At 41.1% G+C, this 144,179-nt stretch overlaps 1 protein-coding gene across 1 annotated transcript; it reads right to left on the minus strand.

The window, feature by feature from the left end:
- Positions 1–14,284: 14,284 nt before the first annotated feature.
- Positions 14,285–112,428, minus strand: DISP3 (dispatched RND transporter family member 3). Its single transcript, XM_075839358.1, has 21 exons — positions 109,104–112,428; positions 73,526–74,452; positions 72,517–72,736; positions 60,546–60,682; positions 59,120–59,254; positions 54,779–54,939; positions 52,921–53,060; positions 51,465–51,610; positions 50,108–50,269; positions 49,697–49,858; positions 42,546–42,668; positions 41,533–41,669; positions 35,370–35,551; positions 29,976–30,103; positions 28,401–28,573; positions 26,282–26,408; positions 24,736–24,881; positions 23,116–23,275; positions 20,822–20,935; positions 19,419–19,585; positions 14,285–16,940 (listed from the first exon to the last, which is right to left on the minus strand). The coding sequence occupies exons 2-21, from the start codon at positions 74,445–74,447 to the stop codon at positions 16,578–16,580; spliced, it is 4,005 nt and encodes a 1,334-aa protein (XP_075695473.1). The 5' UTR covers positions 74,448–74,452; positions 109,104–112,428; the 3' UTR covers positions 14,285–16,577.
- Between the last annotated feature and the right edge of the window lie 31,751 nt (positions 112,429–144,179).

Genomic DNA, 144,179 nt, shown 5'->3' on the forward strand with positions numbered 1-144,179 from the left:
TTTTCGACTTAGCTATATGAGGCCTTGTTTTTGTGGAGCGAGTTGTACTTTCATTAGTTGACATTTTTTGGTACATATACATTAGCATGTCATTTATATTCATTTTTATTTAAGAAAAATGCTAAAAAAAAACAATACTACTAGTTTTTGTTTCCTATTTTTCTACCCTGTACACCGATCATCATAAATTATGCAATATATTTATTGTACAGATTGTGACGGTTGCGAGGATACCAAATATGTCTACATTATGAGGTGTCTATATTTGTCTAAAGACAGGCAATATGGTTAGACAGCCCTGGGGTCCTTCAATGGACCCTGGGATTTTTGTCCATATATGGTATATGGCAGGGATAGTGTCACAGGGATTCCCTGTGATGTGATCGAAAGGGGGTCATCCCCTTTGTTTCTGCCATTGTATGTGGTGGTCGGCCTTGATAGTAGCATTCAAGAGGTGTCTGATCTCTGGCATTAAAGTAGGGATTCAGACCAAGGCCTAAAGCAAAACTGATACATTGTGTCTAGTGCAGGACTTAAGGGGGTGGAGCATGACACAGGCAATCAAAGAGAGAATTCCTGTGTCATGCTCCGCCCCCTCAAGTCCTACACTAGGAATGACATAATGCATTAGTTTTGCTTGAAGTGTTTAATTTCTAGTGATATACAAGTAAATAAAAGCAGTTATCCTAGACTCTGATATTCTTTTTTTTCTCACTGGTGGTTTAGTTGCTTGTAGTTTATAATTATTCTTTCCTTGCTGTAATGGAAATGATTACCACTGACCCTGCAGCTGCAGTGTAAAGCAAGGGAGAGGGAAAGCAGAACCCTGAGCCTGTGATGAGACAGGAGGTGGATTTCAGACTACTGCAGACTCCAATAGAAAATGCGACGGAGCTGGAGTCCTTGGTCATAACTTTGCACAATGGATCTAAGAAGCATCCGAGACTGAAGACCATAAATAGCAGGTAAGGAGCGCAACTGGACATCGGCCTTACGGAACGTATTCCTCATTCAACTGCAAGATTTTGTGATGGGATAATTCACACCCGAATGTTTCTTGGATCGCCTGGCAAAATAAAATAAAAAAAGTGTTGTACTGAATCCAATCTCCCCCAGTGCTCCACATAAATAAAAATAATAATACAAAAAAAAGTCCCCCTGGCTCATCTACAAGTGCTGATTAGACGTTAGAAGCCATAATATTGATATACGGGCATTCACGCACACACAACGCTGGCAGGCAAGTGGAGGGTGACTGGGCTGTTTGCCTGCCAACTTTTTGTTATAAGTTCAGACGACTCGGGTGATGGATTACACTGTGTAATGTATAAAACACACAAAAACAGTTCACTGATTGAGATTAATCATGGACCCTCTCCAAAAAGGAGAAAGGCCCTCAATGGACCTTAGGGGCCAGAAGACCCCTGCAAATGAAGAAGGAAACCGCCCTTCCATGACTAGTTTTTTCCAGGCCTTCATTGCTTTGGGTTCTGCCAAAGTTTTGACTAATAGACAAGAGGCCAAAAACTAGGAGGCTACCTGTATTGACTGAATGTTAGGAAGGTCTCTATTGCTCCGGGTTGCACCAAAGTTGTCCCATGTAGACAAGATGTAAGGAAAAAGGGAACTGCCATCTTATTACCGCACCTTAAGAAGCCCTTAATGGCAATGTTCTCCCTATTGGAAAAGGGCACGTACACTTACAGTAGAAGTTACCATCTTTAAAGCACCTTAGGAAGACCTCCTTTGCGTTGGGTTTGGTCCAAGTTCTCAAAAGTGGACAGGTGGAAAGAGAAGAAGGAAATTACCACCCTTCGCTGAAGATTAGGAACAATCTATTGCTATGGACTTGGGTCACAGCTGCCCCCATGTGGTCAAGTGTCTCTCTAGATGGAGAGGTGATGGTATATCAGGTCATTAGTCTAATATAGAGTCCAAGAGGTGAAAAAACCCCAATTCTGGACAACTCCTACCAAAGGCTTAACTACCAGACTTGCAGGGCCTACCCAATAATTTCTAGAGTTGAAATTGGTTCTTGGGTTACGTACATTTCAGTGTAGACCCTCCTCTCTCTGTGGTGCTTCTCTTGTGGCCATGGGAATTGGGTGCAGTGTTGGATGAATAGAGGCCTGGCAGAGTGTTGGAGGAGTTCGTTTGGGTGAAGTTGGATGTTCATGAGGGTGCTCAAGGGGTTGAGGCTGGGAGGTTGCAGCTAGCGGGTGAATAAGAGCCCACACCAGAAGGGGGTAGCTCCATGGAAATTTGCAATAAGGATTTCCCTCAGCATACACCCTGCACAAGACTTTGATGATCCATATTATGAGTTGGGGTAATTATGGGTTCGAAAAAAATTGGCTGGAACCAGAGATAGATATTAGAACAGGGGGAACGTCCGGCCCGCATAGAGCCTGCAAAATCATTGGGTCTGGCCTGACCTCACTTAGACCGCTGCCGCCGTGTCACTCACTACTTGGCTCTGTCCTCCCTCCTCACTCACATCTAAGAGGGCGGATGAGCCAAGTAGTGTCATTCACTACTGGTGAATAAGGCGGCGGCGGTCTGAGTGAGGTCGACGTGTGCTGGCCTGGGGGTAGACCAGTCCAGTCACCTGACCTGAGTCACCTGACGTGTGAGTCAGTGACGTGAAGTCAAGTGACTGGACTGGTCCACTCCTGGCACAGCACATACCGACCTCACTCAGACCGCCGTGTCATTCACTACTTGGCTCCGTCTGTCCTTCTCACTCACATTTAGAAGCAGGAGGAGGGTGGACGGAAACCAAATTACGGCGGTGGTGATCTGAGTGAGGTGTGGTGACTCAGGTCAGGTGACTGGACTGGTTCATTCCCTGGCCGGCCTGCAACGACCTCACTCAGATCATCGCCATGTTATTCACTGGTAGTGAATGACACTACTTGGCACCATCCTCCCTCCTCCTACTCCTGAAATTTAGCTGAGGCCTCATGTAGAGTTAGGATAGGTGGCGTGACATCCTACAAATGGCGACTACAAAGAAATGTTGATGTAGAGTGTCAATCTTTCCAAGATAAATGGACAAATGATTATTTTTTTGTTGAAGTGAAAGGTAGTTGCGAGTAAAAACATCATGAATACCGGCGAACATCACACGTCTCACCACGGAGAAGCAGATCCACCATCACATTAGGGGTGAGTTAAAGAGGCTCTGTCACCAGATTTTGCAACCCCTATCTGCTATTGCAGCAGATCGGCGCTGCAATGTAGATTACAGTAACGTTTTTATTTTTAAAAAACGAGCATTTTTGGCCAAGTTATGACCATTTTTGTATTTATGCAAATGAGGCTTGCAAAAGTACAACTGGGCGTGTTTACAGTAAAAGTCCAACTGGGCGTGTATTATGTGCGTACATCGGGGCGTGTTTACTACTTTTACTAGCTGGGCTTTCTGATGAGAAGTATCATCCACTTCTCTTCAGAACGCCCAGCTTCTGGCAGTGCAGACACAGCCGTGTTCTCAAGAGATCACGCTGTGTCGTCACTCACAGGTCCTGCATCGTGTCGGACGAGCGAGGACACATCGGCACCAGAGGCTACAGATGATTCTGCAGCAGCATCGGCGTTTGCAGGTAAGAGTCGATGTAGCCTTTTTACCTGTAAACGCCGATGCTGCTGCAGAATCATCTGTAGCCTCTGGTGCCGATGTGTCCTCGCTCGTCCGACACGATGCAGGACCTGTGAGTGACGACACAGCGTGATCTCTCGAGAACACGGCTGTGTCTGCACTGCCAGAAGCTGGGCGTTCTGAAGAGAAGTGGATGATACTTCTCGTCAGAACGCCCAGCTAGTAAAAGAAGTAAACACGCCCCAATGTACGCACATAATACACGCCCACTTGGACTTTTACTTTTAAACACGCCCACTTGGACTTTTGCAAGCCTCATTTGCATAAATACAAAAATGGTCATAACTTGGCCAAAAATGCTCGTATTTTAAAAATAAAAACGTTACTGTAATCTACATTGCAGCGCCGATCTGCTGCAATAGCAGATAGGGGCTGCAAAATCTGGTGACAGAGCCTCTTTAATGAAATTTTGACCAATTATTGAAGGGTAATTTTTAAGTTGATAATTTTTTATGGTCCGTGAATGACGTTATAAATATCCAAATGGCCCATGGCAGAAATAAGGTTCCCCACCCCTATATTAGAAGATAGATTTTTGCAGACCCCTTGAGGTCGGCTGCCAGGACAAGAGATATTTTTCTAGTCATTTCATAGAGAAGACACCTCTTCTTATTCCATCCCTGCAGTAATAACGCACTTATGAAATGTTCCAGAAGCCTTTTCCTCCACAATCAGGAGCGCACTTTGTCTAAAATGACCAAAATTGCTTATTTATCAAAATTTCTTTAAAATAGCTAAAAATTACACCGAGCGGCTGACAGAATACAGAGCTCATAATCGTGACTTCTATTACAGAACCTGAGATTACAACTGAAATGTACTTATCTGTCCGCCAAAATCTGGTCAGGATCCTTAAACGCATAAATTACCTGGATTTAACCATCTTAGGTTTTGTAACAATGAATATAAATGCATAAATAGGAAGATATAAAGAAACCCTCTTCATGTAAGGAAGCTGCTTTTTCTGGGTAATTTACAAAGCCGAGGCAGCCATTTCCTCAGCGCTAACAATTTCCTTGCAAAATGAACACTTTATTGAAGTGTGACTCTTTTTCTTATCCCCAAAATGCAATGAAACAGCTTTCCTGAGAAGGGTCTATTTGTCAGCACATTGCTGACAGATTCTAATTGGCAACTATCAGAATTTCAAATGGATAAGAAAATAATTGCTCCCCAATGGACAAGAACATAACTACTATAATACTGCCCCCTATGTACAAGAACATAACTACTATAATACTGCTCCTATATACAAGAATATAACTACTATAATACAGTCCCTAAGTACAAGAATATAACTAATATAATACTGCCCCCTATGTACAAGAATATAACTACTATAATACAGTCCCTATATACAAGAATATAACTACTATAATACTGCCTCCTATATACAAGAATATAACTACTATAATACTGCCCCCTATATACAAGAATATAACTACTGTAATACTGCTACTATGTACAAGAATATAATTACTATAATACTGCCTCCTATATACAAGAATATAACTACTATAATACTGCTCCCCTATATACAAGAATATAACTACTATAATACAGTCCCTAAGTACAAGAATATAACTACTATAATACTGCTCCTATATACAAGAATATAACTACTATAATACTGCTCCTATATACAAGAATATAACTACTATAACACTGCTCCCTATATACAAGAATATAACTACTATAATACTGCGCCTATATACAATAATATAACTACTATAATACTGCCCCTAAGTACAAGAATATAATTACTATAATACTGCCTCCTATATACAAGAATATAACTACTATAATACTGCTCCCCTATATACAAGAATATAACTACTATAATACAGTCCCTAAGTACAAGAATATAACTACTATAATACTGCTCCTATATACAAGAATATAACTACTATAATACTGCTCCTATATACAAGAATATAACTACTATAACACTGCTCCCTATATACAAGAATATAACTACTATAATACTGCGCCTATATACAATAATATAACTACTATAATACTGCCCCTAAGTACAAGAATATAATTACTATAATACTGCCCCCTATATACAAAGAATATAACTACTATAATACTGCCCCCTATATACAAGAATATAACTACTATAATACAGTCCCTAAGTACAAGAATATAACTACTATAATACAGTCCCTATGTACAAGAATATAACTACTATAATACTGCTCCTATATACAAGAATATAACTACTATAATACTGCCCCTATATACAAGAATATAACTACTATAATACTGCCCCCTATATACAAGAATATAACTACTATAATACTGCCCCCTATATACAAGAATATAACTACTATAATACTGCCCCCTATATACAAGAATATAACTACTATAATACTGCCCCCTATATACAAGAATATAACCACTATAATACTGCCCCTATATACAAGAATATAACTTTTTTTGTAACTTGGATAATGGATAGCAAGATTGGAGGTTTTCTTCAGTGCACAGTTTGCCATATGTATACACGACTGGAGCCGGAGTTCCAGGGTGAATATCTCTGTGGCAGATGTGAGCATGTTGGTCACCTGGAAGCTCGTATTAGAGATCTGGAGGAGCAGAATGCAACACTGAGGAGGATAGACAATCTTGAGCGGAGCATGCAGTTAGTGGGTCAGAACTGGAGGGTGAAGACATGGGTGAGCAGGATCAGGTAAGTAGCTGGGTTAATGTAGTAAGGGGCAGTAGAAAGGGGTCAAAGAAAAGGAAGGCCGATCCGGTTTCTGACATTCCAGGCAAAATTGCCAAGTTGGGTGATGATGCGAGGGTGTCAGTCTCAGAAATGGCAGCCCTAGTGGATACTGATCTCCCTAACAGCCGGGAGAACAGCCCAGCTAGTAGTCGGCGGGATGGTAATGCAGGTAAGCCAAGGCAATTGATAGTCGTAGGGGGTTCTATAATCAGGAAGACGGATAGAATAATTTGTCGCCAAGACCACCTCAACCGAATGGTTTGCTGTCTCCCTGGTGCCAGGGTTCGGCATGTGGTGGAACGGGTGGACAAATTGCTGGGAGGGGCTGGTGATGATCCAGCTGTTGTGGTCCATGTCGGTACCAATGACAGAATAAATGGTAGGTGGAGGAGCCTTAAGAATAATTTTAAAGAACTAGGCTACAAGCTGAAGGGAAGGACCTCCAAAGTAGTATTCTCAGGAATACTGCCTGTGCCATGCGCATCACAGGAAAGACAGCGGGAGCTCAGGGAGTTAAATGCATGGCTGAAGTCTTGGTGTAGAGGAGAAGGATTTGGGTTCCTAGAGCACTGGGCTGACTTTTCATTGGGGTACAAACTGTATTCTGCAGATGATTTGCACCTAAATTGAAGGGGGTCCGCTGTGCTGGGGGAGAGAATTCTAGCTGGGGTGGTGGAGTATTTAAACTAGGGCTGAGGAGGGAGGTCAATGTAGAAAAAAAGGGGTAGCCAGGTTAGAGAGGGGTCAGACTATATTGGTGGGGGGAGAAACAGAATGTGGGGAGAGGACTAGACAACAAGATAAGGAGATCCTTTCGTTACAAAACATCAGTGTAAATAAAAAGGCCCAATTAATGTCAAATCACATTTCTGATAATAAAAGTGAAAAACTGACAGGCAAGTTAAAGTGTATGTTCACAAATGCCAGAAGTCTAGCAAGCAAAATGGGGGAGCTGGAGGCCTTGATACTGGAAGAAAATATAGATATAGTTGGTGTTGCTGAAACATGGCTGGACTCTTCACATGACTGGGCTGTAAATCTACAGGGTTTTACACTTTTTCGGAAAGACAGGACAAATAGGAAAGGTGGTGGTGTATGTCTGTATGTGAGAAGTGATATAAAGGTGGTGGTGTATGTCTGTATGTGAGAAGTAACATGAAGGCGGTGGTGTATGTCTGTATGTGAGAAATGATATGAAGGCGAGTGTGAAAGAGACAATAGTGGGTGAATACTGTGAGGAGGTTGAAACCTTGTGGGTGGAACTAGAAAGGGAGGTAAACACTGAAAAAATTACTTTTGGTGTAATCTATAGACCCCCCAATATAACTGAGGAGATGGAAGGTCAGATATATAAACAGATGGAGCGGGCTGCACAGGCGGGTACTGTAGTGATAATGGGAGATTTTAATTTCCGGGATATTAATTGGTGTCATGGTTCAGCTTCAACTGCAAAGGGGAGACATTTCCTCAACCTGTTGCAGGAAAATTTTATGGGCCAGTTTGTGGAAGACCCGACTAGAGGTGAAGCTCTGTTGGATCTGGTCATTTCTAATAATGCAGATCTTGTTGGGAATGTCAATGTTCGTGAAAACCTCGGTAACAGTGATCATAATATAGTTACATTTTACCTATACTGTAAAAAACAAACGCAGGCTGGGAGGGCAAAAACATTTAATTTTAAGAAAGCCAAATTCCCCAGGATGAGGGCTGCAATTCAGGATATGGACTGGGAAGAACTAATGTCAAATAATGGGACAAATGATAAATGGGAGATTTTCAAATCTACTTTGAGTTATTATAGTGCAAAATTTATTCCTATAGGTAACAAGTATAAACGACTCAAATTAAACCCCACATGGCTTACACCTTCTGTGAAAGGGGCAATACATGACAAAAAAAGGGCATTTAAAAAATACAAATCTGAGGGTACAGCTGTAGCCTAAAAAATATAAAGATCTTAATAAAATCTGTAAAAAGGTAATAAAATTAGCAAAAATACAAAATGAAAGGCAGGTGGCCAAGGATAGTAAAACAAATCCCAAAAAATTATTCAAGTATATAAATGCTAAAAAGCCAAGGTCTGAACATGTAGGACCCCTAGATAATGGTAATGGGGAGTTGATCACAGGGGATCAAGAGAAGGCAGAGTTACTAAATGGGTTCTTTAGCTCTGTATATACAACAGAAGAAAGAGCAGCTGATGTAGCCGGTGCCAGTGCTGTTAATATATCAGTTGATATACTGAATTGGATGAATGTAGATATGGTCCAAGCTAAATTAAATAAAATAAATGTGCACAAGGCCCCGGGACCAGATGGGTTACACCCTAGAATTCTTAAAGAGCTTAGTTCAGTTATTTCTGTCCCCCTTTTCATAATATTCAGAGAATCTCTAGTGACTGGTATAGTGCCAAGGGACTGGCGCAGGGCGAATGTGGTGCCTATTTTCAAAAAGGGCTCTAGGTCTTCCCCGGGTAATTATAGACCAGTAAGCTTAACATCCATCGTGGGGAAAATGTTTGAGGGGCTATTGAGGGACTATATACACAGGATTATGTGACAATAAATAGTATTATAAGTGACAGCCAGCACGGTTTTACTAAGGACAGAAGTTGTCAAACTAACCTAATCTGTTTTTTTATGAAGAGGTGAGCAGAAGTCTAGACAGAGGGGCCGCTGTGAATTTAGTGTTTTTGGACTTTGCAAAGGCATTTGACACTGTCCCCCATAGACGCCTAATGGGTAAATTAAGGACTATAGGTTTAGAAAATATAGGCAAGGCAGAGGGTTGAATCCAGCGATGTAGAGGATAAAATGGAAACTTTCCAAGTTTACTGAGTATCAAAGTTAAAACAGGGTCCAGAGGAAGGAATCCTGGTGTGCAGGTAGGAGAGTGTCTCGGTCCAGTCTTGGGGCCTACGCGTTTCAGACGTTGTGCACGTCCTTAATCATGCCTAGCCATGATTAAGGACGTGCACAACGTCTGAAACGCGTAGGCCCCAAGACTGGACCGAGACACTCTCCTACCTGCACACCAGGATTCCTTCCTCTGGACCCTGTTTTAACTTTGATACTCAGTAAACTTGGAAAGTTTCCATTTTATCCTCTACATCGCTGGATTCAACCCTCTGCCTTGCCTGTCCTCATCCATCGTGTGCCGACACGAGATTCCGTGCGATGTCCACGACACACATGCCAAGTGTCAGGTGAGCTGGAGGATCCCTCCCATATCTCCTGTGTTTAGAAAATATAGTTTGTAATTGAATTGAGAATTGGCTCAAGGACCGTATCCAGAGAGTTGTGGTCAATGATTCCTACTCCGAATGGTACCCGGTAATAAGTGGTGTACCCCAGGGTTCAGTGCTGGGACCACTATTATTCAACTTATTTATTAATGATATAGAAGATGGGATTAATAGCACTATTTTTATTTTTGCAGATGACACCAAGCTATGTAATATAGTTCAGTCTATGGAAGATGTTCATGAATTGAAGGCAGATTTAAACAAACTAAGTGTTTGGGCGTCCACTTGGCAGATGAAGTTTAATGTAGATAAATGTAAAGTTATGCATCTGGGTACCAACAACCTGCATGCATCATATGTCCTAGGGGGAGCTACACTGGGGGAGTCACTTGTTGAGAAGGATCTGGGTGTTCTTGTAAATCATAAACTCAATAACAGCATGCAGTGTCAATCAGCTGCTTCAAAGGCAAGCAGGATATTGTCGTGTATTAAACGAGGCATGGACTCGCGGGACAGGGATGTAATATTGCCACTTTACAAAGCATTAGTGAGGCCTCATCTAGAATATGCAGTTCAGTTCTGGGCTCCAGTTCATAGAAAGGATGCCCTGGAGTTGGAAAAAATACAAAGAAGAGCAACGAAGCTAATTAGGGGCATGGAGAATTTAAGTTATGAGGAAAGATTGAAAGAATTAAACCTATTTAGCCTTGAAAAAAGACGACTAAGGGGGAACATGATTAACTTATATAAATATATGAATGGCACATACAAAAAATATGGTGAAATCCTGTTCCATGTAAAACCCCCTCAAAAAACAAGGGGGCACTCCCTCCGTCTGGAGAAAAAAAGGTTCAAGCTGCAGAGGCGACAAGGCTTCTTTACCGTGAGAACTGTGAGTCTATGGAATAGTCACCGCAGGAGCCGTCACAGCAGGGACAGTAGATGGCTTTAAAAAAGGGTTAGATAATTTCCTAGAACAAAAAAATATTAGCTCCTATGTGTAGAAATTTTTCCTTCCCTTTTCCCGTCCCTTGGTTGAACTTGATGGACATGTGTCTTTTTTCAGCCGTACTAACTATGTAACTATGTAACTACTAGCATACTGCTCCTATATACAAGAATATAACTAATATAATACTGCCCCTATATACAAGAATATAACTACTATAATACTGCTCCTATATACAAGAATATAACTACTATAATACTGCCCCTATATACAAGAATATAACTAATATAATACTGCTCCTATATACAAGAATATAACTACTATAATACTGCCCCTATATACAAGAATATAACTACTATAATACTGCCCCCTATATACAAGAATATAACTACTATAATACTGCTCCTATATACAAGAATATAACTACTATAATACTGCCCCTATATACAAGAATATAACTACTATAATACTGCCCCTATATACAAGAATATAACTACTATAATACTGCCCCCTATATACAAGAATATAACTACTATAATACTGCCCCCTATATACAAGAATATAACTACTATAATACTGCTCCCTATGTACAAGAATATAACTACTATAATACTGCTCCTATATACAAGAATATAACTACTATAATACTGCCCCTATATACAAGAATATAACTACTATAATACTGCCCCTATATACAAGAATATAACTACTATAATACTGCTCCTATATACAAGAATATAACTACTATAATACTGCCCCTATATACAAGAATATAACTACTATAATACTGCCCCCTATATACAAGAATATAACTACTATAATACTGCTCCTATATACAAGAATATAACTACTATAATACTGCCCCTATATACAAGAATATAACTACTATAATACTGCTCCTATATACAAGAATATAACTACTATAATACTGCTCCTATATACAAGAATATAACTACTATAATACTGCCCCCTATATACAAGAATATAACTACTATAATACTGCTCCTATATACAAGAATATAACTACTATAATACTGCTCCCTATATACAAGAATATAACTACTATAATACTGCCCCCTATATACAAGAATATAACTACTATAATACTGCCCCTATATACAAGAATATAACTACTATAATACTGCCCCTATATACAAGAATATAACTACTATAATACTGCTCCTATATACAAGAATATAACTACTATAATACTGCCCCTATATACAAGAATATAACTACTATAATACTGCCCCCTATATACAAGAATATAACTACTATAATACTGCTCCTATATACAAGAATATAACTACTATAATACTGCCCCTATATACAAGAATATAACTACTATAATACTGCTCCTATATACAAGAATATAACTACTATAATACTGCTCCTATATACAAGAATATAACTACTATAATACTGCCCCCTATATACAAGAATATAACTACTATAATACTGCTCCTATATACAAGAATATAACTACTATAATACTGCTCCCTATATACAAGAATATAACTACTATAATACTGCCCCCTATATACAAGAATATAACTATTATAATACTGCCCCCTATATACAAGAATATAACTACTATAATACTGCTCCTATATACAAGAATATAACTACTATAATACTGCTCCTATGTACAAGAATATAACTACTATAATACTGCCCCTATATAAAAGAATATAACTACTATAATACTGTCCCCTATATACAAGAATATAACTACTATAATACTGCTCCTATATACAAGAATATAACTACTATAATACTGCCCCTATATACAAGAATATAACTACTATAATACTACTCCTATATACAAGAATATAACCACTATAATACTGCCCACTATATACAATAATATAACTACTATAATACTGCTCCTATATACAAGAATATAACTACTATAATACTGCCCCCTATATACAAGTATATAACTACTGTAATACTGCCCCTATGTACAAGAATATAACTACTATAATACTGCCCTTATATACAAGAATATAACTACTATAATACTGCTCCTATATACAAGAATATAACTACTATAATACTGCCCCCTATATACAAGAATATAACTACTATAATACTGCTCCTATATACAAGAATATAACTACTATAATACTGCCCCCTATATACAAGAATATAACTACTGTAATACTGCCCCCTATGTACAAGGATATAACTACTATAATACTGCCCTTATATACAAGAATATAACTACTATAATACTCCCCCTATATACAAGAATATAACCACTATAATACTGCCCCCTATATACAAGAATATAACTACTATAATACTGCCCCCTATATACAAGAATATAACTACTATAATACTGCTCCTATATACAAGAATATAACTACTATAATACTGCCCTATATACAAGAATATAACTACTATAATACTGCCCCCTATATACAAGAATATAACTACTATAATACTGCTCCTATATACAAGAATATAACTACTATAATACTGCCCCTATATACAAGAATATAACTACTATAATACTGCCCCTATATACAAGAATATAGCTACTATAATACTGCCCTCTATATACAAGAATATAACTACTATAATACTGCCCCTATATACAAGAATATAACTACTATAATACCGCCCCCTATGTACAAGAATATAACTACTATAATACTGCCCCCTATGTACAAGAATATAACTACTATAATACTGCTCCTATATACAAGAATATAACTACTATAATACTGACCCCTATATACAATAATATAACTACTATAATACTGCCCCCTATATACAAGAATATAACTACTATAATACTGCTCCCTATATAGAAGAATATAACTACTATAATACTGCCCTAGATACAATATAATTACTATAATACTGCCCCTATATACAAGAATATAACTACTATAATACTGCCCCTATATACAAGAATATAACTACTATAATACTGCCCCTATATACAAGAATATAGCTACTATAATACTGCCCTCTATATACAAGAATATAACTACTATAATACTGCCCCTATATACAAGAATATAACTACTATAATACCGCCCCCTGTGTACAAGAATATAACTACTATAATACTGCCCCCTATGTACAAGAATATAACTACTATAATACTGCTCCTATATACAAGAATATAACTACTATAATACTGACCCCTATATACAATAATATAACTACTATAATACTGCCCCCTATATACAAGAATATAACTACTATAATACTGCTCCCTATATAGAAGAATATAACTACTATAATACTGCCCTAGATACAATATAATTACTATAATACTGCCCCTATATACAAGAATATAACTACTATAATACTGCTCCTATATACAAGAATATAACTACTATAATACTGCCCCCTATATACAAGAATACAATTACTATAATACCGCCCCCTATATACAAGAATATAACTACTATAATACTGCCTCCTATATACAAGAATATAACTACTATAATACTGCTCCTATATACAAGAATATAACTACTATAATACTGCCCCCTATATACAAGAATATAACTACTATAATACTGCCCCCTATATGGAGAAATATAACAACATTCTCACTAAAATGTTCTCTTTAAATCCCTCTACTGAATGTTAGACCCTTAAATCTCGGCTCGATACCGACTGCCAATTGGAACTTGGCAGCTGAACTTTTTTAATTAGCCTTTTGCACACAAGTCCTTTCAGGTTTTCTTTAATTGAACAAATTACAAACTGAAAAGTTTACAGTCTGCTCATTATGAAAACAATATTGGTTTTCCCAGTAGATTTCGAACAGAGCCACAATTGTGCTTTATAACAAAGAGTCCGGATTATCTGTTACTGTTACGGGGGTTACGTCAATGCATCTCCTTCCCGGCTTTTTCAAAAAGTTTCCAACAAAATGTCCCACAAGGCCGATTTTCATTCTTGGCTTAATGTTCTAACTCCAGCTCCGCCATCTAACAATGTCAAGACTGGGACTTTATCTTAAGTTGTGCCAATAAAAAAGAAAAATAGAGAGCCGGACCATCTGCTCAGCAAATAACCGCTGCCCGTTAGGAATTTGTTTTTGGCAATTCGCTTAGTGATATGTAGCATTATTAAAGTTTCATCAGCATTTGCCACTAAATTGAAAAATTCTCTAGTAGATCCTTGGGTCATCCTGCTTCAAAAAATTTTGAGTAGAAAACACAGTGATTGACATTGAAGGAAAGGCCTGTAAAGATCAAAATGGGGCCCCATTATGAAACTGGGTGTAGCCCACTGGACAGAAGGGCCTGGTGTTTGTTTCCCACTCCATGCCTACTCCATGACCCATTGGGCCAATTCTCCATTTCCTCATTTGATTACAATGCAGTTCCTCTAGATAGCGGAGTGCTGCACAGGTTCTTGACACCCAGTAGCAAAGGTTTTGGGACCAAGAAGGGCTGAGGCCCCTCTCACCATGTGCCCCGTAGAAGCCACATGATTGCCACTATGGTGGGTATGCCCTTGGGTAAACAATAGCTAAGTATCATCTGGGAAGAGTACATGAGAAAGATTGTTTGTATCATGGAAAATATATTTAGTTATACAACTTCCTAATCACCTTTGTGTTTCAGATTCTCGCCATGGTCAAGATCTCTGCTTGCTTTCAGTATGCATTGATCTTGACATTTTTGAGAGATGGAAGCCCAAAGTATATTTTAAAGTAGCATAACTTTTCATAATACAATGATTAAGCTACCCCAGGGGTTGTCACCCAGTCTCGGAATCGGTAAATCTACCTTTTTATGCAGTGATCGATCCTGTGTCTTCATATTACTGTATAAATAGAAAGATTTGCCCTTCAAGAGTCTAGAAAAGTTGGTTGGAGTTCATTGGGCTCACCAAAATAATTTTTTTTGAGGGCCACCCTCCATCCATACAGAATATGTGCACGTCCACTTGTAAATTACATTGTTATATTTGTTATTATCGTACAGACTGGAAAAATTATTAAAAGTCTTAGAACTTTTTTTGAATCATCCCATAAGAAATAGACCCCAGAGGCAACTGATGGGCTTCAAATACACCTCCAAATGGGGTTGCCTACTACTGGTCTTTCTAGAGGTGTAACTGGGCCCCCTTTAAAATTCTCCATTGATAACAATGGTGTGATAACACTTCTTATGTGCACCAGGGCCTGGGTGCAACTGTTACCACTGCACCCCCTTTACCTAAGCCCCTGGGGGCCCCAATATATTAGGAGCCCATTATTGTGTCCGAGCCCGGGACTACAGGAGAATCCTCTAGTACTCTGGTGGGCCAGTCCAAAAGGGAAAGAACTAAAAGATTAATTTTTTAATGGTATTAATTGTCTTTTAGGGGGAAATGCCCTTTACCGTAACCTACAGACTAGCAAAAATGTTGTCAAGTTTTGAAGAGTTTGTGCAACAGTAGTAATAAAAAAAAGCCAATAGTGGTGTCCAGAAAATGTGGCAAACTGGGTGTAAATGTGGCAACCTGTACTGGTTATGCAGGATTAGTTCACTGTTGTTGGTTATTAGGACGCGGCCATTACAATTATGGTTGAAATTTAAGACTGAAATCCCTTCCAGAGGGCATAAATTGATAACGGTACATTTCCCACTTGGCAAAGTTCTATACGGTATTTGGGACAAGCCTTGGCCTGGAATAGGGTCGTCAGGATTTGCACTTGAGGCCCATAAAAGATGTCAAATAAAACAATTTTCTAGACCTTTGATAGTAAATAAGGCCACAAATGCTGCATTTGCATTAAAAAAAAATATTTTTGAGGGCAGACCATGTGCTCGCCCCCAGGTTCCGCATTGCAGTGACGCCATGTCTGCTGTTATATGCATCATCTAACTGAAGACAGAAGAAAGAAAGAAAAATAAATTGCTTCTGTAGTAAAAGGAGACACAGTGTGTTGCTTCTTCTGGTCACGTTTTACAAGGTCCGCCAAAAATTTTTGTGTGTACAAAAAATGTCTAAAAAAAAGTTTGCCCTATGGCGGGGTCCCATTAAGGAAAGGGATGGTTAACCCTGTTTTGAGAAAGATGATGTAAACAAGGACACTCCCAGCGCCACAAAGAACGACCACCAGAGTCGCTTTAAGGAAAGAAGTTCTGCTCCTGACGAAGGTACTGGGCGCCATGACACTCAGCAGGGCCGTGCTCACAGCTAAAGTGTACACTATGGAGATGCTGGTGTTTAAAGCCACAATCTTTCCAAACTTGGCGAAAGGTGCGATGATGCAAAAGAAGAGAGGAATGGTGGCTATGACTGTTGTAATTGCGCTGGAGACGATGGCTACACCAACATGGCGGACGGCTTCTGTCACTCTCCATTGACGACACGCCAGGTGATCCTAAAAAGGGAAACATGCAAGACAGACAATGAATTGCTGAGGGCCGTGTCAGAGTTCATTGTTGGGGGGCATGTTATGGGGGTCATTATTCAGTAACCTTAAAAAACAAAAATCGAAAAATCAACACAAACAAAATGGCAAGAAATATTTAAAAATTGTGTTTTGTGTCACAAAATGGCTGTTATAAAACTACAAACGTAATTTTCAGACACAAAAATGTAACTCTACATAAATATATGTGTGTGCATACAGGCCCAACCGTAGGGGTATTATGCGACCCATGTGGTCGCATAGAGCACATCAGTGGTTGCATAGGGCACATCAGCTGCCCCTGCTGAAGGGGGCACCATAGATGGCCTGGAACCCAAAGCTTGTGACCACCACTAATCTTAGTTGTATAGATACAAGTATTAGGTTACTCTTATGTATTATGATTAAAGGGGTTGTCCACTACTGGACAACTGATTACCTATCCACCAGATAGGATACCAGTAAATGATCGGTGGGGGTCCGACACCCGGACACTGCACAGATCAGGTGCTCCGGCTACCTCCGGGCACTGGACGTCCATGCTGGAAGCAGATTGCTTCGGTCACGGAATAGCGGCCAAGCTGTAGTACTGCAGTATTCAATTAAATAGGAGCAGAGCTGCAGAACGGCCACTATGTAGTGGTCGGAGCCATCTGTTTCCGGCTCCAACTACTGCATACCGTACAGCTGATCGGTGCATGGTAAGGGTGTCGAACCTGCACCGATCATATACTGATGACCTATCCAGTGAATTGGTCATCAGTTGTCCAGTAGTGGACAACCGCTTTAAGGTTATGTGATCACTGTATGTTGGTATTATTTGAGCACTGTATGATGGGATTTAGGCAATTGTATTTTTGCACTGTATGGCACTATTATTTGGGCACCATACTGTATGGCACTATAATTAGTCCCTGTATGGTATGGATATTTGCGCACTCTTTGATTGTGTACAATATGAAGGGGGGACATCAAAAAAAGGTACCGCACTGTCTAATGTAAGACCAGCACTGTATGCATGTAGGAATGAGCAGAAGCTGCCTGGGGGGAGAGGGGTTCATAAAATTGTCTGCAATAGACTTGGCTTATGAATATTCTGTGCAAACCTTTACTCGTCCAAAAAAATAAATTATACATCACTGTGGTAAATGTAATGCCTTGTTTTGAATTTCCAGACACTAATGACTTCTAATGCTGAGATGGACATTACAATTTCGACCTATTTACAGCGAATGACAGGAATGTACAATTCCAGAATGTTGAGACCGGCTCACACTGAGGCTTTGATCTGCTGAAAGCCTAAAGCTGCAGGATGGCGAGCAGACTCTAAAATATCAGATTTAATAGGATTTATAGAGATCGGTTGGAGGTCTTTTAGTATGTATCAAGGGAAATAATGTAAGATGTGATATGAGCTCACTTTGAATGGCTGAAGTATAATCATTTAATGTGGACTCTGATTAGTGGATACGATGTAACCAAAAATGTGCATAGTAATGTGCAGGAAGTTTTTTTTTTCCTACATGTTAATGTGGGACCAATTTAAAAATATACTCACGGGTGAGCACATGCTATGGCGAAATAGCATCTTTTTGTCCCTGAGCATTTACAGTTATTTTAAGTACCTCTTATAGCTAGCAATGTTCTAATCTTTGTAACCAATACATTATTTTCTCTAGATACAGTAATCTAGGATTTACAAAAGCCCAGATTTTGGAGAATCCTGATTCTTAGACCATGTATATTTGAAACATAGAAATAGATTATGACTCATCATAATATGGACATCCTGAGAGGATCAGAGTGAGACTTACATAGCCTGGGGTACAGCTTGACCCCATTGCGGTTCCTAATCTGATAATTATTACACCAAGAAGGATGATCGTTTTTCCACTAAAACTCCTAGGAGCAGCTGATCAGTAACAAAATATCATGTCTCCTAACAGTTCTGTGGCGGAAATGTTTAGTTTTGAACTCCCTCCACCCATGATATTGGGTCACTAATGCCTCAGGCCCATGCTTTAGAAGTTTTTCTCAACAGTAGTAGGCTGGAGACTAAATAACTGTTAAGGATATTGGTGGATATCATGGGCCTCTAAGATGAGTTAAGGGGACCATGCACATTAGATAAATGTCAGCTGAACCCACCAATTTTGGTTGGAACGGCCAATTTTCTAAAGTGTATGAGGTTCTCCGGACTTATGGCCGATGTCTGGGGAAAGAAAGATCGGGCATTCAATTTCAACATGCCTGATCCCATGTTCTTGCGAGAGATATGCCGCTGCTAGGTGGTTTGGCAGCGGCTTATTCCCCTCTCTTCATTGAAGAAACATGGGAATGTATATGGGGAAGTTGGGAGGAAAAGTTTTCTCTAGTGTATGACCAACTGTAGATCCAAAAGGAGTTTAGCATCCAAACAAACACCTCCCTGTTCAAGATTAAATTTACCTCTATGAGATGAAGAGGAAGATTCTCTCCTGCCAGAAGATATCCTTCCACCAAATGGACACAATAGTCCACTGAAGATCCAACAAGTATTGATAGAGAAATGGCTTCTACAGCTCCCATCTCCCATCCCAGCCAGTACATGATTGTCACCACGAGACACACGACACCTACAGCATAAAACAGAAGAACGGGTTACATGTTTTTCCCTGGAATCATATGGAATTGTCTGACATCACAGATCCTCGCGTCTCCGATCTGTATTGCTGGAGAAAATACTATTCCCCTTCTCACATCACGACTCTACCCTGTTACTGGACTTCCCCTTTATGTGTCAATGAAAACAAAATATAGTCCACCTCGGAGACAGACTGAGAATTAGGACTGCGTTCTCCACCTGGTTGGGAAGATGTACTCTGTGGGACTATGTCAGGTAAATAATAATAATTCTATTCCGCTATTTTTGGAGAGCTGCCCGACCTCTAATTTGGCCAACATCTAATATAGCCGCCACGACAGCTTCTACCAAGGTTGTCATCTAAATTTTCTAGGGTCCCATTTATTAGTAAGGGAAAGCTCAGTGAAAACTCCTGGGAGTTGTACCCATAGCGGACTCTTTTTGTCCCCTCCTCTAAATCCTATGTTGTTATTTTTAGGCTTTATCCACACGACGGGTGTCAAATCGGCCGTGAAATATGTGGGGGACTTGTTTTCACGGATCCCTCATAGACTTGATCCTATTGAGGAAAACGGGCAAAAATAGGACGTCTGATTTTTTTCCCAGGCCTTTCAAACAGTCCGTTAAAAAAATGGCCGTCACATGGCAGATTATCCCTGTCGTCTGAATAGGGCCTTAGAGTCTTTAATGACCACATGACAGCCCACATGCACCCAATGTGCTACCAATACAAAAATCTCCTCTTAGTGTTGACATTCATTTCCAATGGAGTGAACAGCCAGAGAGGGCACAATTATAATAATGCTAAAATGGGCAACTTTAAAATAATATTAAAGCAACGGGTGACCCATGACACAACTTTACATTAAATGCTAAATAATGCAACTGAAAAGTATGCGCCAAATGACAAATTCATCTCTCCTACGTCTATATATAAAAATGTTGTAATTCCCTCCTTCCCCCTTTCATCTCGTACCTGTTTGCAGACAATGGAGCAGTAACAATATTCCTAATGAATATGACGCTCTGCTCCAGTGATCGCTAAACAGACCGGATGCCGCGCAGTTCCTCATTGTATCTGCAGATCGTCGGGTTGTAATAGACCATGAAACATTGACTGTACAAGAAACAGCGAATATCGGAATGAAATGAAGACAACGGCGAGACGAGGCGAGGCTTATTATAGACAATTATTATCATACTGCAGATAAACCACAAATCGTCCTACCTAATATAGTGAGCAGCACTGGGATTAGGAGCAGCACGTGCGTAGTGAAGATAGCCACAGCGGTCACACAGATGGCGAGGGAGAGGATGAGGCCGTACAAAGCGCTCTGTACCCCTGGAAGATAGAACAGGGTAAAACACGTTACACTATTGATGTCTTTGTGTGTATGTATTCTACCAAATTCATAGTCTTCCTATCCATAAACATTGATTCAGTCAATTAATCTACATAAAGAGTTCTGTGTACATACATTACATTAGTTACTCCAGAGCTGCACTCACTATTTTGCTGGTGGAGTCACTGTGTACATACATTACATTACTTATCCTGTACTGATCCTGAGTTACATACTGTATTATACTCCAGAGCTGCACTCACCATTCTGCTGGGGGAGTCACTGTGTACACACATAACATTACTTATCCTGTACTGATCCGGAGTTACATCCTGTATTATACTCCAGAGCTGCACTCACTATTCTGCTGGTGGAGTCACTGTGTACATACATTATATTACTTATCCTGTACTGATCCTGAGTTACATTCTGTATTATACTCCAGAGCTGCACTCACTATTCTGCTGGTGGAGTCACTGTGTACATACATTACATTACGTATCCTGTACTGATCCTGAGTTACATCCTGTATTATACTCAAGAGCTGCACTCACTATTCTGCTGGTGGAGTCACTGTGTACATACATTACATTACTTATCCTGTACTGATCCTGAGTTACATCCTGTATTATACTCCAGAGCTGCACTCACTATTTTGCTGGTGGAGTCACTGTGTACATACATTATATTACTTATCCTGTACTGATCCTGAGTTACATCCTGTATTATACTCCAGAGCTGCACTCACTATTCTGCTGGTGGAGTCACTGTGTACATACATTACATTACTTATCCTGTACTGATCCTGAGTTACATCCTGTATTATACTCCAGAGCTGCACTCACTATTTTGCTGGTGGAGTCACTGTGTACATACATTACATTACTTATCCTGTACTGATCCTGAGTTACATCCTGTATTATACTCCAGAGCTGCACTCACCATTCTGCTGGGGGAGTCACTGTGTACATACATTATATTACTTATCCTGTACTGATCCTGAGTTACATCCTGTATTATACTCCAGAGCTGCACTCACTATTCTGCTGGTGGAGTCACTGTGTACATACATTACATTACTTATCCTGTACTGATCCAGAGTTACATCTTGTATTATACTCCAGAGCTGCACTCACTATTCTGCTGGTGGAGCCACTGTGTACATACATTACATTACATATCCTGTACTGATCCTGAGCTACATCCTGTATTATACTCCGGAGCTGCACTCACTATTCTGCTGGTGGAGTCACTGTGTACATACATTACTTATCCTGTACTGATCCTGAGTTACATCCTGTATTATGCTCCAGAGCTGCACTCACTATTCTGCTGGTGGAATCACTGTATATATACATAACATTATTTATCCTGTACTGATACGGAGTTACACCCTGTATTATACTCCAGAGCTGCACTCACTATTCTGCTGGTGGAATCACTGTATATATGCATAACATTATTTATCCTGTACTGATCCTGAGTTACATCCTGTATTATACTCCAGAGCTGCACTCACTATTCTGCTGGTGGAATCACTGTATATATATACATAACATTATTTATCCTGTACTGATCCGGAGTTACACCCTGTATTACACTCCAGAGCTGCACTCACTCTTCTGCTGGTGGAGTCCCTATGTACATACATTACATTACTTTTTTTTAGTTTTAGGTTAATCAATCTTAATTACTATATGAATGAAAAGTTCTACATCTTTCGAATGTACTTTGTATTTCTATTCCTAACGAAGATAATGGAATCACGAATATTATCATTCACTGACAGCAAGCAAATATCATGAAAATGGTGAGGAATTGAAACTTGAAAATTCGTCCAACCTCTAATAATAGTGAGGTGACTCTGCTGATTCTTTCCATGTCTATAGAGCAAAGCAGATAAGTGAGCTGCAGAAAATAGAAAGTGTCAGCATATTGTGTCTGTTCTAGTGGCCAGTGTGGAAACTGCAATATTTCCCCGAAAAAAATTCTGACCATGTATTCCTTTCAATTAAGCACTAGTAGCAATGTCCGCCGCTACCTGCTTACTGATGCTTTCCCCTTTACAACCCTTTTCCGTTGTCTCTATAGGTCAATATCCTCTTGTACTGTATCACATTAAAATCACAATAATATAAAAAAAATAATGGGTTGAATCTTCTATATGGGAGGCACTTGCCTATGATCTCCATGAAGATCTGCTTCCAGTGCTCGCATGTCTGGAATCCGTGTTTCAGCGCCGAGTCCGCGGGGAGACGCAGCAGCTGCTGTTGCAGGAACGACTCCCATTTCAAATAATCTTTATATGTCTGGAAGGAGGATTTACCCTTGTAGGTGGTCTGCACGGAAACATTGATAGTTCATTAGGGAAGACGTCATGTTCTGCTGGATCATTCATGAACCTCAATACTCATCTAGCGCTTGTTATATATATATATATATATATATATATATATATATATATATATATATATATATACACACACCCCGGACGCACGGGGACGTGATGGGATACGCTGTTCTCTGGCGGTTACAGGGTTTCTGCTGAGTCTCATGAAATCATAATAGGAAGATGAATAAGGCAAAAGCACCGGCAGTCCTGGGCCCGTCTCTGGTGATGCGCTAAACCTGTCTGTCAATTTAAAGGGGACAACACCCAGATATGAAGTACAGAAGCCGGGAACGAAGCATGGGCGGAGGTGCAGAGCTTTTTAGGATATATCAGTTCACAAGTCGCATACAAATCTAGAATTTATCACCGCAGTATAATGAATTTTTAAATCATCTACAAGTTTTCAAAAATTCTACTCAGTTATTTTCCAGTTCTATACGTTTTTGAGAAAGTTGGGTGACAAGTATATGGTCGTCACAGCTCCTTTTCCCATAGCAAAGATCAAAATGCGTCTCCAATTAGGGTGCTGGGTTTTGCCACCTAGGACCCTTTCCATGACCCTTGGGCCCATTGCCCGCCAGCTGGCTTAGTAACAATGCAGATCCTCTGTACAGGAGAGTTCAGCACAGTATGTCACCATCCAATATCAAAGTGGACAGAACACGCTAGGGTCGAGCCCCCATTCTTCATGGGCCCCATCACAGTGGCATGGTTTGCCTCTATGGTCGCCAGGCCCACAGGGCTATTTCCCAGATTTCTCAGACTGCTGAATGTCACATCTGACTGGTTTTGTAGCCACACAGAAGAAAGTAATTACCACCAATTCTTGGGCCATATTGGTTATCACCCAGCTTTCTAAAAATCACTGAATAGAAGAAGACTTTGCACTGTATATTTTAGGGATAGAGGGGGGGGGGGGGATATTACTTTTGCCTAACTCAGATACATGATTAGAAAGTATGGCTGTTTTCTTCCAAAAACAGCGCCACACCTGTCCGTGGGTTGTGTCTGGTATTGCAGTTTGGCTCCATTGAATTGAATGTGGCTGAGCTGCAGTACCGCACACAACCTGTGGACAGGTGTGGCGCTGTTTTTGGGAAAAAAAACTGTCTTGTTTTCTAATCCTGTACCGTTGGACCCAATAAGGTTAATATTCCATATTTCTTGTGCACTAGAATTAATGGACGTCAGTGGGAAAGCTACAAAAAGGGGGTCAGGTCATTCTACAAAGTCCCTAATTAAAATACATTAAAAAATTCCTTTATTGCAGCATCCAATGGTATGGAAAGACCAGAATAAAAATGGCTGGAGACATCAGATCCGAATTATTTTTGGATTTTATAACATTTGAAATTTCTATTTTATTTATAAGTTACTGCAAACCCAAAATAATCTTCATGTCCTTACGGATTCAAATGCCATGGAGATCCACTGGACCTTCCCGTCTTTCACCCCCACGGCCCCATGGGAGAGCTGGCCAGGGAGAAGGTTTGGCTCGGGGATGTTCTTGCATTCAGGGTGTAACATCTGGAGAAAGGAGGATATACTGTAACCTGGGGAGACAAATTATTTGGGGATATAGAAAAGCCGGCTCCATACGGGATGGTTTTGCAGAATATTATTGTGTCTTGTCTCCTTCCCCAGAGGTCAGCAGAGGGGTAGGGGCAACCTCATGAAGGGTTCTTCATTAGGGCATCCCCTGCCAAATCCATTGGGGGCCCAAATGCAATATGGGTTTCGGTGGATCCTAACAAATATGGCTGGATTGAACATTTCTACTACAGACAATGTCCAACTCAGCCATGGAGAGAACAGGTCTGAATCCGACAGTCTGGCCTCAAATATTTAGGGTGTTGGCCCGCTGGCCCCAAATGGTCACAATATGAGATAGAATGGTAGGTCTGCCCAGCACTGAATCCCTATAATCATCCTATAGAATAGCAAGAAAAATATATTAGACTCCCTATAGTCCTCATATGGAGACGCATAAAAAGTCTGTTGGGCCCTGGGCCCATATATATAATGGAACGGCAAAATAAACCTGTCCTATTTAGTCATATGATGTCATAGCATGACAAGCATAACTGGTGGATGGTGCGAATAGCCGTGCTAAGGGGCAGAAAGGCAAGCTTGTTCCGCCCCCTATTGTTAAAATATGTAATAGCAATCAAAACCATTCTGGACCCCTATAGTCATATTATGGAGAAACACGGGAAGACTGAGCAGTATCTGCCTCCATACAGTCATAGTATGATGATATTTGGGGTATGATGTCATCACCTATGATATATGGGGTATGATGTCATCACCTATGATATATGGGGTATGATGTCATCACCTATGGTGATATTTGGGGTATGATGTCATCACCTATGATATATGGGGTATGATGTCATTGCCTTACAGTTATACTAAGGGGGAACAAGGCAATTCACTATGACGTTTGATCCCTATATTATTACTACAGAGGAGCCACACTACTATGCATGGTTGCCCTTCCCTGGTTAGTATTAGCCCCATATAGCGCTATGAACTAGAATATGTCTAACAGCTTGTAGATCTATCTAGTCCTATAACAACGTGGCGAGTAGGTACCACCCATGGCTCCTGGGTAGAAAGTGGGCACAGCTAGACTCAACCTTAGTCTTCTTTAATTCTCTCCAGATGTCTTGTCTTAAAACCCAGCACCATTTTTGTTGCCCATCTTTGGATCCAGTCCAACACCAATATGTTTCTTCTGGATATATTAGTCTTACCACCAGGAAATCTCCAGAAGAGCCATGGTGGCAGCTGATAATATGTACAGGGCAGTGTATGCCACCTGCTTATTATCTTACCTACATTTACAGACATCTACCAAGATATTCGGCCAAGGCAGGAATTTTCCTCTTGACCTAAGAAGTCATGGACCTACATTGGATTTCAACATGAAATATAACATCATGGCACTGACCTGAAGGCAGACACTGCGCTCCACCGGCCTTCACCAGGTCTGTATTACTGGCGATCACCTTGCACATTCGGCACAGATTACCGATCTCTTTGAAGAGGTCAAACTTGTCATCGTAGATCACCCTGCCCTTTCAGAAAAAGACAAGAACAAGGCAGCGGAAAAATGTCAGGCAAGTGGTCACAGGAAAGTTCTACTTAAAGGGGAAATCCATGATATATCATTGGACATGTCAAATAATATCATCAGCTCAGACCCCTTCTATTCCCAAAACAAAGGGGCCATGATGCTCCATTGATATTAATGGAGTAGAAATGTTAGAATGATGTGGATGATTTCCAGTCTCTATCTATACTGTAAAGTAGCGGCGTACCTACCACAGAAACCGGGCTGGTAACTGCTATGAGGGAAGAATTGCTTCCCGTGCTTGCAGTAACATTGTCATAGCAGCTACCTGCACCCACCACTAGGGGGAGCTCACTACATACAGAACAATACTATTTGAATAGATCCATGTGCAGTGAGCTCCCCCTAGTGGTGGCTGCAGGCAGTCAGAATTATAAAACCAGCGCCCCCCTATACCGATATATTATTCAATTAATCAGTGCAGAATTATGGACCTAAATACAATGGTGGACAATAACTTTAGTAAAGACTTAGTACATTTGGCGCAGCTCTTAGGCCCCATCCACACGTCCGTATTTTTCATCCGTATTTACGGTCCGTAATTACAGACCGTAATTATGGACCCATTAATTTCTATGGGCTATGGACACCTTTCCGTGTATTTACAGATGGGTCTCCATGCCGTAGAAATGATAGAGCATGTCCTTTTTTTCTCCGGAATTACAGCACTGACTCCCCATAAAAGTCTATGGGCGCTTCCATAATTACGGACGGCTACGGATGTGTACCTGTAGCCGTCCGTAATCACGGAATCGTTGTTAGGCGACGCCAGGTTTTCAGATATTGCACATCAGTTATGGTTTTCTTCTTTTTGCGGATTCGTAAATACGGATGCATTATGGATCGTATTTACGGACACCCTTCCGTATTTGCGGATGATTTACGGATGACTATTAATGACTACGTGTCCATATTTACGGATGGATGAAATGTATGGTCGTGTGCATGGGGCCTAAGACCCCATGCACACCGCTGTGCTCATAATCACGGCCCTTGGCTGCGGGCCCGGCCAGTCGGCGGCGGCCTCGGACAGCCACCTGCATTTGCGGGTCGTGCTCCCATACAAAGTATGGGAGCACGACCCGTAAAAACCAAAAGAACGGACATGTCCTATCTTTTGCGGTACACTTCTACGGCCCGGACACCTTCCCGTAAATATACGGGAAGGTGTCCGCTGTCAATAGAAGTGTATGGATCCGTAATTGTGGACAACTTTTGTTCGGTCGTGTGCATGGGGCCATAGTATGAGTTTTGCTATGAGTAGACTTCTGGGGGTTGCGTGCTCTACAGCTGATATTTCCTGACATGTTACTATGACATGTCACAAGTCAGTCTAGCATTGATCTCCCTTTAAGTGGATCTACAAGTATAAATAGTAATATAGTGAATAATTATTATGGTTCACATGACAATATCATATAATAAACATGTTTTCTCGACTAAACAATTTTAATCCTCTGAAATCCTTAAAGAAAAGCTCCAGTCCCTCACCTCGTCACCGTAGTCCCTGTTACAGTACAGTTTCTACATTGTTGAAGCTAGTGACAAACAACAAGTACAACACAAAACAGGTGATCAGCACATCCTAGAAAAATTACCCCAACAAATGTGTCAGGCTCCTCCCATTTATGGTAATTCTCATTCCCTAGATAGACATAATTTGGTAAATGTGACAACCAAGCTCCGCCCACAGTGGGAGGGACTTCAGAAAGATGTTCGCTGGGAATCATGTGACATAATTTAAAAAATTGCTTATATTATTATTATTTGTCTATTTGAAGCTTTACTACCATCAGGTTCCTACAGGAGGTCATTAATATTATGTCATGGGGTGACTGGAGTTTTCCTTTAAGTGATGTCATACCCCAAATAATTCCAGGCATTGATAGGATGAACATGTTTGCCCTGCATGTAGGTGTTGGGCTAAGTTTCCTACCAGTTCTCCAAGCACATGATTATCTGGGACTCTTGTCCGATTTACTCCTCGAATTCCAAAGACGACAAACACCATGGCCCCAGTGTCCACAAGGGGGCGGACTGCAGGCTTCCCACAGGCCGTGTTCAAACAAGGATTGAAATTTAATGTCGGAGACAACTTCTTTGGAGCGCCTGTAAAATAGAAGAAAACCATGATTTTATGTGATCACAGTCACTTGCAGCAACTTCTCTTGTACAGATATAGCAGAGCTGAATCCAAGTACAAGTAGGATGCACAGGAGGGGTGACTATGGGGGGGGCAGAATACAAAAGACTGGCATATGTGGAAAGAAAAGGGGAGGAGAGAGCAGGCTACGGTTTAAACTTCCTATTCTGAATTACCATAGGAAGAGCAGCTCTGAAGCACATACTTCTGCTCTATCAAGTGAAAAACTGCGCAGACTAAAAAAACAGGAGCATTCACAAGAACCTGTACGTTTTGTTACATATTCAGACATGTCATTTGCAGTCCTATGTAAAACCGAAAGTTAACGCTATGATGTCTCTGTGCCAAATTACAAACTCAGCTCTGCTACATGTGTGCTGGGAACATGATCAACGTAGCAAGATGTAACAGAAACATTAGATATTGCTGCAGATTCGCTTTAAGAATATTTTTTTGGCCAAAGCTGCGAGTACGTCTGCTGATTCCCATTATCGTTAATGCGATGAGACTGTCGTTTTTGGTTCTTAATTAGCTGCTGTATCAATTTGCTTTAGTCTTGTAATAAAACCACATCTGCGTCTGTCAGGCCCTTATGTTCAGTGTTTAGTATTCTGGAGGAGGCTCACATGTTGCTTATATTGAGTCAATTGATGATCAGCAGCACACAAAGGGTGTATAATACAACATGTAGCGCGCCGCCGAGTGCTGATAGCCACCCTGATGTGAACGGGGTCTGGGATATTTAGCATATGGCAGTCTATGTCATCTTATTATTATCTTGCGGCAGTCATATATATGGCTGTACTACATATTAGGGTAGACTTGCAAAGGGCACCATCGAATGTAAGGCCCTGCTCTGGTTTCCCGATCTCTTTTCTCAAATTATAAGCCTGATGACATCACCATGCTCACTCGTCCTCTTATGTTCTCTTCAGTCCGTGTGAGTGCCTTGCCCGCCGTGTCAGAGAGACATGTACAGAGAGAGAATGTGAAGAAGACTGTGCACCAATGGTCACACCCCAGCACCGTAAAAAATAGGGACTTCCAGTTTTATGATGATGTCATTGAAAAGGAAGGTCCTGGCAGGGCAGTACCTAGATATTTTCAGCAACGTCTGCAAAAATCCTCGGCCTGGATAAAAAGCACTTAAAACTTTTTCCAAACAAGCATGGCACTTTTATTAGACACCCTGAAAGACATATCCTGAGTTTTGTGTTCTGTTCACTGGACGTCCCCTTTAAGAGGCCAGGCAGCTACACCGAATCCAGTCAAATGTTCATACTACAATTGACGGTAAATCTAACGTTAGCCCAGATTAATATGAAACATCTAACATGACCCGTGTGTAATCACAGCGCTCAGACGTACCTTTCTCAGTGGGTACATAGAAAAATCCTCTGTTTGACACGTCTGACCCCGATCCGAGACATCCGGAGGCAGAACCGCAAACTCTGCCATGTGTGGGGTTTTTATGCACAAATGCGAAATATAGTTTTCTGTGGGGAACGGAAAAATGCATCAAACAAAAATACAAATAAACCAACAAAAAGAAACTTAAGAAAGTAGATAATTTATATATTCAAAATTTTTCCAAAAACATTCAGTAGAAGATGCAGAAATAGACAGACAACAATACGGTGTCCAGTGCCTCTGACCAGACTACAAAATATCTGGTTGAAAATAATTGATGATGTCCTATTAGAGGTTAGGCTCTGTTCACACTTTGTTTGTTAACTATGATCGGCGTATGCCCCGGGAAAGCTCCCAAAGCAGACGCCGAACATGTCCATAGGGCCCTATCCACCCGGCGTATGCCAAAAGGGTGTCCTTTTGGAAAATGCCCGGTCTTATGTGTCGGCATACCTTCCATTTCACTGGAGACTACGCTATTCCATACGCATACCAAGTGATATACACTTATTACTATGGGGTCAAATGGGTGGCGTATGCCACTTTTTGTCCTTACAGTGGCATAAATTGAAGCCTTCCTCCAGATGGTTACCTCTGACGAAAGGCTCAAATGAAGTATAAACACACCCTAATGCTGATGGTGAATGGTAAATGCAATATCATTTTTTATCAGTCCAGGTGAAGAAAAAAAAGTTGCCACTTCCCTTTCCCCACATGGCAGGGGAGAGCAGAGATCTACTAGCCCCGGAGGAAGTCCCAGCCACATTTTGAGAAGCTTGAATTGTTAAACCAGCAGAAAAGTATCATGGATTTCAATATAATTTATACTGCAGATCTTCCTCCTTAGATTGGCTTCTGTCTGTAAACACAAGCCCACCAAAAGCTTTTCGATCCAAAGTGCTCCGATTGCCCTGAAATCTCGTGTCTGACCCTCTGTCTTCTAGGACTGCATTCAACCACTTTTAAAGGGTAACTAAACTTTCAAAAAACTTCTGACATGTCATACCGATCGCTAAGACAAAGCGTCAGAAGCACTCGGGTGAGCGCTCGGTTGATGTCTGATCGGCTTTTGTAGTAAAGCTGAGTGAGTAGTATACGGGCTCAATAGAAAGTATATGAGCCCGTACACCAACTGCTCGGCTTTCTGAGAAAAGCCAATCAAAAACGATGTGGCTCAGTGCTCATCTGAGCGCTTTGGCCTCTTGGTTTTAGCGATCGGTGGGGGTCTCAGTGCTCAGACTCCCACCGATCAAAACTTCTAACATGTAACTATGACATATCAGAAGTTTTTCGATAGTTTTTTACCCTTTAAATTCCCAAAAAGTCTGTATAGTTTAGGCCTAAGGTAAAATGACTCTCTTTTCAACTCTCATAGTAGGTCGCACCCCCCGGATCTCACGATTGATGGTTTATTCTAAGGAAAAGACATCCTTGTGTGTCCCCAAAAAACCCTTTAAGTGGGAAAAGACACATGAGGAGCACAATTTGATTTTGCAGCACATTTTACTGCAGCGATTTGTGACCGGCATCAGACGGATCCACAGAATTTCCCGGGTTTCTTTTTAATGTTAATGCAGTCACAGATGTTAACTTATTCCAAGCAGCACGATCAAAACTTTAATGATGCGGACTCCGGCTTTCTGCTTTGTAATTTCAAACGCTGTAAAGTGTCTATAAATGTTTTATCAATTCTACATTGATTATTCCAATCGCAAAACTTCAGCAAGAAAACACAAAAACATTAAAAAAAAAAAACAGCGAATAAGCCTGCTCATATAGGAGCACTGTAAACAGCCTTTAGGACCACCCCTGTCCATATACCCTATCAGGATGTCATAGTCGAGGGCCCGGCTCAGGACCCCCCTCAATGAGTCAGAGCGGAAAGCAAGGAAAAGAAAGATTCCCGCTCTAGAGGACTGAGATATCTAAATCTACAGAAAATTGCATGTGCCGTACTGGATCAAAAAATTTGGCTGTAATTTTACATGATTTTTTTCCTCTGCCATATTTTAATAATTTCAGGGTGGTGTGCAAAAGGAAAAGGGAGCTAAAGAGGAGAGGGACAAGTGGCATGAGGGTCTTAAGGGAACAGGAGGCCATTACTTACAGAGTGCTAAACAGCTTGGAAGAATTTAAAAAATAAATAAAAAGACCTAATATATATTATATGTGTAAATGTCCGAAACTAATTGTAAGACCCAGCTGACCCTATTGCCTTTGGGTTTTATCCAACATTATAAGTTTACAGATAGAATTATTGTATTCAAATAAAAAGTTTCGTTACATTAGATTACTTATCCTGTACTGATCCTGAGTTACATCCTGTATTATACTCCAGAGCTGCACTCACTATTCTGCTGGTGGAGTCACTGTGTACATACATTACTTATCCTGTACTGATCCTGAGTTATATCCTGTATTATACTCCAGAGCTGCACTCACTATTCTGCTGGTGGAGTCACTGTGTACATACATTACATTACTTATCCTGTACTGATCCGGAGTTATATCCTGTATTATACTCCAGAGCTGCACTCACTATTCTGCTGCTGAAGTCACTGTGTACATACATTACATTACATATCCTGTACTGATCCTGAGTTACATCCTGTATTATACTCCAGAGCTGCACTCACTATTCTGCTGGTGGAGTCACTGTGTACATACATTACATTACTTATCCTGTACTGATCCTGAGTTACATCCTGTATTATACTCCAGAGCTGAACTCACTATTCTGCTGCTGAAGTCACTGTGTACATACATTACATTACATATCCTGTACTGATCCTGAGTTACATCCTGTATTATACTCCAGAGCTGCACTCACTATTCTGCTGGTGGAGTCACTGTGTACATACTTATCCTGTACTGATCCTGAGTTACATCCTGTATTATACTCCAGAGCTGCACTCACTATTCTGTTGGTGCAGTCACTGTTTACATACATCAAATGTCTTATCAAGTATTGATCCAAACTTACAGCCTGTATTATACGTCAGAGCTGCATTCACTATTTTGCAGGCTTCAGAGCTGAAACCTTCAAGTATTCCCTACTTGTTCAGTGTCTGCACAGACTTTGCTCTGGCGATTTGCATTCTAAGAAATGTCTCCTTTTCACCAAGCACTGTATAGTCATCTATTGTGGGAAAAGGAATTACCCTCCTTCCCACACACACATTATAAGAGCTCAACTAAGTTGTTAGGTATGTGTTTGTCGACAAGCTTGCTGACTGTTTCCAATAATAATCAGCAGAATTAAAACTGCAGCTCTGGGTTATAATACAGGTTGTAGCTCAGGATTAGTAATGTATTTACAAAGTGACTAAGGCCTCATGCACACGACCGTATTTTTGTCCACCCGTAAATACTAACGTAAATACGGGTTCTTGGTCACACGTATTCGACCCGTATTGCACCAGTATTTAAGGACCCGTGCCCGTAAATACGGGTCCGGTGTCATCAGTATTCCACCCGTATTTATAGGCACGTTTTCACTGCAAAATTGCACTGCACTAATCGGCAGCCCCTTCTCTCTATCAGGGCAAGATAAAGAGAAGGGGCAGCCCTTTCCGAGGTAAAAGTAAAATAAATTCATACTTACCCGGCCGTTGTCTTGGTGACGCGTCCCTCTTTCGACATCCAGCCCGATCTCCCTGGATGACGCGGCAGTCCATGTGACCGCTGCAGCCTGTGATTTGCCTGTGATTGGCTGCAGCGGTCACATGGGCTGAAAAGTCATCCCGGGAGGCCGGACTGGAGGAAGAAGCAGGGAGTTCTGGGTAAGTATGAACGTCTTTTTTTTTTACAGGTTGATCTATATTGTGATCGGTAGTCACTGTCCAGGGTGCTGAAACAGTTACTGCCGATCGCTTAACTCTTTCAGCACCCTGGATAGTGACTATTTACTGACGTCGCCTAGCAACGCTCCCGTAATTACGGGTGCGTACACGTAGTCACCCGTAATTACGGGAGCCCCATAGACTTCTATGGGCCTGCCCGTGCCATAATTACGGCCTGAAATAGGACATGTTCTATCTTTTTCAACGGCACGGACGCCTTCCCGTAAGCATACGGGGAGGTACCCGTGACCAATAGAAGTTACGGCCGTTTTTACGTTCGTGTGCATGGGGCCTAAACTGTTTCTGTAGATTATATCTCATGCCCTTTGTAAAAGGGGGTGGGGTAATAACGGGGTTTGCATACTCGTGTCACCCACTATTACTACCTCCTTTATAATCAGGGTCCCTAGGGTTATGCCTAGCTTCCCTACCTTTCCTTTATACTAACGTCGCTCTAATTGCTATATAATATACACATACAATACATACACATATATCTATATACATATATATATAGAAATAGGGACACTTCCCCTTACAATCCCCCTGTTGTCGGGGACTCGAAAATGCAATTTGGGGAAGTGTTTGTGGGGTTCTATTTACCCCCTCAACCTCCCTGGTTACTGGTAGTGGTCGGAGATGTAAGGAAGTATACTATTGGAGCTAGATACTCGACATCACCTATCTCCTCAAGGTCACCTTCCCGCAAGTCCTCAGACTCTGGAGTCTAGTGTCCAAAGAAATGAAACCTCACAATCCATAGAATGAAGTTGAAATGAAATCTCCTAGTCCATAGAACGAAGCCTCGAAGTACTGGATCTTCTTTTTTTTAATTTTCTTGATCTTTCTTTAGCGGCGTCAGCGGGTCTTTCCAGCGGCCGATCCAATTTTAGCATTCTGACCCATGTAAGGCTACTTGCGCCCTCACACGGTCAGCCTTGGAATGGCTGAGCTCGCCTTTCGGCAACCTTTGTACGCAATCCGTTACTTTTCCAAATCTTTCCAGTATCCTGATTGAAGACGAAACAATCTTTGTGGGCCGATATCCAGGTCTCTATCATGGCAGGTTATCATCCCCGAGGAGGAGGTGATGTCTCAGTACCCGGGATTCTACTGTGGGGTGGAGCATTGCCTTCCATTTCCCCTCTGACATTCAATCCATCATCGTATTGCCCACACCAGTTCTCAGGTTGAGGTGGCAAATACCTACAAGGGTGTGTGAATACCTTACCTGTCCCTAAGGGTTCCTACACACTACCCAATCATACAAACAAAGTAAAAAATAGCCAAACATACAAAAATATTCCCCCCAAAACATAGGTACATGAACATATAGAGATTCCTGGCCCATCAGCATCTCCCAATACTCCATAAACACCACTTCCCTTTACACCCTTTATGGTTTCCTCTGTGGACTGCGGTTTAGGGTGACACTAGATACGGGCGGTGGTATATCCTCTGCAGGTTTGGGATGCGGCACCCCATGGCAGACAGCCGTGTGTAATATTACCTTGCATATGACTGCTCCTTATCCGCAGCATAGAAACTGAAGTCATATTTCCATCCTCTGTGGGTGTCGCACCCTGACGAGGTAATCATCCATTTCTTAGGACAGATTTCTGTCTGCAGCCCTATGGTGGACATACAAGCTGTCAGCTTCCAGGTGTAGTTACCGTAAGGAATCTTATACACCTAAACAATGGATTAATGAAAACAAACATTTACAATGTGACACCCTCAGATCTGAGCGCCCTGCGTATAATGAACCCTACTGACTGGCGACGACATAGGCAGAGCACCACGGGGAAAACGGGAGATATTCTCAATGGGTTTTACCAGTAAAAGGGGACTCCACCCGCGCAGCCCTTTTATTTCAGACATTCATGAAATCAACATAAACCCTGTTATACTGTGAAAGGTTGTCACAGCCCCGCTATCTATCTATCTATCTATCTATCTATCTATCTATCTCATATCTATCTATCTATCTATCTATCTATCTATCTATCTATCTATCTATCTATCTATCTATCTATCTATCTATCTATCTCATATCTATCTATCTATCTATCTATCTATCTATCTATCTATCTATCTATCTATCTATCTATCTATCTATCTATCTATCTATCTCATATCTATCTATCTATCTATCTATCTATCTATCTATCTATCTATCTATCTATCTATCTATCTATCTATCTATCTATCTATCTATTTATCTATCTATCTATCTCATATCTATCTATCTCATATCTATCTATCTATCTATCTATCTATCTATCTATCTATCTATCTATCTATCTATCTATCTATCTATCTATCTATCTATCTATCTATCTATCTATCTATCTATTTATCTATCTATCTATCTCATATCTATCTATCTATCTATCTATCTATCTATCTATCTCATATCTATCTATCTATCTATCTATCTATCTATCTATCTATCTATCTATCTATCTATCTATCTATCTATCTATCTATCTATCTATCTATTTATCTATCTATCTATCTCATATCTATCTATCTATCTATCTATCTATCTATCTATCTATCTATCTATCTATCTATCTATCTATCTATCTATCTATCTATCTATCTATCTATCTATCTCATATCTATCTATCTATCTCATATCTATCTATCTATCTATCTATCTATCTATCTATCTATCTATCTATCTATCTATCTATCTATCATCTATCTATCATCTATCTATCTATCTATCTATCTATCTATCTATCTATCTATCTATCTATCTATCTATCTATCTATCTATCTATCTATCTATCTATCTATCTATCTATCTCATATCTATCTCATATCTATCTCATATCTATCTATCTATCTATCTATCTATCTATCTATCTATCTATCTATCTATCTATCTATCTATCTATCTATCATCTATCTATCTATCTATCTATCTATCTATCTATCTATCTATCTATCTATCTATCTATCTATCTATCTATCTATCTCATATCTATCTATCTATCTCATATCTATCTATCTATCTCTCTCATATCTATCTATCAATTCAATTCAATTCAATTCAATTCAATTCAAAGAAGCTTTATTGGCAGGACCAAATACATATTAGCATTGCCAAAGCAAGTAAGAAGTAAGGGAATGAGGGATAGGGACTGAGGGCTTGGGGATAGGGACATATCTAGGGTCGGGGTTATACAAGTCCATGGCATATCATATCTCTCTCAGTCTATGGCATGCAGTGACATATTGTGCCGCTGTGCCCACTGTGGTTTCCTCTTCACCCAGCAGGATGTAGAGTTTCTCTTCCTCTTCCATGGAGCTGAAGTCCGGTAAGAGGTCAGAGAGTTTCCTGAAGTGAGTGTCCCTCACTGCTGAGTATTTGGAGCAGTGTAGCAGGAAGTGGGCCTCATCCTCCACGGCCTCCTGGTCGCACTGTTGGCACAGTCGGCTCTCCCTGAGCTATCTATCTATCTCATATCTATCTATCTATCTATCTATCTATCTCATATCTATCTATCTATCTATCTATCTATCTATCTATCTATCTATCTATCTATCTATCTATCTATCTATCTATCTATCTATCTATCTCATATCTATCTATCTATCTATCTCATATCTATCTATCTATCTCATATCTATCTATCTATCTCATATCTATCTATCTATCTATCTATCTATCTATCTATCTATCTATCTATCTATCTATCTATCTATCTATCTATCTATCTATCTATCTATCTATCTATCTATCTATCTATCTATCTATCTATCTCATATCTATCTATCTATCTCATATCTATCTATCTATCTCATATCTATCTATCTATCTCATATCTATCTATCTATCTATCTATCTATCTATCTATCTATCTATCTATCTATCTATCTATCTATCTATCTATCTATCTATCTATCTATCTATCTATCTATCTATCTATCTATCTATCTATCTATCTATCATCTATCTCTCTTCTTCCTCCAAAAATTTCATAAAGGAACCTTTAAGACTTCATGTAGATCCATCCCTTCCCACCACCAAAAAAAAAAGAAAAGAGAAAAACGTAGCAGACACAATTATCCCATAATAATGGATTACTACGTTACAAACCCTGTGCTATAAACTCCTCTCAGAAGGGACATTATGTTTAGAAAGACAATTTGCATGAAGATGATTGTACATCGAGGAACCTGTTATAGCTTCTAAGCAGAGGGGTAACGTGAAGCTCCGGGGCCACAAAGAAAAATATGTCACAGGGCCCCAACTATCAACTTCCATTTTTATTACTGCCAACTTCTATTTTAGAGGCCAGGGGGGGGGGGGGGTCCCAAAATCTGCTGTGACAATGTAACTCGATAGGGGGAAATTGTACATGTTTTGGAATTTGTACTAGAGGGGGTATATATATATATTTCTTTAGGCTTTAGGAAATGGATTCACTCACTTATAACCAATTACCTATAATAGTAGGGAGAAAATTGATCAGTCCAAGTCATTAGGTCGGCCAATTGTCAAGCCAAGGATAAATCGATTGCATTGCTCATCTTTTGCTTTCACTGGCTAAATAAATGAAAGGCTATGTCAACTTTTTCAACCAGTACTTTTATTGCTCTAATGCATAAAAAAAATATCCAACTTTGCAAATAATCTTGGTTACGAAATCTCTACCGTTCTGTGTATACAGCTCCTATGCGCACTCATGTGTCTCCATGGTTACAGATGATAATTACACAGGGATTATGTGTAATCTCACCCTGCAGTCATGTATCTATCTATATACTCCCTTCCATCTGCCCCGTTCCTACTGTTTGTAAAATAGGGAACAGACGAAGCAGAGTAACACACGACTGCCAGACCACAGGGCTTGTTTGTAGTCTGTTACCATGGAGACACATCGTGTGCAAAGGAGCTGTGTACACAAAACGGTAGAATATATATTTTTACCGGGACAATTTGTCAAGTTGCTTGCTTTTTAGAGCATCAGAGCAAAGATTACAGTGGGTTGCATAAGTATACACACCCTTTAGGTAATGGCTGGCGAATTGGTGGGAAGGGGGGGACGCTGGTCGAATCACTTCTCCATGACATATCTCCATGCTACAGAAATGCAATAACAAGACTGGTGTGAGCTGCCTCCCGGCACAATCGCCCCATCTGCGTTATCTACACTGATGCAAATCAGCACTTGGGCAGGATGGCGCTGAACGCCTGGCAAGATATGAGCTGCTTAGAGGAGCTTGAGATTTCTGCCAAGAAAATCGTTATCCTTTGTGTCACATTCGCCCGTCCTTAAGCGTTGAAGCTAATCCTCAGGTGCTCATCCGTAGACGCGCTTCCTGCAACCCCTGCTTAAGATGCCATAATAATAGGGCTGCATAATGGCGGAATTATTTTAAACAAGGGAGACATGTCTGTGTGTTAATGTAATACTTCATCATTTCCGAGCCCAACAAGTGGAGAGAAACGGCCGCCGGGCACTTCTATTTTTTCAGCAGCGCTAAAGAGATGTCAGACTTCAGTAATGAGAAAATCCTGAGCATCAACATGACCCCCCGAGCTCAATCTCCTCATCAGAGCGTCCCGCTCTGCACGCACATCGCAGACAAATACTGCACAGGGGGGGGGGGGGTATTTATCAGGGTATGTTCACACGCAGACTCAGAATCAGAAGCAGCTGAAAATTACGGAGCGCTTTTCGGTTATTTTTGAAGCTGAAAACATTTTTTAGGCACTTTTTCTAGACGTTTTTGGAGCTGTTTTTCTATTGACACTGTGAAAAACAGCTCCAGAAACAGCTCAAGAAGTGACCTGCTCCTCTTGAGGGTATGTAGCCACACGACCTATTTTCAGCCGTTTTTCGGGCTGTAAACGCCCCGAAAAATGGCTGAAAATACGGGGGCTGAACGCCTTCAAACATCTACCCATTGATTTAAGTGGGAAAAACAGCGTTCTGTTCCCACGCAGTGTTTTTTACGCAGCCGTTTTTAAAAATGGTGCGTAAAAAAACGGCCCGTAAAAAGAAGTGCATGTCACTTCTTGAGCTGTTTTTGGAGCTGTTTTTCATCGACTCAATAGAAAAACAGCTCCAAAAACGGGCGTAAAAAATGCCGCTTAAAAATGCAAGTTGCTTAATAAACAGCTGAAAATCAGAGGCTTGTTTTCCCTTGAAAACATCTCCGTATTTTCACACGTTTTTTGTTACGCGTGTGAACATAGCCAAACGGGACGTTTTTCTACTTGCCGATTTTAAAACAGCGGTCGTAAAAAAAAAACGCCCGTCTGAACATAATGCAGTTTTCGCCCTTGATTTCAATGGACAGATCTTTGTAGGCGCTCAGCTACTGTTTTTTCAGGCGTATTTCGAGGTGTTTATGCCCCGAAATACGCCTGAAAACTCTGTGTGTGAACATACCCATAGGTGGTTTTGTTTTTTACGTTTATCCTTAAAAAGAATAACGTACAATAGCGAAAAGAGAATGTGGATTAATGCTACAATTATTAGGAAGAAAGTTTGTGAACCCTTTGTGATTGCTATAACAGCCAAGTGTTAGTGTTCATATTATGCCTTCAACCTCCGGACCCTGTGTGGTTCTACTGGATGGACCTTAGATCATCATCACCCTTTGCTCTAAGTTTTGGGGCTGGGTGTTATGTCCGTAATGCAGAACGCTAAATATGGGAGCAATATACCCATCTGTTGAAGAACGAATGAAGGTAGCGGGCTGTCCATGAGCTGGGGTTCCCATAAATATTGAGAAGGTCCTAAACCCATATATTTTTGAAGGCACTTAACCCATTCTGAAGAACCACTGTGTTGCATTTTACAAATACCTCTGACCCCTTGGAGTGATGGATCCCACCAATGAAATCTGCTGATCTGTCTCTATAATGTCAAAAACGTAGTCAAGTTGGTATCCCCTTTTTGACTGACTTATTTGTCATATTCTGGCTAGATTAATTTGTACAAAGGAATCATATTTGAGGAAACTGTGAGCCTACATAAAAACGTAAACTAGAGATCTCAGTGAGAAGCTTTGGGACAACCAAGGACACTTCAATGTCATAACCTTTGTGTTCAGTTTTTCCGTTGCATTATGGACCATGAAATGGAATAAGTTCCTATTCGGGCCTTCTTATTTTCAGAACAGTGATGCCCACTGGCAGCTAAATGTGCAGTATAGAGTTTCAAGTTTTCAAGACAGGATATCTTTCTCCTGCTAATGACTTTGACATTGGCCAATTTACGGTCAACGAGAAAATTTAGGAAAAGATAAGATTGGTTGAACTACTGTAAGTCATAAACCAATCTAGACCCCAAAGCCATATGTACCATAGAGATTGCCCTTGTAGTGGGTGTAAATTATATGTAGCGTGTGGGCCCCATCGTCCTGCCTCATGAGTGGTGAGAGAGTGCACAGAGCTCCGGTTTCCACCAGTGGTCACCAAAAGAGATGAATGTAGAAGCAAAAATTTGCTCCTCCCTCCTTGTAGATTGACACATGAAGTTCACTCTGAATCCTTGACTACTAGAATTGGCGCCATTCCAGTTGACGAATGGAGGGTTTCCTTTCCCATTAGCATGATAATCTGTATCTGTCACATACAGGAACAGAGGTCTATGGGGAATTGATCAGATACATAAAGGACTATGATTGGGCATCTGTTTTCTTACCTGAAATGAGGTCACTTCAGCATCTCCAGGTAGGGTAGATTGCCAGGGGGGTGTAGCAGAAGCATTAAATGACAGTCGGTAAATCGTTGCCCATCCTTCCCATTTACATCTGGTGACATACACTGTTCTCTGCAAATCTGAGAAGTTACAGATGATCAGGTCAGGTGAACATTTGGGGGAAGAAAATTTTTATTTGAGAATATAGAAAAATGGCATCACGTTGAACCTATTATTCTATTGTGTTGTGACCTATACCAACCAAGTGTATGCCAGAAGGACACTGTTTTGGCATATTTTTGGCCAGGGGTAGACACCAGCAACAAAGGGCCACTGTTCAAGAACAGTATATGGGCCCCTTGTAGTCTAGCTGCCACTTTGATGACAGTGGGGTGCTTGCGATAGACCACCTCATTCTTGGCTCTCCATAAAATTCCTCAGTGACGTGCCAATCCACCAGTAATTGTGAGATATGGATGGGAATGAGAAAAGTCCCTTACATGTGATCTAATAAGCAGTTGGAAGAACTATACTTTTCTTTTCTTTTTTGCGCCCCATTGCCTGCTGGGCACAGGTTGCACATATGGTATGTCCACCACTGTCTTTGGCTAATGAATGTCTATGGGCACATTAGACATATCTGTCTGGAGACTTTCCCAGGATATTTACTCTGAACGTAGAGCCCAAACGTGATGTGAACCTAGCCTATGATGAACATACGTCATACTTTCTGAAATAATGGCACCATTTTCGATTCATGAGAGTCTCTGTATCCATGAAGGGGTTAGGGTGAACTATCTACTGAATCAGAGGTTTAACTTGAAGTTCCTGTGCCCCAATGCTAAATCTGTCCCGTCCACCCACCAGCTACCATGTGCCATTCATAATACTGTCGTCCTGTTATGTTGCCGACCTTTGGGCCCTTCGGAGCACCAGGGCCAGGTACCTCTACAACCCTACATCTATGTCCCTCTACCACATATCAAATACATATTTGATGTTGCAATTCAACTCACCCTCATGTCCAGTGTCACCGATGGTCATCTTGCTGTTCCATGTTGACAGAGAGCCTCTCTTCTTCTTGTCTGACGAGGTCCGAATGTTGTTTTGAAGGCTCCGAGGTTTCTCCTGGAACAACCCTACAACACAAACAATGAAGAAGATCTATAAGATCTATCATTTCAACTCTCCATCAAGATTTCCTGCTCAAACATCTTTGAAGGCCCAAAATCACAACATCTAGATTTTAATTAAGGGATCATCACATATGCGCCTCCAGATTTCAATCACATATTTCCACGTTAGAGACTTCAAGAATGTATTTGCTTACTTAATCTTATTAGTCTTCACATTGCCAGAAGACCACTTCCACCTACGTTCAAATGATGTAACCCAAGGCATGAATTTATTTTGGCACGAAGACTAAATGGAAAGAAAATGATCGTTTTCTTGAGGCAAATCTATAAAACTGTGCTGTCTACCTTATTGGAAGAGCTAACGATTCTTCACATTACATATTATTTATCTTGAAGGCATTGTACTCCCACAGTGGAATATAAGCAGGAGATATAATTGTATTCATGTATCTGTGTAGACTCCGACCCATCATTGGAGATATCCTTACTATCTGCCATGATGTAAAAGGTTTGGACCGTGGCTTTAAGAAGCAACACCCATTACTAACATTAGACCAACCCAACAGTGTTGCTCTTTGCTCTTCCTATTAGGCTTTCAACGATTGTAGCATGAAACCTCTTTGAAGTGACCACCCAAAAATTGCAGGGAAAAATTGTCTTCTAAAGAAGTAGTCCTCTCAAAGTGTGCATGTCCATGATGACCGGCACTCTCCGATGACGCATGATGACCGGCCCTCTCCGATGACATCACACAGCGGCCGGCTTCAAAAAGTAGAACCACCTGGATCCCCGGCCTGTGGATTAAGGTACATTCTGTCTAAGCTTGTTAACACGTATTTTGACCCGAACTCTGACCCGGACCTCTGACTTTCCTCTGGATTTCACCTGTGTTTTGCTCCTTCGGCTTTGTTATCTGATACTTGATGTTTGACATCCTGGTTTCGACCCCTGGCCCTGTCTTCTAGATCACATTTTTGTCTATTCTTCTATTTTGTCACATCCCGACTGCTCTCCTGGTGACAATCCCTGGCTTCACTTCTTCCCTGAACCTACATCATTTCTACATTCCTACAGCGCACACGCAGCCAATAGGTGACTACTCTAGGGACCACGAACTGGGAATCCGACTGAAAAAAAACATATCCCCTTTATGGCGTTCTAGGGTGAACAACAGGGAGATTCCTTCGACTCCGCACCCCAGTTTAGCCGGTGCCAAACCAATTGCAGCTTTAGAATTCACTTCCCAGTAAGAACCGCAACAACACATCTGGTCTAGATGGAGGTGATGTCTTCTCAAAGAAATGGTCGCAACTTTTTAAACCACTAAAAAACAATTTGTGGTTTGCAAAGTTATGCATGGAGGATCTGACGGTCATTTTCTTCGGGACGATCCTTCCTGCCGGCAGGTAAAACGCTCCTCTGGACCAGATGATTAACGTCATAGCATCATTGTTGCCTAGTGAAAAGAACACCACAGCCACTCAGGTGGGAGCATCACAATCACAACTTCTGCCAAACTTCAATGTCTCCTTTTTAAAAAACCGAGACACTTTCACTCTTTTTGTAAATTTTTTTAGAATTGGAGTTTTCATTTAATTATACCACCACTGAACTTCCAGTTCCTCCTCTGTAAAGCACAACTCCATTTATCATTGGGATCTATACTAAAAACAAAAAATTATTGGAAAAAATACATATAAAAATATCAATATAATTAAAAAAGAAAATGATTACGGTACATTATATTTGAATCTGTGATTAAGTCTGCTGGGAAACTCATTTATTTTTGGGAATAAATGAATAGCACATTGGATTCCACAATGAATTCAAGAAGGTTCGGATTTAATCATTCTTCAGCTTATGCCGGGTAAGTTTTGTCTGGCAGACTCAGGGCAGGAGGGGGAGCAGAGTCTTCCCGTCCCTGGCGCATGTCAGCGCTCATCTGCTTCAACTTGTCTCCCTTAGGCTTGCGGTTCCCTTCATTACGCTCCTCTTATTTCTACTTTCAGGAAGAGGAGAGAGAGCAGAAATTAAGTCTTATGCCAGGAAAGGTTTTAATAAATGATGCTCGAAGTCTAAACATATGCAGCCAGTCACTGGGCACGAGCTCACATAGGCCCGTCAGCTGCCTCTCCACCGCCTGGCACAGAGACGATGGGAGGCGTAAGGGTCTCTCCACTGTATTATTGCTCTTTTTGGTGCTACAAGAATTAATACGAAGCGAACAAGATGGACCCTATGAGGATATTTATATGCCCAGCGCCCATAACATGGCCATTGTAAGTTTTTGTTTTTTTACATGGCTATATAACAGCCGGGGCACAAGTAATGGATCATGGGAAATTTGTAAATGAGCTACTGATGGATGTCCTTTATCCGAAGACTCATGGTTACACCTGGTCCCAACCACAAGTGGTTTATCATCCAACCAAAACATGTAATTCCCCTATTGCCTTCTTAGTCTACCCTTGTACTTTAGATTAACGTATCCACCATGTTCACACAATAATTATGATCATTCACTAGTTCAACCATTCGTTCTCTTCTCTTAAAGTCAAACTGGGAAGTTGGTTCTTCATTATTGAGGTTTCCTCTCGTTACGCCAAAGTAAACCAATTACCATTGGATGCATCCTATAATGGCCTATCCATAAGTATACCTGTCCATGGGGGTATAGCTGTACCTACACAGGAATTATCTGAAGGGAACCTGCCGGCCGAGTGGCTGGAAGTGATCACACTGGAGAACACATTTAAGGCCCCTTGCATACGTTTTCCCTGTACACTTGATGTATACATCGGGAAAAGCTCTTGGCGCATATACGTAAAATGTACCTATAGGGTTCCATTATACCGCAATACATCTCTGAATGGCAAATCTGCCTAGTGATGCAACCCCTAATATCTCTGTATAACCAAGTAGATTTGATATTCAGGACTCTAGAAAAGTTGGATGACAACTTCAAGGTCAGTTATAATGGCGCCAAGATTGGTCATTACCTAGCTGTAACATGACGTCTATAGAGTATTTTACATCCATTAAAGGTATTGGCCCATGAAAAACATTTATCATCTCTCCAAAGGAGAGGTGATAATTGTGGGATTGCTGCGGATCCAATCGATGGGAACCCCGGCGATCACTTGATTGAGGGTCCCGTGTCCCACGTTTGAATGGAACAGCAGTTCCACGTGCGCACTATTGTTTCATTCCTTCTATATTCGCTGTACTCGGCTATTTACGTCAGTCCCATAGAGAATGAATGGAGCAGTAGCGCGCACTTGTGACTGCCGCTCCATTCAAACGCGGGATACGGAACCCTCGTACTCGTGATCGCTGGTGATTCGGATGATCATACAATTATAGCTTCTCCTGTGGATAGGTCATAAATGTTTTTCATGGGTCAAACCCTTTAAGAACCGGCCTAGCTCCTCACACTCCATTGAAGAAGAATCTGCCCCCCCCCCATGAGGTTACCATTTGCGCAAACCTCCACGCATGCTACGCACCATCAAATGCATTCTCTCATTAGTTTTTTTTAAGTGACCTTTATTGCATTAAACCAACATTACGACAGCCAAGAAATCCTTTCGGGTACAATTCAGTAAATCCCCCAAGTGACCAATTATTTGAGAGAAATGAAGAACAGTTTGGGCCATCAATGCGCAGCTTATTGGAAGTCTCTGTGCAACAAAAGGAGACATCAATACTGATATTGGAGAAGATCATTCTAATTTCTCAGCTTTGGTATGATGCCTTCCTTGGCACTGTGCCTCAGTAACCCTACGAAGATGTCATCTATGGAAGGATGGGAATACTACTTTGATATATTTTACATTTATAAGGTATGTGTTCTGTATATAATGGATATATATATATATATATATATATATATATATATATACAAACATACATAAAATCTACATATAAAGCGGTTGTCATTGGAAACAGTCAACAATCTTGTTGTCAGACACACCCCTAACAACTAAAAAGACTGCCAATCACCAGAGCAAGATCTGTGCAGGCACTGAACAAGCAGGGAATGCTGATCCAAGATGGAAGTGAGAGACGATTTTGCATAAAGGTTTAAATTTGTCAAAATAAATTATATTATTATTAATAATAATAATAATAATAATAATAATAATAATAATAATACAGAAACATTAAAATAAATTTCTGCTGGATTTGTTTTTAATTAGTTTCACATTCACTTTTTATTCTGAACTAGGGATAAACTTTACATCTGTAATGATCAGAAGATGTGAGGAAGACTCCGGTCTCGCTGCTTATCGCACACCTTAGAATTACAGGACCAATTTACAATTCTCCTTCTTCTGTACTTGGACTGATCTTATCTCTTCTTGATACGACTTTACTCCGTGGATAAGTACAATTCCTGCTGCGTTCGGGCTCCATTTTTAGTGAAATTCGCACTTTGAAAATTCAGAAATAATTCAGAAACAGAGCCGCTTTGTACGTCAGTGTGGGGGATGGGAGGAGCAATTGTGCAGCCGTGTGTCATGGGCCCGACCACAAGTGACCGGCTCAATCGCTATATACACAGCACTCAGTGAGCATTGTGTATAATACTCATATATGTCTACTATCTCGCATTGTACGGGAGACTCCTGGAAGTCCAGGGCAGGCATTTCCCAGATTACCCCGGTGATGCCATTGGTCTCGTCTCTGATGCCGCTACAGTAGCTCATGTACACTGTGCAAGTATGTGTCTGCTACTGTGCCAATGGGGTCATGACAGCTGGTGCCCATCTACTCATCCCAGGTAAGAGAGGAGGCACTGTGGCTGTCAGTGTTGTGGGCACTGTGACTGTCACCATTTTAGGGGCACTGTGGCTGTCAGTGTTGTGGGGCACTGTGGCTGTCACCATTTTAGGAGCACTGTGGCTGTCACTGTTATTGGGGCCCTGGCTGTCACTATTATGGCAGCACCGTGACTTTCACTGCTATGGGGACATTGTGGCTGTGACTGTTTTGGGGCACTGTTGTTGTACTGTTATTAGGGCACTGGCTGTCACTATTATTGGGTCACTGTGGCTGTCACTGTTATTGGGGCGCTGTGGCTGCCGTTTCTATGAGGGCCCTGTGTCTGTCACCATTCTGGGGGCACTGTGGCTGTCACTTATTGGGGCACTGTGGCTGTCACTTATTGGGGCACTGTGGCTGTCACTGTTATTGGGGCACTGTGGCTGCCGTTTCTATGGGGGCCCTGTGTCTGTCACCATTCTGGGGGCACTGTGGCTGTCACTTTTTGGGGTACTGTGGCTGTCACTTCTATGGGGGCCCTGTGTCTGTCACTATTTTGGGGGCACTGTGGCTGTCACTTCTATGGGGGCCCTATGGCTGTTACTATTTGTGCTATGTATCCCTGTATAACTAAGAAGTTTTCCCAAGCTGAAATATTGGGGACAGCTGGGTAATAGCCCATTACTTTCAGCCACACAGTGTATCACCCAGCTTTCCCAGGAGCAGATGAAACTAAGAAAAAACTGACTGGATTTTAAATGATTTGATTTAAGGAGACGACACAAGAACTTACATCAACCAAGTTATTTTCAATTTTTTTTCGTTTTAGGGTGAATTGTCCTTTATGACAAGGGCCGCAGCGCAGATCATCTAATGAGAACTTTCTGTACTTTACACTTTTCAATTTAATTAAATGTCAAAATGATTTCAGTTCACCTAGAAAATACCTGAGCGCGTCTATTGTGACATTAAATGCTCCGAATAAATGTAATATGGAGCGGCTTTAGCGAGAACGCTCGCCGGGCCGGTCAGGGGCTTTGTTTAGTTAAAGAGGAAGGTCAGCCGCCATAATACTGTGGAGGGATAAGACAGGCATACAAAAAGATCGAGCACGGAAATCGCTCGGGGTCGCACTTAAAGGGGTTCTCCATTTCAGACTCCCATTTGGAACTCCCTTCTTACTTTACTAGGCAATGAGGGGTAAGATAGGAAAGATAACAGTAAAATGCCTTTAGTCCAGCATTCAATAGTCCAGATATTCCAATAGTGAAACCTCTTTTTTTTATTTTTATACTTTTCTATCACTGTCCAATAATCCAGCACCCTGGAGCCAGATTAAAGGAATTTTACTGCAATATCTGTATTTTTTTTTAACACAATATAATATCAGAAAATTACATATTATTTCAACTAAATTTCATCCTAAACATATATTTTATTCTTACATTTTGTGCCTAAATTCAATTTTTGTATTTTTTGATATCACAATCCACATAAGAAAAACCACACTGGCCACTAGAGCTGTCACAATAGGCTGACCCTTTCTATTTTCTGCAGCTCACATGTCAGCTCTGCCATATAGATTGGAATACAATGAGCAGAGTCATCTCGTTATCATTAGAGGGTTGACGAGTTAATGACAGCTCCATTGTACATAGCATCACTATACACACATTATGCCTCTGTATGCAGCTCCCCTACCACTCCTTGGTCTCTGGGGGAGGGGTTGTACCCCATCACTTCCTGGAGACTGTATAAGTCTTTGGACACTGTTCTATCCATTAACTCCCATTCATTGCAGCTGCCATAAAGCAGACACACCCTATACAGATAATACAGGAGGTGTGTGTCTCCGATATGGACGAAACCCAGGAAAGATGATATAACCAGCAGCATCAACAAACACAAATTTAGGACAACCTAGTCAATAGGGCAAATTCTGCCCTCCAATGGTGGGACTTCCCAAAAGTCATGACTCTACCCATTTTAATGAAGGTAACATGTCTTCATAAGCCTGTCTGTCTCACTACTACACAATAGTAATATGGAGATATTAGCTTCACCTTGGGTATAACTTCAAATTTTTCCCAAAATTATTATTTTTTCTTTGTTTTTTTTTCTTTAACCAATGACCAACCACTCATCATAATTGAACATATCCACATATTGTACCCAAGTCAACCCATAAAGACTTTCCAAATGTAGATACGGTCTACAAAGCTCTTTTATGTTGTCCATCTTGCAATGTCGATGTATTGAGGAGTTACCTGAGCAAGTCACGCAGGATATTCCTTCTGCGCTGAGATTGTATTTGAGGTCTAAGAGCAGCTGGATATTAGTGTCTGGCCTGAAGAGGACCGGGGCTCGGCTGGCCGGATGTAGACGGGAAGCGAAAGATACAGAGAGGATGAGGAGCACTACAAAAATACCTAGAAATGAAGGAGGGTTAGAATTAATTTAAAAAAATGTCACAATCCCCTTTCTAGTTCCCCAATTTATGTTAGGCACTATTTAAAGGAACACGACGAATAGAACTTAGACATTGTGCTATGACTAGTGCCTGAGGGGCGGTGCATGACACCACAGACAGAATCCCTGAGTCATGCTGCACCCCCTCAGACCACAACACTGGGGAGAACAAAGTGAATACGTGGAGTGTTCCTTTAAGTACTACTCACCAACAGTGATGTGCCGGCCCTTATCAGAGGTCCATAGGACACAATGGTGTAAGATGGTATGGAACCATTGTATCACTTGGTCTCTTCTGTCTACGCCTGTCTTCTGTTCCAAATTATCCGGCAGTACAGAGACCAGAGGAACGTCCCCAAATTCAAGAGCCACTAAGGTAAAAACAAATATCAATGACTTATAATTTCTACACTTAGCAGATAACAGGTAATAATATATATCTGGATAATACAGAAAAATCTAGACTTATAATCAAGTAATTTATTGATCTTTTGTTCCAGAAGTGATATTGGTAAAGTCCAAGCAGGCGGTACTCCTTTAAAGTAAATTCTTAAAGGGACTGTCCAGTTTGGAAAACACCTTTTTCGTTTGTGGGTCCCTCAGAGTCAGAATGATCAGAATGATCATCTGCTATTGGGAGCCCATGTGATGTAGACCAAGGTTTATGGGTCCTCTGGAGAGATAGGGCCCATTTCAAGTTTCTCATCCCCACTTTAAAGAGGTTCCCCACTTTCAACAATGCCTACTTGTTAGAAGGGTCCCTTGACAATAAGCAGATCACAAAGGGTACCCCTGCTGAGACCCCAGCGATCAGCTGTAATATGTGGGAAACCTGGCAATAAGTGTGCAATTTCCCTGCAGCGCCACCAAAAAAATTAAGCATTACACAGTGGCCCTTCACATCAATTTGATGTCTGCGTAATGCAGGATAGGACAGGTCCTCCAGAGCGAGAGACGCTATCCACTCTGCCCAAGAAATGAGAATCTTGAACAGAGGACCCCCCTCTACTAACACAGAATTCCCTAATAGGATGTATGAAAATGGGTTTCCTAAACTAGACAACCCCTGTAATGATTGGTGAGAAGCTGCACAGGGATGTTAAGCAGAAAATGGACTTGAGTCATTAAAATAGGATTGGGGCACAGGCCTTTCTAATAGTACTTATGAGTGAGTTGGTGTCAAGCAGCTGCTGAAAGGAGGGCTCATTTTTATCATTGCTTAAACAAAACATTTCAAGGGTAATCTCTATAGTTGTAGCCAATAAAAAATGTCCCAACCCCAATTTTGCGACCATGTTTTATTAACTCAGTCCACCCTAATAGTGAATTAGTAAATGAGTTGTCATATTTGTACAATTGCCTCTACATCTAGACCTGGACTTGTTAGCGTACATGGTTTCAAGATTTTTCTGGACAACTGAACATTTTTGGACTTTCCTCTCACCTTCCAACGTCAACACAAGGCAGGGATGGCAATGGAAGCCCATAGACCATTGTGGTGGACATCAGAATTATGGAAACTCCTGACCATCAATGATCACAACGACACCAAAAGTATAAACCTACCTGCATCATCTTCTACCGTCAAGAGGGGAATGTCATCATCCAGGTATGGGACTGTGCCGGGGACTGTCCTAGAGCAGGGGTCCTGGCCTAAAAGTAGATCCTCGTGAATGTCTAAGCTGTATTTCTTCAGGCACCTTTCACTGCAGCTGAACATGGAGAGAAAAGATCAAGAACCTTTCATGTGAAATTGCAGCTCGGCAGAGTTAATAAAATCACCAGGAATTATGGAGACCAGTAACTCTCCAATGTGGGAACCCTATCAAACAACCCCCTATATCTCAGCTTCCTGACTCCCTGAGATTATGACCTGAAGAATTTAGGGTTAATTGTAGTCACACCTGAATTTTTCTACATAGTAAATTACTCAGAATAAATATAGTTCCAATACAGCCGTAAAGAGGAATATGGGTCCTTGGGTTTGGATATGTTTTCACCTTCAAACAGTATGTGATTCAATAACTGTGATAGCAGCCAGTGAATATAGATGGAAACAGTGGAGCGTGAATACATATAGGAACTTATTATACACCTCCACCAGACTTCAGAATCACATCCAGTCCCCTCATCGTGCAGTCAATGCTAAAAAAAAATAATGTCCAACGCGTTTCACAGCATAGGGTCCTTGTTCACACACTGAATGGAGAGGAAAATGAGCACATCCAAAAGTAATTATAGCAATTAACACTATATAAGTATAGAATTCAGAAGACCTAAAAGTGTGGACATTGTTCAAACAGTGCAGAAAAAGTATGTGCCTCGCTCTTCGGGACGTTCTGTAAAATCCCATTAACAGAAACGGCATCTTAATTTGCTGCTAGAAACCATTATTACTCACATATTAAAGGCTATGTCCACCTTTGCAGCCATTTTTATTGCTCTGATGCATCTAAAATTAAATTGAAGCAACTTTGTGAATAGACTTGATTAAAAATCTCCTACCGTTTTGTGTATACATCTCCCATGCAGACCTATGTGTTTCCAGACTACAAACAAACCCCTTGTAGTCGGATAATGCAGTCATGTGTAACTCCCCTTTGTCACACATGACTGTAGGATCAGACTACACAGGATTTCTGTGTAGTCTGTAACCATGGAGACTGCAGTGGTGCTGTATACACAAAACGGCAGTGGATTTTTAAGCAAAACTATTTAAAAAATGGCTTCCTTCAGTTTATAAATCAAGTTTAAAGGCTATGACACTTTTGTAAATTTACCAACATCAAAGTTGGAAGGCGCTAATACTTTTCTTGCCCCATTTTGCATAAACACCCATAGATAATACAATAACTCGGCCAGTTGTGACATTTTTTTTAATTCGATTTGAAGATGTTTTTAATTCTTTTACTCTTCTACCAAGTCCCTGACTGTGTCCTATTTCCAATGAGTCTGGATGTATAAATAATCTGGAGTCGTTCTTTCCCATCTGTATTTGTTCGTCAGAATATATTCTACTCACTGTGAATGACATGATGTCTCCAGCGGGGAGATATAGGCTGCCCATATACCCAGGGCTGCCGGCATAATAAACAGCACCGCCACCCAGCAACAGGAGACAATGAGTGACATGAAAAGTCCAAAGTCGTGAACAGCGGGAATCTGCAGAGAGACAGGAGATGGCGATGACTCATACTGTCACGTAGCATGCGGCTTGTAAACAATCATTATTCTAAATACAAAAATCCATCTTGTTTCTCCATTTCAATTTGTAAACTGTACAAAAGTAATTTGGCGGTAGCTCCTTAAAGGGGATGTCTATGTTCAACAACCCATTGCAAAAGGTCCTATCCGGGTGTATTAAAGAAGATCTGTCACTTCTCCTGACATGACTTTATTCCCCATGAAATAACGATTCTGGGACATCTTTTCTTAACTCGGCGTAGTTCTGTTCCTCTGTTATTCCTCCTAGAATTGTATGAATAAATTGACAACTGGGAGTTGCCATTCAACTTATCAAAGGGGCGTGTCTCTACACAGTCTGAGGCCATGAGCACTGATTGGACAGTGTCAGACAATGCTGGGACACCCCCCCCCCCAAACTGGTAACACCCAGTTATTAATTTATTCATACATTTGTAGGAGGAATTACAGAGGAACGGTACATCACAGAGTTCTTAGAAAAGATGGTCCAGAATTGTTATTTTATGGGGAATACAATTATTTACTAAAACAGAAATGTCAGGAGAGTCGGCAGGTTCATCTTTGAAGATATTGGGCGAGGGGGGTGTCTCCCGGTCAGGAGGGTGGAGGTCCACTGACAGCCTTTCAAATTAATGTATACCCACGGATTCCATTCAGCTCATTAAATTACAGTTCCCTCGATGATACGGACGTACTGGGGGTGGTGGGGAACATTGGAGACACTGGGAGGTCCTGTTTTTTTATTTTATTTTTTACGTTGTTGATTGTTTAAATACCTTTTTGTTAATACATTTTATATAAAAAATTACTATCAAGTTTGATGTTTTTGAATCCCAGTAAGTTTTCCTGTATGACCCATTATTTATAGTCATTTTTACCTTATCACTTCCTATTGTCTATTGCTGAGCTCTGTTGGTAGTTAAGGGTATATGTATGACCAGAGCAGCCAGGCAGGGAAGACACAACAACTTCTCACCCCAACTTTGCCCATAGCCTTGGGGTGGCACTATAGGCAATTGCTAAATGGCTACTGTGACCATGGACCATCTGACAAACTGTTGTGGGGAGCTGGAGCTAAAATACTACTATGTAGTCCTAGATAAAAGCAATAGTAAGAAGGTAGGGCAATGACTGACTACAGTATAAAGGGACTAAACTAAAGAGAACAAATACTGCCAGGGTGAAGAAATAAGGTTGCGTAGACATGAGATTGTCCGATGCCTTCTTAAAGGGGCATACATGGAAGACATAGGGCCCCACTCCCCACTGAGAGCTCTGTTAAATGTACTACTCCTTTAAGTGTCTCCCATTCTTATTTTGGGTCTAAAAATTTTTACTAATTAATTTCATATTATATAATTGTATAGGGGAACTGTTTTCTTGACTTGATAAATGATATAATGTTTGCTGCCTGCACCCACCACTAGGGGGAGCTGACTGCATATGGATTTATACAGCTAGTATTGACCTCAGTGTGAGCTGTATATACCTGCATGCAGTGAGCTCCCCCTGGTGGTGCCTGCAGGTGCCATAGTAGGCAGCGGCAGCTCATAAATATAGGTGCTGTACCTCCTTGGCGGCTTGTTGGCACTTGATAGGCCACTGGATTCCTTTCCCTTTCTGTAAGCTACTGATTATATTTTATCCACAAAGCCACAAATTGCTAAATTTCTGACCTGAGAAAAGATGTTGGCTGCATAGGCCGATGCTGTAGTAAAGGAGGTGAAGAACGTTGCTTTTCCAGCTGTTTGTACGGTATAGATCATCCGCTGCCGAGGGTCCCTGATCTGGTCCGCCTGCCGGTAGGTATTTATAAACACAAACACATCGTCCACCCCTATGAAAGAAGCCACAACATGATTTACTGCAGGACATGTACTTCATAGGCACAGCTTGCATGTTTACCATCATGGAGAGGGTCCTGCAACGGAGTATCAAAGGGGATGGGACCAACCAGAGCTGGGCCCTCTCCAGGGGCCCCATAACAGCTGTATAATCCATCTCTACAGTATGTGCTCCCGATGATCTGGACTTATATTGCTGTGTGATAATATTAATAATAATCAGGGCCGGAGGCAGAATAACCAAGTATGCGGCCCGTGTGCCAAAGTGTGCTACTGAACATGGAAAACAAGAGGCCCATATAGTGCTCATATATAAGGGTCCTCTGCTGCCTGTGTCCCTTATATGGACTCATAATGCTACCGCAGCATTATAATAATCAGGACTCACTGTCACTGCAGCATTATAATAATCAGGACTGATACTGTCACTGCAGCATTATAATAATCAGGACTGATACTGTCTCTGCAGCATTATAATAATCAGGACTGATACTGTCTCTGCAGCATTATAATAATCAGGACTCATACTGTCTCTGCAGCATTATAATAATCAGGACTGATACTGTCACCGCAGCATTATAATACCCAAGACTCATACTGTCACTGCAGCATTATAATAATCAGGACTGATACTGTCACTGTAGCAATACATAATAAGGACTCATACTGTCTCTGCAGCATTATAATAATCAGGACTGATACTGTCTCTGCAGCATTATAATAATCAGGACTCATACTGTCACTGTAGCAATACATAATAAGGACTCATACTGTCTCTGCAGCATTATAATAATCAGGACTGATACTGTCTGCAGCATTATAATAATCAGGACTCATATTGTCTGCAGCATTATAAAAATCAGGACTCATACTGTCTCTGCAGCATTATAATAATCAGGACTGATACTGTCACCGCAGCATTATAATACCCAAGACTCATACTGTCACCGCAGCATTATAATAATCAGGACTGATACTGTCTCTGCAGCATTATAATAATCAGGACTCATACTGTCTCTGCAGCATTATAATAATCAGGACTGATACTGTCACTGCAGCATTATAATAATCAGGACTGATACTGTCTCTGCAGCATTATAATAATCAGGACTCATACTGTCTCTGCAGCATTATAATAATCAGGACTGATACTGTCTCTGCAGCATTATAATAATCAGGACTCATACTGTCTCCGCAGCATTATAATAATCAGGACTGATACTGTCTCTGCAGCATTATAATAATCAGGACTGATACCGTCACCATAGCATTATAATAATCAGGACTGATACTGTCTCTGCAGCATTATAATAATCAGGACTCATACTATCTCTGCAGCATTATAATAATCAGGACTCACTGTCTCTGCAGCATTATAATAATCAGGACTGATACTGTCACCATAGCATTATAATAATCAGGACTCATACTGTCACTGCAGCATTATAATAATCAGGACTGATACTGTCACCGCAGAATTATAATAATCAGGACTGATACTGTCACTGCAGCATTATAATAATCAGGACTGATACTGTCACCGCAGCATTATAATAATCAGGACTGATACTGTCACCATAGCATTGTAATAATCAGGACTGATACTGTCACCATAGCATTATAATAATCAGGACTGATACTGTCACTGCAGCATTATAATAATCAGGACTGATACTGTCACCGCAGCATTATAATAATCAGGACTGATACTGTCACCATAGCATTGTAATAATCAGGACTGATACTGTCTCTGCAGCATTATAATAATCAGGACTGATACTGTCTCTGCAGCATTATAATAATCAGGACTCATACTGTCTCTGCAGCATTATAATAATCAGGACTGATACTGTCTCTGCAGCATTATAATAATCAGGGCAGTCCATTACAGAGTTATAAATCTGGATGGTGCAATAAAACACGCTATGAATATCGGCCATGTGGCTCAGCTCTTGTAAAAGTGAAAATTATGTTCTATCAAAGTGTAGAATATGTGAATTTTTTTACAAAAAAAAGAAAGAAAAATCGATGCTCATCTAAAAACAGCTGAATGATAAAAGTGAAATTTAATATAAAAACAAAATTTCGGCAGCAGACACTGAGGATTTCACTGCAGGATTAGAAACTCAAAGCTTCTTTTTTTTTTTATTGGATTTTATGCCAGAGAATCAAAGTTTATAACAAATAAAACTGCAAAAACAGAAATGTCAGCAAAATAATTCTGTTTACGTCAATTCAAAAAAGGAACATGATGGACGGATCAGGACTTCCCATCAAGCCTTGTTTTGGCAGAAAGAACTGTGGAAACATCTGATTTATGTGCAGAAGAGACACTCACTTGGTAGGTAGGAGGGGGGACTAAATATCTTGTATTTAATAACACAGCAACTGAAGAAACAGAGAAGAGAGGGGAGGAGGGGGATGATGCTGCAGTCTCACTGCCTCAACCTGTGTATGCTGCGAGAGGGGAGGAGAAGCAGCAGAGAGAGGGAGCTGATTGGTCAGACCACACAGCTCAGCTCTACAGCTCCACACCAGGAAGACCCCGCCCACTTAGCACAGTAATAGGGGGGAAGGAACATTAACACACATGATGCAGAGGGGAGGAAAAGACACAAAATCTGCAGGTTACACACAACTTTTATTGCTGCACTGCATGTAATATATACTATGGGGCCCATGAGAAAAGGGGGCCAAACTCTGTATAATCCTGTGCCCCTTTCCTATTAGGATCCAGCAACAGCAGGGATCCACTTTTTTTGTTTTTTTAAGGTTGCAGACTCTGTAGTTATGTTTCCTGCAGTCTACAGTGGGTAAAATACCATTACTGAAATTGGAATCAATACAAGTACCCAAAATGTGTATAGCCCCCATCTGGGCTGGTGTGAGCACCAGGCAATCCTGAGCCGATGCCGGATCCCACTGGGCTTTTTGGTCCCATGGTAATCTGGGTAAACACTTTCTACATGTGTCATGCCAAAGGTGGATTACAGATGGGGTCCACTGTGACTGTAACCCAAAGACCCACATAGACCCTGAGCCGGCCCTGGCCCCTATAAACTGTGCCGCCATTGACATGTGTCTGGTTAGTATATTCTACCCCTAGACTATGCCAGCTAATGTAAAACTGAATTGTTTTTCAATGCTGCAAATGAAAAGGACGCTAAAAGGACATATTGACATCTCCACTATCTGTCCCTGTTCCAGCGAGTTGTTAGCAGCGGCGTGCGTCATTGTAATCTGTGCAAAATGGCTTGTTCTAAGATGAGTATTCAGCCCGGGGAACGCTACAGATCATAGATGCTTATAATGTCACAGAGCAATTACCCCTCTGATCTCCCCAGCGTTATCTGCTGGGAGATACATCACTTTCGTGGCTTTGTCTTCCTTATTTCAAGCTGTCTGTTTAGATGGCTGCTGACACCACGGTGCAGACGTGCCTGCCTCACACATACTGTCACTACACCATGAGCTCTGCACAGCTGTATGGAGCCAAAAAGAGCGAAGATACATTCAAACTTTTACATTTATTTCTGCCCCGTTGCATTTTTTGGATGGCCGGCAATCAAGAGTAATGCCAAGAAAATACTGCCATACATTGTCTATATAATAAGCGCCATACATTGTCTATATAATAAGCGCCATACATTGAACACATAGTAGTGCCATACAGGGCCAGCTGAGGAGATACTTTGCCTACCCCACCATTGGCATGGCACATGTAGAGGATATTTACCAAAATTACCGTGGGCCACCCAGACTATTGGTCTCTGGCATCTACTTAGGTTTCCTTGATGCTGATGTCTGGTGCCATACAGTGCACATGTGGAGTACGAGAACTGCTAAACATTACCTACATTGCAGTGCCAGCTGTTTTCATATAAATAATTCTTGACAAGCCACCAAAAATATTAGAGCACGCCGCACATGGCGGGTGTAAATGGCTCATACGTTTTTTTTAATTCACAGGACCGTCCATCTGTTATGTAAATAAAGGGTGTTTCAGGGGTGTACGTCCTGACCGAGCTAGCAGGACAGATATTTCTGTTGAGATCCTCTAGTCCCCTGGTTTATCTGTAGCCTTTATGCTTCATCGTTATTTCATGATTTTAAAAGAAAAAAACAAAAACATTCACAAGACGCAAAAAAATTGCAATGGTATAAAATACTCACCAATCCCAACAATGACGAAAGCTGCCACCCCATTGAGAATTCCAAGATATTGTATTCCAAATGCCACGTGATACAGAAAAAGGGCCACGAGGCAACTCAGACCAATGCTGGCAATCCCAAAGAAGGTAAGGAACACTGCACAGAGCAGAAGAGCGAGTGAATGATATTCAAAACAATTAATGGGTGAATCCAACAACTTGGAAATGAGATGATTTTTAGTTTGTGACCCTTTGACTTTATTTCCAGTGGCCACCGACAAACATTTTACTATAATGATTGATGAGGCATCTGAACTTCCCTAAATCCCCATAAACCTTAATCTAATAAGACTAATCAGCTAAACAATGAGAAAAATAGGAATAAGAAGAAGCCAACAGAGAGTAAATACCGATACAGCTGATAGAGGAAGAGAGGGAGGAGGAGCAGGGTGGAGAGACTGAAGAGGAATGAAGAGCAAAAGAAACAGAAGGAGGTGTTGAAGACGAAGAAGGATTAGAAGAAAGGAGAAGTAAAAGGAAGAGGAGGAAGAAGGAGGAGCAAAAGGAGAACTAGAGGAAGAAGGAGGAGCAAAAAGAGAACTAGAGGGAGAAGGAGGAGCAAAAAGAGAACTAGAGGGAGAAGGAGGAGCAAAAAGAGAACTAGAGGGAGAAGGAGGAGCAAAAGGAGAACTAGAGGGAGAAGGAGGAGCAAAAGGAGAACTAGCGGGAAAAGGAGGAGCAAAAGGAGAACTAGAGGAAGAAAGTGGAGCAATAGGAGAACTAGAGGGAGAAGGAGGAGCAAAAGGAGAACTAGAAGGAAAAGGAGGAGCAAAATGAGAACTAGAGGAAGAAGGTGGAGCAAAAGGAGAACTAGAGGGAGGAGGAGCAAAAGGAGAACTAGAGGGAGAAGGAGGAGCAAAAGGAGAACTAGAGGGAGAAGGAGGAGCAAAAGGAGAACTAGAGGAAGAAGGTGGAGCAAAAGGAGAACTAGAGGAAGAAGGAGGAGCAAAAAGAGAACTAGAGGGAGAAGGAGGAGCAAAAAGAGAACTAGAGGGAGAAGGAGGAGCAAAAGGAGAACTAGAGGGAGAAGGAGGAGCAAAAGGAGAACTAGAAGGAAAAGGAGGAGCAAAATGAGAACTAGAGGAAGAAGGTGGAGCAAAAGGAGAACTAGAGGGAGGAGGAGCAAAAGGAGAACTAGAGGGAGAAGGAGGAGCAGAAGGGAAAATAGAGGGATAAGGGGGAGAAAGAAAAAAAATGGGAAATGGAGGGAGAAGGAGGAGCTGAAAAAAAAGGAGGAGCAGAGGGTAGAGTAGAAGAAGAAGTAGAAGAAAATAAAAAATAGGAGAAGAAGGAGAATGAAGGAGAAGGAGAAGTGTAGGTAGAAGCAGAGAAATATAAAATATGAGAATGTACACATGAGGAACATATTTCTGGAGATGAGACCGTACCGGAGAAGGAGGTGAGGATATACACCAGGATGGCGATACAACTGCTGCTGATGAAGGCCAGTAACATGTCATTGTTGAACGTCGTTCTCACTTCATAGTCAAATAGGTCGGTTCCTCCGTACAGAACTTGCACTTTACTTACACATACAAATGGAAAAAGAAAAACTTTATAAGCCTCAAAGAAAAATTAGCAAAAAAGGAATAATTGTATATAAACAATATACACATATCACAATATTACAAACCTCCCAATATATGAATAGTGGTCTGGGTATACATACTGTGAGACAGTGACAGGTAAGGTATGTTCACACCCAAAATTAAAACTGGCTGAAAATGACGGAGTTGTTTTCAAGGGAAAAGAACCTCTGATTTTCAGCCGTTTTTGTAGCCGAAAAAGTTTTTTGAGCCGTTTTTTGGAGCCGTTTTTGGAGCTGTTTTTCCATTGACACAATGTAAAACAGCTCAAGAAGTGATATGCTCCTTCTTTTTACAGGTCGTCTTTTTACGTGCCGTTTTTTAAAACAGCGGTGTAAAATAACGCCCCGTGTGAACTAAACGCCGTTTTTCCCATTGAATTGGGAAAAATGGGCAGCTGTTTGTAGGCGTTTAGCTGGCGATTTCAAGGCGTATTTTGAGGCGTTTACCCGAAATACGCCTGAAAACTCTGCGTGTGAACATACCCGTAATGTCATTGAGGGACGGCACATTCCCCCTAGAGTCCTGTTGTATGTGACTTTGTCTCCAGGAAATGTTTAGTTTAAAATGGAAACCTTGGACTTGACAAAGCTGGCTAGTTGGAAAAGGACCTGGAGTCGGACTGGGGAAGAGTAATGTGGATTCCCAAATCTCTAGTCCATCTCTGTCATTAGGGCCAGACTGCTGGTCAGGGTTGACGGACTCACTTATGGGTCTGACTCCTGAGTCTGGGACATCGCCCGCGGTCTGTGAGTAAATGTCTGTGTTGCTGAGTCTCCGGTGCCCGGTAGGAAGGCGTCTGGTATAGTCAGGGACTGTACTTGTGTAGTGCTCAGCCGCGCAGGTTTCTTTTGTTTTTACTTGAAATGGAATAGGCTTATTTTCTCATTTTGGACTATATTTGCTATGTCGCTGTCTCTGACTGCTGTGAACACGCCTGCCTCACTCCACTGATCCCTCACAATGCACTATACATTACTTGTCAATCTGGAGCTGGGGTAGACAGGGGGCTCCTCTGACTCTATTACCTCAGTGCCCAAATACACCAGGAATAGTCTATAGGCTCCAGGAATAGTGACAGGGAGGACATTTTGCCTTTTAGAAGCACAAGGGCCCAAAGAAAAAGGCGGCCCACGCCACAGAGGTTACAATTTTTTCGTTTCTCTCGTCCCCATTCTCGCTCTATGGATCTCTCATCGATTATACAGACAATTCATCATCCGAGACAGCCAATCATTGAGCCTCTATCATTTTCCGAACTTCTCTGTGATTCGCTGATGAAGCAGTACTTGGGTATATGGAGTAGAGAGAGGAGCCTTCAGTACACGTAGTTAACCCTTTCAATGCACTACCCTAGACCATAAAGGATGCCATCATAAACCTCCCACTGCCCAAGACCACCAGGGATGTTATCATGAACCCCTTTGCTATCCTAGACCACAGGGGCCTCCAGTTGTCTGTCTGTCCCTGAATAACTATATACTCTAATAACCTAATGAAAAAATAATAATGAAAAAATATATATATATTCGAGGCCGTGGAGTCGAACCAGAATCAGTACCAGCAGGAAAGAAAAAAAAAAAGAAGCTGTTCCCTGTATAACAGAAATTCTGAGAAATGACAAATAATGAATTCACATAAAAAAAAATCCCAAAATATCTGGTACATATAAGACAAAATCAGCAGAACATCGTGTCAGCGGCAGAGTCTGATGTAGTGCTCAACTCCGTCTGATAATGTCACTTCTCCGATAACAATCTGATGAGTGAAGGATTCTGGGTATTAAACACCAACCAAGGTGACTAATCAGGAATTGTATTCATACTCAAACCCGATACATAAAAACATGGCAGTGCTGCAAGAACAGGAGAAAATCCACAACGACTTGAGATATGAGTGTAGGAGTCATAAAGCCGAGTTATAAATCAGGAGATAGTTTTATGCTTGCAATACCCACATCCGACCAGCGGAGGCAGTAGAGAAACAAGATCCAGATTCAATTTTTCTTTATTGCATCTTTAATGTTTCAAAATGTTTTACCGCTGCCTTTTACTACCATTCGTTAATGGCCCGTTAGTATCCACTTAATGGGTTAGGTTTCTCTAATTTATCTTATGAGTCTGCGAATTTCTTCCACAACAGTCTACAAAGAGAATGCATTAATAAAAGTTGCCATATAATGCAATATATTGGAGATATCATTGGATTTCACAGTGCTAATTATTTGACTTAATCATTTATATGGTAATGACAGCATTGTATATGGAAAGTTTACTAGGATTCAGTTAGAGAATTGTCTGAGAATACATTTCAAATTCAATCTGTAGGGTTAGGGCCAGATTAAGGTGGGAGGGGGGCCCCTATCCTGCCTCTGTGATCAGACCCCACTTGATCGATCCCCTATTGCAGTCACATTAAGACGAGATAACCGTACATATATGTGGCCCTCTCTGCAGAAGTCTATGAGAGTTATGAAAACATATAGTCAGATCCATACGTGGCCATCTCTCCTCCTCTTCCGGGTTGGATAGGAAGACTGACCCGTTATATTATATAGTGATATTTTCTCAGAGGCGTAACTTGAAGCTCCTGGGCCCCAATACAAAATCTGTAACAGGGCCCCCACCTACCACTTGCCATTTATACCACTGGTGTCTTTGGACCCCCCTTAGGCACCAGATCCTGAGTAAAACTGCTACCTCTGCACCCCATATAGCCTCTTTAATTGTCCCCAGTGCCCCATAATTTCACAGAATAAAGTCTGCATATTCCAATCATACACATGTAGAGACCAGGACAGGTTTGAGATGAACCTCACCCCAACGTCTACCCAGTCTACTTTTTTATATAAATACTTCTGCACGTGGTGCACATATCGCCCCATAATAATTCTTCTGATGTTCCATTCAATTCAGTGGAGCCTTTTTATGTGACACATAAATAGAAATCAATGGAATTTCCAAGATCATTCTGTGTAGAAGGACATGAGCAACAAAAATGTTCTGACCAGCCCCGAAGGGGTTTGCAGGGCATTATTGAACACCATTGATTTGAGTCTGAAGAATTTTTATGTAGGACACTCCAAGGTAGAACAATCTCCAAAGAGCACCAAATGGGTTCGGGCACGTTGTTGAGCACCAAAGGGGTTTGAAGTTTATTATTGTGCTCCTTGGCTCCAAGAAATGTTGGTGACCCCATCTCATGGGACCCACTAATGTGAAAAAGAAGAGGGCTTCCTTCTATTGCTGGTACGTGCCCAGCAGGACCTTAAACTTGCCCCCACATACCTTCTTCTCATCCCTTGTAGAAGCGTAGGTGGCAAGAACCTCTTGTTGTCTCCACCTCACTTGGTCACTGTGCAGATAGCCCATAACAAAGGGGGATAGAGGTATCATGGGCTTTATAGGTATATACACCCCTATGTATATCTGTTCTTAGTTTACAAAATAAGACTCCCACACGTAGAGTCATATTATAAGTATGTAACTCGATTTGCAAATTCGTAATCTGTTCTCATATTTCCCTGGCTTGTCAGGCTCGTCAAGGAGTTTTTCTACTTTGTTCTCTTGTAGAAAATTGCTGATGTCTACAGAAAGGGATCTAGAGGTAGTGTTATTCTGGAGGATGTGGGAAGATACGTGGAGACAGTCTTATTTAAGAGAATAGTACGGTGTCAATATGGAGAGGCGCGGGTGAGGTCTACACTGCACTGTCAGCAAGAGAAGGTTGGACGGTTGAAGCGACATCTGTGCAGAGTTCAGTATGACTGGGTAGATTTTATTTAGAAAAGAGTCCGGGAAATATCATAATTATGTCACAGCGCACATCACATGATGCTATTAGTAGGAGCTCAGGAGATTGGATCTCTGCTGATTCCAAAACTGAAGGGACCTCAGAGGTCTAGATAGTGCCTGGACCCCTATGAGAGGTCAATAGAGTGCCTACACCGCTAAATATCTCTAGATCCCTATGATAGCTATATAGAGGGTCTGCACCCCTATTAGAAGTTTATAGAGTGCATGGTCTCCTACGAGACATCTATAGTGTTCCTGGACCACTTTGAAAGATCTATAGAGGCTAGGACCCCTATGAGAGATCTATAGAGGTCTGGACCCCTTCAATAGATCTATAGAGTGCCTGGACCTATACGAGAGCTCTGTAGAAGGCTAGAGCTCTATGAGAGGTTTATAGATTGCCTGAACCCCTATAATAGGTTGGTAGACTGGCTGGACCCATAGAAGAGGTCTATGGCTAGACCATTAGGAGAGATCTAAAAAGTGCCTGGACCCCTATGAGAAGTCTATAGGGTGCCCAGTCTGATACGAAAGATCTGTAGAGTACCTGCAACCCTATGAAAGATCTATAGAGGCTTGGACCCCTTCAAGAGATCTATAGAGGCCCAGACCCATATGAGAGATCTATAAAGTTCCTGGACCGCTATGAGAGGTCTAAAGAGTGCCTGGACCCCTATGAGAGGTCTAGGACCACTATGAGAGGTCTAAAGAGTTCCTGGACCCTATGAGAGGTCTATAGAGTGTCTGAACCCCTATGTGCTGATGTTATTTCTCCGTTCCTCATTGAACTGATGTAATATACACTGTTTCATTGTGATGGACTTGACATTGGACATCCAAAACAAATATGCCACTTTCCCTCGAAAAAGCAGAAGAGAAGTGAAAGGGAGCTTGACCCAATTAATGTAAGACTTGCCCATGGGTGGTGCCTAGGGATGAGGTGTTAGAATTTCTGAATCCAACCAGAGCAACAGTTACTTGTACGTTCCCCTGTGCTGAACTAGCGTCTCATTGCACCCACAATAAAATACACTTGGTGATCGTGGAGTTTAGCCAAACTTATCTCCAGAGTCCCTGTCATTCTATTTTGACTCTGTCTCACGTATCATCATCTTCCAGTCTGAGTCCTCTCCCTGTGACCTTGACCATGCTCATGCTACACTACTGGTTGCCAAACTTGGCCCGTCTGACTTCCTTGATGTTTCCCTCAGCAGCTGGTACAAGATATTACCCTAGGAAGTCAACACGTTCTTGATGGGGTTCATTGGTGAAAGATGGAGGACCTACTAGACTCTGTGCCTCAGGTTGGCCATTACCAATCCTAGTTGGTGCAAGGAAATGCACTTGTTATCCACCAAATTAATGACAGATCTTAAATACATATAAAGTCATTGATACTTAGGTGGAGGACCCTCATATTGCAACTTCACCAGGGACCCGGGGCTTCAAGCCTCTGGTCTTACCCACATTAATCAAGAAGAATCCCTCCTAAGTGCATCAAGGAGACAGTGAGTGTGGTAGTGTGGTACTACAGGTCCCATCATAGACATCATGCCCACTGTTCACAGATCATATAAGCAGTCAACCAAATAAAACACAAACACCAAACATAACTCTTTTTGGGCCGTAAACGCCCGAAAATCGCGGGTGGCTTTAAAAACGTCTGAAAATCAGTATTTTCAGACGTTTTTTGTTAAGCGTGTGAACATAGCCTCATGCATGTCTAAATTTTACAAACATAGAAGAGAAACAAATGATCCCTCCGGCATAAAAACTCAGAATATGTGAACGTTAAACAAGTGAGATGTAATTAGAAATCAATTCCAATCACGTAAAACAAAGAAGTAAAAGGCTCTGAGAATTTAAACTCTTTTAAAAACGTCTAAATTAACCTGAGAGATCACTTTACATTACTGTCTCCTCCAAAACCCAAACCTTCATAGAAGCGATTGCCCCACGTAAGTCATATAATCATTCTACTTATCTCACGAACATGAAGTACAAGATGATCCTGAGACAACCAGACAGTGAGATCAACTAGTGTAACACATCATTAAAAGGAAAACTAATCTTATCCGTAGGGGGCAGTGTCATAGCAGTTACATTCCGGTATATAGGGGGCAGTATTATAGTAGTTATATTCTTGTATATAGGGGGCAGTATTATAGTAGTTATATTCTTATATATAGGGGGCAGTATTATAGTAGTTATATTCTTGTATATAGGGGGCAGTATTATAGTAGTTATATTCTTGTATATAGGGAGCAGTATTATAGTATTTATATTCTTGTATATAGGGAGCAGTATTATAGTAGTTATATTCTTGTATATAGGGAGCAGTATTATAGTAGTTATATTCTTGTATATAGGGAGCAGTATTATAGTATTTATATTCTTGTATATAGGGAGCAGTATTATAGTAGTTATATTCTTGTATATAGGGGGCAGTATTATAGTAGTTATATTCTTGTATATAGGGGCAGTATTATAGTAGTTATATTCTTGTATATAGGGAGCAGTATTATAGTAGTTATATTCTTGTATATAGGGGGCAGTATTATAGTAGTTATATTCTTGTATATAGGGGGCAGTATTATAGTAGTTATATTATTTTATATAGGAGGCAGTATTATAGTAGTTATATTCTTGTACATAGGGGGGCAGTATTATAGTAGTTATATTCTTGTATATAGGGGGCAGTATCATAGCAGTTATATTCTTGTATCTAGGTTGCAGTATCATAGCAGTTACATTCCTGTATATAGGGGGCAATATTATAGTAGTTATATTCTTGTATATAGGGGGCAGTATTATAGTAGTTATATTCTTGTATATAGGGGGCAGTATTATAGTAGTTATATTCTTGTATATAGGGGCAGTATTATAGTAGTTATATTCTTGTATGTAGGAGCAGTATTATAGTAGATATATTCTTGTATATAGGGGGCAGTATTATAGTAGTTATATTCTTGTATATAGGGGCAGTATTATAGTAGTTATATTCTTGTATATAGGGGGCAGTATTATAGTAGTTATATTCTTGTATATAGGGGGCAGTATTATAGTAGTTATATTCTTGTATATAGGAGGCAGTATTATAGTAGTTATATTCTTGTATATAGGAGCAGTATTATAGTAGTTATATTCTTGTATATAGGGGGCGGTATTATAGTAGTTATATTCTGTATATAGGAGGCAGTATTATAGTAGTTATATTCTTGTATATAGGGGGCAGTATTATAGTAGTTATATTCTTGTATATAGGGGGCAGTATTATAGTAGTTATATTCTTGTATATAGGGGCAGTATTATAGTAGTTATATTCTTGTACATAGGGGGCAGTATTAGGGTATGTGCACACACAGTAATTACGTCCGTAATTGACGGACGTATTTCGGCCGCAAGTACCGGACCGAACACAGTGCAGGGAGCCGGGCTCCTAGCATCATACTTATGTACGATGCTAGGAGTCCCTGCCTCGCTGCAGGACAACTGTCCTGTACTGTAATCATGTTTTCAGTACGGGACAGCAGTTCCACAGAGAGGCAGGGACTCCTAGCATCGTACATAAGTATGATGCTAGGAGCCCGGCTCCCTGCACTGTGTTCGGTCCGGGACTTGCGGCCGAAATACGTCCGTATATTACGGACGTAATTAGTGTGTGTGCACATACCCTTATAGTAATTATATTCTTGTATATAGGGGGCAGTATTATAGTAGTTACATTCTTGTTTATAGGGGGCTGTATTATAGTAGTTATATTCTTGTATATAGGGACAGTATTATAGTAGTTATATTCTTGTGTATAGGGGGCAGTATTATAGTAGTTATATTCTTGTATATAGGGGGCAGTATTATAGTAGTTATATTCTTGTATATTGGGACAGTATTATAGCAGTTATATTCTTGTATATAGGGGGCAGTATTATAGTAGTTATATTCTTGTATATAGGGCAGTATTATAGTAGTTATATTCTTGTATATAGGGTCATTATTATAGTAGTTATATTCTTGTATATAGGGGCAGTATTATAGTAGTTATATTCTTGTATATAGGGAAGTATTATAGTAGTTATATTCTTGTATATAGGGGCAGTATTATAGTAGTTATATTCTTGTATATAGGGGCAGTATTATAGTAGTTATATTCTTGTATATAGGGGGCAGTATTATAGTAGTTATATTTTTGTATATAGGGGGCAGTATTATAGTAGTTATATTCTTGTATATAGGGGGCAGTATTATAGTAGTTATATTCTTGTATATTGGGACAGTATTATAGTAGTTATATTCTTGTATATAGGGGCAGTATTATAGTAGTTATATTCTTGTATATAGGAGGCAGTATTATAGTAGTTATATTCATGTATATAGGAGCAGTATTATAGTAGTTATATTCTTGTATATAGGGAGCAGTATTATAGTAGTTATATTCTTGTATATAGGAGCAGTATTATAGTAGTTATATTCTTGTATATAGGGGGCAGTAATATAGTAGTTATATTCTTGTATATAGGGGCAGTATTATAGTAGTTATATTCTTGTATATAGGGGAGGTATTATAGTAGTTATATTCTTGTATATAGGGGCAGTATTATAGTAGTTATATTCCTATATATAGGAGCAGTATTATAGTAGTTATATTCTTGTATATAGGAGCAGTATTATAGCAGTTATATTCTTGTATATAGGGGGCAGTATTATAGTAGTTATATTCTTGTACATAGGAGCAGTATTATAGTAGTTATATTCTTGTATATGTGGGCAGTATTATAGTAGTTATATTCTTGTATATAGGGGGCAGTATTACAGTAGTTATATTCTTGTATATAGGAGCAGTATTATAGTAGTTATATTCTTGTATATAGGGGGCAGTATTATAGTAGTTATATTCTTGTATATAGGGGGCAGTATTATAGTAGTTACACTCTTGTATATAGGGGCAGTATTATAGTAGTTATATTCTTGTATATAGGGGGCAGTATTATAGTAGTTATATTCTTGTATATAGGGGGCAGTATTATAGTAGTTATATTCTTGTATATAGGGGGCAGTATTATAGTAGTTATATTCTTGTACATAGGGGCAGTATTATAGTAGTTATATTCTTGTATATAGGGTCAGTATTATAGTAGTTATATTCTTGTATATAGGAGCAGTAGTATATTAGTTATATTCTTGTACATAGGGGGCAGTATTATAGTAGTTATATTCTTGTATATAGAGGCAGTAATAAAGTAGATATATTCTTGTATATAGGAGCAATATTATAGTAGTTATATTCTTGTATATAGGGGCAGTATTATAGTAGTTATATTCTTGTATATAGGAGCAGTATTATAGTAGTTATATTCTTGTATATAGGAGCAGTATTATAGTATTTATATTCTTGTATATAGGGGCAGTATTATAGTAGTTATATTCCTGTATATAGGGGCAGTATTATAGTAGTTATATTCTTGTATATAGGGGGCAGTATTATAGTAGTTATATTCTTGTATATAGGGGGCAGTATTGTAGTAGTTATATTCTTGTATATAGGAGGCAGTATTATAGTAGTTATATTCTTGTATATAGGAGGCAGTATTATAGTAGTTATATTCTTGTATATAGGGGAAGTATTATAGTAGTTATATTCTTGTATATAGGGGCAGTATTATAGTAGTTATATTCTTGTATATAGGGGGCAGTATTATAGTAGTTATATTCTTGTATATAGGAGCAGTATTATAGTAGTTATATTCTTGTATATAGGGGGCAGTATTATAGTAGTTATATTCTTGTATATAGAGGCAGTAATAAAGTAGATATATTCTTGTATATAGGGGCAATATTATAGTAGTTAAATTCCTGTATATAGGGGCAGTATTATAGTAGTTATATTTTTGTATATAGGGGCAGTATTATAGTCGTTATATTCTTGTACATAGGGGGCAGTATTATAGTAGTTATATTCTTGTATATAGGGGGCAGTGTTATAGTAGTTATATTCTTGTGTATAGGGGGCAGTATTATAGTAGATATATTCTTGTATATAGGGGGCAGTGTTATAGTAGTTATATTCTTGTATATAGGGGACAGTATTATAGTAGTTATATTCTTGTCCATATGGGGCAGTATTATAGTCGTTATATTCTTGTATATAGGGGCAGTATTATAGTAGTTATATTCTTGTACATAGGAGCAGTATTATAGTAGTTATATTCTTGTATATAGGAGGCAGTAATATAGCCGTTATATTCTTGTATATAGTGGCAGTATTATAGTAGTTATATTCTTGTATACAGGAGCAGTATTATAGTAGTTATATTCTTGTATATAGGAGGCAGTATTATAGTAGTTATATTCTTGTATATAGGAGCAGTATTATAGTAGTTATATTCTTGTATATAGGGAGCAGTATTATAGTAGTTATATTCTTGTATATAGGGGACAGTATTATAGTAGTTATATTCTTGTACATAGGGGGCAGTGTTATAGTAGTTATATTCTTGTATATAGGGGGCAGTATTATAGTAGTTATATTCTTGTATATAGGGGCAGTATTATAGTAGTTATATTCTTGTATATAGGGGGCAGTATTATAGTAGTTATATTCTTGTATATAGGGGCAGTATTATAGTAGTTATATTCTTGTATATAGGGAGCAGTATTATAGTAGTTATATTCTTGTATATAGGAGCAGTATTATAGTAGTTATATTCTTGTACATAGGGGGCAGTAATATAGCCGTTATATTCTTGTATATAGTGGCAGTATTATAGTAGTTATATTCTTGTATACAGGAGCAGTATTATAGTAGTTATATTCTTGTATATAGGAGGCAGTATTATAGTAGTTATATTCTTGTATATAGGAGCAGTATTATAGTAGTTATATTCTTGTATATAGGGAGCAGTATTATAGTAGTTATATTCTTGTATATAGGGGACAGTATTATAGTAGTTATATTCTTGTACATAGGGGGCAGTGTTATAGTAGTTATATTCTTGTATATAGGGGGCAGTATTATAGTAGTTATATTCTTGTATATAGGGGCAGTATTATAGTAGTTATATTCTTGTATATAGGGGGCAGTATTATAGTAGTTATATTCTTGTATATAGGGGCAGTATTATAGTAGTTATATTCTTGTATATAGGGAGCAGTATTATAGTAGTTATATTCTTGTATATAGGAGCAGTATTATAGTAGTTATATTCTTGTACATAGGGGGCAGTATTATAGTAGTTATATTCTTGTATATAGGGGCAGTATTATAGTAGTTATATTCTTGTATGTAGGGGCAGTATTATAGTAGTTATATTCTTGTATATAGGGGGCAGTATTATAGTAGTTATATACTTGTATATAGAGGGCAGTATTATAGTAGTTATATTCTTGTATATAGGGAGCAGTATTATAGTAGTTATATTCTTGTATATAGGGGGCAGTATAATAGTAGTTATATTCTTGTATATAGGGGGCAGTATTATAGTAGTTATATTCTTGTATATAGGGGCAGTATTATAGTAGTTATATTCTTGTATATAGGGGCAGTATTATAGTAGCTATATTCTTGTATATAGGGGCAGTATTATAGTAGTTATATTCTTGTATATAGGGGCAGTATTATAGTAGTTATATTCTTGTATATAGGGGGCAGTATTATAGTAGTTATATTCTTGTATATAGGGCAGTATTATAGTAGTTATATTCTTGTATATAGGGGCAGTATTATAGTAGTTATATTCTTGTATATAGGGGCAGTATTATAGTAGTTATATTCTTGTATATAGTGGGCAGTATTATAGTAGTTATAGTCTTGTATATAGGGGCAGTATTATAGTAGTTATATTCTTGTATATAGGAGCAGTATTATAGTAGTTATATTCTTGTATATAGAGGCAGTATTATAGTTGTTATATTCTTGTATATAGGGGGCAGTATTATAGTAGTTATATTCTTGTACATGTGGGCAATGTTATATGTAATAATACCTTGTGGATTCTTTTGATAAGATGTTTATGTAGGAGATGACAAAGTTTTGGAACTTCCTGTGCTGTTCCTCCCATCGATCCTCCACTGAGTAATAATTTGGTAGCGGAGCCCCAAACAATATTTCACTGCGCAGAAGAGAACTCTTCAGGTTTTCTATTGTGAGACCCTCATCTACATACCAGTAGAACTCAGGATGGGTCATTGCCAGTTTTAGAGATCCTACAAGAAAAATGACCATTAGTCTACATTCAAAATACATGCATAAAGTATGTTCTCGACGTTGGAGCCAGCGCGTCACACAGGCGGATCACCGCGCTCCTGTGGATACCTGACAATGTCATTCGTTATGCTGGAGAAGGGACAGTGACAAATATTGATAGAACTAGGGTCAGGCTTGTGACCTTTAAGGAACTTATCTGCTTTGGTCAATGTGAGTGGATATGCCCTTTAATATTTAGCTAATTTTTATTATTCCTTTTCTTTAGACATAACTCGGTCATCCTCTATGAGTTTGAGTGGAGAAACGGTAAGGGTATGTTCACACGGCGGGCGTCCGTAACGGATGAAATTACGGGGATGTTTCAGCCTGAAAACATCCCCGTAATTTCAGCCGTACCGGCATGTGCAGGCGCTTGAACGCCGCGTCAATTACGGCCGTAATTAGCGCTGCTATTCATTGGAGTCAATGAATAGCGGCTCCAATTACGGCCAAAGAAGTGACAGGTCACTTCTTTGACGCGGGCGTCTATTTACGCGCCGTCATTTGACAGCGGCGCGTAAATATACGCCTCGTGTGAACAGACAAACGTCTGCCCATTGCTTTCAATGGGCAGATGTTTGTCAGCGCTATTGAGGCGCTATTTTCGGGCGTAATTCGGGGCAAAAACGCCCGATTTACGTCCGTAAATAGGCCGTGTGAACATACCCTAAGAAAGAAAATAATTTAAATTGCCGGCAAGGTGTTCCATGGATTTGATGTTGATGAAGTTTAACCATGTAAAGTCTTACCGTGCACATCAGCCAAGTCTTGCCCCATTCCATCATAGTAGATCTTTCCTCCTTTCTCTGTGGGGAAGAAGTAGGTGAGAAGGGAACTAGGAGGTGAGCAGAAGGAGTAAGATCCAAGCGGAAGATCCTTGAGAACCTCATGAGGTTTCCAACAAAACTCCCGGAAGTGGGGGTGATCCATGATCTTCCTCTCTATCGTGTGAATGGTCATCAAACGTTCCTCTGTAAATATGTTATTTTCCTCATCCCCTCTAGCTAAGAAAATAATCTCAATCCGCCAATGAGCGTGGCTCTGAGTGTTAGGAGTCACGTAAACCCCTGAAAACTCCTTAACCGAAGCCCCACGAGGGTGACGGGACTGGTTCGTGGCCGAGGACAAGGGCATTGAAGGTTCAGTGGTGGTGAAGTTAGTTCTCGCTGTAGTGTTGTGCCATATAGAGTTCCTTTTAACCCTTAGAGGGCTATCAGCCTGAGATGTATTCAGGTGGAGCTGTTGAAGCTGCTCAAAGATTAACCGTTGCAATGTTTCGGAAGTAAAATCGGCAACGTCCCTCCTATTCCTCCCCCAGGTGCCAAACTGGGATTTCAGAGCAAGGGTGAGTGCGTCAAACCTCTGGGAGGACTCGTGGTTGCGAATCTCAAAAGCATTGTAGGAGATGTCAATATCAAGGGTCGGGTAATGGACAAACATAATGATGGAAAGGACCACAGGGACTATACATCCTAAAGCCAATAAAACGGTGGCGCAATAAACGTTTGTGAAGATCCATCCCACTATGTTCCAAAATTCACAGGTTGGCATGGCGTCTTTTAAAGGCTTAGAAGTCCATTGGCAAGTATTACATATGGGTGACCGGAAGGACATCTCATCGTCCTCATCTTCAAACCAAGCATCTTGTAACAAGGGGTCATCTGCGTCCATAGTCCCTGAAGAACATGAGGAAGAAACAATATTAATTCAAGATGATGGACGTGGTTGAAAGTTACATTCAGAATTTGAAAATTATAATTCAATGGCAAATTTAATTTGGAATACTTTACCCCCTTATTCTAAGAACACAGACAAAATAGATTATGCTTCTACTGCTACACCTACTGCCATTGACAAGCGGCCATTTTGAACCACCCAGTGTCCCATGGCATAGGATATTGACATGACCGTCATCGGTCTCATCCATTGTAGGGTCTGGTGATGACCCTCGGAGTACATCTAAAGAAGTTATGAACCCAGAAGTCACAGATCCCCACATTTTGATCTTAGGAGGAGTTCCCTCAAACAAGTCTGTTTAGCATTGAGAGGCAGTATCTTATACAGCAAACAGGTCTCCATGTGACCATATAGCCATATGTGCTCAAATGGTGGTCACCTAAATGGGAAGACAATTCATTTCTAAGCAAATAAAACTAGTAATAACCCTGCTGAATACACTACGAGGATAACTGCATAACGAGAAAAATATTATGTTAAGGTACTTACAGTAAAAACATGGTGGACTTAGGCTCTACTTTGACCAATCACTTTTTATTAGAAGCTGGTAATAGGGTATCTCACTGCAGCGATCAGCAGCAATATGCAAGAGAACCTGGCAGCAAGTGACTACTTTCCCTGCAGTGCCACCACAGGGCAAATTAAGTATTACATCGTGCTTATGGAAATCGATGGGCTGTTCATGTAATGCATGGACATGCTGTGTCCTCCAGAGAGACAGACGCTCTTTCTGGCTGATCTAGCTAATAGATGGAGACCCTGACATAAATATGGGGGGCCCTAAGTTCTAGCAATGGATAATTCATCTAAAGAGCCAATGTAGCGTTGTATATAGTCCGTAGTAATAATACCACCGGAGTGCAATTATAAGAGCTGGGTTTACAATAGAATGAAAAGGTCGGGTCTTCAGAATTGTTCCCTGTGGGGCCCTCAGTACCTCGCCCCTACACTGCCATGTTTTATTAGACGAAAAAAAGAAATATTCCCGCACCCGAATACATTTATTGCTTTTTTATACAATTGCCTGGGACTAAATGTCAGCAAGATTCCTGCTTTCTGCGGCTGCATTTCTATAATGGGATCCCCGCTCGCTACAATAAAATCTAATCAGTTTACAGACTAGAACCTTTTTGTGGCAATTTGATTTATACATTCATTGTGGAGAAAAACAGGATCTGATTTATGGCTACATTATCTTATATTTACAGATACGAGGCCGACATCACGGACCCTCGTCTTACTGCCGGATGAATACAGAACATGCGAGAGCCGAATGGGCCCTTAGTCTAAGGATTGGTGGGGGGGGGGCACCGATATTTTTATATTATTCTGTCTCCATTGACATGTAAGTAAATAATATTAGTATAATCAACTCAAACTGCTTGCTGTCAGTTAAATATACACTTTTCTTTACATCCAGAAATAAAATACATTAGGTCTATTTACACATGCAGCACATTGCTGTGCTTAATACTCTGCTCCAATGTATCGGTGCAGGTAAAATGTATCAAACTAGAGTGCAAACTGTTTAGCTCACAGAATATAGTCCAGACTGGATACAATTGTAACAAACCCTCTGCTGTGAGCAGAAGAACTAGGTATGTATGGGCTTTTAGCCTCTGGATGTAAACTAGAATAGTTTGGTTCACTGACAGCAAGCAGAAAACTTGAAAATGTGATGATTAAAACCCAGTCTATTAGAAAGTTGCAGAACGCTTAGTCATACAATAATCAAGCTTGAATTAGCTAAAATAGGAAAACCTTCCTAATGTCATTGTCCGCCAGTGTACACTGCTTTTATATATATATATATATATATATATATATATATATATATATATATATATTGCATTATTTTTTTTTGCTTTTTCATTCTCTATTGATTACTTTCTTTATATCTCTTTATAGTGTCTAGAGATCCGTCCTGATACGGATCTCAGAATCCTCGACGTAGTTTTAACTGATACAATTCTTACTACCTGCAGCAGCCACTAGGGGGAGCTAAGAAGTTGACTGTATAGTGTTTATTCAACTCAATATTAAAACTGTGAGCTCCCTCTAGTGGTGACTACAGACAACCAGAATTTTATCATGTACCTCTGCATTTACCATGCAGTTGATTCAGAGCTCTATATCAGGAAAACAGAGCTCTGCTTGCTGTAAAGATATATTAAGAAATGAATCAGCACAGAATACTGAACCTAAAAATGACATAGTGTTAAAAGGTGGACATTCCCTTTAAGGCTTTCCTATTGAAATAGGAATGATTGTGTCTTATTCTCCTTGCCACGCACAGACCATACAAAGCCTATTCGCCATCCTGCCTTCGAGCAATGACCTCCTTCCCTATTTCGCCATGTCTGGTCGCCGTGTCCGCCGTGGATCACATTGGAATTTGTATGCAGAGTAATAGCTGAAAATAGAGTCGTCTCAGTCCAGAGATGTATCTTCTTCAGATATGACAGCCTCAGCCACGTGCCAAGCAGACCCGTGCCTGTCAGCTGTCAGCGGCGGCCTCACAGTGGCAGCGACATGCAGCCGGTGTCTCTGACTTATCATATAATTGGTCTCACAGGTTCAAGTTCAATATGTGTGGCAGCCATGAATCTATATCTTGAAAGGGCGCAGCGTCTTCTGGTAACTGGGCCTCACAATGAGCCGCTCTCATCCTTGTAGTATGCAAAATAATCAATGAAATTCAATGTATTCACTCAACTCGTAACACGGCGGAGAAAGTCAGGAAAAGGCGGTCGACAAAATGCAAGACGACAGAGCGGCTCTAATGAGCTCCTTCACCAGGCTCAGGTTCATGGCTGCAAATTAGTCTCCGTCTTGTTCATAGAGTCGTTTCTACCAGATGTGATTTGCACCGGGCATATGTTCCCGTTCGTATATATTCGCATAGCCGATCCTCCTGAGAATGTGGATGCCACACAAATAAGCTTATTATGAAGGGAGAGCCCCAAATCAAGGTCAAAACACCGCCATCCCCCAACGCATCATCCCCGTCTTCAACTCACAGCCCCTCCCCCATAGATACCTATTTAGAGGGTACCCTGGGACCGCAGTCGCAGTATCGGCTATCTAGCCACATTCATGTTCAAAGGAAATAAATATCCTGGTACATGTTAGAAAACGTACAAATTTACGCCCATACTGACATCCTCTGTAAAACATCGTTGTGTAAACTCCCACCATTCCCTTGGTTGTCCCCGTATCCTCTGTAATAGACTATGGTGCTAATAGTGATAATTTAGCCAAAATAAAATAATTTGTGGGTGTGGTTAAATCCAATCCACATGTATGATGTCATTGTGGGCGTGGCCAGGACATGAAGGTCAATCCTGGGGTCATTTGTGAATTATGTCAAGAGATGATTGCACAGATTTGATTATTGAACTGATCAATCTACAGATTCCTGCGTGGCAGATGTAAGTAAAGGAAATGTCACTGCCCCTTTAATGCCATAATCCTGGTGGTATGCACTTATTAAAGGGTCTATTTGTTAAAAGGGTCCTAAATCATAGTTTTTACCTCTGGTGCGGCCCCCAGGGATCAGCTGTAATCTGTGCGGGAACCTTGCAGCATGTGTTACATTTTCCTGCAGCGCCACCACAGGGGAAATGAAGCATTACACCGTTTTCATTGAAATCTATGGGCTGCAGGGTCCTCCAGAGTCAGAGGCCCTCTTTGTAGTTGCTCTCAGCTCTGGATGGGGGACTTGAATAGGGACCCCCCTCTATTATGGGGTTGTCTCATGAAGATACCCCCGATACAAATTCCCATTTAGAGCTTATGGACGTCATAAAGGAGAGACCCACACTCAGGACTTACTTTATGAACCAGAATACAGAGCCGCTCTTCTATACTGGTAGACTCAACCGTCCACGTATTATATGGACGTCCACATTTCGCCTGCAGCTGCCGCTGTCTGGCTGGCCACGGCTGCCTTGGCAAAATCAGCTGTTTGATGGGAGTGCCAGGAGCGGCTCCGTCCTAAAACTCAGAATTAGGGCCCATTCACACGACCATGAATGTCGTCCATGTCCTGTGCATGGAAATCACACGCAGCACACGGACCATTGATTTCAATGGGGCCGTTCACACATGCAGGAGATTTCACGCAGCGAGAGTCCGTTGCGTGAAATTCACTGCATGTCCTATATTGCTGCGTTTTCACGCACCTACTCGCCCATTGAAATCAAAGGGTGCCTGAAAACCACGCACTGCACACGGTCGCACATCCGTGTCCGGTCTGTGATTTGCGCATCAAATCCATTAGGAAAAAAAAAAGTGCTTTGCGAGGGCGTAAAAAACAATGCCACTCGCAAAGCACAGATGCAATAACGCAACGCACACGGACCAGATTTATGCACGTAAATCTGTCACACTCGTGTGAATGTAGCCTTAGAGTTTTAGCTGAATAGGGTTTCCAAAACCAGACTGGCCCTTTAAGAGGCTGGTATCTTCTGTAATATAGTGACTCACCCGGACACGTGACATATCATTCCCATTCACACCGCGTGATTGTCCTCCCCGTTCTTTGCTCCTCTATGACTAACTTGTTGGTAATTCATGTTAATTCATTCAGAACCATCTGATTTCCCACCCCTGAGATCCCGCTACACTTCGCCCTTTCACACTTTTGTTCGGAGAGCTGACAGTTTCAGGCCAAATGATATTTTTAGAGTCAGAGCTGTTCGAAAACTTTGCAAGTTGTGATCATAACCTTAAAGAGTAACTAGACTTTCAGAAAACTTCTGGCATGTTATAGCGACATGTCAGAAGTTTTGATCGGTGAGGGATCGAGCACTGAGACCCCCACCGCTGAAACGAAGCGGCAGAAGAGCTCAGGTGATCGCTGTGCCGATTTGTTTCCGATCGGCTTTTCTTGGAAAGCTGATGCAGCGGAGTATGGACTCAATAGAAAGTCTATGGGCCTGCACGCCGTTACATCGGCTTCCCGGATAAAGTCGATCAGAGACCAAGAGACCTTAAAGGCACAATACACTTAAAAATTTAAAAAAAAAAAACAGAAAGAGGAATGACCTATTTATCAATCTATAAGGATTTCTGCAAGGTCCTTAAATAAAAAATAAAAAGTTATTTTATAATCGGCCGGTAAGGAAAGAGCGCTCCTCCACCAAGTGGCTCTCTCCATGATTGGCTCAAGTACTTGAAGAGGCGAGACTTCATAAGGAGAGGGTTTCAGTCTTGCGTGGTCTTTATTTTAGAGGGGGAGGTTTCTGCTGCAGTAAGCTGCCTCCCAACCACAGACCTATCAGTCCCTTTCCCACAATCTATGATTTGCAGGAAAGTAGATAAAACCAATGTGTCCAGGGAAATAAATACAAGACTAGATACTACTAGGTGATGGTAAGTGCTGATAGTATTATTTTGGGGGGTCTATTGCTTTAACTTTAGTGTCCCTTAGGCTACGTTCACACTACCGTTTTTCACGTCCGAGGTGCACCCGTGCAAGAAGCGTTATCAAACATCCCTCCATATACTAGAGTCCATGGCGGGATGCGTGAAGCGCAAAAAAGTAGGACATGTCCTATTATTTTCATGGACCCTTCACACGCTCTGTTGAAACAACGGTCGTGTGAACGGCCCCATTGATACACATGAGTCTGTGTGACGGTCGTTGTTTTAACGGCTGTCACCCGGACGTGATACACGCTCGTCTGAATGAGCCCTTATAATACCCCCCCCCCCCCCAAGATCAGCACCTGGGTCAACGCTACTACAGAGGTTTATGTCATTAAAGCTTAATCACTGTATAATATAAAATTCTGCGTTGTTCTAATATACGAAATAATGTATTTTAAATAGTCACCATTTCAAGATCTCTGCTTGCTGTCAGTGAATGGGACATTTAACGTTTAATATCCCAAGTGTAAAAGCCTGTTCAGCCCTAATACTTCCACAGCTGAGGGTTTGCTACAAATGTCTCTAGTCTAAATAATCCTCTGTGAGCTAAACACATCAGCCGCACATCTCGATTGTGGGAGATTTATCAAACCAGAGCAAAGGTAAAATGTTTGTTTTTTTTTTTAGTTGCTAGTTCAATTTTTCAAAGGGCATTGAAAAAATAAAAGGTTGTTTGCTATGGCAACTGCTCTACTTTTGCCTTGCACCATCCCAATGTATCAGTGCAGGCGAAATGTATCAACCCCAGAGAGGATTGTTTTAGATTGGATACAAAAGTAGCCATGAAAAGTATTAACTCTGTAAAGGTTTGTTTTTTTAGCCTCTAGTTGCAAACAAGAATATTTCTGTTCTCTGACAGCAAGCAAAGATCTTGAAAATGGGGAGACATAAAAAAAACAAAGTCTGTCGGAAAGTTGCAGCATTTTTATAGTACTGTGCTAAGGGGTTTTCTGTAAAAATGAATGTATCAATGTTCACATTCATGCTCCAGACTGATACATTGTAGCGAAATACCAGAGAGCTTTGTGCAGCTGCTGCTGATGTGTTCAGCTCACAGAGCGTTGCCTGGACTGGATACAATTGTATCCACTTTTCAGCTGAGAACAGGGCAAGCTATGAACCTATTTGCTGCCTGAATACAATCAAACAACCATGTTTTTATTTACTGACAGCAAGCAAAGATCTTGAAAATGGTGAGGAATTATATTAGAATGTAAACCCAAATGTATGTCACATGTTGGGAATCTACGACTCGACAGAACCGCAATGATGGCGCTTGTCACTTCAGTCAGAACGCAGCTTTGTGTTCCCCATAAATTAAATTATTCCTGCGCCGCACGACGATCAATCAGAACTGCACTAATTCAATTTCCCCGGCGCCGGCGCCATAACAGACGGCCTATCGCTTTTATTAGTAGCTTTTTTTTTCCTATTCACAGACACTAAAAGCCGCGACTTTCTGTTTTCAATTACACCACACGTTCAGCTCGGCGTTCAGGTTTCTAAATCTTTCAAAGCGGTAATGTGAGCCTGACGCAGCCTCGTGTCTCATATCGTAGAGGCGCCCGCCGCGCAGGATGGAGGAAAAAATAGCGAGCCTCGTCCTGGAAATATGACGGCTGCTGATTAAGAGATCTTATCGCTGAGACTGCTGATAAGAATTAGCCGAGCGTTCTCACCTCCAGCTCCAGCAATATTTATAGACTCCGATATACACGATGTGGATGGGGAATTCTATATAAGTTGGTGGAAAACAACAGCGATGATATTAATGGCACTGGTGTAGATATGAAGCGTGCTGGTATAACCTGGGTATCTTCTGTATATAATTATATATGTACAGCTGGTATAAGTTATACATCTTCCTGTATATAGTATTATGGAGCATGCTGGTATAACCTGGGTATCTTCTGTATATAATTATATATGTACAGCTGGTATAAGTTATACATCTTCCTGTATATAGTATTATGGAGCATGCTGGTATAACCTGGGTATCTTCTGTATATAATTATATATGTACAGCTGGTATAAGTCATACATCTTCCTGTATATAGTATTATGGAGCATGCTGGTATAACCTGGGTATCTTCTGTATATAATTATATATGTACAGCTGGTATAAGTTATACATCTTCTTGTATATGGTGATATGGAGCATGCTGGTATAACCTGGGTATCTCCTGTATATAATTATATATGTACAACTGGTATAAGTTATACATCTTCTTGTATATAGTGATATGGAGCATGCTGGTATAACCTGGGTATCTTCTGTATATAATTATATATGTACAGCTGGTATAAGTTATACATCTTCTTGTATATAGTGATATGGAGCATGCTGGTATAACCTGGGTATCTGCTGTATATAATTATATATGTACAGCTGGTATAAGTTATACATCTTCTTGTATATAGTGATATGGAGCATGCTGGTATAACCTGGGTATCTTCTGTATATAATTATATATGTACAGCTGGTATAAGTTATACATGTTCTGGTATATAGTGATATGGAGCATGCTGGTATAACCTGGGTATATTCTGTATATAATTATATATGTACAGCTGGTATAAGTTATACATCTTCTTGTATATAGTGATATGGAGCATGCTGGTATAACCTGGGTATCTTCTGTATATGATTATATATGTACAGCTGGTATAAGTTATACATCTTCCTGTATATAGTGATATGGAGCATGCTGGTATAACCTGGGTATATTCTGTATATAATTATATATGTACAGCTGGTATAAGTTATACATCTTCTTGTATATAGTGATATGGAGCATGCTGGTATAACCTGGGTATATTCTGTATATAATTATATATGTACAGCTGGTATAAGTTATACATCTTCTTGTATATAGTGATATGGAGCATGCTGGTATAACCTGGGTATCTTCTGTATATAATTATATATGTACAGCTGGTATAAGTTATACATCTTCTTGTATATAGTGATATAGAGCATGCTGGTATAACCTGGGTATCTCCTGTATATAATTATATATGTACAGCTGGTATAAGTTATACATCTTCTTGTATATAGTGATATGGAACATGCTGGTATAACCTGGGTATCTTCTGTATATAATTATATATGTACAGCTGGTATAAGTTATACATCTTCTTGTATATAGTGATATGGAGCATGCTAGTATAACATGGGTATCTTCTGTATATAATTATATATGTACAGCTGGTATAAGTTATACATATTCTTGTATATAGTGATATGGAGCATGCTGGTATAACCTGGGTATCTGCTGTATATAATTATATATGTACAGCTGGTATAAGTTATACATCTTCTTGTATATAGTGATATGGAGCATGCTGGTATAACCTGGGTATCTTCTGTATATAATTATATATGTACAGCTGGTATAAGTTATACATGTTCTGGTATATAGTGATATGGAGCATGCTGGTATAACCTGGGTATATTCTGTATATAATTATATATGTACAGCTGGTATAAGTTATACATCTTCTTGTATATAGTGATATGGAGCATGCTGGTATAACCTGGGTATCTTCTGTATATGATTATATATGTACAGCTGGTATAAGTTATACATCTTCCTGTATATAGTGATATGGAGCATGCTGGTATAACCTGGGTATATTCTGTATATAATTATATATGTACAGCTGGTATAAGTTATACATCTTCTTGTATATAGTGATATGGAGCATGCTGGTATAACCTGGGTATATTCTGTATATAATTATATATGTACAGCTGGTATAAGTTATACATCTTCTTGTATATAGTGATATGGAGCATGCTGGTATAACCTGGGTATCTTCTGTATATAATTATATATGTACAGCTGGTATAAGTTATACATCTTCTTGTATATAGTGATATAGAGCATGCTGGTATAACCTGGGTATCTCCTGTATATAATTATATATGTACAGCTGGTATAAGTTATACATCTTCTTGTATATAGTGATATGGAACATGCTGGTATAACCTGGGTATCTTCTGTATATAATTATATATGTACAGCTGGTATAAGTTATACATCTTCTTGTATATAGTGATATGGAGCATGCTAGTATAACATGGGTATCTTCTGTATATAATTATATATGTACAGCTGGTATAAGTTATACATATTCTTGTATATAGTGATATGGAGCATGCTGGTATAACCTGGGTATCTTCAGTATATAATTATATATGTACAGCTGGTATAAGTTATATATCTTCTTGTATATAGTGATATGGAGCATGCTGGTATAACCTGGGTATCTCCTGTATATAATTGTATATGTACAGCTGGTATAAGGTATACATCTTCTTGTATATAGTGATATGGAGCATGCTGGTATAACCTGGGTATCTTCTGTATATAATTCTATATGTACAGCTGGTATAAGTTATACATCTTCTTGTATATAGTGATATGGAGCATGCTGGTATAACCTGGGTATCTTCTGTATATAATTATATATGTACAGCTGGTATAAGTTATACATCTTCTTGTATATAGTGATATGGAGCATGCTGGTATAACCTGGGTACCTTCTGTATATAATTATATATGTACAGTTGGTATAAGTTATACATCTTCTTGTATATAGTGATATGGAGCATGCTGGTATAACCTGGGTATCTTCTGTATATAATTATATATGTACAGCTGGTATAAGTTATACATCTTCTTGTATATAGTGATATGGAGCATGCTGGTATAACCTGGGTATCTCCTGTATATAATTATATACGTACAGCTGGTATAAGTTATACATCTTCTTGTATATAGTGATATGGAGCATGCTGGTATAACCTGGGCATCTTCTGTATATAATTATATATGTACAGCTGGTATAAGTTATACATGTTCTGGTATATAGTGATATGGAGCATGCTGGTATAACCTGGGTATCTTCTGTATATAATTATATATGTACAGCTGGTATAAGTTATACATCTCCCTGTATATAGTGATATGGAGCATGCTGGTATAACCTGGGTATCTTCTGTATATAATTATATATGTACAGCTGGTATAAGTTATACATCTTCTGTATATAGTGATATGGAGCATGCTGGTATAACCTGGGTATCTTCTGTATATAATTATATATGTACAGCTGGTATAAGTTATACATCTTCTTGTATATAGTGATATGGAGCATGCTGGTATATCCTGGGTATCTTCTGTATATAATTATATATGTACAGCTGGTATAAGTTATACATCTTCTTGTATATAGTGATATGGAGCATGCTGGTATAACCTGGGTATCTTCTGTATATAATTATATATGTACAGCTCGTATAAGTTATACATGTTCTGGTATATAGTGATATGGAGCATGCTGGTATAACCTGGGTATCTTCTGTATATAATTATATATGTACAGCTGGTATAAGTTATACATCTTCTTGTATATAGTGATATGGAGCATGCTAGTATAACCTGGGTATCTTCTGTATATAACTATATATGTACAGCTGGTATAAGTTATACATGTTCTGGTATATAGTGATATGGAGCATGCTGGTATAACCTGGGTACCTTCTGTATATAATTATATATGTACAGCTGGTATAAGTTATACATCTTCTTGTATATAGTGATAAGGAGAATGCTGGTATAACCTGGGTATCTTCTGTATATAATTATATATGTACAGCTGGTATAAGTTATAAATGTTCTGGTATATAGTGATATGGAGCATGCTGGTATAACCTAGGTATCTTCTGTATATAATTATATATGTACAGCTGGTATGTTATACATCTTCTTGTATATAGTGATATGGAGCATGCTGGTATAACCTGGGTATCTTCTGTATATAATTATATATGTACAGCTGGTATAAGTTATACATCTTTTTGTATATAGTGATATGGAGCATGCTGGTATAACCTGGGTATCTTCTGTATATAATTATATATGTACAGCTGGTATAAGTTATACATCTTTTTGTATATAGTGATATGGAGCATGCTGGTATAACCTGGGTATCTTCTGTATATAATTATATATGTACAGCTGGTATAAGGTATACATCTTCTTGTATATAGTGATATGGAGCATGCTGGTATAACCTGGGTATCTTCTGTATATAATTATATATGGACAGTTGGTATAAGTTATACATCTTCTTGTATATAGTGATATGGAGCATGCTGGTATAACCTGGGTATCTTCTGTATATAATTATATATGTACAGCTGGTATAAGTTATACATCTTCTTGTATATAGTGATATGGAGCATGCTGGTATAACCTGGGTATCTTCTGTATATAATTATATATGTACAGCTGGTATAAGTTATACATCTTCTTGTATATAGTGATATGGAGCATGCTGGTATAACCTGGGTATCTTCTGTATATAATTATATATGTACAGCTGGTATAAGTTATACATCTTTTTGTATATAGTGATATGGAGCATGCTGGTATAACCTGGGTATCTTCTGTATATAATTATATATGTACAGCTGGTATAAGGTATACATCTTCTTGTATATAGTGATATGGAGCATGCTGGTATAACCTGGGTATCTTCTGTATATAATTATATATGGACAGTTGGTATAAGTTATACATCTTCTTGTATATAGTGATATGGAGCATGCTGGTATAACCTGGGTATCTTCTGTATATAATTATATATGTACAGCTGGTATAAGTTATACATCTTCTTGTATATAGTGATATGGAGCATGCTGTTATAACCTGGGTATCTTCTGTATATACTTATATATGTACAGCTGGTATAAGTTATACATCTTCTTGTATATAGTGATATGGAGCATGCTGGTATAACCTGGGTATCTTCTGTATATAATTATATATGTACAGCTGGTATAAGTTATACATCTTCTTGTATACAGTGATATGGAGCATGCTGGTATAACCTGGGTATCTTCTGTATATAATTATATATGTACAGCTGGTATAAGTTATACATCTTCTTGTATATAGTGATATGGAGCATACTGGTGTAACCTGGGTATCTTCTGTATATAATTATATACGTACAGCTGGTATAAGTTATACATCTTCTTGTATATAGTGATATGGAGCATGCTGGTATAACCTGGGTATCTTCTGTATATAATTATATATATACAGCTGGTATAAGTTATACATCTTCTTGTATATAGTGATATGGGGCATGCTGGTATAACCTGGGCATCTTCTGTATATAATTATATATGTACAGCTGGTATAAGTTATACATGTTCTTGTATATAGTGATATGGAGCATGCTGGTATAATCTGGGTATCTTCTGTATATAACTATATATGTACAGCAGGTATAAGTTATACATCTTCTTGTATATAGTGATATGGAGCATGCTGGTATAACCTGGGTATATTCTGTATATTATTATATATGTACAGCTGGTATAAGTTATACATCTTTTTGTATATAGTGATATGGAGCATGCTGGTATAACCTGGGTATCTTCTGTATATAATTATATATGTACAGCTGGTATAAGTTATACATCTTCTTGTATATAGTGATATGGAGCATGCTGGTATAACCTGGGTATCTTCTGTATATAATTATATATGTACAGCTGGTATAATTTATACATCTTCTTGTATATAGTGATATGGAGCATGCTGGTATAACCTGGGTATCTTCTGTATATAATTATATATGGACAGTTGGTATAAGTTATACATCTTCTTGTATATAGTGATATGGAGCATGCTGGTATAACCTGGGTATCTTCTGTATATAATTATATATGTACAGCTGGTATAAGTTATACATCTTCTTGTATATAGTGATATGGAGCATGCTGGTATAACCTGGGTATCTTCTGTATATAATTATATATGTACAGCTGGTATAAGTTATACATCTTCTTGTATATACTGATATGGAGCATGCTGGTATAACCTGGGCATCTTCTGTATATAATTATATATGTACAGCTGGTATAAGTTATACATCTTCTTGTATATAGTTATATGGAGCGTGCTGGTATAACCTGGGTATCTTCTGTATATAATTATATATGTACAGCTGGTATAAGTTATACATCTTCTTGTATATAGTGATATGGAGCATGCTGGTATAACCTGGGTATCTTCTGTATATAATTATATATGTACAGCTGGTATAAGTTATACATCTTCTTGTATACAGTGATATGGAGCATGCTGGTATAACCTGGGTATCTTCTGTATATAATTATATATATACAGCTGGTATAAGTTATACATCTTCTTGTATATAGTGATATGGGGCATGCTGGTATAACCTGGGCATCTTCTGTATATATGTATATATGTACAGCTGGTATAAGTTATACATCGTCTTGTATATAGTGATATGGAGCATGCTGGTATAACCTGGGTATCTTCTGTATATAATTATATATGTACAGCTGGTATAAGTTATACATCTTCTTGTATATAGTGATATGGAGCATGCTGGTATAACCTGGGTATCTTCTGTATATAATTATATATGTACAGCTGGTATAAGTTATACATCTTCTTGTATATAGTGATATGGAGCATGCTGGTATAACCTGGGTATATTCTGTATATTATTATATATGTACAGCTGGTATAAGTTATACATCTTTTTGTATATAGTGATATGGAGCATGCTGGTATAACCTGGGTATCTTCTGTATATAATTATATATGTACAGCTGGTATAAGTTATACATCTTCTTGTATATAGTGATATGGAGCATGCTGGTATAACCTGGGTATCTTCTGTATATAATTATATATGTACAGCTGGTATAATTTATACATCTTCTTGTATATAGTGATATGGAGCATGCTGGTATAACCTGGGTATCTTCTGTATATAATTATATATGGACAGTTGGTATAAGTTATACATCTTCTTGTATATAGTGATATGGAGCATGCTGGTATAACCTGGGTATCTTCTGTATATAATTATATATGTACAGCTGGTATAAGTTATACATCTTCTTGTATATAGTGATATGGAGCATGCTGGTATAACCTGGGTATCTTCTGTATATAATTATATATGTACAGCTGGTATAAGTTATACATCTTCTTGTATATACTGATATGGAGCATGCTGGTATAACCTGGGCATCTTCTGTATATAATTATATATGTACAGCTGGTATAAGTTATACATCTTCTTGTATATAGTTATATGGAGCGTGCTGGTATAACCTGGGTATCTTCTGTATATAATTATATATGTACAGCTGGTATAAGTTATACATCTTCTTGTATATAGTGATATGGAGCATGCTGGTATAACCTGGGTATCTTCTGTATATAATTATATATGTACAGCTGGTATAAGTTATACATCTTCTTGTATATAGTGATATGGAGCATGCTGGTATAACCTGGGTATCTTCTGTATATAATTATATATGTACAGCTGGTATAAGTTATACATCTTCTTGTATATAGTGATATGGGGCATGCTGGTATAACCTGGGGATCTTCTGTATATAATTATATATGTACAGCTGGTATAATTTATACATCTTCTTGTATACAGTGATATGGAGCATGCTGGTATAACCTGGGTATCTCCTGTATATAATTATATATGTACAGCTGGTATAAGTTATACATCTTCTTGTATATAGTGATATGGAGCATGCTGGTATAACCTGGGTATCTTCTGTATATAATTATATATGTACAGCTGGTATAAGTTATACATCTTTTTGTATATAGTGATATGGAGCATGCTGGTATAACCTGGGTATATACTGTATATAATTATATATGTACAGCTGGTATAAGTTATACATCTTCTTGTATATAGTGATATGGAGCATGCTGGTATAACGTGGGTATCTTCTGTATATAATTATATATGTACAGCTCGTATAACCTGGGGATCTTCTGTATACAATTATATTTAAAGAGCTGGTATAACCTGGGTATATTCTGTATATAATTATATATGTACAACTGGTATAAGTTATACATCTTCTTGTATCTAGTGATATGGAGCATGCTGGTATAACCTGGGTATCTTCTCTATATAATTATATATGTACAGCTGGTATAAGTTATACATCTTCTTGTATATAGTGATATGGAGCATGCTGGTATAACCTAGGTATCTCCTGTATATAATTATATATGTACAGCTGGTATAATTTATACATCTTCTTGTATATAGTGATATGGAGCATGCTGGTATAACCTGGGTATCTTCTGTATATAATTATATATGTACAGCTGGTATAAGTTATACATGTTCTTGTATATAGTGATATGGAGCATGCTGGTATAATCTGGGTATCTTCTGTATATAACTATATATGTACAGCAGGTATAAGTTATACATCTTCTTGTATATAGTGATATGGAGCATGCTGGTATAACCTGGGTATATTCTGTATATTATTATATATGTACAGCTGGTATAAGTTATACATCTTTTTGTATATAGTGATATGGAGCATGCTGGTATAACCTGGGTATCTTCTGTATATAATTATATATGTACAGCTGGTATAAGTTATACATCTTCTTGCATATAGTGATATGGAGCATGCTGGTATAACCTGGGTATCTTCTGTATAGAATTATATATGTACAGCTGGTATAAGTTATACATCTTTTTGTATATAGTGATATGGAGCATGCTGGTATAACCTGGGTATATTCTGTATATTATTATATATGTACAGCTGGTATAAGTTATACATCTTCTTGTATATAGTGATATGGAGCATGCTGGTATAACCTGGGTATCTTCTGTATATACTTATATATGTACAGCTGGTATAAGTTATACATCTTCTTGTATATAGTGATATGGAGCATGCTGGTATAACCTGGGTATCTTCTGTATATAATTATATATGTACAGCTGGTATAAGTTATACATCTTCTTGTATATAGTGATATGGAGCATGCTGGTATAACCTGGGTATCTTCTGTATATAATTATATATGTACAGCTGGTATAATTTATACATCTTCTTGTATATAGTGATATGGAGCATGCTGGTATAACCTGGGTATCTTCTGTATATAATTATATATGTACAGCTTGTGTAAGTTATACATCTTCTTGTATATAGTGATATGGAGCATGCTGGTATAACCTGGGCATCTTCTGTATATAATTATATATGTACAGCTGGTATAAGTTATACATCTTCTTGTATATAGTGATATGGAGCATGCTGGTATAACCTGGGTATCTCCTGTATATAATTATATATGTACAGCTGGTATAAGTTATACATCTTCTTGTATATAGTGATATGGAGCATGCTGGTATAACCTGGGTATCTCCTGTATATAATTATATATGTACAGCTGGTATAAGTTATACATCTTCTTGTATATAGTGATATGGAGCATGCTGGTATAACCTGGGCATCTTCTGTATATAATTATATATGTACAGCTGGTATAAGTTATACATCTTCTTGTATATAGTGATATGGAGCATGCTGGTATAACCTGGGTATCTTCTGTATATAATTATATATGTACAGCTGGTATAAGTTATACATGATATGGAGCATGCTGGTATAACCTGGGTATCTTGCGGTATCTTCCAGCTTTGGTATAAGGATATCTGCTGTATTCTGGCTCCAGTCTTACTACAGTCTGTTAATATGTGCATGGAAAATGCATATACATTGTCTTTCCAAAAACTCTCGTAATAGGATTGTCTACTTTTGACCATCACCTTCAGGTGTCTGCCCTGAGGGGATTGGAATGAAGATGAGAGATCCAGGTTATCTCCGATGGCTTATAAGACTCCTATAATGTCCCTGCCCATATTCCCTGCAGTCCGCTCACAATGAAAGCCAAGAATAGAAGTCCATTGGTGGTTAAACCGATCATAGTCCTTACTATAGACAGACTGGCGCTACATGAGGACAACAACCGTGCAATGGGACACAATATCACCAGGTTGCCTGATTTCATTGTTTCAACAAAACATTGGGTCACATACCATGGGTGTCAAGCACCAGTCGAGGGTCATGCGGTCATTTCCATTGTTGAGCCCTTTCAAGGGTGAGACAACCCAATGCATTGGCTGCTGCCATGATTGCCACATCAATACTACTATTCGTGTCACCTTTGACTATTGGTTGGCCTTTGGATCAACACAATGGGACATGGGCTTCCCATTATGGTGCTGGGTTTTGCCACCCAGAGAAAAATGGCCAGTTGCTTATTGGTTCCGTTTCATGACCTTTGGGCCTTGGGTTTGCTAACAATGTACTGTAGTTCCTTTGGAGAGGGGAGTCCTCCACAGGTTCTTGCCACCCAGTAGCAGGTGGCATGGGACCACCCAACCAGAGCTCTTTTCAAGGGCCCAATGACAGCACCATGTGTTGGCTCAATGATATGTAAGCCCTTGCCCCTACGAGCATAAGGGAGTATCACCAGGGAGACCCACAGGATTTGAGTAGGTGGTCTTTGGGGCTTTCCAATTCAATAACATAAGAAAATATAATAGACGCCATCCATTTCAAGCCCAATTAAGGCCACATAGACTGCTATCTGAGAAGCAAATGCCCGGGAGACCCAGATGGTGGTTGTGACCCTGTCTCCAATACGTATGAATTTGCCGGCGATCACAAAGAGTTTAGAAGAAGAAGACGCCTCTAGGGCAGAGACTCTCAGGTTGGAGACCTCTACTTCAGGGGCATCACATCTTTGGCGCCATTGACTGTCGTGGCAGCTCGTCACAAGTCTTCAGCCTGGGGTGAAATATATTCTCTGGAGTCTGAATGAGAAAGTGTCTGCTGCTGATGAATGAAAATTTGAGCGAGGCGGAAAGTTCTGCACATAGGAAATTTACACCTGCCTGATTTTCCAATCAATCTGAGAGATCGGGGAATACGGTAAACAGGCCGAGCGTAACACCAAGCACACCGGGTCGGATCGTAACGTCAATAACCGGCCTTTCAGTTAATGCCAATTACAACAGTCTTTAATGTTCTATGAAGGAGTTAAATGGGTAAATGAGCAGTCGGTCTAACCTACTTTCCCGTCATTATGTCAATAAGATCTTAGTTCTGGGATGAGAACATTCGGGGCTGATTTTCTACAGAGAGATTTCGAATGCCTGAAAGCAATGGTGCAAAAATGAAGCGGAAAAGAGTCTGTACTCCGCAAACAAGATTTCATTACTAATTGAAAACTTCCAGCCGTGTGGCTTTTTCACTCCTCATTTTGTTAGACGTGTCGATATCTTAACTACAGATCCACACATCATAGCGCCTGAGCCGGGATAAGGGTGCGCGCCGCTCAGAATATCCCATTAAATTCAAGTTCTGATTATCTATGATGTGATAAGAGGCTGCGTGAATATAATACATCACTGTGCCGGTACAAGACTTCGTTCCCTGTGTGAAACCGGGTCGACGTGTCCACTTGTAATGCCAAATAATGCAATCCTAGCAAGTCGGAGCAAAAACACATCTCATCTCATTGGGAAATGACTTTTTGTTGTTTACCTTAGGTCAGAGAGGGCTTTATTGTAGCGGGTGAATGATACCATTTTTGGGGCAATTAAAGGGATTCTCCACTTTGTAAAAACCCTACTTGTTTGAAGGATTCCTTGACAATAAGTCGATCATAAAATGTCCCCCTGTTGTGATCTCCCGCGATCAGCTGTGATCTGTGGAGAAATCTAGCAGTAAGTGTTAAGTTTCCCTGCAGCGCCACCACAGAGTAAATTAAGCATTACACAGTGTCCATTCATATGAATGGGTTGTCTGTGTAATCCAGTAAGACAGGACTGGACCTTCCGTTTGTCCATTTCCCCTCATGACATCATGACGTTGTCCCTGTCATATTATTATAAGTGGTCACTGCTTCCCGCAAGATCAGCACACTCCTCTCCTGCTGCTGGGAACATTGCCAAATGGATAATAAAGAATAAAAAATCTTGTCCTTACTCGCACATACCACTCATATTATTATAACTAGTCAATATCAAGAGGGAAAGACTAAAACACAACCTAGTAATTTGGGCTAGTGATATAGAAATAGATGGAGCAGTAGAATTGTGGTACGAAAAGTAAAAAAAATTCAAAAATTTTTCAAAAAGTGTCATACACAATTTTTTCTTTTAGGGCGTATAAATGGGTGTATAAATCCCTGACCTTTAAATTGAGATCCTTCACCGCTGACGTTCCTGGCTAAGACTTTTTGCATTGATAGATGATGATGCTGAATTGAGGAACTCCAACTCAACATGTTATCTGGGCAGAGCTCCATATCTCCTAATGCTCTCCATTTCATGAGGGACAGGCTAATGGGGCTGGGGTCAGATAAAAAGAAGCAGGCTTGACTTTAATGATTTCCCATTGCAAGTAGAGCAGGGAGGAAGGTTGCTGCTGCAGCAGTCTGCCTCCCAGCCAGAGACTGGTTTTTTTTTAGGTCTGGGGGAAACCATTTGAACTGTGATATTGGATAAAAGAAGAGGATGATATCATGCTAAGTTTTATTTATAGACTTTTTAGCCTATTTTTTGCATTTCATGTCCATTTAAAGAAGAACTTCATGTTTTTGTTGCTGCTGATCTAAAACAGATTTTAATCAAAGCATTTAAAGAGACAGTCAATGCAGAATCGGCTTCTTTACGGGATTACAACGATGATCCGCTCATAAATCTCTTTGGTATTTGCAGCATTTGATTGACAGCAGTTCTATCCGCAAGATTACTGTTGTCTTGTGAAGAAAAAAAATGTGATGTTTTACTTTTAGTCTCCGTTTGATCTTCATGATTTGATTTTTTTTTATCTTGTCTTGAATGTAACTCCACCTGGGGCCACACGAGCTTCTAAAGTATAGTCAGAAAAGTAACGTCTACCATAACCTAGTCTCCGAGTTTCCCTTGAATATAAGAGACTGAGCTTCTCATCTTCTATAAATCAAAACATTTTATATATTTACAGTATATTATTTTATATTACAATTATATATATATATATTTTAAGAGTAGCTCCACCTACAATCCATAATTCTCTGTTGATTCGTTACTTTGTACTTGATTGGCAGAATTTAGAATTTTAATCAAGTCTTCATGCACCCAGACCCCGTACCGATCCGCCATTCTGGCTGCCTCCGTTGCAGCGGATGTTTTGAACGGTATGCAGTAGTTGGAGCCAGATGCAGATAGCTCCAACCACTGCATAGTGGCCATTCGACAGAACTGCAGCTCTGCTCCTATTCACTTGAATTCTGGAGAACTGCAGCTCGGCTGCTATTCTTTGACCGGAGCCATCTGCTTCCGGCAATATCGTCCGGTGCCCAGAGGCAGCCGGAGTGACCTGCACCGATCATATACTGATGACCTATCCAGTGGATAAGTCACCAGTTGTCAGAACGTGGCAAAACCCCTTTAAGAAGAGTAATTCAATGTGTGTGCAAAGTGACGTAATTTTCTATCTAGAGTATGTCTATATAGAAGATAGAAAATGGTGCTGAACGGTAGCCCTAAACTTTTAAAAGGGTTGTCTAGGATTAGAAAAATATTGCTGCTTTCTTCACAAAACAGCGCCTCACCTGAACACAGGTTGTGTCTGGTATTTCATCTCAATTCACTTTAATAAAGTTGAGATGCACAGCCTATGGTCAACCATGTTCTTCTAATCCTGGGTAAATCCTTTAAAGACAATATTAATAGTAGTATTTATGGTGTTTATACGGCTAAACTGGAGAAAAACACAAAAATCTGACTTACAATTCCCATATTTATGTCTAGCATCTCAATACCAGATGGAGCCACAAAAGCACAGCATTTACGTGTTGCATGCACCAGGACCTTCCGGCAGATCAAAGTGGACAGATTGCTAGTCCCACATTGGTCCAACATATTCCTCCTTTCTATTACGGCAAACATTAGGAATATATTCCATTCTCTATTCCACTATCAGAGCCATAGACGACACAGGGATATACAGCTAATTGAATATTGACCAGAAACGTACCAGTCCATTAAGTGTGCAATGAACACCGTGCACATTGTTCTACATGGTCAATATATACGGCAGTGCGAGAGGTTCTGGCAGTGGAGTCCAGCACATTAGCAGCGCCAGCAGGAAATTATCAATAAAAAATTGTAATACAGTATTTTCCTTTAACTACATAGCTGGAAAACCCTTTTAAGTCAAAAACATAAAACAATAAAATATTTCTCCTATGAGATGGAAAAAAATTGTACTATTCTATGGTGCTAGTAAAAGGGGCGGAGCTGTGACTACTTCTAAATCCTTTTTTCAAGAAAGTGGTTGTCACTCTTAGTAGGAATAACAAGTCACTAAGTAAGTGAAGCCCTTTTCAGAGACAAATCCAGGAAACAGCCCTAAATGTGACTATTCCGACCTTCAGATATCAAGTAATGAGTCGTATCCTGAATTCTAGTGTTTCAGGGTTTCATTTGCTTTGTCTTGTGACCGGCAGGAAGGAAAATCTCACCTAATATAAAGACGAGCTGCGAATTTTGGGCAGTGACCTATACATGTTCATTCAATTGTATGAGGTGAGGGTGCCGACGTATTATAATATAGCGTTATTATGGAAAGGTCATGTGATCAAAGACCAGAATAATCCCTAGAAATCAAGGTAATACTGGCTGAGTTCTGATGTGGAACAATAACAAACCACTGACCTTTTACATCAAATGCAGCGCCTACTGGTCCCCAAATTAGGCCTGAAATATTATTTTTGCTTTACAGCTAGTCACTGGTCAGCTATATTTTAAAGGGGTATTCCCATCTCATACATTTATGGCATATACAGCTCTGGGACCCACACCCATCTTGAGATCGAGGGTCCCCCGACCCCATGCCTGCCAGGTGAGATGGCTTTTGGCCGCCGCATCTAGACAGAGACTCTAGAGCAAGGGGGTTGGGATTACAAAAATATCCGTTACGCTCAGTCACTTCTATCGGAGTTACAGATACAGATTGGTTGTTTCCGGAACCCGACCACCTCTACACCGATTCCTTTCCCGGCAGTCAGTGGCCATCTCTTCAGGTGGGGACAAGGTCATGGGACATGCGAAATATGTGCGGGTGACCAGAGGTAGGACCCGCATCTTTTAGACATTCATGGCATATCCTATGTATATGCCATAAATGCCACTCACCTCCACATACAGGGGGATCCCTAACTAAAATTGTGTTTTAGTCGTAGTTAAAGGGAAACTTCAGTGCAAACCATAGTTTCCTATGAGAATTCTAATCATGTTTTTCTTGTAGGTTTTTCAATAATAAAAAAGCAGGCAAAATATGGTTGAGCTGTTACAGGAATGCATTGGTTGACTACGGTAAAACTTTTCAGACCTGCGAATGCTGCTGTTGGCTAAATCTCCTCTAAGCAGCATCCTGTTTCTGCAGATGATGTAAAGTTGTTGGTAACCAATCCTCTCTGTCCCTCCTGAGAGTGGGCAGAAGTTTCCACAATGCCTGTAACATGCATGCTGCTGCACAGGACACAGTCTCCAGCATCTCCTGTGCCTTGATCCTGCATCTATGGTTTTCCAGTATTTTGCTCACAATTTGAAATTATTTATATAAAGATAGCTTCTTACAGATGTGATCTGGACACACTACCCTATGTGCTGCCTGGGCAGGGGATCATGGGACATGTATTTACTAGAGCTACTGCCCGCAGACAGCGATTTCTACAGTCAGGATGGTGACATAAAGTTGAACTATTCACTTCTAAAAAGGAAGTTACAGCTGACATAGAGGGAATACAAAATTACTGTGTAAAGGATGTGCCAGACACAGCTTCTGTGTCGACGCCCGTGGGTAATCAGTCTGCACCTGTTCCTAAGTCTGAGAGAGTGACACGATCTTCTACCAGTCAGGCTGGGAGGCTGAGGAGTGGTAGAGCCTATCACAGCCTGGCCAGACGGAGCTAGCTCCCGCCCTCTGTCTATTTATACCTGCATTTCCTGCTCCTCCTTTGCCTGTGATTCTTTTCTGTTTCCTGGCTCTGCTGCTCCTGCTATGATTATTGACCTTGCTTCATTTTTGACCCTGGCTTTACTGACTACGCTCCTGCTCTGCGATTTGTACCTCGTGCACTCCTGGTTTGACTCGGCTCGTTCACTACTCTTGTTGCTCACTGTGTTGCCGTGGGCAACTGCCCCATTTCCCTTAGCTTCTGTGTACCCTTGTCTGTTTGTCTGTCGTGCACTTATTGAGCGTAGGGACCGTCGCCCAGTTGTACGCCGTCGCCTAGGACGGGCCGATGCAAGTAGGCAGGGACTGAGTGGCGGGTAGATTAGGGCTCACCTGTCTGTCTCCCTACCCCGTCATTACATACTGTTATAATGTGGGCAAAGTCGCGAAAGGTGGGAATGATTTCAAATGTCTGCATGTGGTTTCCCTTTGAATACGGCAAGGCCTTCTTAAAACAGATGTCCCATCTATAAACCACATCCAATACAACATCCAAAAATTCGTATTCATATTCTTCAAGTAGAGATGAGCGAATTTCCCGAAATTTTTTAAGGTCCGATTCCTTCAAATCACCCGTTTGTTTTTATTCGGTCCAAAAAAATTGTCCGCGAAACGCAAGTGTCCCGATGGTCCTGAGAACTCAAGTCTGACTCGCTGATGTCTTCTAGGACTGTAACTTACTGGTAGCATTTCCTGGTTGGGCTTTTTATAGTGGATTTGAGTCATACAAATGATTAGATATGATATAGGGGGGGGGGGGGGGTGGATAACCGCAGTACATTTCTTGAAGACTGTCTGCAGGTCATTATAGAGAGCCCGTCTGAGGTCATGTGATCCTTTTTCTAATTTGTAAAATGTCGCGAACTCCAAAAGTTTTGGATATGTCCAAACCTGAAACTTTTTGTTAGTTCGGACCGAGTTTGATTTGTGTAGAATCCAATCGCTCATTTCTATCTTCAAGGATTCCCAATCACTATTAAAATCAACCGATCCAGCGTTTGTTAGTGTCCCTGCACATCTACATATAGCCTTTATTTTGGATGGTGCACATTAATATGCACTCTGAGCGCTGGCAAGAGGGAGCATTGAAGAGTCTGGGAGGTGTTGGCACAAATGACAAGATTATGTATCAATTTATATGCGTGTTACATTTTTAATTCACATTATATTCATTACTTTTACCAATAATAATTACATATTGTCACTCATTTTATTACTCGTCCTTGAACTCCGATACAAGGTAATAAGAAGGAATAGTCGACTAAATGTAACTTATAAAACACCCGATACAGATATTTATTGTACCGCAACAGAGGAAAAAATCCTTCTGTAACAAAAGCTGATTCTAAAAGTTGTTGTCTGCTTTGGACAGTCCCTAGAATAGTCCTCAAGCTATAAGATGATCACAAGAAGTCCCACTTGCTGGGTCCCCCACTTGTAATCTGTGAGGTAATCTGGCAGCAAGTGTTCAGTTTTCATGCAGCGCCACCACAGGTGGAATAAAGAATTACACAGTTCTCATTATATAAATGAGCTGTCTGTATAATATATGAACAAGTTGAGTTCTCCAATGAGAAAGCTTCTCTTTGCCACTCTGCGAGTTGATGGTCTTGACCCCCTTTTATTTACCATATAGGATGCTTAATAATGGCCTTTCTAAACTACCCCTTTAAGATAAATACTAATGCTTTATGAAGAGGGTTTTGCCAGATAGAACAGTAGGGTATTTATTGATCTGTATTTTACAAAAAAGGAACCGCAATGGGGTTTGACAGTAATGCTAGATTATGGGAAATTGTTATTGGTGAATATCTCCTTTGTATATAAATACATATCATTACTGGATACAATTCTTACTAGAGAAGTGACACTGTCCTCATGGTAGAGACTATTAAATAGAATTGGGGTTTATGAACTATGTTCCTTTAAGGTTAAATGTCCTCCAGACAACAAATGACAGGGGAAAACCAAACTTTTGGGTCAAGACTCTAAATGGAGTGAACAGTAAAATGGGTAATACGTCAAATAGGGAACCACATGTAAAATGACTTGACACCACTGATTTTAGGGGTTGTACAGTTTAGAAAATCCATTTTCATACACCCTATTAGTGACGTCTGAGTTAATAGAGGGAAGTCAGCTGTTTCTGGATCCTCTTCTCTTGGCCAGAGTGGAGAGCAGTTACAAAGAGAGTGTCTCTTTGTGGAGAACCTGTCCTGTCCTGTATTACACAAACACATTGATTTAAATGGGCATGGTGTAATGCTTAATTTCCCCTGTGGCGGCGTTGCTGGGAAAATAAACACTTACTGGCAGGTTTTGCCACAGATTACAGCTGATCACTGCGGATCTCAGCAGGGGGATACTTTCTGATCAGTTTGTTGTTAAAGGACCAATTTAACAAGTAGGGTTTATCCAAAGTAGAGAACTCCTTTAATTTAGGTTACTCCCTGGTTTTCATGAGGGGTGACACTTCCCCTTTAATACATGCCGATTTTTCTACTAGAAGTCTGCAGAAAAGATAATGACACCAATTCCCAAGTAATCCTATTGTACTTTAGATTCTATGACTCCCCAGGAGAAATGTGTACATTCCGTTTTTGATAAGTCCATAATTTGGAATCTAAACAACTTGTTTTATGACACACATTTTAAGAAGTAAATCTCCGCTCCGACTAATATTGGCTATAGTCAGCACATCTATCATCCCATAATAAATCTTTATCTCCTTTGTCCTTTTCCTTAGTTCATTTTTACCAAGTGCAGTACAGAAAAAAAAAAGTGTCTTTATATTATGGATCTATTAACAAGCAGGCTATCAGCTGTTGACGGATGTTATTACATGACTTTTTATTTTAATTATGGTTTTTGCGAGTACCCAGGACAGTCTGATTTACTAATCCCTAATCTTTAACACATCAACATCCAAACAGTCTGAATACCAATCCCTTTAATGGATGTTCATGTGTTACACTGGGACGCAGTAAGGTTTTAAGAACATGTTAAGAAAAAACTGGATCCATCAACAGCATTTTGTTAATGGTTTCCAGGTCCAGGGTATTTTTGATTGTCCGCCTCCCCAAAAAACTGACCACAGGGTGTCCTCTAGCTGGGATCCTTAGCTATCAGCTGTGATCTGCATGGGAACCTGACAGCAAGTGTTTAATTTCCCTGCAGTGCCACCTCCGGGTCCTCTAGAGAGAGACTCTTTGTCAAGCTGACAGGGCATGCCGGGAGTTAACACTACTCTCCCCCACATGCACACATTTTTTGGACTCTAAAAAAGTCAAAAGCACTATAATAAAAAAACCTCTGCGTGTATCTGTCCAAATGATGGAGAGGTATTTAGGGTTTGTCATAGACTCCCCTGATTGCATTCACGAAATAATATTTTTTTACTGTAGACGCAGGAAACGACTAAAGAACCGCCGAGAACTTGTGTAAGAAATAATCCATGTGCAATGGAGATTCTTTTTTTCTGTTACTGAATTGGCAAGTGAGGTAAGAGTGACATATTCTCCCCTTAAAGCCCTGATTGTACGGGGGAGTAATACATTCGCTTGGATTATCCCTAGCGATGTAGTCACATGCAAAAATCACAGCAAAACCTGTGTGTACTTACATATGTTCCAAGTCACCTGCATAAACATAGATCTAAATTATAAAGTTCTAGTTGCTTCCAGGCACCACTAGGGGGAGCTTACTGCATTCAATAATAAACCAGTATGCAGTAAGCTCCTAAGCTCCCTCTAGTGGTGGCTGCAGGCAGTCATAATATTATCATGTAACTATGTCTATGCAGGGAATTTGGAGCTCTGTATCAGAAAAATTTAGCTCTGACCGCTATAAAGATTTAATAAGAAATTTGTCAACAAGTTAAACTGAAGATTGACATTTACTTGAAGGTTTATTCAAAGAGGACAGGTCACCTCTCCTGACATGTCTATTTTAGTAAATACTTGTTTTCCCCATGAAATGACAATTCTGAAAATATTTTCTTATAATTCAGCATTGGGCCATTCCTCTGCTATTCCTCCTAGAAATTTTTTAATAAATTAACAACTGGGTGTTACCATTTCCCTTGCCAAAGAGGCGTGTCCCTACACTGTCTCACTCTGTCAGCACTGATTGGACATTGTCAGACTGTGTAGGGACACCCCCCCCAGCTGGTAACGCCTAGTAGCCAATTTATTCATACATTTCTAGGAGGAATAACAGAGGTATGGGACAGGTCCTCTTTAATAAGAGAAATCTAAGACAGCACTTACTCGGCCACCTCTCCAATGAAATCCATGATAAATAGTGATGACGTATTCTGTATTAGGCTGGATTGTGACACTTTTCATGGATTGTTCTATGGATGAATGGAACAGTTGGTCATTTCCCTAAGACGAATGCCCACAGGATACTCCGTGACTATTAGGTACTATACTATAGGTTTATAATGAGTTACTATAATGGGCTGCTGTTGTGGGATTTGACATTATGCCAATCAGTAACATTAATAGATCACACACTGCTTTAATTTCCAGAAACAGCACCACACTTGTCCATAGGCTGTGTCTGGTATTGCATTTCAAGTCCCATTCAATTGAATATTGCAATACCAGACATAACCCATGGAGAAGCGTGGCGCTGTTTTCGGGGAAATAAAGCTGACCCTTTTGTCTAATATCATGCAGCCTCTTTAATGATTCTATTTTATATCAAGGCGTGAAACTCCAGCTGAAAAATGTACAAAGGACAATAAAACACAGAGGTGCAAAAATAATCAAGTATTGACCTTTTTTGGTGCCAGTATGATGGCACGCTCTATAGTTGGCATCCAAAGACTACGGCACACTAACACTTGTATGTTAGAACTATGGACACTTGAGGAGCCAGAAGAATCAGGAACTGACCCTTTTAGGTGGCAGTAGGACAATACACCGTGTAGCCAGTTTCCTAGTACCATGGCACACTGGCACTTTTGTATTAGAACTATGGACATTTTGGGAGCAAGCAGAATCGGGCACTGACGTTTTTAGGTGCCCATTGTAAGACACACTTTATAGTCTGGATCATAGGACTATGGCACACTGGCACTTGTATGTTAGAACTATGGACACTTGAGGAGACAGAAGAGTCCAGCAGTGATTATTTTAGTTGCGAGTAGGACAATACACTGTGTAGTTGTGTTTCTAGGACCATGGCACTCTGGCACTTTTTATTAGAACTTTGAGCATTTGAGGAGCAAGCAGAATGGGGCTGAGCTGCAATACCAGACAAAACCTACGGACAATGGAGGCACTGTTTCTCGAAACAAAACATCAGATGTTTTTCTAATCTTCTATCTCCCCAAATATTCTGTTATTACATACAAGAATTGCCTTACTGTCGACCTGTGTTTAAAAAGCAGCGATCTCCATGTAAATATCTTGTATTCCATCCTTGAACGTAGATAATAAAACATCCATCCTGACGACCTTGTACAATCAGTCATTATGGAAACTTCTTAGATTAGACTCGTAGACACGTAAATATGACAAAAACATCACTTTCCGAACCTTCCTGGAGTCTCGTTCTATTATCCGCGGCACAATGAACAGTATAACGCCTGTCAATCATCCGCAACGGCCAATAAAAACTCTGTAAATTAAGGCCATTAAGGCAACTGCCCGGTCGTACAGTCACCTTGGATATGGTGTCCTCTGTGAATAACTATATTCAGTTCTGACATCCCTTCTCCCCCTAAAAAAAGCCACCAGTGCAGTCCTGGCAGTTGTCATGCTGACAGATTCCGCCCTGACTTACTGACTACTACATCCCTTCAGGGGTAATAAGGTTATCTGACGGCTGTAGTTAAACTCCAGTACAGTCTATATGAATGGAGAGGGCAGGGCACAACTGGTGGCGGGCCAGAAGAGAAGCCACCGGGGAAAGGAGGATTGGTGAATATTGATGTCTTTAGCTCCCTCTAGTGGTGGCTTCAGGAAGACAGAAGTTTATCATTTAGCTTAATGTCTATGCAGTAGGTTTGGAGCTCTGTATAAAAAAAATGGAGCTTTGACTGCTATAAATAAATATAATAAAATTTAAAGGAGTACAAAACTGCAAAGCTAGTTTAGTCTAATAGTACTAAAAAAATAAATAAATAAAACTGGCCCATAACTTAGTGCCCTGTCAGATGATGGGGTGTGGGCTTAATGATCCCCTGGGCTTTTTTTGTCAGTTTGCTCCAAGACATGGCAGGGTTACATGTCCAGAACTGTAGGAGGGTGGCCTGGGCACAGCCAGCAGATAACCCCTGGGACCCGGTGAGAGCAGAGATATAAAAACCACCTAGATAAAAAGTTATAGCCGGTCAGTTGGCGCCCTCCAAAAAATGGTAAATGGAGACTGATCATAGGTAGTGAAGGGGTTAAATGCGATTTTTCTTCCTAGAATTATCACCTATTGACGCATCTGCATAGAATTGGATTAAATCTCCTGTATGTGCAGCAAACACAATGAAGCCGGTTTATAAGGACAAAGGCGTCCATTGCAGTCACATTGAGATGGACAAAGGGCTGGCACTTGTATGGCAGGGGATCTGGGCACGCCAGCCTGGCACCTGGCAAGGTGTTAATTGCAAAGGCTAAAATGTGATTATGAGGGTGATGAGTGAGAGGTGGTCAGAACATGGACTGGCAGAGCATTAATATGCATGTCACTCCGTATATAAGACACGAGCTCTGCATCGTCTCCACATCAGACTAATACTCTCCACTGTGGAGTAATGAGGTCAAACACTGGATTACACGGGGATGTGGGCATGGTGCCCCGTCAGGATGGGGTCACTACTCATTCTTACAAGAAATCTAGGGCTGTACAGGCAGATGGGCAGAAATAATGGGAGAGATGGAAATGAAAAAGGCATTTCCCCGCATGTAATAGATGTCAGGACAATTTGTGCTAAACACATTTTACACGGGCAGCAGATCCACTGCCAGGAAAATACCAGGGCACTGCCAGAGTGGGGTTTCCTATAGTGAATTGAGAATAATGACACTGTTAGGATGAGACAAGAACTAAACACCCAGGTGCTCATAGAAGCAGACATTATATCCTGAGACATTATATCCTGAGACATTATATCCTGAGACATTATATCCTGAGACGTTATATCCTGAGACATTATATCCTGAGACATTATATCCTGATACATTATATTCTGAGATATTATATCCTGAGACATTATATCCTGAGACATTATATTCTGAGACATTATATCCTGAGACGTTATATCCTGAGACGCTATATCCTGAGACGTTATATTCTGAGACATTATATCCTGAGACATTATATCCTGAGACATTATATCCTGAGACGTTATATCCTGAGACATTATATTCTGAGATATTATATCCTGAGACATTATATCCTGAGACATTATATCCTGAGACATTATATCCTGAGACATTATATCCTGAGATATTATATCCTGAGACATTATATCCTGAGACATTATATTCTGAGACATTATATCCTGAGACATTATATTCTGAGACATTATCTCCTGAGACATTATATCCTGAGACATTATATCCTGAGACATTATATTGTGAGACATTATATCCTGAGACATTATATCCTGAGACGTTATATCCTGAGACATTATATCCTGAGACATTATATCCTGAGACATTATATCCTGAGACGTTATATCCTGAGACATTATATCCTGAGACGTTATATCCTGAGACATTATATTCTGAGACATTATATTGTGAGACATTATATCCTGAGACATTATATACTGAGACATTATATCCTGAGACATTATATCCTGAGACATTATATCCTGAGACGTTATATCCTGAGACATTATATCCTGAGACGTTATATCCTGAGACATTATATTCTGAGATATTATATCCTGAGACATTATATCCTGAGATATTATATCCTGAGACATTATATCCTGAGACATTATATTCTGAGACATTATATCCTGAGACATTATATTCTGAGACATTATATCCTGAGACATTATATCCTGAGACATTATATCCTGAGACATTATATCCTGAGAGACACTTTAATGATATATTATACTGACATTCTATACTCTGATATTATATTGTGACATTATATCCTGAGACATTATATTCTGAGACATTATATCCTGAGACATTATATGCTGAGACATTATATTCTGAGACGTTATATCCTGAGACATTATATTAAGACTTCATATTCTGAGACATTATATCCTGAGACATTATATCCTGAGACGTTATATCCTGAGACATTATATCCTGAGAGACACTTTAATGATATATTATACTGACATTCTATACTCTGATATTATATTGTGACATTATATCCTGAGACATTATATTAAGGCATTCATTATATCCTGAGACATTAAATCTTGAGACATTATGAGATATTATATCCTGAGACATTTCACTGGGAAATTATATTATGACATTATATCCAGAGACATTACATTGAGACATTTTGGGCTGGGACATTATATTGATATTATATATTATATCCAGATGCTGTAAATGTTTAGACGCCTGTATAATAGCCTCGGGTTAGATTATTTAAGCAAAAACTTGACCTCAGGTCTTTATTGATGCGTGGAGGGGGGGGGGGGTGGTAAATTCTGCTTATTGGATCTACCCCTCCATGAAGCAGTGATCGCCCCCCCCCCTACACCATCCATGTGGCTCTACAGACAAAGGAGGCTGCACTTTCAATATCACAAACTTCCAGTATTGCTGCAGCTCAATATCTCTGTGTCTATAGTATTATCTATAGTATTATCTATATTATTATCTCTAGTATTATCTCTAGTATTTTCTGTATTATTATCTCTAGTATTATCTCTAGTATTATCTCTAGTATTATCTCTAGTATTTTCTGTATTATTATCTCTAGTATTATCTCTAGTATTATCTATAGTATTATCTATAGTATTATAATATATTATCTCTAGTATTATCTCTAGTATTATCTATAGTATTATCTCTAGTATTATCTATATTATTATCTCTAGTATTATCTCTAGTATTATCTCTAGTATTATCTCTAGTATTTTCTGTATTATTATCTCTAGTATTATCTCTAGTATTATCTACAGTATTATCTCTAGTATTATCTATATTATTATCTCAAGTATTATCTCTAGTATTATCTCTAGTATTATCTATATTATTATCTATAGTATTATCTCTAGTATTATCTCTAGTATTATCTCTAGTATTATCTATATTATTATCTATAGTATTATCTCTAGTATTATCTCTAGTATTATCTCTAGTATTATCTCTAGTATTATCTATATTATTATCTATATTATTATCTCAAGTATTATCTCTAGTATTATCTCTAGTATTATCTATATTATTATCTATAGTATTATCTATAGTATTATAATATATTATCTCTAGTATTATCTCTAGTATTATCTATATTATTATCTATAGTATTATCTCTAGTATTATCTCTAGTATTATCTCTAGTATTGTCTCTAGTATTATCTCTAGTATTATCTCTAGTATTATCTATAGTATTATAATATATTATCTCTAGTATTATCTATAGTATTATCTATATTATTATCTCTAGTATTATCTCTAGTATTATCTCTAGTATTATCTCTAGTATTGTCTCTAGTATTATCTCTAGTATTATCTCTAGTATTATCTATATTATTATCTCTAGTATTATCTATATTATTATCTCTAGTATTATCTCTAGTATTATCTCTAGTATTATCTCTAGTATTATCTCTAGTATTATCTCTAGTATTATCTCTAGTATTATCTATATTATTATCTCTAGTATTATCTCTAGTATTATCTCTAGTATTATCTATAGTATTATCTCTGGTATTATCTATATTATTATCTCTAGTATTATCTAGTATTATCTCCGAGTAATAGATATAGACATTCAATTATGATATAGTTACCCCCTATATACATAAAACAAAAATGCCAATATGCAGCATATGTGCATGTATGGGCAATATAAGGGGTAACTCTATGGATAAGTGTGAGTGTATGAATGTATGTATGAGGGTAAAAGGCAAAACTATATGTAGAAGTTTGTGTTTATGTAGATATTAAGGTTAACAATATTAAATATTGATCTGTGTACATTATACATACAATAGTACATACATTAATTACTGCCTAAACCCCCTATACATATACATACACTGTCCATACAGTTACACCTATAACCTCATACATACACTTATACATATAATGTGTCTCCTATTCTGCTATACATTCATACATCCACAAACACACTATACTGACCATCAAAGTTGCCACCTATATCCTCATACATACCTACAATTATATATACAACTGCCCACTATTCCACCTATGGATATACACTCACACTTATACATAGAAAGTAGTTGCAACCTAAACCTTCATACACATACATACTTATACATATAGTTACTCCATAAACCTTCATACACAAACACACACACACACACACACACACACACATACACACACACACACACACACACACACACACACACACACACACACATATATATTTAACCCCTTTATCCTCCTACATGGACACAAATACATATATTTACCCCCTGTACGTTCATTTATATAACACATACATATAGCTACCTTCAATACCCTCATACATACACACTTAGATATATATATAATTTTACCTTATACCCTAATACACAGACACAAATATATATATAGTTATCCCTGAACCATCATATACAGTATATATACCACATACATATAGTTACCCCATTACCCACATACATAGTTATCCTTTTTAACCTCATACATAGATCCTTATACAAAAAGTTACCCACTGAACCCTCATATATACACACATGCATATAGTTACCCTGTATGCTTATATATACACTATATAGAGTTATTCCCTATACCCTCATACATATGCACACTTATACAAATAGTTGCCCTTAAAGCCTCAAACAGACGCACATACATATAGTTACCCTGTACCTTATACACAGATACACATATATATATTTCTATAGTTATCCCCTATACCATCATACATACACACTTGGACATCTAGTTACTCCCTATATCATCATACATACACTTATACATATAGTTGTCCGAACTTTCACACATTATTCTTCTTCTTTATCCTGATTTGTATAAGGAATGATCCAACTCCAAAATTACAATCACCTCATTTATGCAATAAGAAATCCCCCTTGTCCTTACCTTGAGCAGGGTGCTGTGTGGGTGCTGCTGTGGGCTCCCTGCTGGATCTGGTGATAGAGTAGAGCGCCAGCTCCCTGCCTGTCCTGCTGCTGATCCCTGCCTGCCCTGCTGCTCCTTACTTGCACACTGCTCTCTCTGTCTGCACACTGCTCTCTCCCTGCACACCGATCTCTCTCTGTCTGCACACTGCTCTCTCCCTGCGCACTGCTCTCTCCCTGCACACTGCTCTCTCTCTGCCTGCACACTGCTCTCTCCCTGCCTGCACACTGCTCTCTCTGCCTGCACACTACGTTCTCTGCCTGCACACTGCTCTCTCTCTGCCTGCACACTGCTCTCTCTCTGCCTGCACACTGCTCTCTCTCTGCCTGCACACTGCTCTCTCTCTGCCTGCACAGTGCTCTCTCTCTGTGCCTGCACAGTGCTCTCTCTCTGCCTGCACACTGCTCTCTCTCTGTCTGCACACTGCTCTCTCTCTCTCTCTCTCTGCCTGCACACTGCTCTCTCTCTCTGCCTGCACACTGCTCTCTCTGTCTGCACACTGCTCTCTCTCTCTCTCTGCCTGCACACTGCTCTCTCTCTCTGCCTGCACACTGCTCTCTCTCTGCCTGCACACTGCTCTCTCTCTCTCTCTGCCTGCACAGTGCTCTCTCTGCCTGCACAGTGCTCTCTCTCTCTGCCTGCACACTGCTCTCTCTCTGCCTGCACACTGCTCTCTCTCTGCCTGCACACTGCTCTCTCTGCCTGCACACTGCTCTCTCTGCCTGCACACTGCTCTCTCTCTCTCTCTCTCTCTCTCTGCCTGCACACTGCTCTTTTTGCCTGCACACTGCTCTTTTTGCCTGCACACTGCTCTTTTTGCCTGCACACTGCTCTCTCTGCCTGCACACTGCTCTCTCTGCCTGCACACTGGCTCTCTCTCTGCCTGCACACTGCTCTCTCTCTACCTGCACACTGCTCTCTCCCTGCACACTGCTCTCTCTCCCTGCACACTGCTCTCTCTGCCTGCACACTGCTCTCTCGCTACCTGCACACTGCTCTCTCCCTGCACACTGCTTTCTCCCTGTACACTACTTTCTCTGCCTGCACACTGCTCTCTCTCTCTCTCTCTGCCTGCACACTGCTCTCTGCCTGCACACTGCTCTCTCTGCCTGCACACTGCTCTCTCTGCCTGCACACTGCTCTCTCCCTGCACACTGCTCTCTCCCTGCACACTGCTCTCTCTCCCTGCACACTGCTCTCTCTCCCTGCACACTGCTCTCTCTGCCTGCACACTGCTCTCTCCCTGCACACTGCTCTCTCTCCCTGCACACTGCTCTCTCTCCCTGCACACTGCTCTCTCTCCCTGCACACTGCTCTCTCTGCCTGCACACTGCTCTCTCCCTGCACACTGCTCTCTCCCTGCACACTGCTCTCTCTGCCTGCACACTGCTCTGCCTGCACACTACTATCTCTGCCTGCACACTGCTCTCTGCCTGCACACTGCTCTCTTTGCCTGCACACTCCTCTCTCTCTGCACACTGCTCTCTGCGCCTGCACACTGCCTGCACACTGCTCTCTGCCTGCACACTGCTCTCTGCCTGCACACTGCTCTCTGCCTGCACACTGCTCTCTGCCTGCACACTGCTCTCTCCCTGAACACTCCTCTCTCCCTGCACACTGCTCTCTCCCTGCACACTGCTCTCTGCCTGCACACTCCTCTCTCCCTGCACACTCCTCTCTCCCTGCACACTGCTCTCTCCCTGCACACTGCTCTCTCCCTGCACACTCCTCTCTCCCTGCACACTGCTCTCTGCCTGCACACTGCTCTCTTTGCCTGCACACTCCTCTCTCCCTGCACACTGCTCTCTGCGCCTGCACACTGCTCTCTGCCTGCACACTGCTCTCTGCCTGCACACTGCCTGCACACTGCTCTCTGCCTGCACACTGCTCTCTGCCTGCACACTCCTCTCTCCCTGCACACTCCTCTCTCCCTGCACACTGCTCTCTGCCTGCACACTCCTCTCTCCCTGCACACTCCTCTCTCCCTGCACACTGCTCTCTCCCTGCACACTGCTCTCTCCCTGCACACTGCTCTCTCCCTGCACACTGCTCTCTCCCTGCACACTGCTCTCTCCCTGCACACTCCTCTCCCTGCACACTGCTCTCTCCCTGCACACTGCGCTCTCTGCCTGCACACTGCTCTCTCTGCCTGCACACTGCTCTCTCTGCCTGCACACTGCTCTCTCTGCCTGCACACTGCTCTCTCCCTGCACACTCCTCTCTCCCTGCACACTGCTCTCTGCCTGCACACTCCTCTCTCCCTGCACACTCCTCTCTCCCTGCACACTGCTCTCTCCCTGCACACTGCTCTCTCTGCCTGCACACTGCTCTATCTGCCTGCACACTGCTCTCTCTGCCTGCACACTGCTCTCTCTGCCTGTACACTGCTCTCTGCCTGCACACTGCTCTCTCTGCCTGCACACTGCTCTCTCTGCCTGCACACTGCTCTCTCTACCTGCACACTGCTCTCTCTGCCTGCACACTGCTCTCTCCCTGCACACTGCTCTCTCTCTCTCCCTTCACACTGCTCTCTCCATGCACACTGCTCTCTCTGCCTGCACACTGCTCTATCTGCCTGCACACTCCTCTCTCCCTGCACACTGCTCTCTCTGCCTGCACACTGCTCTCTCTGCCTGCACACTGCTCTCTGCCTGCACACTGCTCTCTCTGCCTGCACACTGCTCTCTCTGCCTGCACACTGCTCTCTCTCCCTTCACACTGCTCTCTCTCTCCCTGCACACTCCTCTCTCCCTGCACACTGCTCTCTCTCTCCCTTCACACTGCTCTCTCTCTCTCCCTTCACACTGCTCTCTCCCTGCACACCGCTCTCTCCCTGCACACTCCTCTCTCCCTGCACACTCCTCTCTCCCTGCACACTCCTCTCTCTGCCTGCACACTGCTCCGTCTGCTTGTATAGGCTTTTATGTGGCGCTCTCCTTTGTTTTGATCTGGGCTCCTACCACTCCGCTGAATGACAGAGGGGGCGAGGCTCCTTCATCCTGGCATCAGTGCCCTCCACAGGGGCAGCAGCAGCAGCGGCGGCGGCCGGGGGGAGCTGTCCGTGGTGCTGAGCCCGGAGGAGGCTGCACGGAGGAGCACAGGGCGCTGGATCGTGCAGCAATGAATCCTCCCAGCGCTGCCAGCCTGGTACAAGCCCTGGTATATATTCTGCTGCCACTCACTCCTCAGCTGGTTAGGGAATTGCAGGGCAGACCGAGGGTACTACATCACATGAGCCCCCATGCCCTGTGTGGGCACAAAGCCCAGGGTGGAGGAGAGGATGAGACTGACAGCAATCCGTCTGGAACTCTGCACTCTGCTCTATCCCATGCAATGAATACAGATGTAGCAGAGCAGAATTTGTCAGGTAACTCTATGGGTGCTGCATTATTTATACTTTGTGACAACACAGCTCATTAGGTTTCATCCGTTGTCCTTTATGTAAAACCAAAGCCATCCCTAGGACATGTGTCAGCTCTACTACATGTGACTAACTGAGCTCTGCTACATCTGACAAACTGAGCTCTGCTACATTAGACAAACTGAGCACTGCTACATCTGACAAACTGAGCACTGCTACATCAGTATGTAACCCAGGTTTCTAAGTTGCCTAGCGATATTAGGATGGGATGTATAACTGCATAACTAGGAAGATTTGCTATTCAGTCATGGGAAAAGCTGGGTGACAGTCCATGGTGCCATGTTGGTGGTCACCCAGCTTTATCATGGACATTGAACTCAACAGCTAAATAGAATTATTTTTTTAACAATTTGGCAGAAGAGGGTGACTTATAAGGATGTTAACATTTTTATTTATTTTTTATTTTAGAGGGAAATCCTGTATTTTCTAAATATTAGATTCTCGATAACTAATGGCCACCTTTACAACACTCATAGGGGATATTGTCATCCAGCTTTCCAAAGATCAGAAATGACTGACACTTCGTCCCCTTTCTCCTAATTTTCTGCCTATTTATCGGTGTCAGTCTTGACTTCAAATTTTGCATTCTATTCAAAAATTATGTGAGAAGAGATAGAGAAGTGTTAATTTAAATGATTATATATAATGTTAGACTATCCAGTAAAAAAATCTGCATCCATGATTATAATCTATAAAGACTCCAGGAAGAGCTGAAAGAGCAACATTTTGGTGCAATTTAGGGGCCTGAAGGGTGCTAGGGACAAAGCCTGTGCGTAGAGCTCAGCGGAGGGACGCCTCATCCCCATCCTGAAAAGTCCAATGCAGCAAAATACATCCTCTGCAGATCTACCAATCCCATAGAAAGGGAGGGTCTGGGGTAAGGGTCTCCAAAAACACAGAATAGGGGCCCCATGGTTTGGAAAACAAATTTTTAAACTCCATATTATAGACTTAATAGAGTTAATAGATGGAATTCTATTATAAAGAGCGTCTCTCCTTCTGGAGGACCAGACATGTCCATACATTACACGAACAGCCCATTGATTTCAATGACAACTGTGTAATGCTTCATCTTCCCTGTGGGGGCACTGCAGGGAATTTTAACACTTGCTACTAAATACTTCCACAGATTACAGCTGATTGCTGGGGGTACTAGCAGCAGAACACCCTGTATTCAGGTTATTTTTGGGGGACCCTTCAAACAGAAAGAGATTGCTCAAAGTGGACGACCCCTTTAAGGGAAAGGAGTTCGCAAAAGAGCCCTCATATATGTATAGAGACAAGTGCTGAATGAATGAACCTTCATGTGGGCTCAGAGGAAGGAGATGACTGGACCCATTTGATGATTTTTGTGCAAATATAAATAATAAGGTAGAACTGTCCCTGGGTAACTTTTCAATCCAGGCTGCTGTTGCTATGGTTACAGTAGTCTCCGTGGTCAGGAACGTTCCTCAGGTAGTCTCTGCGGGCAGTATAGAGGACACAGCTGTATAGGGCGGTCAGCTGTGCGGATTTTCTGGGACATTCCCTCTTTTTCATTATTATGGGGTCCTGTAGGGATTTCATTTTTGTCCTTGTCATTTTCTTCTTATAGATACGAAAAAAAATTAAGTAAAAGGTCAAATTTGTCACATGGTATTACAGGGGTGCGTGGACTTCTGGAGTTCTTTCTGTATGTCCACCATAGTAACGTACATGGTCACCCACAACATTTTATTTTACATACTAGGATTCGTCAAAAGTTGTGCACCCCTCTTAATTCCTCGATTTCAGCTACACCCTTTTAGAGCAGATCCATGCAAACTCCATAGCCCGAAGTGAGCAGGATCAGGGTCATCTCAGTGACTTTTGACATGGCACCACTGCCATAGAATGCCACCTCCAAAATAAGTCCCATTTCTGTCCTGGTAGAGCTCTCCTGGCCAAAAGATGTGTAAACATCACCACAGTTGAGTTCCAAACTGGAGACAAGGTCAACCCAAGAACTATTGTTGCTAGGATAAGCTTTATTGATGGTGGTTTCCATGGTTGAGGAGCCACACACAAGCCTGAGGTCACCATGAATGATACCAGTCATTTCCCGCGCTGGTGTGACGCCACCACCATTGGGCTGTGGGGCAGTGGAGATCTTACTTCACCACCTCACGATCTGATGGAGGAATTTAGGTTTGGTGGACGTCAGGAGGAACCTTCCTACCCCAATGGGTAGAGGCAATGGTGAAGTTCTGTGGAGGAGAGATAATAGCCGGGGATGCTCTTCATGGTTTGGCCGATGGAGGGAGATCGTCTGCTCCAGCGTGCAATGCTACTCTAGAGGATTGTAAACTTTATGGTAACTGTAATGATAGGGGTAGGGAAACGGACAAGTGAGCCCTAATCTACCCGCCACTCTGTCCCTGCCTACTTGCAACGACCCGCCCTAGGCGACGGGGTACAACTGGTCGGCGGTCCCTACGCTCAGTAAGTGCACGAGACAAACATACAAGGGAATATAAAGCAAAGGGAAGGGGCAGTTGCCCACGGCAACACCGTGAGCAACAGAGTGGTGAACGAGCCAAGTCAAACCAGGAGAGCACGAGGTACCAAACGCAGAGCAGAAGAGTAGTCAGAAGGCCAGGGTCAGAATGGAGCAGGATCAAATAGTCAGAAGCTGTAGCTGGGCCAGGAAACCACACGGAAAGAATCACAAGCAAAGGAGGAACAGGAAAGGCAGGTATAAATAGACAGAGGGCGGGAGCTGAGTCTGGCCAGGCTGCGATAGGCTCTCCCACTCCTAAGCCTGCCAGCCTGAGTGGAGGAAGCTGGAGTCAGTCTCAGAGAGATAGACTCAGGTGAAGACTGATTACCTATGGAAGTTAACCCCGAAGCTGTGCCTGGCAGATCCTTTACAGTAACAGTTTGGGGAAGACCCTTTCATGGAGCCTTCGGTGAGCCAAGTGACGTCTATGAAGAAGTGTTTGGCCAATTCTGTTGTGACGGCAGTGGACTGCTCAGAGATCTCAACCCCCTTGAAGACCTTTGGAATGAATTGGAACATAGACTGTGACCCAGAAATGATCACCCAACCTATCTAATGCCCGAATGGGGGACTGGACACAAATCCCCACAGCTGTGTTTCAAAATCTAGTGGAAATCCTTCCCAGAAGATAAGAATGTTATAACGGGGGGGACGGGACGGACCTCATGCCTGTCCATGGACGTGATTAATGTCCAATGGGAAATGATAGATGAGATGTGTCACTGTCTGTTTACACATGGCTATGTAGTGTTCATGTTTATGCCCAATTGTATGATAATAAGTTTTAATCTTAAAGGGACTGCCCCCATATAAAGGGGACCTATCACCTCCCCTGACATGATGATATTTAGTAAATACTTGTATTTCCAATAAAATAGCAATTCCGGAACATATTTTCTTATAACTTTGAATGGTGCCGTTCCCCTATTATTCCCCCTAGAAATGTATGAAAAAATTGACAACTGGGTGTTACCACTCAAAGGGGCGTATCCTTATACAATCTCATTCCGTCAGCACTGATTGGACAGTGTCAGTCTGTGTAGGGACAACCCCTAACTAGTAACACGCAGTTGTCAATTTCTTGATACATTTCCAGGAGGAATAACAGAGAAATGTTTCAAAGTAAAGTTCTAAGAATAGATGCTCCAGACATGTTTATTTAATGGGGAATATAATTATTTACTAAAACGGACGTGTCAGGAGAGGTCCCCTTTAAGTGTACCATTGTGTAAAGTTCCTTTATTCCGTACCTTCTCCAAGACCTTGGAAGTAATTCCCCTCACAGTCGTCGTCTGGTTAGTCAAAGGGATTCACGGTATGATAATGAGTGGCTCCAGAACCATCAATGATCTTTAATATGTAAATTGTTTTTTAATTTACGGGAATTTTTGCTACAATAATGGTCAAGGTCTATATTTTTTCTAACCAATGGTGGATGCTGGAGTTGGAAAGGGATGGACAACCACATCGTCTGGCCTGTCAATGACCAGTAGTATTATTTAACCCTCTATTGTTAGTGCCACTGATATATTATTACAGCGTCTGGTCAGCAGAGGGCTCCTCCATGTAAGGGGAAATCTGACAAATCAAAAATATAGGAAGGAGTCTCTGGGGGTAAGAGAACAGTTACGATCGTCTTTCAAAATGTTTTGCATTCCCTTGATAGAACCATCATAATACTCGAAGGAGAGTATTCACATATTAGATCAGTCAGGAGGACAACACCAAGTGTTTGGGAATGTGATTAGTTTGTCATATTTCAGCCTAACATGGAAGTTCTCCTTCCTTCTGAGATGTCTCCATCTTATCGGCTAAGGTCTACAAACCACTCAACCCTTGACCTTTACAAGCTATATCAGGAGGCACCAGGGCATTGTGGAAACTCTTCATCTTTGTTCAACCATCGGCTATGAATAGAAGGTCTGGGAGGTTATCAAGGTCACGTTAGACTCTGATTCACCGTCCTAAGTCCTGCCAAGGTTCTTCTTTATTGGGTTCAGGTCAGTCCAGAACTTATTGCTCCTCAGACTTGTAAACTTGCTCTTGAACCTTGAATCATTTTTACTCCATCTTATGGACAGATGACTGGACCTTCTCTTTGGACACTCCTTGCGTAGTGCATGGCTCCTCAGCAATGGGAAGCTGTCAAGGTCCTGAGGCAGCCGAACGTCAATGAAATATCACAGTAACACCACCATGTTTGTCTGGAAAATTATTCCAAACTGCCTTGGTTTCCACATTGGTATCAATCCCAGCTTTGCCCAATCTTGATGGTCTTTGTCAACATTGACCTCTGAGACTAGACAAGCCTTCAGTTCTTTAGATGTTCTTTGGATGGGGTTGTCACTACGCCCTTGTGTGGGAAGAGTCACCATTGTTCCAAGTCTTCTCCACTTGGAGATAATGGCTCTCAATGTGGTAAGATGGGGCCCAGACCATAGAAATCGTTCTGTAGCCCGTTCCAGATTGACATAGCTCAACAACTTTTTGTCTGATCTTTTCTGGAATGTCCTCTGATTGCGGCATGGTCTTCTCGTGGAGACCTCATGTGACTAATACTCCCTCCTAATGATGTCTCTAATACATAGTGAGGTTTGGAAGAGATGACTACAATCTTACTCTGCTTGGCCAGCTGGCACTACTTGGGGTCAATTGGAAAACTACTGGAACAGCTTTTCTTACATAAATGATCTGGGTGATGGATAATTTGGATGCTAGAATTAATATTTATGTAATTACTCAGATTTCCTTTGTCTAATGTTACATTCAATGTGAGAAATATGTAATAATAACAGGACTTTTGGTTATAAAGGGATAATCTCTACTTGTTAGAAGGGACCCTTGACAATAAGCTGATCACAAAATGTCCCTTGGCTGGGACTACCGGCGATCAGCTGTAATCTATGGAGAAATCTGACAACAATTGTTACATTTCCCTGCAGTGCCACCACAGGAGAAATGAAGTATTACACAGTGTCCACTCATATCAATGTGTTGTCTGTGTAATACCAGACAGGTCCTCCAGAAATAGAGATGCTCCTTGTAACCGCTCTCCACTCTGACCATGAGATGAGGATCCTGAATAAAGGACTTGCTTCTATTAACCCAGAATTCCCTAATATGAATGGGTTTTCCAAAGGAGGTTAAGACCCTAACATTTTTTTAAAGGAACACTATGGATACACTGTGTTATGACTATGGCAGAGGAGGTGGAGAATGACACAGCTATTTTAAGAGCTCCACCCCCTCAGGACCTGCATTAGGTATAGCACAGTGTATCCGTTTTGCTGATATAAAACCCAATAGGGAATTCTTAATTTATTGAGTGGAGGTTTCTCTATCCAGGTTCCTCACCCATTAGCCAATGCGGAGAGCAGTTACAAAGAGAGTCCCTCTGGAGGAACCTGCATTACATGGACAGCCCATTGATTACAATAGCAGCTATGTAATTCTTCATTTCCCCTGTGATGGCGCTGCAGGGAAACGAAACACTTGTTGCAGAGTTTCCCCCATAGATTATAGGCGATCACTTTTTTACATTTTACAGCTTTTTTTATCTATGGTATTGTCCAAAGTGAACAACCCCTATAAGAGAATTCGAGCAGGGATAAGTGATAGTCAAGTTGTACATTTGTTGATATCCCTGCATGAGGGCATGCTGGTACTTGTGGTTCCACGCCACGTCCTGAGCTGCTCTACTGGGAATATTCTGCTTGCTTGAGGAATTAAAACAAAGAGGTAGAATACAGGAAATCATTGGCGGGACAATTTCATTAGGAGATGTGGTTATGGGTGGAAGGTCTTCATTACACACTGCTTATCATCCATTTAGGAGGACTTTGTTTTGCAGAGAATGCCTCTTTTCAGACAGACGTGCTGCATATAATGACGTGTTTGTGGCAGCTGCGGCAGGCGACAGCTGTTTAAGAAATTGTACAGCAATTTAAAACAGATAAGCCGTGGTGAGCGGCGGGAGTGGGGGAGGTGACAGATTTGTAGTAAATCCCATGTCTATGTGCGAGCACGAATATTAAGAACGACTCGCGAGTCTAGATCTGACACATCCGGCTGAGAAGGGGTTAAAAGAGATTTTCCGTTCAATCACTGTAGAATGTAAAATTCCGCAACATTCTAATAGACTTTATGTTTCAATTTCTCACCATTTTCAAGATGTCTGCTTGCTGTCAGTGAGTGGAAACAATCTTGTTTACATTCACAGGGTGAAAACCTGCCCTGGCCTAGTCCTGTTCACGCAGCTGATTATTATCATGTATCCTATGTGATCCCTGTGTCAAGAAAAATTGTATTACTGTCAGTGAATGAAACCATTTATGTTCACATAAGGGGCTGAAAATCCTTACACATCTAATACTTCTCACAGCTGAGAGTTTGCTACAATTATGTCCAATCTAGACAATCTTCTAAATACATCACAAATCTCTCCTGTTCTCATAGTTTGTTACAATGTAATACTAGCCATGATTAAGAACACTGACAGTGTTCGAAACGCGTAGGCTCCAGCACAATCTACTCTAAAACTGCCTCGCTACTGCGTCCACTTATTTGTTCATCTTGTATCTTCTTCACTACAATAATAAAAGATAAAAGTGGAAACATTGATTCCCTTTTAAACCATCAAAACAGCGCTGGATCGACTTTCGTTGTTTTTCTTTTGTTACAATGTATCAGTGCAGGTAAAATGTATCAGTCCGGGCTGTTTAGCTATTGTCTAGACTGGATATAATGGTAACAAACCCTCAAATGTCAGAAGAATGATGTCATGACCAGTTTTCAGTCACTGGATACCAACAAGAATGTTTTCATTCAAAGACAGCAAGCAAAGAGGAACTAAAACGCAAAGTATATTACAAAGATGCAGAATGTTTTCATTGTACAGTGGATAAGCTTTATTTTTATATTGGTTTTAATGACATAGACGTAACATATTACATCTATGATCACAGTGATGTAAAGTTTCCTCCGTCTTAGGGGCATTTACATGAGACGTTTTGGGCCGCACGGTCAAAATTGCATCAACAGCCAGGCAAAGTCGCAGTTTTGCAATTCGGCCATTAAATGTGGACCCCCACTGATCTGCTAAACTAATTAGGTCTAGCAAAGGGGGCTGAGCTGCAGTACCAGGCACAGCCACACATGAGGAGGCGCCACTGTGCTAGAGAGAACATTAAAGGGGCCAAAAACACAATTATGAGCCTGTACTAAAGAATAGGCCATCAAGGTATACACCAAGATCACCCCTTGAACATGGGATACCCCTCCTCCGTCCCAAACACAAGACAGGCACAAAATAACCAGCGTCTTCTGGAAACGTTGTCCTATGTGAGTGCAGCTGAAATATCCACATGACTCGAACCCCGCGATTCTCTCCATCAGGGAGCGTCAGGGGAAAGTGGAGAAATATTGAAATGTAAAATGCCCTGAAAACATCACAATCCCATCACCACTGGGGATTTGAGTGGCGCATTTCTCAGAGATGTTTCCATTCATCTGCATTTTTATTTAATTTTGGATTTTTAGATATTTGCGGATACATTTCTCTCCAGAGGTAGAGAATATATTAGTTTGTGCTATAAAAAAAAAAAAAAGTTTAATGGCTGCTAAACCTGTCGTATTCGGATGGAGCCGGCGTTATCGTTACCAGGAACTTCTCCTCTTCATGCATCAGGATGTAATAAAACGTGAGAGGGCGGATAGAGACTTGTCGTGAAACTACAACGCCTAGCATGACCTGTAAAATACATGCTGGGAGTTGTAGTTTTGCGACTTCTAGAGAGCCACAGCTAGAAGACCTCTGTATCAGGACCTGTGCGCATGGCCATATTATGGAAACTTTTTGTATGGATCCATAAACAGCACCTATAGATATCTAGGGTCCCATACTGTACACCCATAGGGGCCTCTAGTTTCCTCTGGACCTATATGAATTGTGACATGTTTATATTACAGGAGGATTCTCCCTGAGAACAATCCGGTCACCCATGGTGGCAAAATGTCTTCAGCTCTGGAAAACAGACCCATAAGGTCTTGGTGTGCCACCACCCAGGGTCTGTGCATGCGCCCGTAGGGCATTTTGAGCTCGTGGTGGGGATGAGTTCCCCCTAAGACTCCCCTCAATGGTATGTCTATAGGAGGTGCAAAGGTTTCAATCAGATCCAGGCCCAGGGAACCTAATGACCCCTCTGCCACATACATGGACACCAGTAGGATAAGTGGCATGGCGATTATTGGGGGGGCTATAACAAATTTTGAATCTGGACCAAATAACCTCAAGGTACACCTCTGGGTATCTAGAACCAAGAGCTCTGTCCAGTAGTGTAACTTGAAACGTTTGGGCCTCAATGCAAAATCTGTAAAAGGCCCCCCTCCACCTACCATGTTCCGTTCATAATACTGGAGTCTTCTGGTGTGGCAGATGGGCATTTAGACCCCCTGAGGCACCAGGACTGGGGTGTTGCTACCACTTCTACCCCCCAATATTGCTATGCCCTGGCTCTGCCTCCTGTTACATCTATGGCCCTAAAAATGATGTTCCAAACAAAGGATATCTGCTGTTGATGCTTCAGATTGTGCTGAGATTTCCTGCTGTGAGAGAGACAGATAGGTCTGCTTCATTCAGGTCGGATTTATTCACATGGCTACAGAAGAGACCAGACAGAATGTTTTCCTGGTGAACTAAAGTCAAACCTTATGATTTGGATTGGTCCCATGAGAACAGATCACACGTACAGAGGAATTACTTTTCAGGCGGAGGGGGTGGGACGTCAGTTTTTACAGCGCCATAATGATGACAAATTGACATTTGGGTTCCAGATAAATACTATTAACATATGATCTGGGTTGGGGAATAGAAACATCTATAAATTCAGTGTAAAGCAGGCAGACCTTAATGTGACTTTGCTACACTACTGCGCTCTAAACTTAAGTCTCGGCCAATGATTTCATGGTCTGCGGATTTCAAGATGTATTTTAGCCTCTGAGATTGCAGAAGACTTGGCCAAGGTCATCCTACTCCACTATTCCACGTCAGCTCGACTTCATGTATATTGTAAAACTCAAGATTTAAGGTGAACTAGACGCTATTTCTGCTGTGGATTTTGCCGCAAATCGGTGGCAAATCCACCCTAAATCTGCGGCACAGTTTGCATGCGGATTTGTCGTGAATTTGCGGTGGCTTTCACCCTGGGACCAAACAGGTGATAGTCCGATGGGGCAAGATGAGGACTATAGGGCGAGTCATACTAATGATAGCACGCAGCGTATCCGGCCTCAGCGCAACAAGGAATTTCGGCCGAAAAACCGCACCAAAATGTCCGCTGCCTCATCCCGGGAGACCGCTGCAGCCGGTAAATTGGCTGCCCTAGCGGTCACTTAGGATGAGGCGTCATCCCAGGAGGCCGGCCCTCTGACGTCATCCACCCCGGCTTCCTGGGATGATGTTTCAGCCCATGTGACCGCCGCTACAGCCTATGACTGTCATCCCAGGAGGCCGGCCTGGAGGAAGGAATGCAGACTTCTGGGTAAGTATAAGATTTTTTTTTCTGAATCGCTGCGAACCCGCCGCCAAAAATGCAACAACTGCTATTTGTTGCGGGTTTTACCTCTCCATTGAATTCAATGGGGAAATCTCGCAACAAATAAGCAGCGTTTGCGCAAATACAATTGACACGCTGCGGAATAAAATTCTGCACCGCTGGTCACTTTCTGAGCGTTTTTTCCACTCAGTATTTACGCAGCGTGTGGATGAGATTTGTTTTTATCTCATTCCCTTTGCTGCTACTGTATTTGCTGTGGATTTTCCGCAACTAATTCTGTTACATAAAATCCGCAGTATTTACGTAACGTGTGAACTGACCCTAGGGAGGATGAACGCTCAATGTTGTCAACAGTCGTGGACGGGTGTCCGGCTCCATCTTCATGGCTGACACTTGTGCGACCTTCCTTGAACTTCTCTCTCCATTCATAGACACTTCTTCGTGACAAAATGCTTTCTCCATACTGCGCACAAGATCTTCGATAAATATCGGCACCAGACGCACCCTCAGACACGAAAAATTAATCTCTTCTTTTGTGAAAAATACAAGTGGGGCAGCCATTGTTTCTTGCACCGCAGTCACAAATAAACAGACGAAACACATTAAAACCTGCACAGTAGTGACTGGGGAGACAGCGACCGCCTACGGAACGCGCTGATAAGACTGCGGCCAAGAGAAGTTTTAATATAACCTGAGTGTGGATAATTTTTTACTTCCACAGTGCCATAGATCAGACCACTACATTGAATACAGAAGGAGTAGCCATAAAAAGCAGAGAAGGGAGGAGAGGGCAGGGGCTGTGCATTTCTATGAAGCCTGGGTGACTCAGTGACTATATAATAGCTCCAACGCTACAAAATAAGGCTGTTAGTACAATCCCGGACCCAGCAACAAGAGGAAGAAAAGGTCAGGAACATAACTAGCTAACATAGGGAGAAAAACACAGTACACAGAGATTAGGGAATCCTTGTAGTAGTCTTGATTAGGATCCGCTTTCGAAAATAAATAATAAATTAATTCATTAAAACATGAATTGATGTATTATGTAAATAGTATTTAAATGTATCCAAGGTAAGAGAAGAAGCAACTTTGGAAATAGTCTTGATTAAAAATCTCCTACCGTTTGGTGTATGCAGCTCCTATGCATATATTTCCATGACTAAATGAAGCAGGGAACATATGGAAGGGAGTATGACTGCAGAATTTCACTAGACAGGATTTTTTTTGTAGTTTGCAACCATCGAAATATATAGGTCTGCATAAGTGCTGTAGACACAAAACGGTAGGATATTTTATAATAGGACTATTTTCAAACTCGCTTAATTTTGTTGCATTTTAGATTGGGGAAATATAAAATGGTTGCAAAAACGGGCATAACTTAAAGGGGCTGTCTCTTCAAGTCAACGCCTTTTCATATAACCTCTTGGGAATAATAGAGGGGGTACACTGATAGGCACAGCCCCCTATTAGCAAACGGGGAGCAGCTCTTATTTAAAGGGGTTGTTGAAGATTGGAAAAAAATGGCTACTTTCTTCCAGAAACAGCGCCACAGAGGTCCATGGGTTGTATCTGGTATTGCAGCTCATCTCCATTGAAATGAATAGGACTGAGCTGCAATACCACACACAACCTGTGGACAGGTGTGCAGGGCCGGCCTTAGGGCGCCCCACCATAAAAAAATGGCCCCATAAAAAAAGTATAATGCCCCCCCACAGTATAATGCCCTTTATAGTGCCCCACACAGTATAATGTCCCCTAAGTGCCACAAACAGTATATTACCCCCTGTTGTGCCCCTACACAGTGTAATGTTCCCTTAGTGGTCCCCACACAGTATAATGTCACCCCTCCCCTTGGTGCCACGCACATCCCCCCCTTGTAGTTAATGCCCCCTGTAGATTCTGCCATATAGCCCCCCACCTCTCCCTTGTAGACAATGCCCCCCACCGTCCCTTTTGTTGATAGTGCCATACAGCCCTCCACCTCCCACTTGTAAACAGTGGCCCTTAACAAATAAAACAAAAAGTTTATACTCACCTAGACCCCGTTCCCACGATAGACGGAGCTGCTTTAAAAATGCTGACGGTATCCTTACGTAGGCCGGCGTGATCCAGTGACGTCATTACGCCGGCCTGCGCAGGGATCCTGTCCCCGCACCTGTTAGGCCTGTAGCCTAGTAAATGGCAGAGCAGGGAGATACCTCCCTGCTCTGCCATAGGATTCAATAGTATCTGCATCCTAAAGACGCAGATACTATTGAATGTAGAGCCCGGCGGGCGCCCTCATGCCCTGTGGTGACACTAGCAGTCGCTATGGCTGCTCCTGGGGTAGCTACGCCACTGAGCAGAGAAGGAGATTGTATTCTCCGGTCCTACAATCGTCCTCCCCCAGCCTGACATGTCTGATCAAAGAGAACAATAAGGAAAAAGCAGGGGAAAGGAGCCAGTGCAGCGCCCCCGTCCGACTGCTGGAGTGATGCGCCCTGTGCGATGGCACAGGTCGCATATCCCAAAGGCCGTTCCTGCAGGTGTGGCATTGTTTCTGAAAGAAAGCAGCCATGTTTTTCTAATCCTGGACAATCCCTTCAGCACTGCAGCGTTCTGTACGAGGTCAGGGGAGCGGAGAACATTTGCTGCAGTTTCACTTTACGTTATTTCATTAATTGTATTTATTCCTATTTCTGTACCAGGATCAGACAATGAAGATTGGGGCAGATTAGAGTTTATATTTAGATATTGCATAAATTTGTATTTTCCATGTGTTTTAGTAGCAGCTGCATGTTCCGAAACTCTGCCAGAGAATGAGAAAAAAATGGGACAGGAAGAGACGGAACAATTAACTCTTTTCAGTAAAAGTGACTGAGCCCCAGCTGAGAATCCGCTCTGCCAATGGCCACGAATCTCTGGCGGCAAAGAAAATTCATTCCAGCACAAATCCATTGTTCTCAGGGCCCAGAACGCTTCAGCGCATGAAGAAAGAACCAAAAAAAGAAAAGAAAATGTTTTTGAAAAATATTTGATATTTTGTTTGCTAAAATGTAGATATGAGAAAAAAAATTCAAATATTTTAGGAAAAATATAAATTCAATGAAATTGCTCTATTTTAAGATGCGATGACCCCTTAGCGCCCCTGCACCCTGGGTAATTATCTGATTTTACCGGGGGGAATGACGTGTAGAAATGTTACATCCGCATAGCAGCCTATAGGCATGGTCCTATATACACATCATAGAACCTACAAACTGTGACCCTACTTCTATCATTTTTGTATTACTTTTATATTTCTTTATTGTTTTTATTATTTTTGTATTTATTATTTATTTTATTATTTGTATATCTATTGTATTATGTTTATTATTTTTGTATTTTTCTATATTATTTTATAATTTATTATAATTTATTATTTTTCGGGGTTTTTCTTTTATTATTTTAGTATTTATTATTTTTTAAATTTTTGGGGCTTTTCTTATATTATTTTAGTATTTATTCTTTTTTGCATTTTTATATCTATTGTATGATGTTTTGAATTTTTTTATTATTGATTATTTTTTGATCTTTGTATTTCTTTTATTATGTTATTTATTTTTTTTAAAAATATTTTTGTATTTGTAATCATTTTAAATCTTTTTTTATTATTTTTGTATTTCTTTTATTATTGTAGTAATTATTTATTTTTTATTACTTTTGTATTTTTAATAATTTTTATATTTTTTTTATTATTTTTGTATTTCTTTTATTATTTTTGTAATTATTATTGTTTATTATTATTTTTGTACTTTGTTTTGGTGAATTTTATGTTTTTTTTTAATTTTTATTATTTTGTCAGATTCATACAGCATATAGTATTTGGAAAGCGCCCTGATGGGTTCCTGAGCGTTCATGCCTTTTGTTTTCCGTGCTTTTTATGAAGAGTCCTCAGTGGTGGTTGTTACTTCTGGTTGATGGAACGTTAAGTACAGAGTTACTTAACTTGTCAAGTTCAGGGTTTTATTCACAATTCAATGATGACTAACGTGGCGTCACCCAGGGAACAGGGTGAGTGAGGACAATTCGGCACTGGTTCATCTGGGAGACGTTTGTTGCATTTTTCATCCTGAGCCTCCTGGTTCATGACAAGGACACAACTGCAAAACTTCCAGGACTACAGAAACACTTTGTTACTCACAATATTGTGCTCCCCTATGCCCCACTAGGGTCTCCCTACTCTTGGTTCCCCGGCCACGCACCAACCACCCATCTGTGGCTACTTTGGGGGTTCTTACGCACAAACTCCATATCTCTGTGAGGGGGTTAAGGGTGAAATATAGCGCCAAATCCCTTGCAGCGCTGGACGTTCCACTGGCGAATTCAGTCACAGATATAAGTAGCAGGAAACACAACAATGCAGATTAGAATTACATTCTGGAACTTTGGAAAGTTAGGTAGATTTTGTATTTTTGGGGGATACTCTAGAAAGGGGTCCTCTCATCTCAGACATTGGAGGCATATCACTAGTAGATACCACCAATGTGCGATCCGCAGGTTATCGACCTTTGTGACCCCCTACTGGACTCTAGAACGTAGTGGCAGGGATGGTAGCCACTTCTGGTAGCCACAATGTCTCCTGTCTGCCCTTCCCCGGCTAATACTGGGCGGATCCATGCAAGGAAGAAGCCAAGTGCAGCTGAGGGAAGACGTAGCGGCCTGGTGCTTTCTTGGAGCTGAATTCACCATCCTGCAGGCTTCCCAGTGAAAATCTCCCATGATTCATTGCTTGTTCAGTGTCTGTACAAATCATGCTTTAGTGATTGGCATTCTGGGAAATAATGTTTGAACACCACACATTGTACAGTAATCTGACATTGGAAAAACTAACGGTTACCCTGCATTGTAAGCTATCAGGGGTGTGTCTCTTAACAAGCCTGCTGACTGTTTCTAATAACAACCAGCAGAATAGTGAGTGCAGCTCTGGAGTATAATACAGGATGTAACTCAGGATCAGTACAGGATAAGTAATGTCATGTATGAACACAGTGACTCCACCAGCAGAATAGTGAGTGCAGCTCTGGAGTATAATACAGGATATAACTCAGGATCAGTACAGGATAAGTAATGTAATGTATGTACACAGTGACTCCACCAGCAGAATAGTCAGTGCAGCTCTGGAGTGGGAGGAGTAGGACGTGTGGAGAGAGCTGCTGAGACTTCCGTGCAGGCCTTGGATCCAGGGACTTTCCTTATCCTATCTGCCCAGGCCTCATACCATCTGCCTGGGCTTGGAAAGTACCCTGAGGGGGGTTCCATCCTAGGATGGAGCCTCAGACCTCTACCTCCCGGAGCATGCCAGCGGGGGGTAGAGGGTCATCCCAGCTGGCTGGGAATATGCAAACGGTCGCGGGGTGAGGAGATCATCTCGGGGCAAGGCTATCCTGGCTCCCCCCGTGGCTGGAACCCTGGATAAGGATATGGAGACGCGGTCCGGCATGGTGATAGAGGTTTTGTCGTCTGGAGAAGGACCAGCACTGTCCGGACATTTGGATGACGGTCGTGTGGAGGAATGGGGACAGCTGAGGACCGGAGAGACGGAGAACTTCAGCTCCCGTATGGCTATGCGGTTGGAGGAGTATCGGGACCTCAGGAAGTCGCTGCAACGGCTCCGTGCGGACTTGGCGGTCGCCAGAGGAAGGGCTGCAAAGGCCTCAGGAGGTAAGAGGTCCCGATACCGTTTTAATGTGAAATCCTTGTTGGAGGAAATAAAAGAAGTGGAAGAGAGACGTGAGGAGATTGTGGCAGGCGGAGGGTTGTTTGGTGAAAAGTTAAAAAGCGAAGAGAGGTTTGCCGAGATGGCAGAACCTATAAAAATAGAAAGTATGGAGGAAGACACAGCAAAGGAAAATGTGGTGGAGGCAATGGAGCATGAAAATGTAAAGTCCAGAGAAGGCACAGATTCTGAGGCACCCAGGAGCAGTGAGGAGGAGGAGGGTGGACTCACAGCTGGGAGAAATCAGGAGTGTTTTGAAACTGACAGTGAGCGGCCTCCAGTATACTCACTCAGATCCGTAATGTGGAGTCGCCGGTATCCTTCCAGGGATTTTGTTTTGGTACGGAGTTACCCGCAGAGGAGGAAAAGGAAAAGAAAAAAAAATTTAAGAAGAAAAAAAAGGAAAAGGAAAAAAAATCTTCTAAAGGTTCATTTAAAATGGTGTATACAGCAAGATCCTTCCTGTGCTCTGAGCCTGATGAAAGTCAGGATCAGGGCACAGGTCCCGCAAGACCCCCAACTCCAACCTCTGCAGTGGGGCTGGAGCGGGAATGCGGGGAGAGTGTTACGGGTCCGGCATTAGAACACGTGGTGGTCAAAATGGCGCCGGACGCCAACCCCTGCAAAGGGGGCGGTACTGGTGGCCTGGAGACGCCAGGGGGTGTGTCCCCGTGTCCGGTGAATGGCGAGCCCGGGAAACTGGTCTCTGATGTGAGTCAGGGGTCGGGAGAACGGGTAAACCAGAAACCGGATGTGGTGTCTGAAAGCCAGAAGTCTGTCGGTGTCGCTGTAAAGCCGTCAGACGTTCCGGACAAGGGCGGTCACAGAGGGGGCTCCGGCTCTGTTGGCCACTCCTCTGTGGGAGGGGGGAGTGGTCCGGCGCCGGAGGCGGCTCCAGTGACGTCAGTGGCTCCTTCGTCCGCATCGCTGAAAAGTGGTGTAGGCGAGAAGGGAGCTGCTGGCGTCGGGGGCGACGGTGGCCCCTTTCCCAAAAATGTTCCGCACATAGAACAGATGGAGGTTAATGAGGCTGAGGGCACAGCGGGGACATCGCTTATAACATCTGGTGGCGTCCCTGCAAAGGTGCCTGATGATGCGGAGACTGAAGCAGTGTCTACAGAAAAAATACATAACATAGAACCAGGCCTGGCCAGAAGGATGACTGCAGGGGGACCTGGTGGCTTAAATAAAAAATTTGCGGCTGTGAATGTGGGAACTGCTGGGGTTATGCAGGTGTCTGTAAATAAAGTTGCTGGAGTGTCTGCTGGTAATGGGGTGTTGAGTGCTGTGTCTGTAGGTGGTGAGGTGGTGGGTGGTGGGGATGGGGTATCAACCAGGGGCACTGGGCCTGGCGCTCCTCTTGCTGTGACATCCGGCAGGTTTTATGCTGGTGTGGCAGCGGGGGGACAGCGGGCCCACCCATCTTCATCCTCAAGGTCCGGGGACGGTAACTTGTAACGACGTCTCTTGGACGCCTTAAGAGAGGGAAAGCAAACCCTAACCATAGGGGGAGTGCAGAAGGACCTGTCTTTCTGGATAGACAGATATGGTCTAAATGCCTTCCGAGAGCAACGAGGAGATCAGTGGTCGCTCCCAACAGCCGGGCAGGCTGTAGCCAGGAGGAATGTGGTCCGTCTCGGGTGGCGTGGCAATGATGCGTGCCCTCCCAGAAAGAGGGTGGTGGAGCTGCTGCTGGGGATGGGCTTCAAGGCGAGTGACATCTTTGCCTTGATACATCCTCATGGCTCGGTCGAGTTTGACATCAGCTTTGTTCACCTAGGGGGCCTTGAGGTCTTCTGGGGGAACTACGAGCTGATGAAGGACGAGCCTGGCTGGCGAGACTTTGCTTCACAAGCAATTTCTCGCCAAAGTGGTCCCAAGAGAGTGACCGTTCTTACCCGTAACGAGTCACTCTCTTGTATTGATATCATGACCTGGTTGGGAAGGTACGTAGAGGTAGTAGAGATGCCACGGAAGAACTTAGACGAGTTTGGCATCTGGTCAGGGGCCTGGACGTTCATGGTTAAATTAAAGCGTCTGGGACAGACGGTGTCCCACATACCATCGTCTGCTTTCCTGGGAAGAGATCGGATCCTTGTCTTCTACCAGGGGCAGCCGAAGTTGTGTCACCGGTGTGGCGACCCCTCACATTTGAGTGCAGGCTGCAAGGTGCAGAAGTGTGCTCATTGTGGGGGGATTGGTCATCTAGCCGCATCGTGTGACTGTATTCTCTGCAACCTGTGTGGTGACTTAGGTCACCCGTTCAGTCGGTGTCCTAGCTCTGTTGTCAATGCTTGTTCCAAACCTGCGGAGGATGAGAGGAGGGAGGCCTCCGTGGGTGAGGGTGCGGGCAGGGACGATGGGGCACAGGGGCAAGGGAAGAATTCAAAGAAGGGTCCCCCTTCTCGCCAGAGAAGGGCGGAGAAGCGAAGGAAGGAGAGGGAGCGGAGGGCGCTCCAAGAAACTGGGACGACCTCTGATTCAGATCTGGATGCCCCCCCTGAAGCTGATGCCCCTGGGGAGGCCGAATTGAACGAGGAGATGAGGAGGATCCAAAGGGAGCAGAGGGCTGAGGACTCTCAGTCCTCCCACTATGAAAGTGTGGGAGAGGAAGAGAGGACTCAGCCCGCAGCAAAAGGGACACCGGGCAAAACCCAAGGGCCAAATACATCTGGCCCCGCCCTGGCCCAGGAAGGTAAATCCTGTACCCCCCTGGTGCGCTCTACTCATCGATACCATGCTCTCGTGGACATTCCAGCCTCTCATACTAAGAGGGAGGGCATGGTAGGGCACCCTAGAGTCGTTGAGCCTCCCTTGCTGCAGAGGCCGTTGCCCCCAGAGGGGGAGGTTGACCCGGAACTTAGGGATGAAGATGGGAATAGGGTGGTGAGTATGGACTCCTCAGTTTGCAAGAAGCGAGGCAAAGAAGGGGGGTCCTCATCAGATAGAGGGGGGGGTGGGAAAAAGAAAGCCGTCTAACTCAAACATCCATGATGGCGGCACCCACTCCGTTGACGCTGGCATCAATTAACGTTGCCAGCATTAAGTCAGATAGGGCGAGATTTGCAGCCTTTGATTTTCTTGACCGAGTTGAAGCCGACATTTTGTTTTTGCAGGAGACCAGGTTGTCATTTTTGGCAGACGTCGTTAAATCTAGGAGGGAGTGGCGACGCGGGCCCTCCTACTGGTCTCTTGCGGCTGAGCCCTATAGCGGAGTGGCGGTCCTTTTCACCGCACCGGTAACATGCCGACGGATGATTGAGTTAGAAATGGGGAGGTGCTTGATCTTAGATGTCCTCATGAGGGGACAGGAGTTAAGATTAATCAATATATACGGACCCCAGAGCAAATGGGACCGTAAAAGTCTCTTCATGAGGATTAAGCCTTTCCTTTTTTCAGGTAAACAAGTTATCTTTGGAGGGGACTTCAATACTGTCGTGAGGCCCCGAGATAGAGGAGGTTCCGGAGATAAAAAATTGACCTATGATAGTGTAGCATTAAAAAATATAGTTAGCGATGCTCGCCTGGTGGATATCCACATCAGGCATACCCCAGGCCACTCGGGTTTCACCTATCGTAGAGGTAGTTGTAGGTTTAGGATAGACAGGTTTTTTTTGAAGGAGGAAGCCATCTCTTCGCCAGTGTCCGTTGTTGAGGTGGAGTTCTCCGATCACTGTATGATTATTTTCTCTTTGAACATTGCAGAGTCCCTCCAGATGGGAAGAGGTATATGGAGGCTGAATTCTACTCTCTTGGAAGAAGCGGAGATAAGACAGGCCTTTGAGGATTTTCTTCAGAGCCAGGTACCTTTGTTGGATCTCAGTGGTACTAAGTCTGAGTGGTGGGAGTTGTTTAAAGGCCGGGTGGCAGGATTTTTCCGCAGGCTCTCGAGCCTCAGGTCCATGAGTAGGTACCACCTATATCAGGAACTGAGGAGGAAACTCGAACATCTGGTCTCAACCGGGGGTAGTGGGGAGGAGATCTCCGTGGTGAAAGCTTTGCTCAGGAGGTGTCAGTATGATAGGCACACATCTTTAGTTCTTGAGAGGGATTTCGGGAGGTACCGCTCGCCCGACCCCTACAGGAACTGTAAGATGTCAGTGAGTCGTAAGGTTGTGACAAGACTGATTGATAGTACAGGATCTCTGAAGAGATCCAAATCAGGGATCTTGGAGGTCGTCAGATCCTTCTACTCGCACCTCTTGGGGAAGCAAGATCCAAACCGAGACGAGATGTCGGCTTTCCTGGCTGAAACCATCCCTGAGCCAGGGGTAGACCCCTCTCTCGGTGATAGACTCGATCAAGGAAGAGGAAGTGGGATTGGCGATTGATGGGCTTGCCCGCAAAAAATCGCCAGGGCCGGATGGCTTAACATCCGAGTTTTATAAGACTTTTAAAGGAACCCTAGTTCCCCTCTTGACTGAGGTGTTTAATGAGTGCCTTTCCTCGGGTACTTTGCCAATGTCAATGAGGAGGTCGGCCTTGATCGTTTTATCGAAGGGTAAAGACTCGACCCGTATTGAGAATTGGCGTCCCATAGCGCTGCTCAATACGGACAGAAAGGTTCTCGCAAAGGTGCTGTTTAATCGGCTGGTGAAGTTTGCATCCCGGCTCCTTTCGCCGGTCCAGCATTGCTCTGTTCCAGGCCGCAGCACATTTAGTGCTGTCCTCAGTGTCAGAGAGGCAGTGGAGCAGGGAAATTCTGGTCGGTGGGAGGGGTACATCCTGTCCTTGGACCAGGCCAAGGCTTTTGACCGGGTGGACCACGAGTACCTCTGGTCGGTCCTTCTGAGGTACGGCCTACCGGAGGGGTTTGTCAATTGGCTACAGACCTTATACACTGGGGCTGAGACTTTTGCGCTGGTGAACGGTTGGGTTGGAACCCCCTTTGAGGTTGGGTCTGGTGTCCGCCAGTGTTGTCCCTTGAGCCCTTTGCTATATGCGTTCGCAATTGATCCTTTTCTTAAAAGGATCGATCGTGGGCCATTGGCGGGAGTCGGGGCCGGCCTGGAGGGGCCGGAGGCCACTCAGAGGGTGGTTGCGTACGCAGACGACGTCTCCATTTTTGTCTCCTCGAGAGGGGAGGCAGAGTGGGTGATGTCGGAAGTGGAGCGTTACTCATTGGCATCTGGGTCCAAGATCAACCGGGATAAGTGCAAAAGTCTCTGGCTGGGAGGAGGAGATCCTGGTTTTGATCTCCCAGACACCCTTCCAGAGCCTCAGGGGTCTGCTAAGATCTTAGGAGTCGAATTTGGTGAATTTTACCCCAAGAAGAACTGGGAGGATAGGCTGAATCTAGTTGCCCAGAAGGCCGACCAATGGAAGGGTTGGTCCTTAACCCTGAGGGAAAGGGTTCACTTGGCCAAGGCCTAGCTGGTGCCCATGTTGCTTTACCTGGGCAGTGTGTGCATCTTGCCAGAACCTCTCTGGACTCGGGTCTATAGCCTGTTCTTCCAGCTGTTATGGGGGAACAGGCTCAACCTAATCAAGAGGGAGGTTACTTACCTACCAAGGACACTAGGCGGGTTAGGTATGGTTAACCCGGTGGTGTTCCTAGTGAACACCTTTGTTAAGATCAACCTGGCAAACCTCTGGCAAGAGAGGGCTCCTTGGTGGATATCCTCCTGCAGGGGGTGGTTTCGGCCTTTCTTCCAGGAATGGGAGAGAGGAGGGCAAGTGAAAGACCTGCGTACACCTCACGGACATCTCCCGGCTTATGCCACCCTGGCGCTGAAGATTGTTCGCCGGTGGGGTCTGGAGGTGTGCGAGATCAGGACCATGTCGAGAAAATTTCTTGACAAGAGGGTCCTGATGACCCACTTCCAGAAGCCCCTGGCGCTCAAAGACTGCCCAAGTAGTGACCTCGGGGTGGGATTAAAACTTTTAAATTCAGCGAGGATTCCCCAGAAGTTTTGGGATCTGGCTTGGCGTTGCTTCCATGGGAGACTGTATGTGAGGGGCAATCTAAAGTGCAGAAGCTCTGATGATCGGGATTGCCCCCGGGAGGAGTGTGGCGGAGTGCTGGAAAGCATGGAGCATTTCCTGCTTCATTGCCCTTTCAATACAGAGGTATACAAAAGGGTGGGAGCCTCCATTGGTTGGCCAGGCCTAACCAGCCTCTCCTATGCTGGGTGGGCCTATGGAGTGTTCGGAGACCTCGGTGGTAGGGACCATTGCACCTTGTTTCTAGTCAGTATAGTGGTCAGGCACTTTATGTGGAATGCACGATGTCTAGTTTCTACCCAGAAGAAAATCCTCCTAGTGGATGAGGTTGTTAGCAATATCATGGGTGACCTGGTGAAGGTGCATTCTTTGGAGGTTGGCAGATTGGGAGCATCCAAAGCCTCTCGTCCTTGGAGGGGCTTTTCCTTTTGGGTGCCTTAATGTGTCTGCCTTCATGAGGGAGGGGGGGGGGGGTCGTCACCGGTGCTCAACTGGAGGTGGGGGTCTGCGTTCCGCTGAGGCACCAATAAAAAATATAGCGATAGGACTCGGAATAAGGGAAAGGTGAGGGTCAGCATAGGGTCAGCTTTCAATAGGGTCAAGAAAGGGCTAGTAATAGGGTAAGGAGATAGGGCAAGCGATAGGGAGGGTGCAGCGGTGGACGTGGTACCTTGGCCTCTGGGGGGGTGCTGGGGGGGGCTTTCCCTTCTCCCTCTCTGGTGATGGGCTAGGTAAGCACTGGAAGATTTTTGTTTTGTTTAGGATTGAAATGGCAGGAAAAAGGTTTACAAGCGCCCGAACTTGGTGCTTTCGGGTACGGTGTATTTTGTATATGGTTTGGTATTTGGACAAGTTGGTGACGTGTATTGTATTATATTGTAGAAATGTTGTTAGAATAGGGATAGACTTAAAGGGAATGTGTTGCCAGAAAAACATGTTTTTTTTTTAAAAATTAAACATTTAGTGTGTGCGTGGTTAAACATTGTTCAAATTTTTTTTATTTTTTTGCACGAGTCCAGGAAATATTATAAATTATTTCTAATTTATAATACTACCCATTTTTGGTCACTAGATGGCGCTGTTCCCAAAATTGCAGCATTGCAGCATTGGGTTAACAGCCCTCGCTCTAGTGAGCTCTCAGCATCCCCCCCTCCTTTATCCTGGCTAGTGCCGGGATAAACGAGGGGTTTGAACGGTGTAACCTCCTACACTGTGTGTCGCCATTTTTTGAGCTAACCCACAGTGTAGTAGGTTTACATACAGTAGTAAACACACACAAACACGAACATACATTGAAATCTCTTACCTGCTCCTGTCGCCGCGGCTCCCTCCGGCCCATCCGCTCCGTTTGCTGCCGCTGGTGCAAGTGCAGAAATCCGGAAGCCGCGACCGGAAGTAGTAATATTACTGTCCGGCCGCGACTTCCGGTCCACAGGAAAATGGCGCCGGACGGCGCCAATTTCGAATAGGACTGTGTGGGAGCGGCGCATGCGCAGTTCCCACACAGACGCCGTACACTGCAGTCAATGGGATGGGAGCCGTTCGCAGTCCCTATGGGACTGTGGCTGCCGTATTCCATGTCTGTATGTGTCGTTAATCGACACACACAGAAATGGAACAAAAAATGGCAGCCCCCATAGGGAAGAAAAAGTGTAAAAATAAGAAAAAGTAAAACACAAACACACAAATAAATATAAAAGTTTTTAATAAAGCACTAACATCTTTAACATATAAAAAAATTATTTCTGATGACACTGTTCCTTTAAGGGGGTTAATAGATAGGTTGGGAGGTGGTCGGGGGGGGGGGGGGGGTGTGCCTGACCCAGCCCCGGACTATGCGGACATGGGAGGACATGGGGCGGGGGGCTGGGCTGGGGTGTTGGGTGTGGTGGTTGGGGCCAGCATCTGGACTATGCGGACGTGAGAGGACATGAGGCGAGATGCTGGCTGGGGTGGTGGAGTTTAGGTAAGAAGGGTAAGGTTAGGGAAAGTCAGGATGTGTATAGTGTGATTTAAAAAAAAAAAAAAACAATTACAAAAAAATACAAAATTAAAAAAAAAAAATTGGGATTAGTATTATTATATTTTGGATTGTTTTTGTTATTATTATTATTTTATTTGTTATTATTATTCTTTTATTTGTTATTATGTTGTTTGATTATTATTATTATCATTATTATGTTGTTTCTTTAGGCCCTTGGGTGACGCGGGTCGGGGGATTTTCTGTTAGTACTTTTGATTACGTTTATATGATGTTTGTATATATTCTAGTTATTGTTTAGTTTCGGATGAAGTGTAGATGTAAGTATATAAGAGTGGGGTGTATGTGGCCGGGTCTGGAATAGTTTTCTCTTCTCATATACAGAGATGTATATAAGAAAATTTGTTTATAAGAATTTGGTTGTGACTTTTTGGTTATATGGAATTAGTTATGTATTTGTTTTTCAGTTTATGTTTTGTACTTTTCTATAAAATAAAGAGATACAGGATGTAACTCAGGATCAGTACAGGATAAGTAATGTATGTGCACAGTGACTTAATATTTTATATAGATTACACTTATAAACATGTTAAATGGGGTTTAGGGGAATATTGGCTTTAGTATTTGTACAGTGTTGAATCAGGACAGGACGGGTCCCTGGTGTTTGGGCTCGGACTCTCTGTAATATTTGCAGTTACTGCTAGAAGCAATCTCATCTTGCACTGAGATATCATCACATGAACTATTTATCTGAGGCCTTTGATGGAACAAATGGAACCTCACAATTTCCCCGCCACATGACAGGAGCCTCCAGCGGCCACAGATCTCCTAATGAACACTTGACTGTGTCAGCCTGTAAATAATGGATCCATTTTATGTGCTAAAAAATCTAAAACAAGCAGCACGTCCCCCGGTCCTGAAGATGCGTTTATATAATGTATAGGGTGTGCGGTGGTCAGTACATGCTACACAAGAGAAGTTGTACTGTGCAGGAAATAACCTGTACATCTAATATAAAGAGGAGTTGTACTGTGCAGGAAACATCCTGTACATCTAATATAAAGAGAAGTTGTACTGTGCAGGAAATAACCTGTACATCTAATATAAAGAGAAGTGGTACTGTGCAGGAAATAACCTGTACATCTAATATAAAGAGAAGTGGTACTGTGCAGGAAATAACCTGTACATCTAATATAAAGAGAAGTTGTACTGTGCAGGAAATAACCTGTGCGTCTATTATAAAGAGAAGTGGTACTGTGCAGGAAATATCCTGTACATCTAATATAAAGAGAAGTGGTACTGAGCAGGAAATAACCTGTACATCTAATATAAAGAGAAGTGGTACTGTGCAGGAAATATCCTGTACATCTAATATAAAGAGAAGTGGTACTGTGCAGGAAATATCCTGTACATCTAATATAAAGAGAAGTGGTACTGAGCAGGAAATAACCTGTACATCTAATATAAAGAGAAGTGGTACTGTGCAGGAAATATCCTGTGCATCTATTATAAAGAGAAGTGGTACTGTGCAGGAAATATCCTGTACATCTAATATAAAGAGAAGTTGTACTGTGCAGGAAATAACCTGTGCATCTATTATAAAGAGAAGTGGTACTGTGCAGGAAATAACCTGTACATCTATTATAAAGAGAAGTGGTACTGTGCAGGAAATATCCTGTACATCTATTATAAAGATAAGTTGTACTGTGCAGGAAATATCCTGTATATCTATTATAAAGAGAAGTGGTACTGTGCAGGAAATAACCTGTACATCTATTATAAAGAGAAGTGGTACTGTGCAGGAAATAACCTGTACATCTAATATAAAGAGGAGTTGTACTGTGCAGGAAATATCCTGTACATCCATTATAAAGAGAAGTTGTACTGTGCAGGAAATATCCTGTACATCTATTATAAAGAGAAGTGGTACTGTGCAGGAAATAACCTGTACATCTAATATAAAGAGAAGTGGTACTGTGCAGGAAATAACCTGTGCGTCTATTATAAAGAGAAGTGGTACTGTGCAGGAAATAACCTGTGCATCTATTATAAAGAGAAGTGGTACTGTGCACGAAATATCCTGTACATCTATTATAAAGAGAAGTGGTACTGTGCAGGAAATATCCTGTGCATCTATTATAAAGAGAAGTGGATACTGTGCAGGAAATAACCTGTACATCTAATATAAAGAGAAGTGGTTCTGTGCAGGAAATATCCTGTGCATCTATTATAAAGAGAAGTGGTACTGTGCAGGAAATATCCTGTGCATCTATTATAAAGAGAAGTGGTACTGTGCATGAAATATCCTGTATATCTATTATAAAGAGAAGTGGTACTGTGCAGGAAATAACCTGTACATCTAATATAAAGAGAAGTGGTACTGTGAAGGAAATATCCTGTACATCTAATATAAAGAGAAGTGGTACTGTGCAGGAAATATCCTGTGCATCTATTATAAAGAGAAGTGGTACTGTGCAGGAAATATCCTGTGCATCTATTATAAAGAGAAGTTGTACTGTGCAGGAAATAACCTGTGCATCTATTATAAAGAGAAGTGGTACTGTGAAGGAAATATCCTGTACATCTAATATAAAGAGAAGTGGTACTGTGCAGGAAATATCCTGTGCATCTATTATAAAGAGAAGTGGTACTGTGCAGGAAATATCCTGTGCATCTATTATAAAGAGAAGTTGTACTGTGCAGGAAATAACCTGTACATCTAATATAAAGAGAAGTGGTACTGTGCAGGAAATATCCTGTACATCTATTATAAAGAGAAGTGGTACTGTGCAGGAAATAACCTGTGCATCTATTATAAAGAGAAGTTGTACTGTGCAGGAAATAACCTGTACATCTAATATAAAGATAAGTGGTACTGTGCAGGAAATAACCTGTACATCCATTATAAAGAGAAGTGGTACTGTGCAGGAAATAACCTGTACATCTATTATAAGGAGAAGTGGTACTGTGCAGGAAATAACCTGTGCATCTATTATAAAGAGAAGTGGTACTGTGCAGGAAATATCCTGTGCATCTAATATAAAGAGAAGTTGTACTGTGCAGGAAATAACCTGTACATCTAATATAAAGAGAAGTGGTACTGTGCAGGAAATATCCTGTGCATCTAATATAAAGAGAAGTTGTACTGTGCAGGAAATAACCTGTACATCTAATATAAAGAGAAGTGGTACTGTGCAGGAAATATCCTGTACATCTAATATAAAGAGACGTTGTACTGTGCAGGAAATAACCTGTACATCTAATATAAAGAGAAGTTGTACTGTGCAGGAAATAACCTGTGCATCTATTATAAAGAGAAGTGGTACTGTGCAGGAAATATCCTGTACATCTATTATAAAGAGAAGTGGTACTGTGCAGGAAATATCCTGTACATCTAATATAAAGAGAAGTGGATACTGTGCAGGAAATATCCTGTACATCTAATATAAAGAGACGTTGTACTGTGCAGGAAATAACCTGTACATCTATTATAAAGAGAAGTGGTACTGTGCAGGAAAATACCATGTGCATCTATTATAAAGAGAAGTGGTACTGTGCAGGAAATAACCTGTACATCTATTATAAAGAGAAGTGGTACTGTGCAGGAAAATACCATGTGCATCTATTATAAAGAGAAGTGGTACTGTGCAGGAAATAACCTGTACATCTATTATAAAGAGAAGTGGTACTGTGCAGGAAATAACCTGTACATCTAATATAAAGAGAAGTTGTACTGTGCAGGAAATAACCTGTACATCTATTATAAAGAGAAGTGGTACTGTGCAGGAAAATACCATGTGCATCTATTATAAAGAGAAGTGGTACTGTGCAGGAAATAACCTGTACATCTAATGTAAAGAGAAGTTGTACTATGCAGGAAATAACCTGTACATCTATTATAAAGAGAAGTGGTACTGTGCAGGAAATAACCTGTGCATCTATTATAAAGAGAAGTGGTACTGTGCAGGAAATAACCTGTGCATCTATTATAAAGAGAAGTGGTACTGTGCAGGAAATAACCTGTGCATCTATTATAAAGAGAAGTGGTACTGTGCAGGAAATAACCTGTACATCTATTATAAAGAGAAGTGGTACTGTGCAGGAAATAACCTGTACATCTAATATAAAGAGACGTTGTACTGTGCAGGAAATAACCTGTACATCTATTATAAAGAGAAGTGGTACTGTGCAGGAAATATCCTGTATATCTATTATAAAGAGAAGTGGTACTGTGCAGGAAATATCCTGTATATCTATTATAAAGAGAAGTGGTACTGTGCAGGAAATAACCTGTGCATCTATTATAAAGAGAAGTGGTACTGTGCAGGAAATAACCTGTACATCTATTATAAAGAGAAGTGGTACTGTGCAGGAAATAACCTGTACATCTAATATAAAGAGAAGTGGTACTGTGCAGGAAATAACCTGTACATCTATTATAAAGAGAAGTGGTACTGTGCAGGAAATATCCTGTATATCTATTATAAAGAGAAGTGGTACTGTGCAGGAAATAACCTGTGCATCTATTATAAAGAGAAGTGGATACTGTGCAGGAAATATCCTGTACATCTAATATAAAGAGACGTTGTACTGTGCAGGAAATAACCTGTACATCTATTATAAAGAGAAGTGGTACTGTGCAGGAAAATACCATGTGCATCTATTATAAAGAGAAGTGGTACTGTGCAGGAAAATACCATGTGCATCTATTATAAAGAGAAGTTGTACTGTGCAGGAAATAACCTGTACATCTAATGTAAAGAGAAGTTGTACTATGCAGGAAATAACCTGTACATCTATTATAAGGAGAAGTGGTACTGTGCAGGAAATAACCTGTACATCCATTATAAAGAGAAGTTGTACTGTGCAGGAAATAACCTGTACATCTATTATAAAGGGAAGTTGTACTGTGCAGGAAATAACCTGTGCATCTATTATAAAGAGAAGTGGTACTGTGCAGGAAATAACCTGTACATCTATTATAAAGAGAAGTGGTACTGTGCAAGAAATAACCTGTACATCTGTTATAAAGAGAAGTTGTACTGTGCAGGAAATATCCTGTACATCTATTATAAAGAGAAGTGGTACTGTGCAGGAAATAACCTGTACATCTAATATAAAGAGAAGTGGTACTGTGCAGGAAATAACCTGTACATCTAATATAAAGAGAAGTGGTACTTTGCAGGAAATATCCTGTACATCTAATATAAAGAGAAGTGGTACTGTGCACGAAATAACCTGTACATCTAATATAAAGAGAAGTGGAACTGTGCAGGAAATAACCTGTACATCTAATATAAAGAGAAGTGGTACTGTGCAGGAAATAACCTGTGCATCTATTATAAAGAGAAGTGGTACTGTGCAGGAAATATCCTGTGCATCTATTATAAAGAGAAGTTGTACTGTGCAGGAAATAACCTGTGCATCTATTATAAAGAGAAGTGGTACTGTGCAGGAAATAACCTGTGCATCTATTATAAAGAGAAGTGGTACTGTGCAGGAAATAACCTGTACATCTATTATAAAGAGAAGTTGTACTGTGCAGGAAATAACCTGTACATCTAATATAAAGAGAAGTGGTACTGTGCAGGAAATATCCTGTACATCTATTATAAAGAGAAGTGGTACTGTGCAGGAAATAACCTGTGCATCTATTATAAAGAGAAGTGGTACTGTGCAGGAAATAACCTGTACATCTATTATAAAGAGAAGTGGTACTGTGCAGGAAATATCCTGTATATCTATTATAAAGAGAAGTGGTACTGTGCAGGAAATAACCTGTACATCTATTATAAAGAGAAGTGGTACTGTGCAGGAAATATCCTGTACATCTAATATAAAGAGAAGTGGTACTGTGCAGGAAATAACCTGTGCATCTATTATAAAGAGAAGTGGTACTGTGCAGGAAATATCCTGTATATCTATTATAAAGAGAAGTGGTACTGTGCAGGAAATATCCTGTACATCTAATATAAAGAGAAGTGGTACTGTGCAGGAAATATCCTGTACATCTATTATAAAGAGAAGTGGTACTGTGCAGGAAATATCCTGTGCATCTATTATAAAGAGAAGTGGTACTGTGCAGGAAATATCCTGTATATCTATTATAAAGAGAAGTGGTACTGTGCAGGAAATATCCTGTACATCTAATATAAAGAGAAGTGGTACTGTGCAGGAAATAACCTGTACATCTAATATAAAGAGAAGTGGTACTGTGCAGGAAATATTCTGTATATCTATTATAAAGAGAAGTGGTACTGTGCAGGAAATAACCTGTGCATCTATTATAAAGAGAAGTGGTACTGTGCAGGAAATAACCTGTGCATCTATTATAAAGAGAAGTTGTACTGTGCACTATCTCTCAGTCTCTCCTCACTCATTGTCTGTTCCTTCCTCTCTGTCTGTTTTCTTTCGCCATCACCATAGGGGACGTTATGAAAGGATTAACCCCCCGAGATCAAACACGTGTTTAAGACTCTGTTATGCTCTGTGTCTCTATTATCCTCTCTGTGTCTCTGTTATCCTCTGTGTCTCTGTTATCCTCTGTGTCTCTGTTACCCTCTATGTCTCTGTTATCCTCTGTATCTCTGTTACCCTCTGTATCTCTGTTATCCTCTGTATCTCTATTACCCTCTGTATCTCTGTTATCCTCTCTGTCTCTGTTACCCTCTGTATCTCTGTTATCCTCTATGTCTCTGTTATCCTCTATGTCTCTGTTATCCTCTATGTCTCTGTTACCCTCTATGTCTCTATTACCCTCTATGTCTCTGTTACCCTCTATGTCTCTGTTATCCTCTCGGTCTCTGTTATACTCTGTGTCTCTGTTATCCTCTGTGTCTCTGTTATACTCTGTGTCTCTGTTATCCTCTCTGTCTCTGTTATCCTCTCTGTCTCTGTTATACTCTGTGTCTCTGTTATCCTCTGTGTTTCTGTTATCCTCTGTGTCTCTATTATCCTCTCCGTGTCTCTATTATCCTCTCTGTGTCTCTGTTACCCTCTGTGTCTCTGTTATCCTCTGTGTCTCTATTATCCTCTCTATCTCTGTTATACTCTGTGTCTCTGTTATCCTCTCTATCTCTGTTATACTCTGTGTCTCTGTTATCCTCTCTGTCTCTGTTATACTCTGTGTCTCTGTTATTCTCTCTGTCTCTGTTATACTCTGTGTCTCTGTTATCCTCTGTGTCTCTGTTATCCTCTGTATCTCTGTTATACTCTGTGTTTCTGTTATCCTCTCTGTCTCTGTTATACTCTGTGTCTCTGTTATCCTCTGTGTCTCTGTTATCCTCTGTGTCTCTATTATCCTCTCTGTGTCTCTGTTATCCTCTCTGTGTCTCTGTTATCCTCTGTGTCTCTATTATCCTCTCTGTGTCTCTGTTATCCTCTGTGTCTCTATTATCCTCTCTGTGTCTCTGTTATCCTCTGTGTCTCTGTTATCCTCTGTGTCTCTATTATCCTCTCTGTGTCTCTGTTATCCTCTCTGTGTCTCTGTTATCCTCTGTGTCTCTATTATCCTCTCTGTGTCTCTGTTATCCTCTCTGTGTCTCTGTTATCCTCTGTGTCTCTATTATCCTCTCTGTGTCTCTGTTATCCTCTGTGTCTCTGTTATCCTCTGTATCTCTCTTATACTCTGTGTCTCTGTTATCCTCTGTGTCTCTGTTATCCTCTGTGTCTCTGTTATCCTCTGTGTCTCTATTATCCTCTCTGTGTCTCTGTTATCCTCTGTGTCTCTATTATCCTCTCTGTGTCTCTGTTACCCTCTGTGTCTCTGTTATCCTCTGTATCTCTGTTATACTCTGTGTCTCTGTTATCCTCTCTGTCTCTGTTATACTCTGTGTCTCTGTTATTCTCTCTGTCTCTGTTATACTCTGTGTCTCTGTTATCCTC

Source organism: Rhinoderma darwinii, chromosome 10 (assembly GCF_050947455.1).
Source record: "Rhinoderma darwinii isolate aRhiDar2 chromosome 10, aRhiDar2.hap1, whole genome shotgun sequence".
Classification (NCBI taxonomy): Eukaryota; Metazoa; Chordata; class Amphibia; order Anura; family Rhinodermatidae; genus Rhinoderma; species Rhinoderma darwinii.

Excerpts from the sequence above, each read along its gene's own strand:
- DISP3 (XM_075839358.1), bottom strand. The coding sequence starts at position 74,447 with ATGGACGCAGATGACCCCTTGTTACAAGATGCTTGGTTTGAAGATGAG. Across the intron at positions 60,683-72,516 it reads TTATCAAAAGAATCCACAAG|TAAAGTGCAAGTTCTGTACG; the intron begins GTATTATTACAT and ends TGTATGTGTAAG. Across the intron at positions 20,936-23,115 it reads GATCTTCATGGAGATCATAG|GGGTACAGAGCGCTTTGTAC; the intron begins GCAAGTGCCTCC and ends TCTATCTTCCAG.